This window comes from Vidua chalybeata, chromosome 6 (assembly GCF_026979565.1).
Source record: "Vidua chalybeata isolate OUT-0048 chromosome 6, bVidCha1 merged haplotype, whole genome shotgun sequence".
NCBI classification, from domain to species: domain Eukaryota; kingdom Metazoa; phylum Chordata; class Aves; order Passeriformes; family Viduidae; genus Vidua; species Vidua chalybeata.
In genome coordinates this window covers 27,203,954-27,348,132 of record NC_071535.1, presented here as the reverse complement: position 1 = coordinate 27,348,132, position 144,179 = coordinate 27,203,954, and the positions used below count along the sequence as shown (strand labels likewise).

Genomic DNA, 144,179 nt, shown 5'->3' with positions numbered 1-144,179 from the left:
ATTACTAGAAGTAAAGCAACTAGTTCTCTACAGAGTAATACAAAATTCAGTATGCTAAAACTGACATTTTTGTAGCCCAATAAACATCTGAATGACAAAACTGTTCAAAATATAAATTTCATAATTTGCACCCAACTCATTATACCAAAATTCTTTCATACAGAAGTTTTCCCTGAACAGTGTATTGATTACAACATATCCAAAAAGCTGGACTTTGGAGATGTCTCATTCCACAAAAATCCATGCATACATGCAAATCCATTCACATAATATTTTTTATTACTATTAATAAAAATTAATAAGGAAGCATATGCTCCAGGGATTTTTAACAAACCTGGTTTTTATGGATGGTTGTGGGTGTCTTATATTTTGCATGCTAAAAATACATGAAGAAACAAAAAAAACCTTCATGTTTTTACAGTCAGATGTAATTTAGGGACTCTTCCATCACAGACAACCAAAGACTGACAAAGTTCTTAGTGGACTTGTAGGGGTTTGTATGCAAAGTTTCCAAAGATGTGTTAAATTAATTAAATAACACATTTATAAAGTATGTAAATACTACTGCTGCTACACCATACAGCTGCTGGAGGCACATAAAGTTTAATACTTCCTAATATCACCCAAAGAATCTATGGTGTCATCAAGAATTGAATGAAGGTCTCCTGAACCTCTGTTCACAACAATCCGGTTTGCTTTCATCCAATAATCCCTGACTGCCAGAGGCTATTGCAGGGTGGCCTAAATTAAAGGAACCCTGAGGTAGTGTTAATTTGTGCCATAAGGTCAAAATAGTCTCTATTAACCCAAGGGCTTTGTTAGCACAATAGTGGCATAATTATTCTTGCTATTTTTTTCTTGTTGCTCAGCTGAGCACAGCCTAGATAGTTCTTAAGACTGCATATTGAGGTGGTCAAGTTTATTTGCCATTAAAAAGACTTGAAAAACAATTTATACTATCAAAGGTCAGACTAAGGCTACTAATTAATTGTTTATACTTTGGGGTGTGTGGCAAAAATACTATAAAAATAGCTTGTTTCTAGACTATTATTGAATATCTACATTTTTAACAGAAATAACTTAAAAGAAAGTACATTAAACCATTAACTATTCTTCATTATTTTCTTTAATTTTTTCTCAAGAATAGAACTTCCAGGATGTTGATAGGAACATGAGTGCTCATAAACAGCACATAATGAGGTGCATAAGCATAGTTTATTCAAATAGCTGTTCAAAAATTAAACAAAGGATTATAAAGAGGCTTTTGAAGCATTTGACCAGCTTCTCCTTGACATACTTCAATAATACACATTTGGATGCATTTCTGCATTTATAACATCAGGTTATGTATATATATGTCCATTTTCTCATTAAACTATGAAGTGGATTTGTCCCATCTGCCATGCTATTGTCTTTATTCATTAGCAAAGATAAATTTAAACACAGTGATTACCTCAAAAATGCTATAAGTGTACAGTTCAGTTGCAATGCTGTCTTCATCGTTTAGGGGCAAATCTTGAGTGTCAGCTCTGACTTTGGCATTTGTACTACTTAAAAGACACTGCTGCATGGTTGAGAAGGAAAGCTAGGATCTGGCAGGAAAAAACACTATCTGCTATTCACAAAGAGAAAACACACATCTTTCCTAATGTTTCAGGGCGATAAGTTTAAAATATGGCTCTAAAACCATTGTTGTGTTTTGCAAATCTAATGTACTAAAGCTACAAAATTATTATCTTGTATGGATCAACTACATACTTGCATGCTGGCTATCTCAATTTCAAAAATGACTCCTAAGTTTACATCCTGCTTTCATCTAAAGCCTGTTGGGAAATTGTCAGTTTATGGAGATTTTTGCTTTGTGTGTTGGGACTTGCTTTTCCTGAAATCAGAAAATCCATGGATTTAAATTTTCCCTGCTGCTTCTTAGAGCCACTCATACAAACGACCATTTCTCTTTCTTCACCATATTTCCGTTTCTGTGGATTTTAAATTTTTTTTTTTAATGTATTTTCTAGTTGCAATTGTATGCTTCAATTTGGCAATTTAATTTGTATGTTTGTTCTTGGTGGGAATTTGTTTTGCTAGCTAGGAAGATGATAGGATGGACAATATTCAATTATTTTAACTGCATCTCCATTTTAGGATTTGCATGAAACTTTTTTCTAGAACTGACGCTTACATCAGGACAGAACATGCAGGACAAGTACTCATCTCAGGCCACAGTGGAGTAAACAGCTGTTCACTTAATGATTGCTGGTGGAACGGAATCTGGTACAGAGACCTCAAAATTGGGGCCACCAGTCCTAATAAAACAAGGAATGTGTTGGTTTTTAGTTGGGTTACATTTGAAGTTTAGCTATACAAGCCATACATCCTTTGTCACTGGAGAAAGAACTCAAACTGCAACCATAGTCAACAGATTTCTACTGACCAGCAACTTCAGGGAATGCCCTTTCAGCATAAAGCCAAATATCAAAATACTGGTTAAATGTGGCCTTTACTGCCTAAGGTCTGCATTTCTTTGTAACAAGAATTTGTTAATACTGTTCTTATATAAGCAGAAGACAGAGGATGGCTCTAGATCTTTTAAGTGATCATTCCCCCATTTCTTGATCTGTCCATCTATTGCTAGCACCACATCTTCATATTTTGCCACATAGACGTTCTTTCTCCCTAAATGCATCAGCAGGGAGAGATGAGAGACTTATTAAATTTTTATGTCCCCATCGGGGCCTGCTTCAGAGGGATTGTTAGAATTTGTAAGGACAGAATAAAAACCTTTTTTCATGAAAGACTAATATCTGAATAAGTAAGATAGGAGGGATATCAAAACATACCTGAAAATATAGATAGGGCATTATTCTCAGATCCCATTGAATCCCTCAAGTGTAGTCTAGCCAAGTCTTGTTTTGCTACTCCAGTCTTCTTGGCTTTGTGTGCTGTGCTAAAATTAGCTGCATCCTTGAAAGGCTTATTAAATGTCATTGGATATATTCAAGCATTTACATGTTTTCATGTTTTGCCTTGTTTTGAGCAGTGTAACTTAATCAGCAGTCATGTAGCAACATCCAAGACAAATATGATAATAGCTTTGTGTTCTATTTTTCATTAATTTAGGTGGAGCTCACACTGCCGTCCATTGCACTTGTATTCATTTTTGGTTTTTTATAAACAAATCAGAAATACATTTTTATTAGCAATGAAATATGTAACAATATCAATATGCTTTCATCAAATTCCATATGATTATGATAAACATTGATATTATATTCAATTTAGAGTCTCTCTTATTTGTGTCATATTGCATTTTTCAGGACTTGGAAGGCTAAACCCATGATCTAGGTTAAACAGAAGCAAGTTAGGATTATAGCCAAAAATGTGATGAACCAGGAAATACATTACTGAGTGTTGTGAGAATATCTCCTTTAATACCTTGAAAAATTAATCAAACATGCTAATTTCATTTTCAGAAATAAGTTGCGAAGTTTGTATACCAGCCAGAATTTTAGTGTTGAGGCCCTAACATTTTTCTGAGAAAACTCATAATTTGCTGTTCAGAAATCCAGTTCCTTCTTCCACAGTCTCCGTCCAGGCTTTTTCGGTTGAAAGGTATTTCAGCCCTTGTAATTACCAAGAAAGAAATATTATGCAGCTTTTCCATACACATCCATAGCTCATTAATAGAATCATAGCATACCAGGTTGGAAGGAACATCGAGGATCATCTGGTCCAACCTTGCTTGACAAAACTGCAGTGTAGATAAGATTGCCCAACATCTTGCCCAGGCAAATTTTAAAACTGGGAATCTATCACTTCCCTGGAGAGATTATTCCAAAGACTAAATTTTTTCACAGTGAAAATTTTACTTGTGTCAAATTGAAGTCTCCCTAGGACTAACTTGCCTTGACTTTTCCATATGATTCCTTGTAAAAAAAGGAGTCTCTGTCTTCTTTTTAGCCACCTCTTAAATACTGAAATATGGTGATAAAATCTTCCCTGTGCCTCTTCTCAAGGCTGAACAACCCCACTTCTTTCAGGCTTTTCCTCATATGACAGGCTCCCCATCTTTGTGGTCCTTCTCCTGACCATCTCCAGCTGGTCCACACCTCTTTTGTATAGCAGGGACCAAAACTGAACACAGTATTCCAAATGTGACCTGAAAATCACTGAGCAGAGGGGAATAACTACTTCTTTACCTCTGGTGATGGTGTCCTTGTTGATTCCACCCAGCATCCTGTTGGCTTTCTTTTACACAGCAGCTCACTGTTCACTCACATTGAATTTATTGTCCACCAGAACACTGACCACTTTTCACTGAACTGCTTCCCTGACCAGTAGATCCCAGCCTGTGCTGCACTTCTGGATTATGTTTACCCAGCTGCAAGAAGTTACATTTGTCCTTGTTGAACTTCATAAAATTCTTCTTAGTTTTCTCAAAATCTATTCATTTTTATCAGTCTCTTTTGCAGACAAATAAGGCTGAATTATAAAAACTTGTTTTGAATTTACTGACTTGAATGTGTGGCATGTTTTATTTACAGCTGCAGTTTGCTAAATATTTTTCAGGGTCACTGCACTTTTTTATTGTCTGCTCCAATTTCTACTGTATAGGTATTTATTCTTGGTAGGTAGGTATTTCTCAAGAGCAGAAAACTGTATTCTGTTTTTGTAATCTTTGTACCTTACAGTACTTTATTTCTTTAAGGATCAAAGCTTTACAATTGACAGAAAATGCTTATATTTACTTATCACAAACTGTCATAATATAAGAGAAAATTAAGCAGAAGGACAAATATTAATTTAAGCAGCTGGTATCTTGCATTTTAGCAGAAAGAAGTGAAATTTTCTTTGCTGTTTTGAAACAATCTTATCATTTTTCAATATTATCTTATGTTCAGGCATAGTTATGAGAAACTCTTCTGTACAGTTAAATACTTCCATTAAAATACAGTTAAGTAGTTCATGTGCTGTAAAATACTGTGATTATGCAAATAAACATGGATGAAATAGAAGTTTGGCAAATGTTAGTGCATACAAGATCTGTAAGTTGCAGGTGTAAATAAAACATTACAGCAGCAGTAATAAGTGCAATTCCATGAGCAGAAATGATAGAGCTGGAATAGAAACTGAATAGAATTAGAATGTTATTATTTTTCCTATTGTGTTTCTTATAGTTTTCTATACCATAACTGAAGAAGAAAACCAGAACCACCACTTTACTTCTGTACAGAACACAAGCAGAAAGAGGGCTGACATTCAGCCACTAGAGTGGAAAGTACAGACAAGTGAGAGACAGCAGAAAGACTGCTTAGAATAACAACTCAAATCAAAGTTAGATTTGTGAAAATTTCAGATTCAGAGTTTCAACACAGCTGATCTCTATCCTTGCAGCAGGTCTGAAATACAGGATCACGTATTTGGAACCCAGATAAATTTTAATTATGTATGGATATGAATCATCCACATATTTTTACCAGGGGGTAACCAGTTATGTAATACTGAGTTTTCAGAAAAACATGGGATATTCACTTTGGATGGTGATCTTAGAACCTCACAATGGAGCAATAGCTGAGATACAGTCTTTCTTTTCAACCTGTGATAATTCATAAATGCCTGATAAGGATAGGGTTAACTTGTCCTCCATGAGTTGAACAGATAATAGCAGCTGCCTGCCCTCAATGTAAGGACTGCCAGGGAGGCCAGCAGTGCAAGAAAGAAATTCAGCTTGGCTCAGATGGCAAGTTACTTGCTCTGAAAGGATTTTAACAGGAGTGATCTCTAAGAAGCCTTTCATACTGGCATACAATCAGACTTGGTTCTAAGAGAAAGACTAAGAGAAATCTTAACTGCTATTTCCTAACCTTAAGAGCTACTTCTGCTGTTTTCCATTTGTTTCTTGATACATATGTTTCTTGATACATGTAATCCCTTTTCACCTGAAACCCCTAAAAATAATCTTTTGAAAAGAGCATGTCTACAGACATGTCTATAGACAAGTTCTTGTGTTCTTGCGTGAGCTCAGTGTGCACTACGGACATGAAAAGAAACAGATCAATTGGAAAATATATAAAATTGATGTTCCTTAATAAGAGCACTGTGTTAAATCACTGAGTGATGAAACAGTTTTGAAGAAGAATTTATTACCCACTTTTTAAAGTATGAAGCCACATTAATACTTGCAATAATAATTATGTTCTCTGCTTCATGTATATAGATTAAACAGTCTTTTTTGTCTTAAAAATATGAACTGAACCGTGGCTGTTATGCTCAGGAAAATATATGTTTTGTTTTCCTTTTCAGGATGACAAGTAACCAGCCTCACACATCTAAAATAAAATAATATTGTGTACATCTCTTGTTCAACCTGATTACTTTGATAACACACACCTTTCCTGTTGAAACTTTCTGCATACTTTATTGGTGACAAAAGAAGATACCTTTCACTACACTCAAAAGATTTTTAGTATTAGCACTTGACTATTGTTAAGAATTCCTTTTTTTTTAACAGTTTCTTTTAATGCTCTGTATTTATACATCAGTAAAACTTAAAATGTAAATTTCTTTTTTCTGTGTTTTCAATCAAAATTCAACATGTAAGATTCATTTCATAGACTCTAATGTTTAAGACTGTAGGCATTATATTGAGGTGAGTACAGTTTCTTCTGCATATTAGCTGTTTTTTAGGATTTACAAAGTTCACAGACTTTAAGCTGCAGGATGAATTCTGCCCTTGGAGGAGTGTGTTGAATTCTCCTTGAATTCAATGTGAGTCCTATGTGAATGACTCAGGGCAGGAAATGGCCTTTAAAAGGGACTGATTTGCCTTTTAACAATTCATTCACAACAAACAGAGGCTTTAATCAGTCTCCTGACTAATTTGCTGTTCAAGCAACATAGCCAACCTCTGACATTAAGTTTGGAGAGATGATTAATCTTCAATATAAACTGGAAGGGGAAATGAGCTCTTCCGTGTATCATGTCCTCTGCTAGAGACATTCCTCTTGCAGGGATTCAGGTGATGAGGCTCTGCCCCATATTCAGCAGCATGATGGAAACAGTCTGGGCTGGCAAGGACATAAACACACACTGACTGATGCATAAATGCCTTGTGATTCTTTTCACCATCTTGTCTTTTGCAGGGATGTTGGAAATGGGGACAAATAGACAATGACTTCCCCACCCCAAAATTTCCAATATATAAATATATTTATAAATATAAATATATATAATATTCAATTTATGGAAATTGTTTTTGGAGTAAGATGAGTATACTGAATGGGTTAACCAGAAAAAAAAGAACTGCCTTGTAATACCTGCCATCTATGATTATTATAATCTTGGAGACAAATATAATTACAGTGTGTGATGTCTGTTTATGTCTGTGAAAGCTTTGATTGTGTTCTCTTGTCTGCATTACACTGCAAAACAGCATAAACATTTATATTTTATAGTAACTCTAATCCAGTGCTAATGCCCTGAGCTATGGGTGTCACTTCAAATTGCCAAGATTTGTGTGATACTTATATCTGCCTTTTTCAGGTGAATTTGATCCTAGTACACTTAGTGTTATACTGATTTGTAGAATCTAGAGAATATTAATAGGCTGCAGAGAGGAGTGAAATTACTTATATAGGAGCACGTATAATAAAATCATAATTACTCCAGAGTTTCAGCATCTCATACAGAAATTAAGAGACTGGCTGTAGTAACTTTGTAATGATTGAAATATTAATATAGGACCTCTGGAATTTTAGAGACTGTAGATTTTACAAAATAGGCTACAAATTCATCATAACATTTTACTAATGTGCACACTGCATTTAAAATAAGAGCTCTATACCTCTACTCTTAAAAAAAAATCTGAACACTAAAGAAATAGGTGGGTACTACACATGGTGTTTTGTTTGTTTTTTTTTTTAATTTATGTACACTTTAGGAGGGAAATAGGACCAACAAAAGTGAACACAGGATTTGTATGCAGCTAATGCCGTGTCTCAGCTTGAAATGAAGCTGAACCTTTGGTCTAGGGATAGCCAGTTTGATAGTGTTGTGGTTTAACCCTCCCGGGAACCAAGCCCCAGGCAGCCGCTCACTCACTCCCCCACCAGTGGTATTGCGGAGCAAATTGGAAGGGTAAAACCTAGAAAACTCATAGGTTGAGTTAAAGACCAATTAACAGGGGAAGCAAAAGCTGCACACACAAAAAGCAGAAGCAGAACAAGGAATTAATTCCCCAGTTCCCATGGGCAGACAGGTGTTCGGCCATCTCTGGGAGAACAGGGCCCCATCACATGTGACTTGGGAAATGGTGACTTGGGAAAACAAACATTGTCACTCCAAACATCCCCCCCCTTCCTGCTTCTTCCCCTCACCTTATATACTGAGCATGATGTCACATGGTCTGGAATATCCATTTGATCAGTTGGGATCACCTGTCCCTGCTGTAACTCCTCCCAACCTTCCAGGCACCCCAACTTCATCTCCAGCCTGGCAGTACAAAAAGCAGAAAAGTGGCTCTGTGTAAGCCCTGCATGGCAATAACAAATACACCTCTATATTATCTTGACAGTGTTCAGCACAATTCCAAAATATTGCCATCATGAAGAAAATTAACTCTATGTCATCCAAAACCAGCACAGCATCTAGACATTCATAGAGAGATAACAGAGACTTTCAAATATATTCTCATGCTATGTGATGCACATGTACAGACCACATAAAGTGTTGCATCCTATTTGATAGGTATGTGAGGTCACTAAGGGAAGTAACGACACAGTGTGAATGCTCACTTCAATGGGGCAACGAGCCGCTCTCTGAACGGTGCCCAAATCTGCAAGATCTGTGGTTTCCCACTTCCTGGCTGCAATCAGGGAATGAGAAAGGATGAACTGGAGGAAGGTGCCAGAGCCCCTTCATGGGTTTTGGCTGCTTGGACTCAGGGCCAGCACTGACAGCAGCGCAGCTGTGCAGCCTGGATTCAGAGAGCTGTTTGAGGAGGAGCTGTGGGAAGCCTTAGCAGAGGCCATTCCCTTGTACTCAGGACCTGCATTTAATCTGGGCGATTGCCCTTGTCGCCTTTCCGGGGTGCTCTGCGTCCATGCAGGGGCCCAGCCACGTAGCTCATTGATCTGAACCTGACCCACTGGCCAGCCCTGCCTGCCTTGACCTTACACCTGCCTTGACCTTACACCTGCCTTAGTGTTTCTGTACTTGCCTGCTGTCCAGCTCAGCTGACAGTCCCCAGGCCTGCTCTGCCTTCTTTGTTCAGGTACTGCAGGACTTGTCTGTCAGGCCATTACCCTGCTGCCCTTGGCCTGGCACACCACATCTGAGAACAGCATCCTGCTGCTGCTCCTTCTCTCTCAGAGCCCAAAATGAGTTTGACTGCTGCTGGAATAAGGAAACCATCTGAAGAGGATAACCTTGTTTAGGCTTAGTGTTCAACTTCTGTGAAACACAGGGTTTCCTTGGTGATACACATTTCTTTGGTGTCATTAGTGCCATTAAAATTTTGTAAGCCCATAAATGGAGATGTTGGTAAGTAGTGCTTTTAATGAGACTCAGGTAAAACTCCAGTTACTTTGACATCCTACTTTTCTCATATGTTTTTACTCTAATTTAAATATATTTATTTGAAATTAAATATATAAGATCAAACCTCTGAGTGTGAATAATACAACATTTCTAGACAGGGTAGTAGCAGTGAAGGTGCATTCTTTATATCTCATCATACATGTACATCAGAGCAAGTAACATTGACATTGCATGAACAGTGTCATGATTCTTTCTATAGAAGCTTAGCTTAGAGTCACAAAACTGCAGTAAAGCAAAATGAACATCCTCATTCATACTGTTTATATCCCAGCTTGCTCTATGTATGTAGAAATAAGCTGAGACTTTTAAATTAAAGCAAGCTTTGGCACAAACCTCAAGCACGCTCTATTAAGTGTATGATGTTTTTGTTTCTCATCATTTAGAAACAAATATCTAAGAATGTTTTAATACAGGGGAATTGCCTACATGAAAGTAAGACTCCCATTTTGCCAAAAATGGTGCTTAATTTATCTCTGCAGGCCTTCTTTTTTTTGCAATTTGTGAATTTCCTTTTTACCTAAAATTAAACTGCATTTTCATGAATAGCCTTTCTATTTTTTATACCTATCATAATAAAAAGCCAAAACCAAAACTCAAATACAGATACTACAGCTAGTGTCATGAACTACAATTTTAAAAGTTGCAATCTAATTTTCAGATCCTGCAATTTTCTAAGAAATACAGTAAATAGTTTTCATGCTCATACAGCTCTGTGTCATTTGTGGACTTTGTAAATCAGTTGTATTCATCAGTTAGATGAATACAAACACTCTAAATGTGATACTGGAACATGAAAGACACATTGAGATTTGTGTCATACTGAAAAAGCCCAGTTTGCATTTTCCATTCAGCTTAGTTAGACAGTAAATGAATTTAAATTGGAAAAATCTTTTTGAAAGTAAGGCGTACCAAATCCAAGCATCTAGATTTTTCTGATGCAGTTTTTCAAAATGTTGTTTCTAACTGAAACCAGGAATAACAAACATATGCAGTATAAATAAAATAAGTATACATGCATCTATTAATGAATCAAATACTTTGAAAAAAATTTCATTTAACACTTGAAGACTGCAAAAAGGAAGTTGGATCTTATCTAAGGAGAAGAAAGTTCTTTTCTTGGTTTCTAAAGCCCCAAAATATGTTCAAGAACACAGTAAGAGTACAGAACTCTGGTGTGCTGTTTCAAAATAGGGCAAGCTCTGCACTTTCTAGATGGCAGCAGCAGATTGTTTATGCATGCTTGTTCTGCATGCACCTGAATTCCTTTGTGGTTAGCAGGCTGGTGTTGGAACGTAGCATAAATAATTATAACAAAAGGTACCCAAATGATCAAGATACCTTTCAACCAAGATCATCAAGACTGTCCTCTCTGGCTCTGTGCATGTACATATGTGCCTATATGAGAGATCCAGAGGATCACAGCTGTTTGTTTTTTTAATATTGGTTGTACAAAACATGGAAACACATTCTAGTATGTGGGTTCTCTATCTATATTGCTTGTTAAAAAGTTTTATTGCAACTTTTCTGCCAAGCCCAAGTAGGTCCATCTTTCTCAAGATCTACTTAGTAATGACTCTTAATGTATGCTCCATTTGAACACTTAACAACAATATTTCCTTTTTTAATGAAATGCAATATTGTGGACCTTTGACCATGAAAGTACACACAAGATGTTACTTGACTGCAAAGATGTATAGCAACATAGTTATGCCTTTTTCCACATCTGGAATTTTTAATTTTTTTCTGCAATTACTTCATGATACTTACACAAAAATACATATTGGTTTTAAAGTTGCAACCACGAGTGATTTATTATTAAATCATACAAAAGCTCACCTTTCTGCAGATCTTAAAAGGAAGCTGCTTCAGTCTGAGTGTCTAAGGTGAATAATTTTTTCATTAAAAGAAAAGTAGGGTGATTTTCCTTTGTTACTATGTAAAAATCACTAGCATAAAAAAGAACAAATGAGGATAGATCAATAAGCAGTATCAAAAATAAAACTTCATTCATAATAAAGAAAAAAGCCCACATTTAAAGTAAATGTCTGTCTTGGTAATGTGAAGCTGACCTAGCATTTTTTATTCCTGAGTCATACACAAAAATGCTGCTGTGCAGTGGACTGTTAAGATCATGAAAGTCTAACCATTTTGCAGATATATGGAATCCCTGTAGGATTTTCTTTCTAAATATAAACTATATGCTGTACTCACAGGCAGAGTCTTAAAACAAAATTAATGCTCTGACATCAGCATCGCCAAGAAAGCACTGATACTCTGTTGTTGCTAGGCAAGTCTCTAATTTCAAAAATTGAATGAAATCTCAGACTGTATAAAACACTTTGAAAAAGACCCACAAAGGTATTGGAAATTAATAAATAGTTTTTAAGGTTACTTTTAATCACTTTAATTACTCTCACTATAACAGTGACTGAATGCAGAGAGTGCATAAAGGAAAAGCCATTTGTTTGCAGATGGCCTGGAATGTAAAGGTGATCCTGTAACTGGCTACAGGTTTAGCTTTTCCATCATCACCCTCACACAAGAAGGTCTTCAGTGTCTGTCAAAGCAATAGCCATTTTACTGACAGTTCCCTGTATCTTCAGTCTGCTGTAACTCTGCAGAAACAATTGTGAAGAAAAAAATCATTCTCTGAATTGTGAGCCAACTGTAGAGAACAGGTTTGATAGGATGCTTCTTCCTTTCCATCGTTGGTTTGCATTTCTCACCTGGTTTTGTGCCCCTGTGCTCCTCTGGTCAACTAGAAAGGGACCTTTGAGTGGGTGGTGGCTTTTGTGGCAGGCCTGGAACAAACATCCCCGAACAGCCATCATTTCTCTGTGCTCATTTGAGTATGCAGAGCAGCATAACAGAATACATTCTACAAGTAGGCTATGTTAGAAAGAATTCAGCAAAGTATCCTCAGAGCACATCATACTCAGAGCAGCACAGACAAGAAGTTGCTGGACCTTCAGGATGGGTTTGAGTAGTAATGAACCCCGTAGCAGATATAAGGACAATTCCCCTCACATCTTGAAATACTTGGGATTAGGACATCATCAATTGCAGTAAGTTCCTAAAACTGTTACCTATTATCACAAATAGAAGCAGAAGTGTCTTCTAATTGCCTGAGGATTTATAGGTAACCTCTTAGTGCATAAGGAAGAAGGAGAGAACAGTCCCAGGGAATTTGCTTGTGAAGTGGAAGTCTTGTTGCATCCTGTCTGTTTCTGATCTCTCTGCCTTCGTAAACAAGAAATCAAGAAATTTGTTGAATTTTCCTTCTTGGAAATTTTTTTCCTGTTTAGATACTCCTTTTTCTGTGTTCATTGTAACACAGAAATAAATACTAATATTTTGTTATTGAAAGTGGAAATGTGCTACAAAACAGTATTTCTCTTCGGGTGTTTCATGTTGGGCCTCCCCCATTCTCAACCATTTCATAATCACCATGCTTTAAAGGAGAAAAATGTAATTTATTGTCATCAGAAACAACATTCTTAATATGGCACCATGAATGACTGCTGTTGCCATTCAGTTGTCTCTCATATGCTGAGAATTAGTTTCAACAAAAACATCCTTTATTCCCAAGAACATACACGTAGATCAAAGTATTAGCAAGGCTACCATAGCTGATCTCAACTATAACATTCTGTGTGCCTAAAACTATTATATTTTATTTATGTAAACACCCTCTTAAAACTTATGGATGAGTGTTAACCAGTTATTATGGTGTTTCACAAGATCTTTTTGCAAAGAAATCTCTCTCTGCTGCTAGATAAGGCAAGATTTTTAATATATATTATACCTCAGCTATACTGGTGGTTTCCAAAGGAGCAGTTACCCCAAATATCACTGACAAATCACAGTCTTGGGGTAAATTGCATGGTACAACCAGAAGATTTGTAATTCATCACATTCTTTTTTATGTTTACTAACTTTGTTGTTGATCCACGAGTAGGATATCCTTCAAAGAATGAAATCTATTTTTACAGCTGTTTTAAAATTGGTTGGATTGCAGGCACACCTACTGAAATCAATCAACTAATTGAAGAAACGGAATGAGATTTTTATTATAGGGTTTCAGATAATATCAAGTCCCTTGTGAAAAGTATGTAATTTCTTCTCTTTGTTCTGCTTTTGGAAAACTATAACTGTGAATTGGTGTTTTTTTCCGACTGTATAGGTCATAGGAATTACAAAGATTTCAAAAGCAAAGTCACTGAATAATCCCTGACAGAGTGACTTACAAAGGTATTTAGTCTGCTATATATTATCATTATCAGTGTTCTTTCACAGACATAGGAAGATGTCCTTTAGCTATCTGCTCAAAGCAATTCAAATATTTCAGTTTTGATGATTATCTAACCATAGAACTTTTTAGCAAACCTTTTTGAATGAATGACACTACACAATACATCACACAATCATTAAGGACAGAAACCATTTTTGTTAAAGTCATAATCAAAGCTGGTTCCTTACATCCAGGATCGAAATTCTGCTGCCTTTCTAACTAAATTCCTTTGGGTCGGTCAGTTCTAGAAGAGCAACCGACTCAAGGGATTTCAGCATTCATATCTTCATGAGCTAAAGGTGCAAAAAAATATCAGTGCTATAGAGAAAAGCAGCTGACTACAGCTGGAGAGGTGGAAGAACTTGGCATTTTCGGTCAGAAACCTTGAGGTCTATTTGGTTATCTATGGACTATTAAGGCATTGAAGTTGATTTCAATGTAGATTTTCATATACTCTTTTTTTTTTGTCTGAGAAACCTTTCTAGTATCAAGAGATATGCATGAATTTAACTGTATTTTTTGAGCAAAGTAATGCTCATTAATCTGAAATAGTTGCATCAATTTACATTCTGTAACTTCTGTTACAGAAAAAAAATACGTTGCTTAAATATATCCATATTTAAAATATGTAAATTTTTTTTGTATGCAAATATAATAAGAGAGTTCATTTATATTGCCCTCACAGGGCTTTCAGCACTATACACCACAGACTCACGATCTTTTCCAATTTTCCAAAAGCCCATGAGAAAGTCGACTATGCAGTTGAAGACTGCTAAAGCCTAGGTAGGCGGCAGAGATTGTCATTCATCCAATTTACGCAGACAGGAAGAGCAACAAAATCTCGCAGACTTTTTAGAGTTCTGCAGGCTTTCTGGCATCCAGGATGCATGTTCTCAGGCTCCATTGTTCTAATGTCCTATTTCCCGATATTTTTTACCTCTACTATGTTCTCCCTCTCTCCAAAGTTAACGCCATTTAATAAATGAACCTTACTGGAGACCTGGTTATATTCCTTTTCATCAAGAATGTTGGAAGGTCCTTGATGTGTGCCTAAGTTCATGTGGGACTAATCTTGTCCACAGTGGGTGTCACTTTTTAAACATCAAGGATACAGGCCAGATTCAACTGAATTATCACAGACTAGTAAATCTGTATGAATGGCTGAACTGTTATTGCTGTCTCTGAGAATGTTCCTAGTCTGCAGAAAATTAAGGAAAATATGGCACCGCTAAAACTGAAGTAAGAAAATTACTAATTTATTACCATATCAAGATTTACCTACTTACCTGCAAAAGAGCACAGTTTCTAAGGTATCCCCTCTGGAAAAAAAAAAAAAAACATTGAAAAGATCATGGGTATTTGACTTAATAATCACTCTTCGTATGTTTTGGTCAATGTTTTTGTTTTCTGAATTCTTTCATAAAGATAATTTGTAAACTAATCTATACATTTGTAAAATATTGAAAATTCCCTGTGAGTAAGAAAATATGGGTATTGAAAGGAATTTAAGCAAAGTCTTTTTTATTAATAGCATACTCAGTTACCATAGCTCAGCTGGCACACGTTTAGTTCCACTGTGGTCTTTTTATTTTTAGTCCAAGGCTTTAGTTTCTTAAGCCAGACCTTGCAGCACTGAATGAAACAATTCAATAAAACCAATTTGGACACAATACTCAGAACTGGTACTTACTGCAATATCCAGTGTTGGTGACAGGCTGCCTGGAGTCCTGCCAATGCTGATTTAGCAGTATATGCCAGCTCAGTGAGTCAGAAACAGTTTTTACATGTGCCAGCTCAATTGTGCAAGGTTGCTCAGAAATCCCTTTCAATATCCAGGCAGAATAATTGCTGTATTTCCAATCTACTTTCCTTAGGAGAAAGGAACAAAGGAAAACAGAAGCATCAATAGAATGGCTTTTACTATCAATTTTGTAGCCTGCTGTAGAAGGTCATAGTTTTGAAAATATTTCACTCTAAGTGAATATTTAGGTCATGTGAAAGTGGGTGCAGCTTTCTGTCATTCAAGTATGCAAGAGAGAAAAACAGTAATTGGATAACTGCTTTGAAACAGTAAGAATAAAAGTTTAAAAAGTCACTTGCCGTAAAAAAAAAGTTTAGCAAAGACTGAGGAATGTACACGTGTATTTTGATGTACATTTAGTCCACATATCATAACTGAGAACAAAAAATAAAGATAGAGCACAGGTATGATCTTTTTAAATGTGTTTTTTAATTAAATTATTTGGCAACTGTATAGCTGTAGGAACATTATTTTCCCCTCAGTATAGAATGAGTTTGTAGAAAAATTCTGTTGCAGACCAATTTCTTTAGAGTTCCTCTGTTCAGCTCACTATGAAATATCAAAAGGACCACTTTTAAGACTCATGTCAAAATACCTGTTTATCATTTGCTTGGGATAGTGTCATTGCTGACAAGTTGCAAAAAAGGCAAATGGTAATTTAGGAAACTAGAACCCAGCTGGAACAGGTTTGTCTTGTTTGATTTAAAAATAGTAATAAAACTGGATAAGAGGATAAAATTTACATTGTAATAGTCACTGAAGCCAATAACCATCACTTACTGAGTACCTATCACAAGACTGGTTCAGTCTAAAACAAGGAAAACTTGCCATCTACTCAAGTTTCCTTATAATGAAATTAATGTCTCAGTAAGAGAAACATTGTCTGAACACACAAACCCGTGTTTCCTATCCCAAAATCAAGTTAAAATAGCTGGACTAGGAGATTTGCAAAAAAAAAAAAAAATCCTCCACTCCTAGGCTTGAAAACAACAGTCAGCATGCTTAGTAACACTGTTTTTCCCCAAGGGGTGAAGAACCTCTTTGTACCTGTTTTTCTCACATGACAAGTTAATAAGAGTCAGATAACTTCCTGCTATTTTTAACCTCTGAAAAATACCTGTCAGCGTTTTTGTACCAGTCTCTCTTTCTTTTCTGCTTCCACCACTGGCTCTAAAAAAACTGGCTGACTTCCCATCGGAATTCCTTCTTGATGAGTTTTATATGCCAGTTTCCTTTTATTTCAAAATATCAGGCAGGCTAAGGCCTAGTTTATGCCATTCTAATCACTTGAAACACTGAAATGTTGCAACAATGGTTGCCTTTCATTTTCTTCTAGACATTATGTACCTTTTACCCTTCTTCAAAAGGAAATACTCAAGAATTCTTAACAATTGATGATGAGGTGCTTACAATAACCACTTAGATCATAACATAAAAACAGCATAAAAAAAATTTTGAATACTGATCCCAGAGGTGGATTGGATGGGGTTAACTGTTGCATCCCGGAGTTTGGGTTTAGATTAGTGTTTTTAATTTATGTTAAAATAAGTCAAGTTCTGTAATCCCGCGTTTCCCCCGTGTTGTTCCCCCCCGCGGTTTCTGCCCCCACGCTGCCCGCTGCCGGACCTTACCCCTGTGCCGCTCCTGTAACCACCCCCCATCCGGCCCTGGGAAACCCCGTGCCGGCCACCCCAAGCCACACGATCCCGCTCTGGCTGAGGCTCGGTGCCCGCCCCTGCGGGGTTCTCTGGTTGGTCGCTGTTGCTGGCGTCACCGCCACGGCAGCTGCCCCTATTGGCCGGCAGGCCGTGGATCCTCTCGCCTCGTCCCTCCATAAAATCCTATCCCGCCGGCACCCAGGCGCCATTTTCTCCCATGCGAGTGCCGGGAGCAGTCGCGTCTTTCCATCGAACCACGCCATGTGTGACCAATAAACCGTTCCTGCCAAGCACGGAGTAAATGGACAAATTCCTTCCTCTTTGCCGGGTCCCTAGCGCACGGTAACAGAGACTGGCCAGCCCACGCACCCAAGACACGGAGCCGTGTCTGGGAACCCGCAGCAGCAAACCCCGGCAGCACGTGGAAGCTACGCCACAGCCGGGCTCCCAAGAGCCGCGTGCAGACGGGGAGAGCGAAAACCCACACCGCAGTTAACCCATGATTGGATGGGGTTTTGGTTGCTTCAGCTTCTCCTTTCTAACACCTGCATTGAGAGACACATTCAAAAAATTTAAGTTCAAAAAAGTGTTAAAAACAATAAAATCAAATATCTTCAGGCAGAAAAAAAAAATGGATATAAAAGCTGAATTTGCAAGTGTCCATATGATCTCTTGCCTACAGCTTTTGTTGTTCACAAACCTCATTTCCAAAATGCAAAATTTAGCTCATGATAGAAATTAAATTTTTCTCAGAGAAACTTTGCCATCTGAGGAATGTAGTGGGAGCCACTGCAAAGTATTGCATTATATAAAGATATTACAAGTGTCATAGTTACACACTATGCCAGATTTGTGCTCTGGAGGTCTGTACAGATCACCTACTGAGCTGTTCAAATACATAACAGGGACACAGAGTACCATGCCCTCTTTTCAGGATGGAAATCAGGTTCTTCTTACTTTGAAATAACAGAGATAAACAACTTAGACTTCATTTCTGAATTATAAATATCTTCACCCAGGGATATATGATGTTCAAATGCTATAGGAATCAGTAAACTTCAGTTTAATCATGCATAATATCAAATCCCAATATTAAAATAACTTGTATGGTCATTTTTATTAATCAGAATTTTTCTTTTTTTTTTTTTTGATGCTGAACAAAGTCTTGTTACTAATGAAATATCACAAAACCTTTATGCAAGTTGCTGAGAAAAGTGAGTATGTTGGTCAAATGACTTCTGTTATAAAATATCTAACTTTCTGCAATAGCAGCTTTGAAATGACTGGCATAATAGGGAAGATTTGACCACAGGTGGCATCTGCAGTACTGGGCACAGTGTGTTAATTATGTTGCCTGTATAGGTGGCAGGTTTTTATGACATTTGTAAGAAAATAATAAATGTGAAAGGATGGAATTTTGATAATGATGGATCACTGAATTCCCAGGAAAGTGTATAGGTGGTATTCTCAAGAATTCCCAAAATAAGCATGTGACAATCATATGAACATTCCCATGCTTTAATCTCTTCCTGCAGTAAAACGAGTGAAGAGTGGAATAAGTCCAGGAAATTAACTTGGAGGTTATAAAACCATTATCCACTAAATTAAATTTTATTCTAAGAACTATAATGTGTAAGGCTAGGTGGCCATCGACCTGTAGAGAGAACAGATATACATAGTATAAGTGAGTTAGTGTGCAATGATTGGACTGTGAGAGACAATCTTGTCCAGACCTTCTTTTCTCCCTATTCATCTTAAACTGCTTCTAGTTTAACTGTTTCTGCATTGGTGCTTTTTGTTCTTTTGAGGAAAGTAACCTGGCTTACATTGGAAATCAGTCAGAGAAGAGGGAAGCTTTTCACCAATTATTATTAAAGGCGCTGGTTGAGAAGAATTAGTTGTAAGTTAACTGTGATGGGATAAGTAAAATCAGGTTCCAGAATGTGGTTGGGAACAAGCCTAATACACTTTGTTAGTAAAGCCTTTGCTGTTTCCTCTCCATAGGATACCTGTTTGGAAGAGAAAAAATTTGTATTACACTTCAAAGAAAACAGCACTGAGTTTGTATAAGTGAGACAATTTATTGTAGTGGCCCTTTGGGGCAACTCTCAGTGTATATTTTTGGATATATAAATTCAGGCATACCTTTTTTCCTCCTGTTTTTCCTTATCATTGTGCACTCTAATTACACTCTAATATCCAATAACCTCTAGAAAGACAAAAGCTGCTAGGAAAAAAAAAGTGTCAATTGTCTTATGTAGAATTTTCAGGGCTTAGATATAGAACTGCTCTTCAAAAATGTTTACGCCAGTCCTGATTCTGCCTCTGATTTGCTATAAAATATTAAACTCAATGTTCTTCCCATATTATCCAGTATCAGTTTCTGTCCTTCCTAACAAGGCTCTTTTGAGATGTTGGAGCATGTTCTCTGCCATTTTCTCTACTACTCAGAAATCAAGATCCTGTTTCTACTGATTACACTCATATAATATATTCCCACTGACCAGAAGGAGATGAGATCTGCTTGATAGTTTTTGCAGTCACCAAAAGACCATGAAGCTTTCAGTTGCATGTAGCTTGGCTTGCCAATTTGGGTAATAGCAATATTCTCACTCAGTACAGAAAGCCATAAAGCCTAATCTTTTCAGATTGCTCAGATATTATGAGATGGGTCACCCCTGTTGCTGATTAGAGTCAGGTGAAATAATTTGAATAAGTCAAAGTAATTATATCTGGAAGTTCTTGGCTGTAAAAATCCAGATTGAATGTATGAATGGAAAGATTGTACCTTTGGTTTTTGACACTGGCAAACGAGCACTATTTTATCCTTAGTGAAATTTATTTACGCTGGATAGACTTACCTACATATAAGGAAGCAATAAAGTAATAGTCCTGACAAATGCAAAATTCAAGGCTTGATTTTACAGTTTAAATTTAAAGTTATTGAAATATATAATTTTGAAGGAATTATTAGAATGTAAAGAATAAACACTGAATACAAGGATTCTTCAAATAGGACAATGTCTTTATTATTTAAATGAAGAACATATAGGATTACATCATAATCAAGACTTTATATGTTCAACTGAAATGTGTGAACCAACATGGGAAGAAATGTATATATTTCTGCATTAAACTGATGGAAACTTTCAATTTTACCCTCTATGATTTTTTGTTTTACAAATACATATCTGTCAAGCTCATGATTACTAAATGCAGTTCTGTCACATTTAAAAAATGTATCTGTGACAAAGATGAGATGACTGTGAACAAGGCCAGTGACACAGAGCTGCAGCAGGACAGAATAAAGCAGAAGGTTTGATAATGAGAGATTACACTTTCCAGCTATTCTTGAGGACCAGAGGGAGGGAATTATTTGTCTTATGCTGGCAGCAATTTCCCTAAACCATGTGAGATGGCATACCTCAAGCTGTTGCAAATGTAGGCAGAACAACCACAGGCCATGGCTCTTAGTTGGATCTAGGTTCCCCAGGGTATAAAATATATTGAAAAGGCTCCTAAATAGGGGCTGAACACTTAATTTGACTGTTTGAATGGAAGTACCTGTATTTTTCAATCACTAACCCTTGTTCACAGCTCCCTTGAAGCTTAATAATCAATTCTGATTATTTTTTTTAAATTAGATTAGCTGCTCATGGTTACAGTTTTACAACTGTAACATATCATATGTGTTAAGCAGAACTTATGTACTTCTTTAGGTTCTGTAAAGCTGCAATGGACTAAGGCTATTAAGCTCCTGCTGTGTTTGAGTTTCTTAGAGGTTAGTTTTAATAAAATGTTTGTTTCTTCAGATGTGGGGCCACATTAATCCCCAGTCCTTGAAACCTTAAAAGTTAAGTCAAGGTTTCTGAAAGAATATTTGAAAATAGAAATATATTAGTATTTATTTAGAGATATTTTATTAGCCTATGATTCATCAGTTTTCTGTAAGGAAATTATGGTTTATTGCAATGGTTAAAGATTGTGTTGTACATTAACAATTTCTGAATTGTTAATACTTATAGCTTTTTGTCCTTTATAATGTCACTGCAAGAAAAAAATCATTTGAAGTTTTCAGTTTTAGTGAACAAGAAACACCTTTATCAAAATACAAAAACCATCTATTCTTATGCAAATTCATGTCAGACATCTAAAAGATCCCTTTTGTCATTCCTCCACAGGAATTGATTGATTCATACTACTAGTTTAAAATATACATACTAATCAGAGCACTATGATTTTTTTTTTAATATCAGATAGTGTAAACTTTATTATAAAATACTTCACTACTACATACATTTTATTGCAATTCAAACCCAGTCAAGTGTTCTGTAAGGATATTGTGCCTTAGACTGACGTAAGGCTTTATGCTAAAAATGTACTGACTTTATCCACCTCATTCTTTGAAGGTAGATAAGAATGTAAATGTGTGTATGTGTGTCTGTTTGTGTGTGTATCACGCAGAACATTCATAAATTGTCATAAAGATTAGTCACCTAATTAGTTGCTACTGTGTATTATCTTTTAAAAGATTCAGATAGAAGATAGATTGGCAAATGTTCAGACCATCTTTATGTTATTAAATCTAATTGTAAACATAAACACATTTAATTATCATGCAAGCATGAACAATTATGCCATTACTTTGTAAACATACATGAAAGGTTATTCATCACTGTCATACATTACAAAATATTAGTAATATCATGAAAGACAACCATACCAAATTTCTTCCCAGTCTTTGGTTTACTCATAATTTGAGAAAGCCACAATAATGGAGTTAGTAACATGGAAGTTTGTATTTTTCTAATGGAGAATATATATCTGTTCTATCTGAAACATTGAGATTTATCTGTATTTTCTTAATTCCTTATTGAAATTACTTATACAAGTTCATACATCCTTGACAATATTTAGTCACATACTTGCCACCACAGTAAAGAGAAGCAAACATCCACTTCCCTTCTGAAGAGGCCTTAAAAAACCTGAATTATACATGTTTCAAGGTATTGGTGAGAAAAGAATATAGGATCATAGAAGCCATAATGTGCATTTTAGTTTGTGTGAAAGCAGATAAGCAGTAGGCTAAGAAAAAAGTAACAGTTTTATATTATCATTTTTACACATGCTCCTACACATTAAAGACACTAATTTTAGATATTATCCAGACCTAAGGTTGTCTAACACTTTACCATTTTAGTATCCAAATTTGACTTGCATTTAAATTTTCTAAAATTTCAGACTCTAGACTGAAAGTCTCATGTCAGGTGTTGGCTGCTGAATATTTTTCAAATATTTCCTCATACTATAAAAGCCTTTCATAAGGAGTTCTCAGCTTAAATCTGCTTTGAATCAAAACCTTGGGTTTGTCCAGCCAAATACAGCCAAGTTTTGAACTTTTAGCTGGTACAGTTCATCTCGTAGTAAGGAATCATACTAAATCTTAGTAAGAAGCTTTTAGAATTGAGCAACATAATTTCCTGAACAATAAGCATGCTTAACTCAATAGTGCATGACACTGTGTACTAGACATGCTTCAACTCTACCCAGCAGCCATGATCCCCATATTTAAATAGTCCAGAAGTGGTTTAGGCATGTCAGCTCCAAACTGCATCCATTCTAATATGTAAGTTCTAAAACACTTAGCCTGTGCTAAGACCACAGGCTCATTAGCTCTAGGGCTTCAATCTGCCAACATAACTATACTATTTCCAGCTTAATTTATCCAGAATTTTTCTGCTGTGAGAAAAATAACCTGTGAAGTATGCTGGGACTATGTCGTCACATCAGTTTAAAAACAATAGCCTATTACTTACCAGCTATTTTTCCAGATAGGCTACTAAAGTTCTGCACTGTTGATTACATGCAAGTTGTAACATGGTTTCTTTACAGCTACTATTTATTTTCTGGGGAAAAAAAAACTCAGAAATTATATGTATTGCAGTGCAAGAATATTAATTTTATACATTCAGAACTTAGGAAACCCAAGAATTAAGGTTGATTCAGCAATGTTAATTCAGGCCTTACATGTATGTTTTAGGTGGTAGGTCCTTATTTATTTGTTCTTGGAAGATGTTCACATTTTGCCCAATTGAATAGACTACACTCTGTTCTGGAAACATATCAAGGATAAACCACAATAGAGAATAAAGATCGAAAGAAAACTTCCATCATCATGTAAGAAAACTTACATCCATCATGTAACTAGGAAAGTCTGTAGGACCACAGTGTGTCTGGAAATGGGAGGTGAAGGATAATGGATTTGAATTGTGACAGTGAGAACCGAATCTACCACAAAGTTCTAATGTGATGGTAATTGAGACACTTAAATTAAAATTTTCATATGGCTGCTAATGGTTGCTAAAAATGGCCACATTTTCTAGGTACCTATTTGAGTCATCCTTGGCAGATCCATGCAAGTGCCAAGTGATCGCAGCTGTGACTGAAATGAATTGGATCTATGCAGGTTTTTTAAAATGCTCTGAAAATTTGGGCCCAAATGCATTCAATTAGCAAAATATTAGTGAAAATTTGATCATTTTAACCTCTTTCAACTCTTTAATTTCTTGCAAGAGTCCTCATTTCTGACAGAATTATTTTACAAGTTTTAATCATCTTATGATTTTAAAACAAATGTTTCTTGTTTTGATGTAGCTTACATAGGCAGACTTGAATGTTTAGACTCAAAAGACCTATAACCCACCAAATATCTGTGCCTAGTGTCAAATTCAGAAATTACATCAATGCTTGCAATACTGTTTTCACTTGCAGTAAGCCAATTGAGCGTCTGAATGAATTTAGCACTGTAATGTTAGAATGACTGTAAACCCTAGCTGGTTAAATGAAGTTTCAGATGAGCATAGAGATGCTATTTGTATTGCATTATCCAGGAAGTTCACTTTCTTGCTTGTTTTCACTGTTCCTACACCCACTGGAAATGTGGAGTGTCTTCACCATTTTCAGAAACTTACAGACAGCATCATGCAAGGACATATGTTGAAGACTGAGATAATCAAGCATACATCAAAGATTTCCATTTCTGACCTCTGGGCTGCTTCCAAGCTAGCTATCATCTGAGATGTGTTTTTATTTTTTTAATTAATTAAATTAACTGACAGTTTATTTCCTGGTGGTAACAAGATCATATTTATAAACAGGATATATTCTGTATATCCTACTTTGCAGCAACAGAGTTTTAGCAGAAAAATTTGGCTGTTTCTAGAAAATGAAAGAAATAAGCCTGGGAGGATCACCAAATCACAGAATGGTTAAGGCTGACAGGTCATTACCCCCATGCCTTACACAGGCAGGGTAAGCTAAGCAGGTTGCTCAGGACCACATCCAGCCAGGTGTTAAGATTATTCCACAGATGAAGACTCCACAACCTTACCATATTAACATATTTGTATTCAAGTTGGCTTATATTTGCTTTCACACCCCCCCCCGCCTTCTTAAATGGCTTAAAATCCTCCCTACTAAATGGTTATACCATTAAAATGTATTAGGGATGAATACACCTCAGTTTTCATCAACCTCTAACCTACTTCTAGGACAACTACTTTATTAAAACAAATGCAAATTAAACACAGTACCTTCCAAGTCTGAAAACCAGAAGCAGATTGAAACCTTATAGAATTAAAGACACAATGATTTTGACTGAATTTGACTGAATTCCTTATTTGTAGATTCCTGTTCACTGTACAGATTTAAATGGTATAGTCTGCATTTTCTACCCAGGTGACAGGGCTGTAAAGGTGCAATGCATGCTTAAATTTAATGGATTTTCTCTCCACTGAGTCTCAAAGCATTAAAGTTTTCCTGTTGCAAAGTTTCCATGTTTCACATGGTTGTTCTGCCATAGTAGAAGAGCTGGTGTTTGTGGTCTGATAAACAATGTTTTGAGTAGTTTTGTTGAATAACATCTGTTCTTCCTGAAAATTGAACTTTGAGTACTTACAATTATGACAATTTATAAATTGATAGTAGAATTCTTACTGTGATAGGTTGACAACTACTTTCTTTTCTAAATCTAACATATTTTCCAAGTTATTATTGGGTAACTGTTAATCATTCCTCTGCCATCATTGCTCTAGGTAGCTTTTCTGAATTGTTTTGTGACTGCTTACTATCTTTTACTTACAACATATTGGAATATGGTAATAAAGTGTATGTTCTTCTTCTTGTAAAACTGTTAACTATTGGTTCTGATTAAATATTGTGAAAGATATTGTAGTAATTCAGCAGACTATTCTCTTGGGGGGAATGAAGAGGTAGAAAAGTCTGTTTGTAGCTAACAAAAGCAATCTTTCTGCATGCAAAATTCATCATTGCCTTTAAAACTATATCCTCAGACTCCTGAGTCAGTAAGTGGTAGTGAGGAATGGGACATGCACGTGTGAGGCTCAGGGCTATGGTGAGGTTTGGGCTTTATTATAAAGGAAAGTGAGTTTTCAACCAAACAAAAAACTTTGGCCTTGAAAGATAATATAGAAAAGGAAAGAGAAAAGAGTAATACCCTAAGCCTCAAAGTGTCAGATGGAAGTTTCAGTGTTCAAGTGTAAAATGATCAAACAGAAGGAAGGGAAATCATAACATGAATGGGATAACATTTCTGAACACAGAGCTTAAGTTCTCTTGGAGACCTTAATCATGTGCAAAAATGGTTCAATTATGTTGTCAAAACTCAGAGTAGAAAAAAATGTAAAATAAATCACACGCAAAATTGATGGTGTGCATGTTGACGTAAGAGGACAAGGCTTGAGCTAGATGTGAATGAATGAATTTGAGAGTGAAGACAGGGAAGAGGTGACACAGTGATAAAAATTTATCCAACCTGTCCTTACTACAAGATGTCCCAGTTTTCTATTCTAGCACTGAAAGTAAGATGAAGAGTGCCCCTTTTTTTTCTTTTACTTGGTTTTTTTTTCTGAATTTCTGGCCAACTTCCCTTTTCCCTGTGCCAGAATGTTTCCCTGAGAACCCCTGAACACAACACCCCAGTTTTTCACTTTAAAAATATGATCAGTCTGCAAGAAGATAGAATCTGCAGATTGCTACTGACTTACCAGTTAGTTTGGCATCATTTTCCACATGACCTATCTTGGGAGATGCTTTAACTCAATATTCTGAGTGACGCTTCCAAATGGAAACCTCAATGTTTAATGGTTGATTTTGCAGCACCAGACAATCTTATAATTGTGATCTGAGTAACATCTTGGTCTGATGCTTTTCATGTTTTCTATCTTTGCTTCCAGCTACACCAGTGTAAATATACTTGTATTGTTGACTGTCTCCGTCTACTGATGCACAATTTATTCTGAATACTATAACATGAAGGAAAAGAGAGGTACAAAGTACACACCAAGTTTCTAGAATGTGGTTAGTCTTTTGGTAATCATCCACCTTCATTAGCTAAATGAATACTTATTACATCTATCTGACAGATAACTACTGATTTTCAGGGAAAAAATATTCCAAATATCTGTCATCACAGCTAGAAATCTAGAATCTCACCAAAAGTCTCTGGATGTAAATGTAGGTTTGGTGTTTTAAGCATAGAGGCAGATGGTGAGAAAGGGAAATAAAACCATTGATCTTTGACAGAAAATATAAAATAGATTCTGATTTCCTAATCCCTAGTCACCTAGGAATTACTTGGAAATTCCTTTTGAGCATTGAGCGTAAGTCTAGTGGGAAGGAAAAAAACACAATCTACATTCTCTTGAATTCTCAAATCTTTGCCATCCTACCAAGATGATGGTGTTTCTCACTATTTGGGCAACAGAGGAAAAGGAAAAGAAGTTTCCTTATCTGTGTCAGACAGTATACTCCACTACCATTTGAAATGCAGTTTTCCCCCATAGTGAGTAAGCCATAGTATTTCGCTTTCTCAAACAGCCTCTGGATGGAAGTGCAATGTGTTCTAATACAGTTTGCTTTCATATGTGCAATTTGTTTGTGACTCATGAATCCCCATCAATATGCCTTCTGTAGAAGATGTTATAAATGCCATCAGTCCTTTATTTGTATTTGAATCACATGCATAAGGCACTGAGATTTCATAAGATATCAAGCAGATTTTGAGAGGACAGCAGTTTTCATCTTCAGAACAAAAAAAAAAAAAAAATCAAGTATGTGCAAGATTTTAGTGAAAAGTCAATATGAAAGAGCAACAGAAATTCCTGACAAAGCCTCCTCCCTTTGAATCCCTCCCACTGCTTCTCCGTTGTCATCCTTCTTAAGTATCACCTCTCCTTTCCATCAGGACTGGCACTCAAGAATAACAGATGGCAGCCTCAAGATTGTAGCACCCTTTAATGTCTGCCCTTTACTGTCTGGCAAAAGTGTTGACATTTCTGCCTTGAATGAGAACTGAAAACATGTAAAAATATATTCAACATGAACAGTCAGTGTCTAAGAGGTTGTTTACACACTGCTAATGGGCTTTGACTTTAATAGAATGATCCTTAGGTCTGCAGAACCCACAGTCAGGTGTGAACTGTATATTTTCTTCTGTTATTCCCTTACATTAGAGAAATAACCAGTCTTGCTGCCCATGGACTCAAGAGCTGTCCCTACTATTTCCATCAGCAATTATGCATGCACTGTTGTGGGTTTTCTTGCAAGCATCAACCAACCTAAAATCTCCTAGAACTGCCCCAGGAAGGTCTGCCTCCTCCTCCGGTAAGAGTTGCTAAATTGGTAGGAAGAGATGAAATAAGAAGCTCAGATGCTATTAAACATTGGAGTCTTAAGAAGTTACTGAATTTTGATATTCACCATCACAGGTTTTTATCTTTAGTAGTGATGTTCAGAAGGTAAAATGTCTCTTCATTGCTGAAAGCAAAGTTTATTTATTTGTTTGCTGAACTGAATACAGAAGTAATGGAGTAAATTGTTCATTTCTAAGAGTAAGCTTCAGGAAAATCTCTGCAATTCTCTTTTTCTGAAGTACTCAAAATAGGTACCCAAATCCATAAGGCCAGTATTTTCAGTAAAACATGAAATAGTCTCAACGTACAGTGGAGCAGAGTTATGCCAGAGTATTGGACACTGGCTGAATGCACCCCTGGCACTTTTGAAGAAAGCACCACAACTCTTGCAACACATTTATAGCACTGATTTGTTTCTGGTGGACATTAAAAACCCCCTGTTTCCTCCTAATCATAAACTATCAGATAGCTCTTTCTACAATGTTATTGAGACAGCATTTCATGCTTTATATATTTTCAGAGTTTTGGGGTTTGTTCTTATTTGTCTTTTAGTTGTTATGAAGCAGAAAATTCCCAGATGTTATGAAGCAGAAAATTCCCATTAATAAAATATATGATTCTTTAATCTTCAAATACGTGGAACAATTCAAGTCAAACAGGTGACAAAATACAGTATAATTTACCAACAAATCCCTCAGATTAATGCATACTCCTTAAAGATTTAGCACAGAAGGACTACATATGTCTGAGAAATGAGTACTGCTTTCTGCTTGCAAACCCTGTATTTTGACAGGCCATATTGTCTTGAGATAGAACATCAGAAAAAGAATGAATAATTTAATCAGAAATAAATGAGACAAATTGGATAACGGACAGTACATGGATTTCCTTCTTGAAAGCTGAAGTCTACTCATGCTTCACATGACTGGATAACCATTCCACACTAAACAGTGAGCTGATCAGAAGCAGGTTTCTTCCTGCTAGTTTTTTAACCAAATAAATAAAACATTCAGGTTGCTGACAGTTGCAGGAAGATGTTAAGGATGCACATAGCTTTTAACGCCCTTAACAAAAGTCCGTAACGTGATTTTAAAATTAAAACTATTACCCAGGTGATTTGAAAAAAAAATTAAGAGGATTTTTTTATTCAAAAAACAATGGAAAGGATAGGTTTCACTTCTATAAAAGTATTACAAAATTTACTTTTTGTATGCAAGCTTTTGTCTGAAATAATATTCCATACTATTTTCTTATCTGGAAAAATTGAACACCTCTTCATTAGATAGCTCCCTTCTCTTCCTCAGCAACATGAAACGCTGTGGCAGAGAATTAATTTTAGATGGAATGAGCAGCATGAGAAAATCTGTCATTTCAGAAAAAATACATATATTAAGAATTAAATGTGAATGGTCTCTTTTGATCAAAAGAGTTGAAATAAGCATGTGGGGCACAAATGTCGCATGTTGAGGCATGCTGTTCCCGAATTTCCTCACTGTTCTTCCATATTTCAAATGCTGTTTTATTTCATCTTCACATTAGAACATGCTGAGTGATAGGGTTAGAGAGACCTAGTGGTTCTAAATTTGCACGTCTAAGTCCTGGTTATTGGTATTTTGCTGACATCTAGTGGTGACAAACCTGTTAGCTAGATTTCTGTCCTGTGCTGATGTAGCAGGATCGTTGCTTTATGAGGAAAGCTTCTAACTGAGGGTTTAAAGCTGGCATTTCATAAGCTGAAAAAGAAAATGCTGAGCAACCATTCCCTTCTTTCACTGCCTAATCATAGGAAATTGTGAACTTCTGGTACTTTCAAATACAAAGGATTTTTTCTTATTCTTGTAGATTATTCTAGAATTTCAAAGTCAGGTTCCATTAATATTGTCAAAAGCCATAGCAAAATAGAAAACTAGAACCGGGGTTAGATGATGCCATAGTGAAACCTTGATAGCTGGCCTGTTCTTTAGTCTCTACCCACTGCCAACAAGTTAAAAATATTGTGTGCAAATTGGAACTGTTTTCCTGCAATAAAGAAATATCTGGTGCTGACAGAGTCGCATGGTGGCTTGGGCTGTGTCTAAATCAAAGAGAACAAGTCTCAGCTCCCCTAGTTGTGAATACCAAACCAGTTACGTATATTAGATGGCTGCCTTTGTTGGAATTCATATCCATATCTGCAAAATCGCTCTCAGGCCCAATGTATGCAATAAAATTAAAAAAAGGAATCAAGCTGTGAGAGTTCTCTTTTCTCTCCCTCAGAGAATTAGTGTTGAATAGAGATACTTTGGTTGAACAGCACTATTTTCTACAACACAAATGTTTTATTTTTAATAAATATTTATGAGGAGTTGGCAGGGGAGAAAGAGGTTATATTTTGATGATTAGAAAAAACAGTGATTCAATAAATGACATTAAGCTACTGGCTTTTCTGCTTTTGTTTCAAAACTATGAATATGTAGTGAGAGAGCGTGTGAGAGCGTGTGTGTGTGTGTGTGTGTGTGTGTGTGTGTGTGTGTGTGAGGGTTTGAAAGAGAGTGTGTGAGACAGGTGGCAGCAGGGTTGCTATAGCAATTACTTGTCACTAATGATAGGAGGGTAATTACTGCAGCAAATTCCCACATAGCTATTCAGCACACAAGTTAGACTATTTCCCATCCTAAAATATTCTTTCTGTATGTGCACGATTACCTTTTTCACCAGATGGCTAGCAGCTACATTTCTAAAATTTACAGCAGTGTATAACCAGAAGTTCATTAATTATGGTCTGAATGGAATCAGAATTCAGCCACCACCATCAATCTTGAAAGATGCAGTGTCTTTTGGAGTATACTTTTTCTCTACATGCAATGCAAAATTTTATTTTCCAGAACGCTTTTTGTAAGTTCAATGTCAGAAACATATTGAGGTCACCTTCAATGCTGCATTCAAGAAATCAAGATTAGTATGTGATTGAGGCTGACTCATCATTTAATTGCACAAGATGTAAATCAGGTTTTTCTGCAGTGAACTAATAAAATTAAACTATTAATAACTGTACAAACAACTACAAATCAGGCCATGTTTGAAGGAAAATAGACTCAGGCATTGAGAGAGTCATTGAGAGAGTTTCTTTGTTCCTTCATTAGTATATTTTTCATTTCCTCTCTTTCCATTATTTCTAGGTTAACAGTGGCTTAGCATCACCTGAAAATCAGAATACTATTTACATTTCATCTTTAGGCTGTTTCATTCTGCAGTGTTTGAAACTCTTCTAAATGAATAAAACAGAAGCAACTTATTTCCTAATGTATAAGTGAAAATTTTTATTTTGTGTAATCAGCACCAATAAAATGGTCTTAAAGGTGTCTATCTAATTTACACAAAAACATGATGTTACCTCAGCTACAGTATGCCTTAATGATTCTCTTTGTGATTCTCTTTATCCTTTTATTGCTTTTGAAATGAAAGCATGGATTACGGACATTACCTCTTAATTAACTGATGGCAAATATGTAGAATCACAAGCTACTTTAGAGGGTTCATTTTTTGCCCCCAGCTGGCTGGACTATGATGATTTGAGAGAATTCATAATTTTTTCTCTCTTTCCAAGAAGAAGCAATGAATTGCAGAACGAGAAGTTGGAAAAACAGCACTTGGGCTTCCTAGGTGGATGAGATTGTCCACTGTGCCATAATTAAAAACTGCTTGATGCTCTCCTAAAGTGTATTTCTTTCTGATTCACTTGTTATGAAAAAACTGTGCATCTCTGGTTATTCCTACTAAAAACAGTGCAAATCTGCTTACCTGGGCTTTGCTCATTTTCCATCCTTCAGAGAAAATATTGATATTTTGTATCTCCAACAGTTCATTTTATTAACATAAAAAGGATGCTTTCATTTGGTGTACTAATATGGCTAGAAGAAACCCTTATATATAAAATGCAACTGTTTTCAGATAGTATTTAGTACTACTAAGCTATTTCAATTTCTAGATAAAAAGTGAATATGCAGAAAGTTAAAATCTACTTGTCAGCTGGTGACCCTGTACAGCAAGTAAAATAATACTTGCTGTTACAACATGAATAATTGTATAAATAGGTATTGTTTAAGTAAGGACTATCACAACTTTGTTTCTTTTGCTTATGCCACAGATGAAAGTTGATTTATAATCCACTTCAGATGTGTAAATCAGTAAATCTTATGAATCATTTTATCTTCAAAGACAACATTTGAATTCCAAGAATTTAATGAAAAGCCCGTCCCATTTTTTCTTACTAAAAATATATAGCTTGGTGCCAATTAAAATTCAGTGCACAGTGTATCCAGTAACCCTGATAATCAGTAAAAACATGTCAGAGAGCAAAATGGTTTCTCCAACTGAATGGAAATTTCAATGAGCAGTTAAACTACAATAGGAAAAAAATCATTACTGGAACGCCTGGCAGTTGAAATCTGATTAAAGAAATAACAACATTAAACTATATAAAATCTTGGCAAAATGTAAGCAAGGACAATGACACATATTTCAGCTTGTACCAATACTTATTTTGGCTCAGAACAATAACAGAAAATATTGATCAGACTGCTACATGTTAGATCAGTGTACAAGAATGACAATTTCTTCCCCAAAACCCCACACTGTTTTTATTGTTTCAGCTCTTTGACTCTTGCTGACTTGAGTTCAAGTCCCAAATGGACTTCAGATCAGCAGGTAGCTGATTTCAGAATACAGAGAGAGAAAAAAATGGGTAAAGGTCGTGAAGTACTCCACAAGCTCCAGCTTGCAAACCTCACAAAGATTGCAGCCCATCCAGCTCACAAGCTCTCACCTAATACGACAGCCTGTAAGTTGTGAAGAAATGTGTTTAAGTATAAATAGTCTCTACTGGCTTCAGAAGTAAAGCTGTTCCCTTAGTTTAGTCAAGTACTGCTTGCTGGGGAAGCTGAGAGGCCAATGTCCTAGGCTCACCAGTGATTTCTCCCTGTAAAATGGAAGTTAGCAATAATTGTGTGTATAATATTGTCTATTAGGTGGTGCATAAGGGCTTGCATTGTATGCACATACTGTAATTGTATAGAAAACATTACAGAGTGAGCCTGCTTTTAGCTTGATGCCTCATACAGTGGTAATTAAGGAGAACAGTCTTTTGATTTGCTACTATTTGCAGTTCTGCAGGAAAACTAGGTTTAGGCTATCTTGTGCTGTGCATTGTTGCCATGTTTAATCTTCTGATTCTCTAGGAACGATTACATGCGACACCTACGGGGAATTTAATTCCTCTGCTCCTGCCTCTATGGCAATTGTAATTATGGTGCAGTACTATTTGGGAGAAGGGGGGAAAGAGAGAAAAAAAAATATTGTGTTTTTCAGAATATAGCACTGAATAATACCAAGGTTAGATTTATACAACAATATCGTTCCCAGAATTAGCTTCCAGAATTAACCCTGTGTTTCTTTTCATGAGAGGCCAGACAAAATAAAAGCAATTGGTTATTGCAAATATTCTCATGTAAAGATTTCCATTCAAGCCTATCAAATGCGTGTATCCTCCCAACATATGTGGGAGTTATCACAGCTTCTTTTTTTCCCCCTCCTTCTCCAGCTGAGGAAACTAAGGCACAGAAATGTTCTGCCTGATTTGTCTTTATGAAAAATCCAAAGGAGAGCAAATTAGTATGTGAGAAATTTTGAATTTCTAGCATTTCCAAGCTCCTTTTTCTTTTAGTGGATGCAGCTTTGAAGGAAACATAATGGGCAAAACACATGGCTTTTTAAGCTATAAGACCTTAAAAAAGTCTGTGAAATGAAACATAATAAATGAAAAAATGTTGCTGTGCACTTTTCTGCGGATAAATCCTGTTGAGCAGGATTGAAGATGTCACTGTCTGAATCACACTCTATGATCCCAACCAAAGGAAGTCGTAGACAGGGTTATGCTATTGCGTTCTGAAGGAAATTTTAAAGAGAATCCAAAAAGCAATAGTGTATTAGAACTTCTTTTGTTACTTATAAAAAAAGAGAAAAAATTATCTCTGCTTCATTTGCAATAAGGCCTTTTGATTTCTTTTATCATTGTGATGATTTTCAGAACTCATCTTGATGGCAATTCAGTTAGAAATTAAACTGTCATCAAGAAGTCCTCCAGTGTCTTCACAAGTTAACACTCTTGGAAGAGTGGTGTACAGATTAAATCAGGACAAATGCTCCACAGAATAGAGCCCATTCTGGCTGAAGAACTCATTTAATAATAATGCAGAGACTTATTTGTCTTAAATAAACACTAATCATGCAGAAGTGAAATGAACTCACAATTCTCCTGTTCACCTTCAGCACCTGCAATAGTCCCCCTTACCTGAAACACAACATGGCCAAACCTGATCTATAGATAGCAAAAAGCTAACCCATGCCTTTGGTATAATTATACTGTACAAGAAATATAGGTTTAAGATAACTACTAGGTTTTTCTCTTTGCAGTCTATCCAACGTAAGTTTAGTCATGCCAGAGAAGGTATAATGCTATAATTGCCTCTATAAATTTTGGTAGACAATGTGCCGCAGAAGTGAAAGTGCACAGTACATACCCTTGCAGATCTGCTGCTGTGATTAACCTGAGAAATTTTCATGAAAAAGGAAGTAACTAAAAAAAATGTGTTTTCTTCAGATAATTATCAACTTCTTTTGATACTGACATCAACAGAACTGACAAGATCTCTTTGAACATCAAGATTACCTTTCTGTGCATTCCTTCTTACTACAAGAAAAAATACCTACATTGACATTTTAAGCTTTTCCCAATTTTCCTCTTAAGAAAGCAAATGAGTTGATGAAAGACCTTATTCTAGGCCAAAGGGAATAAATCTCATACAAGAGCCAGTCTAATTTTTTCCACACAATTCTTTTTTTTTCTCTCAGTTATGAAAACAGCTAGCCTTTTCACTGAATAGTAGTTCCATGTGTGAACTATCCATATCCATTCCCCCCACCATGTATGATGTTGTAAAAGACTTCTGGACTGGTACAAGACAGGTCAAGTTTTCCACTCAGAAAACAATCTGTGTGTTCACAGCCAATGTGATGATCTCCTTGAGAAGTCAGCACATGGAAACTGTCATTTGAAGACCTGCATTTTGCCACCATCTGGCCAAACAACACTGAATAAGTCACTTGCAGTCTTTGTTCTTTGAATTTCTTATTTATGAAGCTATTATCAGCCAATATTTGCACAATTTTTTGTGCTTCTGCTGTACCTATAAAGTAATTTTTGTCTTTACCATGCCTTAAAACAATTTTTGGCCTTGTTTTCTCCAAATTTAAATATCTAACCCTCAGTCTAGCCTGAACTGCATCCCTTGTTTTGTAATATGAACAGTGCAGGCATAGTGAAAAAGAGAAGAGACTCCAAACAGTGAATCTGAATGCACTTTTAAACATACTTTCCCATTGCAGATATTTACAAATGAAACCCTGTGATGCAGCATTTAATTCCCACGAGAAGTGTAATTCTCATTATATCTTCTGTCTGTATACAAGCTTCTGCTGTGTTACTTGTATTGCCATTTTCGGCTGGGACTCAGAAGAGAGAAAGGATAGGAACTCAGACAGAATTACTAAGCTGAAACACAAAGATAATGAACCCTAATGCAACAGGACAGCAAATTAAAAGACTGGGAAGTTGTTAGCCCATGCAAAAATAGGAAGAAAAAGAGCTTTATTCCATACTTTTGAAGCATTCTTCAAAGCTCAGAGAGCCTACTAAACGAAGCAGTCCAGCTAATCTGCCTAGAGCTCCTCAGTTTGGCTCTCTTTACAAAAGAAATCCAAGCAGACATTTTTAAGAGCAATTATTTTTTTATGAAAAGGAAATAACTAAGACCTAGAAAGGCACATTAGGGGCTAGAAGACACACCAATCAGGAAATGGTTTAAGATGCCCATTCAGCTCAATTTGTTTTAAAGTATTTCAAACCCCTTGAATACAGCAAATTCTACAAATAACCAAGTGGCTGGGAGACATAGTGCATACTGCCAAACAGATTTAAATGCAAAACCAAGACTCTGGTTTCCCAAAGCTGTGGAGAGTGATTATAAAATTGTCTAGTCTTAAGGCAAAATTTGTCTCTGTGTCTTGGTTTGTTTCTCTGTATTTCCCAACCAGACCCCTAATGCTCCCCTTCTGTAGAATATATCCACAAAAGAACAAACTTATATAGAAAATTGGTAATTCCAAAAATGGCATGAATTTGGCAAAAATGTGCCTTGGTTCACAACATTATCAGACAGAAGTATTCAAGCATCATAAAACACCTTCTGTTCTTTGCTTTGGGATCAAAATTCAAAATACTTAAAATTAGGCATTTAATAACACATTTTAAAATTTTATTTGGTTTTCATTTTGAAAACCTTGTGAAAATCTATATAATACATTAATTTTATTTTAAAAACACAAAGTCTATGAATTTGTCTTTTTATTTTAAAAAATTCTCAGATTCCCTCTCTATCCAAATAATTTTAGCACATAAAATATACAGAAATACACCATGTATTAAAAGACTGTGAAAAAAGCTGGAAGATCACAGTATTGGATCCATTGGCTGCACGTCAATTTTATTGTTCCAGAAGTTTATGGGTATTGTCACGTGAAAGGGTACAAACCTATTGTAATACTGACTTTTCAAGTAACTGGCATTCTGAAAATATTCTGACACTTACCTGGGATTGGGTGAATTTTCTTTTTATTCTGGAAAAAAATAAGTTCTCTAAATCTCTTAGTCTGGATAGGAACTTAAGAAGTAAAAGAAATGAAGGCAATGTTTCCAGATTTTTGTAGGGGGGAAAAAAAGCACTTTCCCTCAGGAAATCAGATACTCCGCTATGTCTGCAGGTTATGGAAAGCTACAACATAATCTTTCTGCAGAATGAGAGTCCTTTGCAAGGCTTGCAAGACAGAATAATACAGAATATTTCTAACAAGAGTACTGATTGCAAAAGCACATTTTCTTTCCTCATACCCACATTTCTGGTTTTAAAGGCCTACACAATAATGGTGAAGTATATGAAGCTTAAAACCCAGTAAAAGCTGCACAAGGAATCTCTGATGTCTGATCAAAGGCAAGCTATTTGCGAAATTTCATGAGCAACCGCAACTATCTGAAAGGTAAACTAAAACCATCTATTGAGAGATGACGTGAAATAATTTCTTTTAACTAAAAAATACTAAATGGGACTTAAAGCAGAATATGAATATAGTTAAATGGAAATATCAAGTTTGTTTCTAAGACCAGGAAACAATTCCAGAGATTTTCAGCAATGAAGCACTGAGTGACATACAATAGAAGCAGTCAGCTTCCACATTTCAGCACAAGTTGCATCACATAATGCAAGAAACAGCAGAAATGTATTAATAAGCATGTAACTACAAGAAAAAGCTATTGTGATGACTGCAGTTATGCAGAAAAAGATTCTTTATTTGATTTCATAATAATGTGCAAAAGTTATTTTTCAGATCACGTATTTGTGATATTGTAAGCAAATTAACATCAAAGACGGGTCAGGAAATATGATGATCTAGTGGAAAAAAGTATGAATTGTGCCTCTTTTATATGTCAGTGCATGTTGCAAATTCACAATGGCACTTTTCTAGAATACCGTCCATCCTCCTGATTGTGAGGCAAAAGTCTCCGAATGCAAAACCCAAAGTAGGTTCTCATTATCTGTAGAAAAAGGTGTGAAAGAAAAACACCTTTACTAGCTTAATGACATCCAAAATTAGGATATGTGGAATATCTATAACACTTAAAACCTTGTGAAACACCTGTATTACATGTAAGATTTCATAACCATTCAGACTAAGTAAAAGCTGACCATGGCTGAATTCTCAGTCATGTGACTGGTATATCAGTGTTTACCACAATAAAGTCAACCATTCAAGAAGTGTTATGAGGTAAGAACTCCCAGTAAGTGAACACTCATCTTTATACAGAATAGCTGCAACCAAAGATAAGGGAATAAGCTTTCCACCCCAACAGGTAGAACACAATTACCAGACATGGGTGTGAAAACAGAACTACAGCAAGAATGATAATTACACATAGAAGAAAAGTGGTGACTTTAACCTTTGAAAGTAACAGTAGTGAAGTGATTAATTCCACGGTCATGATAGCTATTCTTGCAGAACACTATGGTCACACTCATTCCTGAGGATCAGTCCAGCAACAAGCACCAAAGCTAAAGAAAGCTAAAGCTAATAATGTTTACAGTTATGTCAGGAGAGTCAAAATACTACAGCCTATGTTCCTTCACTGACAAATTGTTACCTAATCACTAATGGCAAGAGTCATGGCATACACAGCAAAGAAATGCTATGATAGAAGCCTAGATGAATAAATTGTTTGGATTCAGTATTTATATCCTATGAGCAAATGTACAATGGAACATAGAATCACTTCGGCTACAAATTTGCCTGTCTCCTGGATAGATATTGAAGTGATTTTATTGGGTATTTGTTGCTATTTTTATTTGGCATTATGTTTAGGTTTCATGACCCAAACAGTTCAGTTTTGAGACCTTGCAATAAATGGCAAGCAGAATGAAGCCTCAACTTAAATGTTGAATTAGTTTTATTTAAACATCAAAAGAATTTCCTGGAATATACTTTCATTTGAGCCGGGTTTTATATACATTAGCCATTATCATTTCCTATCCTTCAAATAATGTTTCAAGAAAAATGTTTATAAAACCTCATTTTGTTCTGTTAACCCTGCAAACTAAATATGTTTCATTTATTTTTAAATTAAGTGAAAATTAGCCAGGTGTGATAGATAAGTTTTCTATACACAGGTCTAAATATTGACAAAAGGAGACGTGTCACTGGAAAAATCATCAGTCTAGCAATTATCACGTTAGCATGTTAAGTGGAAAAAGATGTGAAACATCCAAATGTGTCAATACAGATTATTTCATTTCCACCAGCTATCAGCTATACTGTGAACATCAGTGCCTTACTGTCTATTCAGCAACAAGTCAGTTTTTGCAAGCACGTATCTTAATGTGACATGAAGAATTGTCATATCTGTGGCAAAATTATGCACATCCCCTTGAGAAATGGTCTGCCAAGCAAATATTAGACATTTCTAGAAGGACAGACAGTACAGGGATAGAGCCAGAGGCCATGAACTGGAACAACCAGTCAGCAAGACCTGTCTTTCTCTCAGATATGGCAATGATTTTCAGGCCCAAATGTGAGTGGACAGGGAACAGAGGAGAAGGAGCTGGTGACAACCTTTTCTACTGCTGCTGTCCATCAAAAAATGTTTCAAGAAGTTAAATTAAGGGGCATTGATTAATGAGCAGCAGATAAAGCAAGGAAGATAGAATAATGATCCTTGTAGCTGAACAGAGTGCATTTAAAACACATATTTTTCTTTACAATGTAAATAATTACTTTCAAGAGCCCTGAGTAGACTAGTGCCTAAACCAGTGTTTAAGTTTTAAATCTTTATCTTGTCTATAATAGCACTGATAATTTCATAGCAGGTTATGACTGCCACAGCTCACAGAATTCATTATTTTGGAGGGAGGACTTAGAGACTCAACCCAGTGAGAAATAACAGCATGAAAAAAGGACTCTTGAGATGAATAACACTTTCTTGCAAGGGTCCTGCAATGTTGCAGGATGTTGGATCTTGAAAAAAAAAAAACCTCTCTCAATTTTTCAGTGGTCTTGGAGAGGTCCCAGCTGACTGGAAGCTGGCAAAAGTTACCCCAGTTTTCAAGAAGGGCAAGGAGGAGCCCAAAAACTAGCAGGTCTGTCAGTCTCAGTTCAGTGCCTGGTAAAGTTATGGAAAAAATATCCTGTAGCCATTGAAAACACCTGAAAGACAAAACAGTCACTGATCACAGCTTCATGAGAAGTTCCTGTCCATCAAACCTGATTTCCTTTTATGACAAGGTAACCCACCCAGTTGATCAGGGGAAGCCAGTTGAAGTAATCCTTTCGGATTTCAGTAGAGCTTTCAATACTGTCTCTCACAAGATCCTTCTGGACAAAATGTCCAGCTCACAGCTGGATAAACACATCATGGGACAGGTGAGCAACTGGCTCACAGGTCAGGCACAAAGGGTGACAGTGAATGGGATGACATCAGACTGGTGACCTGTCACTAGTGGGGTTCTACGGGGCTCCATCCTCAGCCCTGTGCTCTTCAACAGCTTCGTAAGTGACGTGGATGCAGGACAGGAAGGGATACAGAGCAAGTTTGATACTAATACAAAACTGGGAGGAGCTGTTGACTCCCTTAAAGGCAGGGAGGCCCTGCATAGGGCCACCATTCTGCTAAGGTAAGCAGAATGGGCAGTGCTTCAAGCACAGTCTGGGGACATCTATAGAGAGCACCACCAATTTCAGTGACATTGGGCCAGACCATTACTGAATTACGCCAAGCCACAAGTTGAATTTTTATGGGTAGTTTTGTAAAGAACAGTACACCAGTATTATTTACTGGCTGAGTTATGTCCCACCTTTGCAAACTCTCAAGGAGACCATCTAGAATGCATGTGGGCAAGATAGAATTTGTGATGTAGTTTAATCACAGAAATCCAGTTACTGAAGTGCTGATCTTGCTTATAACAGCATTCATTGTACCATGGTCTAATAGACCTTTTTAGGTGAAGAACAACAGTATCTTAATCTCATTTGTACTGCTTTTTCCTTAGAAGCATCCTTATTCGGTATTTTAAGCCTCTTTTGCATTGAGACACTTCTTTTGCATTAGAAGTGCATTATGCAGGCTGCTGGTGTGATAGTCCACATTAGTGTATTTATATTAGTATTTATATTTACATTACATTAATGTAAATAACTGTATGTACTGTAAACTACAGTACATTAGTATTTATATTTAAAACTATTTTCCCAAGGACATAAATCTGTATTTGTTAAGTCTTAATAAGCACTATCATTTTATGAAAATCTACTACCTTCCATCTATTTCCTTCAAAAATTTACTAATCTTTGACTTTTAAGCAAGAATTCTCAAATACATAAAACACTGACAGATTACTGTCATACAAATACCATAATTTTTATGTAAAATGCCTCAATGAACAAATATGTTTTCCCTAATTTTAATTACAGTTCATATGGTATTAAATTTAAGATATTGAAATCATCCCATTCTTCTCTTTTTCAATGTCCTCAGGAGTCCATGACTTGAAATCTCCTTTGGTATTGATTTCAAGATAAAATTTCAGTAGCCAACAAGAAAGATATTTTAGTATTTCCTTTTTATCTTTTTTATTCTCCCTTGGTGTTCAGCATTTGGCCCCAAGTTGTGGAGATTTTAGGCAATAGCTTCCCCATGCTTAAATTTTAAACATAGTTGCCATAGCAACTGCCAGACACAGCATATGGTGTGTCTGTTACCTCTAAGATAACAGAGCAAGTTCTAAAGAATTTTCTTTACAATATGTTATGAACCTTTGTACTTTTTACAATTTTTCAGAGTGCAGTATAAGGTACTGTTGTTCCCTGACATTCTCTTCAAGTTGAATGCTCATTTTGTAATTCTCTCTTTCATATTAGGGAAATATTTCCCTCTCTTACTTGTAGTTTTATTCACCCAATATTCAGCAAAACAAAAAAGAATAAGGTGGAGAAAAGGAGACATTTTTAAAGTTTTATCTCAAGATTCTACTTAGTTTTGATACGGTGTTCCTTTTCCTTCACAGTGACAATCCAAAAGAAAAAATACAGAAAAGGCAGAAGTCTTGTTTAAAATTCTCTACTATATAGGTGCTAGGCATGCAGACATTTTGCAGAACTCTATACAGTCTTCAACCCTTTGATTCCCATATCTGTCCAGCTTCTCATCTCTAATGAAGAATTAATATATGTGCAAAGTGGCCTCAAACAAGAGGAACTCAGAAACACACATGTCACCTCTTGTTTGGAATGTAGTACATGTCCCTTGTGTAGAAAAGACTTATGTCCAGACCCCTTTCCAAGATGGCTTTTCCCTGCTGTGTGTAGCTCCTGAAGAGAAAACCCTCTAGAACAGCTTTGTGGATGGAATGACTACCTACCTTCCTCCACACACCGAGAAGATGCCTCTGTCCAGCAGAGCTCGCTGAAGTTCAGTTCAGTTTCAATGCTTGCCTTGCTTTGCAGAATTACATGAAGATTTGAGAAATAAGGGTAATAGGCCTTTATTCCTCCTTCTGCACCTCTGTGGTTGTATAGGCTGAGACGGGATTAAAAGAATAGTTACTAGGATACATAATAATGTTCTGCTCTATAATTTTCTGTCCCCTGAGTCCTTCATTCTGACAACTCTCTGCAATTCAGGCACCTTCTGCAAAAATCTTCTAAAAAATTAAAAAATAAAACTGCACCAAAACAGGATGTGAGAGTGCACATTTAATTCTTCCCCTGAGGAGAAGCTAAGAAAGGGAATGAACTATTCATTATACACTTAGCTTAATGCACAACTACAAGATGGTGACACTACTCTGACGAAGACACAAGATAGTGTAAGAATAGAGTAAAATATTTTAAAGGGAACTTTGCAAGCTTGTGAGGTTTTTTTCCCGTTTATTTACTCTTCATTTACCATGGTTACTTCTCAAGGAACAGGTAGTCATTCAGTAACTGGAACTGCATGTTGTTACCTTCAAGAAACACTTGGTCAAATGTCTTGCAAAGAAATAGTTTTATTTATTTACAAGTTGCATGTTTCATTACAGCAATTATTAGTGTAGATGTATTTTTTTAAATCCTCTTTTGCCGCCTGGTCAAGGGGAGAAAGAGACTAAAGAGCATAGCAGCAGGTACTATTTCTGGACATCAGCTTTCAGCATAGCTTTCAGCAAAGGCTGAATGATTCCACTGTGGGAAAAAAAAAAAAAAAAAAGAAGACATTTTTTCTGCTAAAAAGAGTGGCAGCATTTTTTTTTTCCTAGTAATAGCAGTTGAAATTAACTAATAACCATAGTTACAGGAAAAGCAATGGTAGGAACTTCAGGTTTTAGCTGCTAAATTGCATGTAACAGAGAAGGAAGGTCACGTGTGTTTCACCTCATCTTGGTCATGCATTATCAATTTATTATTCTGGAGCATTTAGGAAAAGAAAATTACTCCTGGTGACCTGACTTAATCAGGTCACAAGGATGGTGAGAAAATAATATAAATATGTTTAATTAATTTTTAATATAGTATTTATTATATATAATGTAGAGAACATTACATGAAAATGCTATAATGTAGGAAGACACAGTTGTCACCCCCATGCCCCACTTTTTTTATTTGTGCTGTAGACAGTATCAGAGTGCATAGGTAGAATATTGGTTAAGTCACTTCAATACCCATGAATGCCATGCTTCTCTTGAATTTCAGTTTCATAGGTTCTTATGGCTTACTTTTCCTTGCCAGCTCATGAATGGCATTATTTGTTGCATAGGACATACCCTTGATCTTTAGGGTATTCAGATCTCCACATGTTCCTAAGGGAACAGTTAATGTCTCATTCACTTCCTTCTTCTGAAACCACTTCCTTCCACTTAATTCTGAATTTTTCTAGTTCTGCTCTTAGCAACCAGCCATCTCCACAGGCACTGGTGGTGTGTACCAGCCAACCACCAGGCCACACTACGAAGAATAACCGAAGGGGAGATCTTAATGATCTTCTTGCTGTCTTTGACTGCTTACTAGGAGGAAGAACAGAGCCAAACTCCTTCTATGGGGCACAATTACAGCATTGATAGCATGAATTGCAACTTGGGAAATTTCAGCTAGATCGTAGGAAAAATGCTTTCATCACAGTCAAACAGTGGAGCAGGTTTCACAGAGAAGTTGTGGCATTGCCACCACTCAAAGTTCAATCAGGCGAGATACTGGGTAACCTGGTTAAGTTGATCCTGCTTTGAGTGGAGCCAGATGACCTCAAAAATTCTCTTCCAACCTAAAATATGTAGTGATTCTGTGATTCTATTCAGTTCAGGAAAGCTCAGCAGGCAGTGTTTACAACTGAAAAAAATTCCCTAATTGAAAATCTGAGTATGCCTGACAGTTATAAGTGAAAGGGTGTGATTTATCCAAAGTAGTTTGTGCCACAGAGGGAGAGGTTAGTATTTTTCACTTTTGGATGGCTTTTTTCCTTATTACCATAGAGTATGTTGAATTTAGTAAAGTTATTCCCAGTGCAAACACAAATAGCAGAGAATCAACTCCTAAACACGAACGCACCAAAAATAAAATATCTGAAAAGTTTCCTTTCAGCATGGTTTATTCTATTTCAGGAAACATGGAACCCAATAAGATACATGCAAAGCCCCTCTGTAATTAACTCTAAGTGAAGTATATCGCTACAGTGTATTAGTAACTCTATATAAACATATTTTCCTCCTGAATGGTTATAAACAGGCACACCATAACCTCGTTTTTAGCTTTCTTCCACATTATAAATTCATTTTTCTCTTTGAAAAATGTCACTTTCGTTCCAGCAGGTTAGTCCCAGGAGGTCTGGTAACTACAATTACTCCATTTAAATATTCCACGGATCTGTCAAGACTCAAAAGAATTCTGTAGTGTCAGTTTAAATATAAATATATATAATTCTAGTTAATAATCATCACTTCAAGTCTGTTATGAAAACTGTATTACTCATTCGGAGTGTGTGTGATGTTGTGTATGTATGCAGCATTTGTTGCAGCATTTTCATTAATTTAATTGGTAAAAAACAACCATACTAATGGCAACACATCAATGACCTCATGCAGAAAACAACATGCCTTTTAACAAGGTTAACTGGTCTATAAGTGTTTTTTACTAATTATTTAAGGAAAAAGCACCAGAAATTTAGTAGCTTTTCATATAGATTATATGCTATTGTAAAGGCAAATACCAGCAAAACATATTTGATGCTTTTCATTTCTATAACATTTCCATCTGAAGAAAATACTTTCATTTACCAGTAACCAGCACCTTTTTTTCCTTTGTGGGGTAGAGAGGTTTGGAGAAGTTGACAATTTTCTGCTACCTTATAAATAGCCTGAAACACTACACATTTAAAAGACAACCTCCTTAATTGTTTCAAAACAAAAACTGCTATGTTGATCAAAAATAGAAAACAGTATATTTTCTTTAAGTCTATGTGTTCATTGGATCTTTATTTAGTTACCCTGCTAGAATAGCCCTTGAGTACAGGTAGAAATGTAGCTCTTTTTACAACAAAAGTTTCAGTGTAGCAGAATGAATATGCCCTGATGCTCAGCAAACTAATACCAATAAATAGCATTTTGAAGCTTTTAATCACCATGACAACCCACCTCAGATTCTTCAATAAAATGCCACAAACATACTGATTTATGCACACCTACCATGTGTTCATAAATATCACCAGTGTTGTGCATCTTAAAAACATATAATGCCATTGATGTCTTTCTCTTGGAAAACTCATCAATCAGCACTCCAGCTAAAACTTTATTTGTATCCTTCTATTTATATTAAGTGTTGAGTAAACAGTTCAGTTAAATAAAAAGACAAAGAGATACAGTCAAAATATGTCTCAAACATATAAGGACATTCCTCAAGTTTGAAAATCATTGGAAAAAATACTTGATATATAAATAAAGTGGAGGAATTACTTCAAATATTTACAAAACAGAATTAGAATTCACACAATAGAACTCTTCAAAGTACTCTTTCTGTCTCAGAAAGGAAATAGTTGACTTAAATATTATAAGCAGCGTATTTACTAAGCTGTGTGAGTAAGGATCTAATTATTGATATGAGTCACATTCTGATGTAAATGCTGCTTATGCTAATGTTGAAAAAATCACGACAAATGTTCAAAAGAACTGTCCCAAGACCAAAATTCAATTCAAGCCATTCTGGGAAATGGGACATTACAGACATCTACCTGTGTAAAGGAAACAAATACTGACTGCCACTTACCCAGCACTCACAAAATTCACCACTTCCAGTCCATTATCTTCCACATTTTCAGGATTGGTGTCCTGGCCCAGCTGTGCTGCCACAGCTGTAACATACCTGCTGGGGCAGCTCAGTATTGTCACAAACCAATGAACAATGCATGCTCAGGACTGCAGGCAGGTCTGCCACACTTGTCTATGCATGGCCTGAGTGGCTCACCATACAGCTGCCACCACACCTCCCACAGCCTCTGTCCCCTGCCCCAGCCCTCTGGAACCTCTGCTCCAGAACATTTTGCCAGCATTCCCACGTCACCTGTTTTAACAATCTCTTTTATCTATAGCCTACCCAACCACACAGACTTTATTAGTCATGGTTAATTGAATGTATTTCAAGTATGATTTGTATCTGTGAAGCCATTTTGCAAGGTAATAGCTGACAAACTGGGCAGATTTCTTTTTCCTCACATCTCTCAGGGGGTGTCAAAGGGTAGCCTACCACCAGTATCAAAATCAGTATCAATTTTGGGAAGAACACTTTTCTACACACACACACACACACACACACACACACACACAAAAAAAAAAAAAAAAAAAAAAAAAGAAAAAGAATAAACAAGAAAATAAAAAGTCAGACATCAGCCTTCTTTGTGGCATCCCAGGCCATCCCTCACTTGGTCATGAGTCTGCTTACTACAAGACCTCTTATCCCAATTTGTATGATCAGCAGATGAGATGAAGCACCTGTGAATCTCCATGCCAGTCTGGAAGCACAGCTGATAAACTCAGCTGAGATATCTCTGAAATACCAACAGGTATTTTTTGGGATAGACATGAATAAAAATTCTTAGCATTCTCCTCTTCTCTGACCCTTTCTACCATTCCTCCACTGAACTCTACTACAGAAAATACCATACATCCATTTATAGAGGAACAAGGGCCACTTGAGCATACCTGCATTTGCACGGTATTTCACAGAACCTGAAGGGCTTAGGATGGGCTCAGGGCATGTTGAAGACCTACAGCATACATGTGAATGGCTTGGTCCCTAGAAGAGTCTCAGAGAGCATCATGGATGCAGGCTGGTTGATTCTGGTGTTTTGCTAAAAGACACGTAGCAGAATTGTGCTTCAGAAAATGTGAGGGAGCAGGGCAGAAGGGGCTCTTTGCAGTCTTGGTATAACCCATGCTGCACTGTCTATTCTGCAGACATCCTCCAGCAGTAATCTGTCAGATATGTTAACTCTGCCCTATTCACTTAAGATTAGCTGTGAACTCTGTAATAAAAGTGCTAGTTTTAATATTAGCACAAAATTAGCACAATATTAGCTTTTGCTCTACATGTCCGTCCAAAAATAAAAGCTTCCTGCAACCAAGTACATCCTATAATGCATCAACACTAACAACACTGTCTGCCCCAAAAACCTCTAGTTTTTCCACCCCTCTTCCTATGACTCTATCATAGTGAAGACATATTGTGCACTCTAAGATGGCATTGCATTATACTATAAAATAAAGGTAACTTTCTTAAGTTTCATGGATAAATGCCAAATTATGTTTATTTTCAAATTTCAGTACATGAAGTCTGCAGTCATTTCACTGCAAGCCAACAAAATGAATCTGTCAAGATGTATTCCTCAAAAATTTGTTGCTCTGTTCTGTAACTTCTTCATATAATACTTTCCCTGCTCAAGAAACTGCAAAATGAGAAAGAAACTCATCTGCCTTTTAATTAGTCATTTATACTCAGTCTAAACCTGTCAAATGGACAGAATGTCTGAAAAGCCAAAATTTAATATTTTCCCTAAAGAAGATTTTCAATATTTTCTCATACTAAAAAGTTCCAGGGTGATGGGGTTATAGATAAGAGTTTACAAGACGAAATGAAACATTACTACGAAAAGATATCTTGAAATTCTTTGTCTTCTAGCCTTTGCTTACTTATGGCCAGTTGCATCACTTCAAAGCTTTCACTATCCTCCCTCCATTAAAATTACAATACTAGATACCAAAAGGCCATGTATAATATATATAATCACCTTTTGTGTATGTTGAATGCCACATGCAGTATCAAATACTAATACTGAGATGTACTATCTCTCTAGATTGAAAATCTAAATTTCCTATGTAAGGGTTTCCCTGAAAATGCTTTATTTCATAAACCAATGCCAATGACGCCAAAAGGGCTCAACTACATTTAGGTACTCATTATTCAAACACAAACAAAGGTAAGAGTTATCTTTTACCTGTAGACAGCCCAAGGTTGGAGAACTAGAGCCATCACTAGAGCATGAATCTTTGTAGAAAATAAACCCATAGAGATTAACTTTATTGTTTTCTCACTATTTCTTTAAGGCACTGTTAAAATAAAATTTAAAAGCCTAATTTTAAATTTTATTTTAAATTAAAAATTAAAAAGTGAGCTGGATTTCTCATGGTGCCTGAATATAGCTGAGAGTAGACTGAGAAAGTCACAAGTTCAGAGACACTAACTCTTATCAATCATAGTTATTTTTTACTTTATAGCAACTACACTGGTAACAACTTCATTTTAGATAAAAAACTTTCACTGCTCCCTGTGTTTCTAAAGGAAATCTAATATAGGGATCACAGGTTTTATATGGATTCAGCAGAGCTTTTGAGCTGTCAAGACTCAATCCAGGCTGTTAGAAGATTTAGCGAGGCAACTCATAGAAAAAATAAGCACCTTCCTCCTACTGAATGAGTTTAAGTTTTAAACCAATACTTCACTTTTTAAAAAAAATGTTTTATCTGTTCATTTTATAACTACTGCATCACACAGCTGATTCTCAAGTCCAAAATACCACTTGTCTAGAATCCTAATGACATTTACAGGGCCTACAATTAAATAAACAAAAGATACTTTACCATCTCTCAGTGTCTTGTCCCTGTAAAAATTACATACTGCACTTCTACAGAAATGTATCTTTTCTTCTGTATAGTTTATTAGCTACAGAGAAGAAGTTTTAGGTATCTTTTTATGTCTTGTAGCGCTAGTCTCTAAACTATATGCAAGTACTTTCAATGAAAAGAGAAAAAACTATAGTGGGAATAGCTTTATTGTCATATTTTTACTAGTGGGTGTGAGAAGTGATTTAACTTACAGGTACTGATTATTTAATTGTATTGATATAGAGCATAGAGCCTACCACGACTAGTGAATCATTCATACTGACAAGAGGAGGTGTAAAAACTCTTACTGCTTCTATTCTGCCATTCTGCCACATCCTGCCACCTTTACAAAAGAAAAAGCTTTCTTCACAAGTGGGGGTTAGTAAGCCATTAAAGTTCTTGATAACAGCTATGAATGCGTAAAACAAACACGTCAAAACCATGCAGTATACTTCTGTAATTGATTGGATAATGATTATTCCAAGAGATGACTATATCATCAAATGCACAATATAGCTGACTATGAGCCTACACATGGTTTAAAAATAATCTTTGTAAACTTTACAAAATTAAGCTTATATAGTATATTCAATTTAATTTGTTAGTATGTGACCTTAATTCAATGCAGTCTTATAAACCCATTTGCTTGTTTAGATGTGAAAAGATACCACAAACTATTAAAGTCTTTGCTACACTGTATGAAAGAAATTGTACTTTATACTTTTAAGCCTATAGCCCTGTGGCTGCTGTTGATTAAGAGAGCATTAATTTAATCTGCAAAATAATTGTGTTTTCGACAATACTTAACCAAAAAAAAGTCTGAGCCAGCAGTGCCCTGTCAGCCAGGACGGCCAACCCTGTCCTGGGTGCATCAGGCACAGCATCATCAGCTGCCAAAGGAGGGAATTGTCCCGCTCTGCTCTGAGCTGAGGCAGCCTCACCTTGAGTGCTGGGGACAGGTCTGGGTGCTGCAAAATAAGAAGGATGCAAAGCTGTTAGAAATTGTCCAAAGGAGGGCAACAGAAGTGGTGAAGGGCCTGGAGGGAAAGCGGTATGAGGAGTAGCTGAGGTCACTTGGTCTGTTCAGCCTGGAGAAAAGAGACTGAGAGACTTCAATGCAGTTACAACTTCCTCTGAGGGCAAGAGGAGAGGCAGGCACTGATCTCTTCTCTGTGGTGACAGTGACAGGACATGAGGGAATGGCCTGAAGCTGTGTCAGAAGAGGTTTAGGTTGGACACTGGGGAAAGATTCTTCACCCAGAAGGAGGCTGGGCACTGGAAGAGGCTCCCCAGGGAAGTAAGTGGTCATAGCACCAGTCTGACAGAGCTCCAGAAGAGTTTCAACAGTGCTCCCATGGTGTTGGGGCTGTCCTGTGCAGGGCCAGGAGTTGGACTCAATGATCCCTGTAGGTCCATTTCCACTGAGGATATTCTACAATTCTATGAAAAAAAAAATAGCAGAATTTGGATCAATTCTCAGTCCTCCTTTCAGCAACATGAATAGAAAAAGCTACCTATATGACTTGAATATGACTGTCTGTGTCAGATTCTAGAAATATAACAAAGCACATGTTTGAAATAAAAAAAGTCTGGTTTTCTTCCTCATCACTTCAATGTTTTTCATAATTCAAGATGCTGAAAAGCAAGCAAGTAAGGGATTCAGATAAATCTCTTAATTTCTTTTCACTTTATGATGAGGATAATTTTTTTTAAAATATGTAAACTATTTGCTTTCTTTAAAACTTAAAATTTTGATTTTTTTTTTTTTTTACAGCAAGGAATAGATTTTAAAATCATACTTTTCTCATTGTTTTTCCTATAGTATTTAAATAACACATACCTTTCTGTTTGTGTGGGGTTTTCACTATGTATTATACATATCCAAATTTTTTATCTTCTATTTTTGGTATCATTAATTTTTTCTTTATTAGATAATATTATTAATTTTATTTATTAATTAAAATTCTTGGAACTTGCGTAAAAGTAATACACTGAAGGCATTAACTAATTTGCCTAGTAACAGAAATATTATTTTTAATGTGAATTTTTTATTCATATTACTTTTTTCCTTGCTATTATCAGAGGAAACAAAATAAGGTAAGAGCTGTATTAGATAAGATTCAGTGCTGGTAAAAGCGTTCTGAACTCGTGACCATATGCACTAGGAGCTGAAAGAGTTTCTATAAAGTACTGTTGTGTATTTGTTTTCCAAGAAATTGTTTCTTCAACAAATTACTAAAAATCTGCCTGTTACTAGTAGTCAAATATTGATGGGAAATATTACCTCCTTTTTTCATTTTGTACAAAGTACAACCACAATGAGTCTGACTGCAGGACACAAATGTCAGAAAATAAAGTTGAGAATGGTTGTGTATCCTGCACAATTTCAGAGATAACACATTAGTAATGTCCCATTGGAAGAAAGCTGGAACATCTGGACAACACTTTAGTGAAAACAAGTTTTATTTTATAGAATAAAAGTGAATGACATTTTTGACTGGCTAGCTTTCTTCAGATAAGGAAGCTAGACTGTACTAAGTAATGCAACATGAAAAAATAATCCTGGTCTAAGGTGAAATTTGCTGGTCCAAACAGAATAATCTTTGTGCTTGTAAATTTAGCACAGCTTACTCTTAACAATTGGCATTTCATGATTGTTGATGACACCCCAGCTGCTTTTCAGAACAATGTATAACAGTGTTTTTATTTAAACATGAACTCAAAATTATGTCTGGCAATTCACCCTACTTATCAATTTCTAATTAATAAAAAGGATGAAATCACTAGAATTGAACTTACCCTGTGAAATGACAGGATTGAGCAGAATCATAAGAACAACTTAGAGACATGAATGGGGAAAGTGTGCACTAATACAGGAAGTTGTAAGACTGATAAAGAATTCTATTAAGATATTGTTATTCAGCATCAAATTGCAAAAAAATCTATTTACATGAAATGAAAAATCATAGAATTGTAAAGTTCAAAGAACAGATAATGCAATTATAACAGGATACAGGTGAGCTACTTAAATTATCATATTCCACTTAACTCAGTGATCATAATAATTTTGCAACTCTATTATCTTGAGCTATGAAGAATAATTTAGAAAATCATTGACTCCATCTAGTGGCAACTTTCTGTAATTTTTCACTTGCAACAGCTTCAGTAGAAAAATCAAATCGAAACCTTTATTTTAATTTGTTACAAGTCAAGAAACAACAACAGAAAAAAACAATCAAGAAAATCAGCCCACATCTCTTGCAAGAACCGTGCTCAAAATATTCTGCAAAGAAAGTCACATCATTTCTCATACACTGTAGTTTAGGAAGCTGAGATGGAGGGAAATTAGACAATTTTGGCCAGTGGCAGAACATGGACAAGAGCCTCAGTTTCCCCAGCCACAAGGCTGTCCCTTAGAGAACCAGGATGACAGAGGCAATTTTCCTCCTTGGATATCTTTGCCTCAGATTACCAGTAGACTACTGGTGGCTGGTACTCTGAATGAAATAAAAAGGAATTAAATGAAATTGTATTTTTCCTTTTCATATCTTAGAGGAGGGAGGCATATCACTGCAGCCACCACCTTAGCCATTACAAGTAACCACATTTGCACGCTGCTGAGACAATATAAAGAATCAGACCTCAGAACAATGCTCTGCTTACTCAGCCCCCCACAATATACAATTTAATCAAAGTGGCAGCATGGCGTGAAGAAATTTACACTGCAACTCCCTGATGATCTACCTTATCCCAGAAAATAAAATAAAGCCAACACGCACACACACACACACACACACACATGCGCACAAAACAAACAAACAGAACCATACAACAGATCAAGACATCAGGGCAATAACTGCAATTTTTAAAAAACATTTTTCAAACTGTAATTTTTCAAAAATTTTTCAAAAGCATTTCACCCACATGAAGTAATTTTGGATAATCTTGTTTATATAGCTACTAAAATGTAAGTCTGATAGAGAAGTCTGAGATGTGGAAAGCTACATGTTTATTCAGGGTCATTGAAAGAAAAATTAAGTCCATAGTGATCAGAATCTAAGGAACTATAGAGAAAAGTGATTTTCACATTGTGAAGTGCTGGGGCTTTGGGGGAATATGGACATCAAAAAAGTTAATTTTTATTCCTGTTTTTACAACAATACTTGTAAATTGAAGCAATAGAGTGGACCTCAGAAAGGAGACACCATATTCATCTCCAGAGTTTCCATGACAGGGCAAAAAAATGTCAATGTTCTAGTCTATGCAAAGTCAAATACATAATGCTCTTCCCAATTAATAACTTGGAAAGCTATCAATAAATTTTGAACTGGTCCACAGCTGTGAGGAAAATATCAACTACTGATAGGAATAAACATCATTCCGTAAGCAGGATGATTGGAGTTCAGCTCTAGCCTGAGCTGATTAACACTACCTTGCCAGTCACAGTCTGCAGAGCCAAAAGAGCTATGACACAGAGCAAGGGATTAACACTATAGTGAAATGGGCTTTCAGAGCTAAAATTTGAATGTTGAAACCATTCACTGGTGAAATTATCCAAAGATTATTTTGAGGAAGTAAACTTGGCAAACACAGCACTCTCCCAAAAGCAGTATAAATAGTACATGTCAATAAAGAAGCTTACTTTCCCTCTGCTGGTTTTAGTCAACCACAGTTGATTCACAGAATTTCTACAGCTAAACCCCATCCCACTCAAACTCATCTTCTCTTTGACAAGAGTACTAGTGAAAAATCACTGGATTGAAGAAATTCTTAACTACTAACACTTGCTCTCCCAAGCCATTATGTTCAGTGCTCAGTACACTGCTTCCAGGACAAAGTAGAAGTATTCCTATGGATGAACGGAGCATCTTTAAATAATTCCCTAGACAGCTGAGTGTGACTCCATATCTAGTCACTTTAAAAATGCTGGAATTTCATGGAATAGTTATCTCTCACATATGATTACCAAAACAAAAAATTAGAGGAAAAGTCTTCTTCTCAAATTTTCAAGAAATGGAGATACAGAGTGACTTCAGGTCTTAATAAGAGCTAATTGCAGCCCAAGAGATCTGTCAGTTAGAATACATTACATCCTCTACAGCACCTGATTAATATTTTGGTATCCATAAATAAGATGTGGATCAACAAAATAAATGCAGCACTTTAAACAAATACATTAACTGTATTTTTCATTGTAAGTGATACAGCAGAATTGTAAGTAACATAATTAACGTATTAAAAATACCAGTCACAGGTACTGGCATTTTTCTATTTCCCTTTTAAATTATAGCATAGAGATGATCCCCAGTGCACAGTTCTGATACTGTGGTCTTGTAGCTGCATATTAGAACCTTCTTCTCCTAGTACAATAATACCTTAGAGAAAAGAAAATGTCTGAGCAGACTTTTTAGTAGGAATAATTTTCCATGCCTCTAGTTTTAAAACAATCCATTTTACAATAAAATTATTTATTTGTAACTGTTTGTACTTTTTAAAAGAATAAAGGCTGTTTTCCCTTGATAGTCATTCAATAAAATAATGTATTCCAGGAATTAAGTAATCACCTGCTATTTTTAATCTTTTGTCTAGCCAATTTTCAGATCCTGAGCAATTTGCAGAATGTGAGAAGTCTGGATAATCATGGATTGTGGTAGTGAATTTCAGCTCTAAATTTCTGCAATGAGGTAACACTTATGAGACAACATCTCAATCTAAATTATTTCTGTTCTCCAAAACAGGTCTTCCTCAAGAGGAAGAATTCTTAGAGGAAAGTAAAATAAACACAGAACGCTTATGTAAGTGCACCACAGCCTAAGTCAAGTGCAGAATATATCATCATCATTAAAACCATCAAGATTTCAGGTTGTCTAGCCATTTCAGAGCTGAGAATTTAACCTCATCTCAGCCCTTGAAAAGAAGTAGAGAAGGTTTATGATCAAATTTCCTTTCTTTGTAAATACAAAAGTAATCATTGGTAACAAATACAAAAATCATGACTCAGACTCATTTGTCACCAGCAAATGATCCTTCCTTGGCTGTTTTTACTTAATCTGGTATTTTCCTTACATCTGTCCATGAATTTCATAAGAGCAGTGCATAGGTCTTTCCCCCCCAGAACCCTTAATTGCAGCATGAAAAGGTAGGTATTGTGACCTCCCTGATACCTTCCTTCTTTTTACTTGTGGGTTGCCCCTGGCCACATGCCAAGTACCCACTACTCCTCTTTGCAACAGCACAGGGGAAGGAAAAAAATTATAATAAAAGGTTCATGAGTTGAAATAAGGATAGGGCAATATCACTCACCAAACACCATCACAGGCAAAACAGAGTTGACCTGGGGATATTAATTGAATTTATTATAAATCAGAGCAGAGAAGGATAATGAGAATAAAACAAATCTTAAAAACATTTCCCCCCCTGCCCTCCCTCCTTGCTCAGGGTTCTTCTGTCTCCTCCCCTTCTCATACTCCCTGCCATGGCCCAGGGAGACAGGGAATAGGGGTTTCAGTCAATTCCTGCCACTGCTCAGGGAGAGGAGTCCTTCCCCTGCTCCAGCATGGGCTTCCTCCCAGGGGAGACAGTTCTCCACAAACTTCTCCAGTATGAGTTCTTCCCACAGCAGTTCTTCACGAACTGCTTCAAAGTGGGGTTCCTCCCACGGGGTGCACTCCTTCAAGAACAGTCTGCAGCATGGATTCCCCATAGGGTCACAAGTCCTAACAGGAAAGCTGTTCCAGCGTGGCTCCTCGTGATGCTGACATCTCAAGAGTCACAAGAAAAGTTAACAATCTGCCCAGAGAGTTACAGGGAATGAGAAGGGGTTATGAAATAGGGTCCTGCCTTATTCTTGCAAAAGGTGGAATAGGTAAAAATTTTCTTAAGAAAGGATGTTCTTTGATGTTTGATCTTTGCATACTTTCAAGCCTAATCAACAACAAAGATTTAATCTGTGAAACAGATAGCAGCCAACAAGCAAGCTCTAAGTGATGTCCAGGTATTAGAAAGGCAAATTACTTATTTGCATTGTTAAGGTTTAGGGCTTGAGGTTAAACAAAACCTGGGAAGAAGGGTAAACCACAAAGAATGCATAATTTATGGGCCACAAGGACACTTGGCAGAACATCCAAGATAAGGAAGAAACAATAAAACCAACTCAGCACCTGTGCTGAATCAGCTTCAACTGAGTAAAACAATTCCGGCAGGGGGAAATCTGCAGCCACCAACTCACAAACCACTGGGAAATCCACTGACTCAAGAGAAAGACTGAGTATGCGGAATAATTAGCATGGGAAGGCAAGAGAATCATTAACCAATAGAAGATAGAAAATTAATAGGAGAACCATGTAATTTATAGCCAATAACCATTAATGCCTTTGTTTGGTAAAATATATAAACAGTAAAAAGTTTTGATAGTTGATGTGCTTGATTTGTGGAAACCTCCACCTTGCACCCAGCACAGAATAAACAATGTCTGCTTTCTAATCTAGACTGGGCCTGTGTTTGGAGAGCTCCTAAAACCGGCAACACTCCTTCTACAGGTCTGCAGGTCCCTGCCAGCCTGCTGAAGTGCAGGTTTCCTAAGGATTCACTGTCTTCTCTTGGGCATCCATCTGCTCCAGTGTGGGTCTCTTCCATGGGCTGAAGGAGGATCTCTGCATTCCTGTGGTCCTCCACGGACTGCAGGAGCACAGCCTGACTCACTGTAGTTTTCACAATGGGCTGCAGAGGAATCTCAGCTCTGGCAGCTGGAGCACCTCCTGTCACACCTTTTCCACTGTCCTCAGTGTCTGCTGAGTTGTTCCTCTCACATTTTCTTGTCACAGAAGCCACCCCTGTAGCCACCCCCAGCCCCCAAAACCTGGCCTCAACCCCATACATACTGAAGTGAAATACATCAGCAGAGCAATCATTGAGGCCATCACCATCTTTCTTCTGCATTTGTTGGACTCCAGGACTAAGCTTTTGTGGTGAAATTCCTATATTAGCATATAAATATTTTTAAAAGAGATTAATTGTTACAAATCAACAAAGTTGCAAACAGACACTCTGGATCTTGGAGCTGGGATCTTCATTCATATGTAATTCAAAGGTATTTGTGCTGCACAGGACAATTACACCCTCAGGGTACACCAGTGGTTTCACGTGGAGTGGACTTGTATTTCTGTCTTGTCTGGGTCTGATGAAACCAAAATGTTTGCAGGGTGCACTGAAGAAGGCAAAATTTGCATTTTGATTGTCACAGTTAAACACAAATGTCTTAAAAAAACATGTATTTTAAAAAATCCAGCAACTCATTTGTGTAAGGGCAGATTCCTTTTCAGATTTGTCCTTGTACCTGTAAAAAATTGCAAATGATATTCAGGGCATCATTATGAACGGAAAAGAAAATGTGATTGACTGGATATTAGGTGAAAGGAATTTAGAGTCACCTCTGAATGATGGTCAGCCCTCAATAACAATTCAGGGGTATGTTTCCAAATGCTTCCATGCTTTCCAAAATCTAGGTCTCTTTCTGACATTTTCACTGAAGAGAAGCATAAGCCCCAGACTATTAAGCAAGAAAAACTAGTATTAGTCACCTCTTAAGTAAGGCTGTCCATAAGATTTTGGCAGAAATAATGTGCTGAGAGCAGACAGAAACCTTCCAATTAAAAAAAAAATATCATCTAACATGCACTTTTGAATTATTTCAAGGTTTGAATTTTGTTTGATTTCTGTGTCCACTGATTGCTCCTTCATCTGAGTTTTCTTGGAGTGCTTAAGGTAAACTGTTTTGCTCCATTCTTGTTTAATTATTACTGGACAAATTAGCTGGCTACCGTCTATCCAACTGAAAAACTTGGGTTCAGCAGATTTCACCTAAGTTTGCTCACTTCTGCTTATTTATAAAACCTATAAGATTTCCACAATAAATTAAATAGAAAATACCAGCCCTTAAAGGAACAACCCCTGTCCACCTTTAAAATAAATATTTATATAAATGCTCAAAGAAAATGTTTTCTATTCTGCTTTACCTTTATAAGTAAGATTCTTGCCTGAGGTGGATTAGGAATTTCATAGGCAAGGCTACTTATCTCACAAATTATGTTAAATATTTGTATGCTCAAACAAACATCTCAAGAAACATTAACCTATTTTAAAGGTTTAAGAAACACTGGAAGGCATCAACATTCAGAGAACTAAGTGGCAGTAAAATTTCAAAACATTTTCCCAACTAACTATTTTCCCTAAAGCTACTTACTGTGGAAAAACAGATACAATTTTCTTTTGGAATATTTTATAAGTCTCTGAATCAAAAGTATTTCATCAGCATCACCAAAAATCTATTCTACAAAATGCTTTCTGCAAGGCAAGTTTTAGCTGATATTTAAATACAGCTTTCAAACATAAAACACAACATGAATTATTGAAGTAAAACAGCACATTCACATCTATAGTCTAGAGTCTGATCATTTGGATTGGGGGAAATGCAAGTTTTTCTGACACAGGATGAAACAGGAAAAACTTCTTACATTTTTTTAACTGAACTTTAAAATCCCAACAAACTATCATGTAAAAAAACAGATTTATATAAACTATAGCTGGTCATCACATGTAGAAAGATAATTTAAAATTGCTTTGTAAGACCATGATTTAAAAAAATATATATAAATTTTTAGGTAATCTGGACATCTTTCTTTCAAAAACAATTAAAGAATAAGGACTTTACTAGTTATTATGCTAATTTTATTATTATATAACCATGTAAATCAAGTATAACATGCTGACATCATGTGTATGTCCTAAAAACTCTATAAGCTATGACATGACTACTAAGCATCTCCATATGTGGTTTGGAGTTTTAGACAGTTTACCATACTTCAGATGTTTAGAGGATGCACTGCTTCTCAGAGTTTTACATAAATATAGAAAAATGTTTGAGGCTGTCTCATTAAATTAAAAAAAAAAAAGAAAAACAAACTAAAAAGTTCATAAAACCCAGCAGAATTCTCAGGTACATTCAAATGTAATATTAATTAATTAATTAATTATTAATTAATACTTCTTTTCAAGGTCTTTCTCCCTTATGGGTAGAACTACGTGATTTCTGACTGAGAATAATGACAATAATAACAATAATAACTATAATAATAAGAATAATTTTCATAACTCTAACAGAATTTAACAGCTGAACCAAAATTAAATATTCTGTATTTGGAATCATACATACAGCATACATAACTGTATACAGCAAATATATTCTGTAGTATATACCAGAAATAGTGTTATATATTACAGAAGATGGAGGTAGTATAATAACATCCTTTATTCGGTACACTGTTACTTGAGACAGATATATCCAGAATGTGGCAGACTGGGATCAGACAACAAAAGACAACATTAATGTTAAATACGGGACCACACTCCCGCACTAAAAGTGATTTCAGCTTTTATTATAATAAAAAGGAAGGCCTAAAGCAAGGGGGGCTCGCGGGCCGAGCAGGAGCGCTCCCGTCGAGGATGCTGCAGCGCCGGCGCTGGGTCTTCCTGAGCAGCGACGTCCCCGATGTTCCAGGTGGAGTGGCACGCATTCACTGGGTCAGATGCCCTTTTTATCCTGTTTTTTTTTCCCTTTGGATTGGTTTCTGTTTAGATCCTTTCATCTGCATGAAGGTTTAAGGCGCTTGATTGGCCCATTACAATTCTGTCCGGGCTGGCTCGTTTTTCTGGGGGGTGGTGCAATTTCTTAGGTGGAATATGGTACGTTGAGCACCGTATTTCTCATAACTACCCTTTTAACCCCTTTACAATATAATAACCAAACTAACAGTACATGCTTAACAATTATCAATTATTTTACAACCGTTTCTAACCTATTTTTAACAATAAGGCTTATCATTTCCATTGGCAGTGTGACAATTCCTGAGATATATATTAGAATAGTCAGCAAGCCAGACAGGGTACAGACAAGAACAATACTCAAACTTGTTGAAAATGTGCATTTGAATCCATGAAGGAGAATGGAAGCTGTTCTGAATAGCAGGTAGGTCATTGGTTATTGGATAAAATGAGACACCCACCATACTGTGGTACATTTAGAAAAATCAACAAAATAAGTTAATTTTTTTTTATTATTTTTAAGGAAGAAAATAATTACCTATAATTGTCTTTCTCTACCTTTCACCCTGTTTCATATCCATAGACATCCTTCTTTTCTTTTCAGAAGTGCAGACTGAAAGGACTAACAGCTGTGTTAACAGTGCAAGACTTGCCCAACACACAGAAGTAGGTAAGCCCCAGATACACAGACTCAGGAGGTAACCGAGACTGCGGCAAAGAACAGGCCTCTGATAGGCCATTCAAGGAAAAATTCCTTCCCATGGAGATTAAGCTGGAACTTCCTAACTGAGGAGGGGGGAAGATGATCACACATTTGTCGGGAAAGAACAAAGTCATTGTGGGGTATTTTAGGGTGCAAAAGGCGTTATGGGATATTGAGGGGAACGGGTGTGACAAGCACAAGAAAATAGAGAGGCAGTGGGACAATGGGGCCAGCTGTGTGAAAATAAGCTGCAGGTCACCACACCTGCCTAACCAATTCCAGATTCCAGATAAGCTCTCTGTTCCGTCTCTGTGTGCAGCCAGAGAACTTCCAGCGAGGGCAAGTGATCTGGGATCTAGCTTGGGGATCTGCAGACGCCGGGCTCAACAGCCAAGTTACCTGGGGAATAAAGGTGTGGAGCGGGTATTGGAGAGACCAGCCTGGGGAGGGCGGGGATGAGCGGAGAGCCGCTCTCGGTGGCGCGCAGGGGGTGGGTGTTGAGCTGACACCCGCTCAGCATTCCCAGCGCATGGACCTCGGGACTGCAGCATTCCAGCTCTGCTGGACAGGGAAGCACTCGCCAAATCCCAAAGGCGCGGGAAAGAGCTCCCTTGTGACACGGTGCACTACCAGTGCCATTCGAATGGAAAAACATCAGCACAAACATCAAATACAGAACTTCATTGAGAAACTCCATTTCATTGCAGCTATGGGGAAAAAAGGGTCAGCACGAACTGACACGGTGACAGTTTAGGCCCCTTGAGAGTAAGCTGCAGAAGACTGAAATTAAAAAAAAAAAAAAAAAAGTGGATTTCTTACAAAAAACACAACTTATTATTTCCTCAGGTAAATCCTCCGCAGCAGGCTCGCGGAGCTGCTGCCCGCTGTTCCGGGCCGCGGGGCCGGTGGGCGGCGCAGGCCGCGCTTCCGGCAGGGGGCGGATGTTGGGGTTTGAATCGGCCGTCGGTTGGCGTGCGGCACGGCCTGGCTCGGCTCGGCCCGGTCCGGTCCGAGCGGTGAGTGCCGCCCTCGGGGCTCCGGGGCGATTCTGGGGCTGCGTCAGCTGCCGGGGCTGGGAGGCGGGAGCCCCTTCCTTCGCCGTGCGGCAGCCTCCCGGCCCATGCTTTGGGGAGCCGCCGCTGCTTGGCTCCCGCCGCTCCGGGAGTAACTAATCAAACATGCTCCCTCTTGCCTCCGCGCTAGCGGGAGACGGGCTAGTCCCGGGGAGACGCGGAGTGCGGCACGGGAGGGGAGCGGGCGGGCGTCGCGCACAGGACCTGCCGTGGCCCTTGTGCCGGGCGGGGGTGGCGGCTGAGCCCTGCCAGGCGCGGGGGGAGCGCGGCCGCCTGAACCCCCATCCTCGGCTCCTCGGGACGTGCCGGGAGCGCTGCCGCGCCCGCCCGGGGCTGGATGCCGAGGGACGGGACTTTCTCGGGACGTGGCTCCGGGGAGTGACCGCGGGGTGACCTGGAGGTCCCACTGTGTGGAACTTCAGGGTGCACAGGTAACTTCGGGAGCCTTCCTTTGTTCCTGTGCTGAGGAAAAGGTGTGCCTGATACCGTGCCTTGGGGCTGGCTTTGTTTTTTCTTTTCAATCTCTAGTTAAAATACTCTTGAAACGCTTTAAGTTATGGAGCAATAAAAAAAAAAAAAAAAAGTAGCAAAATCTAAACACCCTCTCTAAGAACTTTTCTAGCCTGTTAGGCAAAGTAGATACATTTAATTACACCGGTTTTCTAGACACTGGGCGATAATGCGGTCGTTCCTGCCTTGCAAACAGACAGATGCGGAATTGAATTGCTTTGTTCCTCTGAGAAGTCCCAGAGCACTTATGCAGGAGCCCTCAATGGTTGATCTGCCTATCTTTTAACTTGCAAATTCGAACTTTGGGCTCACTTGCGTGAAAGAATTTGAGAAAAGTAGAGGGAATTGAGGATGGTGTAACGTTTTTTTTTTCTTTCTATTTTGCTGGAGCCAAGGAAAGGTGGGAAGGTAATTTTCTTGTTTCCAGCCACATACGTTATTTGTCCACCTGTAGGGCTTTTTAAAAAAAAAACAAAAAAAAAAAAAAAAAAAAAAAAAAAAAACCTTGTGTGGCCTGTGTAGGCAGTTTTTTGTTGTATTACCACAGGAGCATGAGAACGGTGAAACTGGCAGTGACCATCCTGGGGAAATCCTGAAGAAAGGAAATGTGTGTGAGCTCTGGGTCATTTGCTCCCTCTGTACCTGATTAAGTATAGTTATTCCTCTTTACTTAGAAAAAGGGAAGTGTGTTTCTGGGAAATAAGAAGTCACTTATTTAATCTGACTATCAGTGTGGTGTGTCTTTCGGAAGGTTTTCATCTAATTTAGTGGTGGTGCTTTTGGGTTTGTTTTCCTTGTAGACCGTTTTGTGGCCAAGGTCCTTTGTGCAACTACTCCGGTTCTCAGTGGCGTAGGGCACTTGCCTTGTGCCTGAGACTTCTGCCTCCCTCTCTTTTTCTTTCTCAATATGCCTCCTTCCCCCAATGTCCAGTAAAATTGCTACAGTGCCTTATTTGCAATAGTTTAAATTAGCCTAAAGTTTGCTCCTGAAGCTGATATCCGGTAGTCATCAAAACTGTAAATACTGGACCACAGATAGTTGGCAGGCTGTCAGGCTTCTGGTTTGAACCTTGGATTTGTTACTGGCTGCTTCCCTGTTCGCTTCAGCCTGCAGGAGGGAGTTGTCTGCCCACCTGAGTTCCAGCCTGGAGATGCAGGCCATCACTCGTGATTCCTGGCTTGCAGAACTTAGGTAATGCTTTCTTCAGCTTCCTAAGGGAAGGCAAGTCAAAGATCTACAGATGTGTTCCTAGAAGGGTTCTGAGAAAGAATAATCATTTTGGTGCTGTGGTGAAGAAACTATCCTGCTTTCTGAACCCCCGTCTCTCACAGTAACAGTTGAATTATTATATTCTTTAATCATAATCCCACTTTTAGTTTATGGAGTTTATGGCGCTTTTTTTTTTGCAGTTTTAAATAAACATAAAAGAGGTGTATCATGTTCATTAATGCGCTGGATGTATTTAATTAATACTTTGTTTCCTTTGCATGACAGACAGCCAGAACAACTCAGGATGAGTAAAATGAATAATTTTGATGTTCAAAGCACAAAAAGTAAGTTTTCATCAAATAATTTCAGAAATACTTAATCTGTATATATAATGCTAGTCATAACTTTTTTTTATTTGTGCTCAAAGAGCAGGTGAGTTTCCAATAATCAAATGACTGTGTCCAATTTGAGGCTCTTCAGTACAAGAAAGAAAAGGAGTTCCTGAGAGTGTTCATCAGAGCCCATAGAGATGATTTGGGGTCTGGAGCATCTCTCTCTTGAGGAGAGACTTTGGGAACTGGATCTGTTTAGTCTGGAGAAGAAAAGACTGAGAGGGAATCTCATTAACACATATAAATATCTCAGGGGTGGGTGCCAAGAGGGTGCCAGACTCTTCAGTGGTGCCCAGTGACAGGATAAGGGGCAATGGACATGAACTAAAACACAAGAGCTTCACCCTCAACATGAGGAAGAGCTTCTTTACTTTGAGGGTGGCAGAGCACTGGAACAGGCTGTCCAGAGAGGTTGTGGACTCAGCTTCTTTGGAGACATTCAAAACCCACTTGCACAAGGTCCTGTGTCACCTGCTGTAGGGTGGCACTGCCTTGCAGGGGGTTAGACCAGATGCTCTCCAGAGGTTACTTCCAACCCTAACCATTCTGTGAAATTGTGTTGGAGCCACCACTTGTCTCAGGAAATGCAAAAGAAATAACTTAAAACTTCTTTGTTTGCTGTAATTGGACTATTTTAAAATAGTGTTTTCTGCAGATGTTTAAAGAAAGTAACCTTGTGAATTTAGCAGCCAAATCAGAATTGAGATGTACCATTCAGCACTTTGGTAGGCTGAAACAGTAACCCTATTGTTACTACTGTGACTGTTCTAAATCTTAGAGTATTGTAAATGTATTTTATACATCTACTGGGAATTAAAGGGAAGCTATGAAAAGTCCATGGATCTATGATAGTGGGCTAGAAACTTTGGTAAGTGGGAAATCCTCAAGGTTTTAGTTAAATGTAGTGTTGTCTCAAATTGGTAAATGTTTTTAAAAGCTGTGATAGCAACTAGATGACATTTCACATGCACCTGGACATTGTTGGCTATTTGATAATTTTCTTTGGGTGTTTGGGGAAGAATATTTCAATTGGAAGCACAGTCTCTTTGTGAATTTAGCTTGGCTGATAGACCACTCCTGAATCAGCAGGCTGGTAAAGTATTTTCTTTCTAGTAACTAGAGAAGGAACAAATAGTACATTCTTCTGTATCTATTATTAAATTCAACATTAAGGAAAGGGATATCTCTACTGACCTTTATCCAGTAATCTACTTGAAGATGCATTAAAAGAGGTGATTAAAAGAGGTGAAAGCTACTGCTCTGTAGCTGATCAATAGTAATTCCAGTACACTCACTGTGATTATAAACATTATTCTGTATTTTAGTCTGTGTTCTCTGTGGGCGGACAGATGAATGCCCTGAAAAGTATGGAGAAAAAAGGACCTATGTGGAATACAATCTCACTGTTCATTATTACTGTTTGGTAAGTGTATGGTATTGATCTTGGAGTTTTCTGTTTTAACTGAAAAAAGGTGCAACAAGCATTTAATACTAATAACCTGTCCTGTTGTTGTAACAATTTTGTTGTTGTAAAGCTTGAAATGGGAGCTTTAACTCATAGCCTTGAAAGCTTGTACTTACCAGGTGCAGCAGATGAAATGAGTAAATCCCAACAAGCCTTTATTCAAAGCTAAATTCTGTTCATGGTCCATTTAAAGGAATTCATTAATTCTCCTAACCTATATTCATTGCAAATAGCAATGAAGGTACATGTTAAGACAAAAGGAACAGTTTGCACTTACATATTGCCTCCTATAAGAAAAGTGTAGTTTCAAAATTTGAAATGTGAAAATTCCACCCAGTGTGGAAAGTACAGAAAAGGCGTTTTTTCATTTCTCAGTATTTCTTGCTAGCTGTGAGCAATTCTCTGACATTACACAGAACACTGTAAAACTTAAGTCCTAATTTTCAGTTAAGTTATATGTACCATTTTGATCATATTAGTATTGTTTTACTAATTAGTAGAAATGTATAATATAAACAAAGCTATGGCTATAACCTGTACCTTTTGTTACCACCCTTGACATTTTCCAAAATTCGTGTTCTTAAAAGTGTACTTAAACTTCCTCTCAAACTCTACATTTTTGCAGGTCTTTAGAATAAAATTACTACTTTACAAAAAAAAAGTATTTTGTTTGTTAATAAATACAATTTGAATTGTTGTCCCCAGATTTAAAATGGGTGTTGAGTATCAGAAGTAATGTAGGGGGTATGTTTTCTCAACAAGTTCTTTAAAAAGTGTTGATTGTAGATTGTTTAATAGTTTGGATACTGAATCTTTTAAAAAATAAGGAGATTTTCTGAAGTTACATAAAGATAGAAAAATTTGTTTTAAAATACATTTTAAGCAGCTGTAAGGAAATAGAGGCATTATACCATGTTAGTGGTGATTTTGTCTTCTATATAAGGCCATATCAAATGATAAGAAAAAATCCTATCCTGATGAACAAGTAGGAAAAGGCATGCATGCAATACTGAACTTTAAGACTCAGGTATTTTAACTGCAAGGAAGCTCATTGCAGTATCTTTTACATTTTTTTTGTCTCTACTTCTATTAAAAATTAGCAAAGCCCTGTGATTTTACTTTAATGTGGTGTAATATAAGAAAAGAGTTCTACAAAGAGGCAATTAGTGACAGTTTAATTATTCTTTGCCAAATGTCTCACAGTTGGAAAAATATATTTAATTGGTTTGGGTATGTAATCTTATATTTATTTGAGTAAAATATTGATCAAACTAGTTTAAATGGTACCATATTGAAATTATAAAATGAGACTGTAAAGAATAGAAATGGCATCAAGTTGTGAAACTCTTCAGTTATTTGAAGATTGTAATGTAGCTGCCTAACTTTAAATTATCATCAGGCTCTTCTGATTTGCCTAGTTCCTTGATTCTGTGTTTATTTAAATCTCCTCTAAAGCGAATTACTTTTCCTCTTAGGTGACACTTCAGTACAGTTACTTCCTACTGTGCTTCATTATCTTCACAGCACAATTGTCATTCATATTAACTAAGCTAATTTAATTTTACTTCCTCTGAAGATTTATATGCTAAAAGTAATTGTTTGACAATTACCTGAATAGTCTGTATTCTTCAAAAAGGAAGGCAAAATACACTATCTTGGCCCTACAGAATTATACAATACTCTGATGTTATGAAGTACTTATTTTCATTTTCCTTGTTATTGTCGTGTCAGACAAAAATGTGTTTTATATCAGATTTTTAATCATTAAAATGTTTCCATGTGAGCTTTTTTCGACTAAACTTCTCTCTTATTTGACAAGCACAGTGTATGTAATTTTTAATCTTTTGGTTAGGTGGATGTTTTAAAGTACTTAATTTGTTTTTGTAGTTGATGTCAAGTGGCATTTGGCAGAGGGGTGGAGAAGATGAAGGTGTAGATGGATTTTTAATCACAGATATTAGAAAAGAAGTACAAAGAGCTGCAAAACTGGTAAGAATTATGTCTTTGTTTTTTACAAGGGGAAAAAGGTAACTTTTAAGTGCTCTTAGTACCTGCATTTTACATTTAAGTAACGAGTATATTGGATTTGTGGAAGCCACAAGGAAAAAAAATCCCTGTAGAAATTGTAGTGATCCACCCTTAAGGAGAAGGAAGCACCTAAGATTTTGCTCATTGGGCAGAAGGAGTGAAAAAGTCAGAGGGTCCACTAAAGGTCAGAAAGTTTTATTAGTCATTTTCACACTAGGCCTGGGCTTTGTGGGCGGTACCTTTCTGGGGATAGGTTTCTCCACCCCAAAGGTAGATTTCTTGCCTTCTATGTAAATTAGTTATCATGAACAGTCTGTGTTTTCAGGCCTTTCTGGAAATGGGTTGGAGGGCTTTGGGGATCTAAATCCTACCCTGTAGTTCATGCTCACTTCCAGTACACGTTCCTGTGCTTGCACTGTGCTGTGCTGTGGGTCATTCTCACAGCCAAGTGAATCTCTGCCGGGCCCTCTGCTCCAGTCAAATCCTGTTCTTTCTCACAGTGTGTCCATACCAATAGTCCTTGGTTATCACCAACAGTTCTTCTGTGTTACTGCCAGCAGTCCCTGGCTGGCTCCATAGCCAAGTGGTTATCAGTGTTTGAGGCATGCGCATTTAGCCCCTTGTCTTCTAGGAGTCGAGCTCCAAGGGTCTCACTTTGGACCACTGTTTATAGGGTCACAAGAGAGTGGGCTTTAGTGACAGTAATTCTCCATCCTGGCAGCAATTTGAGTTGGTAACTTTCTCTGAAGTTTCAATAACAAAAATACTATACCACTTGGGTTGTTATTCAGGCAAGAAAATGAAGTTTGTTACAAAACAGCAGCTCATTAGATACGTGTTAGTTCCTGGCAACAGTGTTTCTGGTGAGCCTCAAGAGAGGCTTACTCCAGTGCAGTTGGTTCAGGCTGAGGCCTAGTGAATATTTGAGATCACAGTGCGGCCTGGATGCTCCATTACAATTCACCCCACAACTGAATTCAGCTTCCCTGGGCCTCTAGAGTTTGCAACTATTGTTATTCATTGGGTAAGTTGCAGATAAAAGTGAATTAAACTTTCATAATACCTCATGACATTGTGCTGAGCTTGAAGCTAAGAGTAAATAATTTATAGATGCCTATATATAAGTATATATATGTGTATGCCTATTATAGCTGTATAAACTATAGGTACTGGTAAAATAACTTATGTATGTTATCTTACATGTGTCAAGACAATATGCATGTAAACCAATATATAAAGTCTGGGAAATAACTGCATATGTTTACTCTTTGTAACAGAGCTAAACCACATTAGTCTGGTCACAGTTTTAATCTATTAGCTACTATCCTTTCTTACACTTTTTGTAACTTTTCTATTGGTTTAATTCCTGTAATTTAACTTGTATTTAAAATGTTAATATTCTGTTTCCAAAACAAATTATTTCTAGAAATGTAATATCTGTAAGAAAAAGGGTGCTTCAATTGGATGTGTAACTCCTAAATGCAAACGAAGTTACCATTTTCCTTGTGGGTTACAAAGGGAATGCATTTTCCAGTTTATGGAAGACTTCAGGTAAGTTTTGGGGCTTTGTTGTCTTACCATTTTTAATTTATTATATTTATACAGGAGGTGACTTGGGTTTCTTTCATGGCTTGTTATTGGATAGGCTGATAGTTGCAAATGACATCAGATTATCTAGGAAACAAATAGCTGATTTGTGGAAGACATGAAAGTCAAATAGATTTTGTACCTAATATCCTCCTTGTTGTGAGCTGAGTTTGTAGGGTGGATGGATTGAAGTCTGGCAGGCACTTAATACAAAACAACCTGAATTGCTTCAAGTATGTGTAAAGATAAGGCATTTACAGAAAGGTTTGTTCTAGAGCTGCATTTCCTGGATGTCGTGGTATGGAATATCCCTTAGGTCAGTAGGGATTCGCCATCCCAGCTGTCTCACTTCCCAGTTCCTTGTGTGTCCCTAGCCTGCTCAGTGGTGGGGAGGGGTGAGAAACAGAAAAGGTCTGGACTCTGTTCAAGATCTGCTCGGCAATAGCTAAAACATCACTGTGTTATCAACACTGATTTCCTCACAAATCCAAATCACCATACAAGCTACTATTAAGAAATTTAACTCTAGCCTAGCCAAAACCAGTATGTCTGCATTTTTAACTTGTTGCATAGCACTTACTCATGAAAAATGGATTAATGAATTAATTTTGCAGTCTTCAAATTTTATGAAAAAGGTTCTTAAAGTGTTATTTTGTTAACGGAACCATAAATTATTCATTTTAGATCTTACTGTTGGGAACATAGACCAGTCCAAGAGTTTATGGATAAAGAACCTAGAGGAGCTTCACAGTGCACAATATGCCTGGATTTGGTTGAGCATCTTCCGGTGTACACTGTATTGAAAAGTCCTTGCTGTAAAAATGCTTGGTTTCATCGAGAATGCTTGCAGGTGATACAGGTTCACCCTTTCGTTCTTTCTGCATCCATGGAGATCACATTTCTGTTTTAAAATAATGGAACAATTGCTTACTGTTAAGTGTAGGTAGTAGGTATGAAGTATACTAGGTCTGAAGAACAGTGCTAAAATTACATTATGGACACAAAAGGATTTTGAGATTTTAATGCTATTAATTTTTCTCCCCCTGTGGCCCCTCCATGTTTCTGCACATATGATATATACTTCATCTCTTTGCTACTTTTAGGAACTGAAGTTCAACAAATTTCTTGCAAGTCATTATGTGCAGAATCTGAGTGCTAAAAATGTAATTTATCCATCATCAGTTCTCTTTGGCTAAATCCAGGACTAGAAAAAAATTACCTTTTTTGTAAACTTACGCTGGATCTGGAGAAGTTGACTGAAAAGGATGGTGCTTTAATTTATGAGCCTAATTCTAGCATATGAGCTCTTTCCTTTAACGGAAGAGAAAGTCCTTGCCATTTGCTTTAATGTCAAGTCACATCATGATTGATACCATCTTAAAACACTCATGTCAGGACAGCATCCATGAATGTAATGTGTCTGAATATTAAGACATAATTTATTGTCATCTCAAGGATGGTAGTAATTAAATAATTGGTCGTGTTTCTGTGTTGTGTTTCTTTTTTTCTTGGCACAGTATCAAGCTTTGAGTGCTGGGATATTTTTCTTTAGGTGCACAGTATGTAATAACAAGGACAAATTTCAAAAAGAAATGCTGAGAATGGGCATATACATTCCAGAAAGGTAAGTAATTTTGTTAATGATTGCCCTTGTATGAAAACTTCGATGAAAACTCTGTTATAAACATTTATTTTATTCCTAAGAACTTCAGCTATTAATATGTGAAACACTGGTTCTACCTTCAGTTGTAGAATTGTTCGATTTGGTGAGGAATAGCCTATTTCTTTTTAGATATGCATAAAACTTTGCAAAGGTGAAATTAGTTATATCAAACACGAAACAGAAAGCTCTGAAAAGTCATTTTTAATGCCATGATTCAACTTAAATTCTAAACCTAATTAGAAGATAAAAGTACTTCTTAAATACAATAATTTTTCCTCAATGTAGAGATTGCTAAGAAGTGTATTTTCTAAGTCCAAGTTTAATTATCTGAATTTCTGTCAAGACTGAATTGTAATTGGCTGATTACTCAGCCATACAGCTCCTATCTTCTGCCAAGGGATTGCAAAGGTTATGTTAGTATAATAACTGCTTCCAAAATTCCAAGATGTTTTTCCTGTCACCTTATGAGGCTCAAAATACGACAGAAAGAGATCAGAATTATGTTTCTTTGATAGAAGAATTATTCTTTAATAACTATTAATAACTCTCCAGAAATCACCATCAATTCCCTCTTGAGACAAAAGCTTAAGATTCTGGAGAGGAGGAAGAGTCAAAATAATTTGTGAACTTCACCGTACTGGCCTGGAACATTGAGCTGCCATTCATGAAGCCAGTTTCAGTGGTAACTTGAGTAGGCTGCCTAAACATCCTTGTTTTCTGTGAGGGAAAAAAGGGATGGAGACAGAGCAAACGTGCTCTGTCACTGAAGTCATATGAAAAATAATAAATACTTGAAATCAAAGCAACATTATGCAAGAAAAAGTCTGTGTATGTGTTTTTATAGTATTATTTTAGTTACTAGGTTTTTCTTCCCCCTTCCACCTCTCAGTTACCTAAATCCCCCATCTGTTACCTAGAACAAGACATGATTGAAATATATTCATATGTTTATTGCATATATCTTTTTTAAAATACAGAGTAACCTATTGAAACAATCAGAAATAGAGTTCCGATATCCAGTCTTCTGCCTTGTTTACAGGGATGCGTCTTGGGAACTTGAAGAAAATGCATATCAAGACTTACTGCATTGTTATCAACACTGTGATGTTAAAAGATGTCTTTGCAAGAAAGGAAGAGACTATAATGAACCTGAGAGGTATGATAGAATAGGTGTTTTGACATGCTTTTCATTGTTATTTATAGTTTTCATTTAAGTAAATATTTGGATATTTTTCGGCATCACGTTTTAATGTCAAACCAACACACTGTCTAGATAGTGTTTGTTTTACTCAATATAATCATATTTCAATACTAAATTTCTCTAACTTGATTGGCTTATGAAAGCAATGAAAACCAAATTTAAGGAATTATCAGTTACCTTGTCCTCATTTTATGCAGGCTGAAGTAGAATTTGTGCATCAACACAGCACGTACCTAAATTAATGTTGTGTATGTATCATTCAGAGTTTAATTCAGCAATTTATTAGGTGTTAAAATAGTTATAGCCTTTACAAGAAGTTATTGTTGAAGTACTAGACTTAGGTCAGTAGTTCGAATGTTTCCCTAGAGAGCTCTCCTTTAAAAGAACTAGTATTTGGAAAAACTGACTGCTGGATACCCATAAAACACAGAGGAGTTTGCTGACTAGCAGGATGAGAAGAAAATAGTGCCTGCAATCTGTTGACTTCAGGACAGGGGAGTACTAATAGTCTCATTCAATGCAAGGTGCTGGAACATGAGTAGCTTTTTTTTCTTGTTGCAGCCAGTTACGAGTACGTCTTGTGTGAAGAAAGCCTCCTTGATTAGAATCAGTTCCACCAGACTGATAAAATGATGCTTTGTTGGTTTAGTGTCAGGATTGCATTTACTATAGATTAGTCTTTATTTTAACTAGCCTCATTCTTCTGTCTACTTCTAAATACCTAAGTTCTTCATTTTAGTAAATGGGAAATTAAGCGTTGCCAGTACTGCGGTTCTCGTGGGACTCATTTGGCCTGTTCATCTATGAAGTCATGGGAGCAAAACTGGGAGTGCATGGAATGCAGAAGTATCTTTGCAAAATCAGGTGAAGTTATGGATGTGACAGTGATTTCCTAAATCATAACTTCAGGTTATGTAAGCATACTTTACAACTAGCAAATTCATTAAATTAATATAATGTAATCATACAGGGAAGTATAGCAAACAGAAAAAGCGTGCTTTGGCTACTTCTGAAAAGACAAATGGAACAACTTGTTTGCTGGAAGAGCCACCTCCAAAGTCCCCTCGGCAGTCATCTGGATCTCCACGCCATTTTCTACTCCAGTGTGTAATTTTCTGTTTTCTCACAGAAATTGATCATTGCCATAAGATAATACTTAAACATGAGGAAATGATGGCTTATTTCATAGGAGAAACTTATGTAAAATTGCAAATCGAACAAAATTGGAATATAGTGATTGAAGTTTTCTGAGTAAACCATGAGCTCTGGAAATTTGCAATAGTTATTTGGATTTGGTGGCATGTAAACCACTTTTTAGTTTGGTAAAGATAGATCCTTGTTAAAGGAATTTTTAACAATTTAGTGGTAACTTAAGAATATACAAATGGCAAAGCTTTAAGTTTGCTTATTGGTATTTTTTCCATTTTAATAGTGTTCTAGAAGTCTGACTTAAAGATAGATGTTCGTAATAATGTTTTCCTCTGCTGTAATAAAACATTTCCAAGTTTGTAGAAACTAATATTTTTAGTTTTTACTTACTGTGTCAGTCAGGACTTTCATCTGATGTATGAGATGCAACTAAAAACACATCCTAAGAGCGTAATGTAATAAAATACAGAATCATTATTTTCAAAATTGTAGTTCAGACACTGGTGGGCTTCATGGAAATGAAGATACAAATGAGATTCAGTACTGATTTAGGGGAAAACTACTGCTACCTTGAAATAGGAAGTGTTCATGCATTCTTCAGTTGTATCTTCTTAAAATACTGTTTTGGCTTATAGATCACCAAAGTTAATGTGCCAGAACTTGTCACCTTGCTCACACCTAGAACAGCCAGCATCCAACAGAGTGACAATGTCCCTGTCTCCAGTGATGTCAAAGAGGAGCTGGTCCCTGAGGTACAGGTATTTCTTTTATTTTTCTTATTTTGAAGAGTAATCTAGCATATGACTTTTTACTGTATTTCCTACAGACCATGCAAGGGGGAGGGTCGCTTTGTGTATTTGTATGAAAATTTTGATAGGCTATGTATATACAGTATCCATGTGTATTTGTGTGTATATGCAGTATCCATATATATTTCTCTTTCTGAATGTATACAGTATGCATATATATTTGTGTGTGTATATATGTATATAGACACTGCAAAAATGAGTATACACTTCAAACCAGAAGTCATAGCTAGAGAAAGGCTTCTGCTGTTTAGAAAATGCTAGAGGGGTGTGAGGGGAAAAGAATGAAATCTACTAAGAGTTTTTAGGTTAGGTAGTATGGGAATCAAACCCCAGAAATGCATATTTGTCCTTACTGATGCATGGCTCAACATTCTTTAGAAAATAGGGAATAAAAATAATCCTAATTGCTTTCTTCTAATTAGACAGGTCCTAAATTTTTAATGTTTTGTATTTGTACCACATGAATAGTTAATGACTGTACTAAAGTCAGTGCTAAAACAACATGTTTGAATATAGAATGTTTGGTTTGAGGATCTAATATTCATTATCTTCTTGTGAGTAGTTAATTTATGGATTCTACCTTATGTGCTAAAAATTCTGATGAGGGAATATGGTATTTCTAGTAAATATGGTATTTGAGACAGTTTTGGTTGGAAGCTAGTAACGAAAATATCTTGTTTTTTTAAAGGAGAATTTTCTTCCTACTCAAATATACTTTTTTTATTATAGTGACAACGATTGTTCTAATGTGGTTGCAAAACATCTGTAACACAAAATGATAAACTTCAGTTCCTCACTTGTTTCATGTTGTTTACATGTCAACTCGTGTGATAATTGTTTGGCACTGTGTTGGAGTCACTGAATTAAGAAAATCACTATTTGATTTATGCCAGGGTAATTATTTCTACCTCCTTTTTTCAGTTCTTAGAGGTATTTTAAAACTTGCCACTATAGTGTTAAATTTTTTAAATATATACTAAATATTTTACTGATATAATTTAGGCAATACCTGAATGTGCCACAGTGTTTAAAGAAATGTTCTTCTTAATAGACTATTTAAATGTTTACTGTTGTTAATTATGAATCATAGATTTCATCTGAAAATACATGCAATTTTCTTGCAGGCATTTAAGACAGCAAAGAAAGGAAGCTGGTAATATACTGAAGGAGTTAAAGGTACAAATTAAAACAAAAGCAACAAGACTTAACATCAATGCAGAAAATATTTGGAGTAGTGCTTTAAAAGGATTTAGACAGCGCATCTTCAGTCCTACAAACACTATTGAAGTAAATTTCTCAAACTGCAAAAATAGATCGAAGACAAATACTTCTGCTGCATCAAAACACCATTTCTTCCAATTATTAATGCTTCACCTTCAGAATTCATCATTGTTTGAGGGCTCTTCTGGAAAGAACTTGTCCCTTGATTTTCAAGGTAATTGGTTGTTTTGTTCAAAAACAAATTGAGAAGTATATAACTTAAAATATTTTTTAATCTTCAGCCAGTATGAGTGTCAGTTCACAAGTATAGTCCTGAAGGATAAAAATAGGGGATTGATTTTTTTTATTTTTTCAATTCCAAAGAGGGATGGTGTGTGGATTTGTAATTTTAAAAATTTGGGTTAGTTGGAAAAGTTGATGACAACCATGGAAAAACAGCATATGACTAGAATTTTGAGAACTTCTTAATTAGTGTATTTGTTTTCTTTAAGTGAATTTCTTTCTTCCTGACTTACTTTCTCTGCTAATTATTTTCCTTTCCTCAAATTTCTAGAGCATTATTTCTCATAGTGTGCTTCCAAAAGACCCCAAGTTAGCTTCTTTGAGTCCTTATGCTTTAGAATTAAATACGCATTGGGTGTAAAGTGGAAGTTACATCTCCCAAACCTTGATAGTGGCTGAAGAGTTGGTGTAAAAGAATGTGGTACTCCTATGTAAAAATATGGTCTTATATTTTGAACTGTCAGCAGATAGCAAAAGTCATTAAGAAAAAACAGCACTATGACATTTTATGTTAAAAAATAAGGATCAGAAATAATTTCTATGCATCTAAATAAGCATATTTTTTTATTTGCAGCTGTAAAAGAAAACCTTTATTTTGAAGCTGGTAAAATGATTGCCGTTTCTCTGGTTCATGGTGGTCCACCTCCTGGTTTCTTTTCCAAAACACTGTTCAATTGTCTTGTCTATGGTCCAGAGAATGTGAAGCCAGCTTTGGAAGATGTTGCTGATGCTGATGTAGCACAAACAATAAAAATGGTAATATGCAATAAGTTTGATTTTATTTCTTGTTCAAAACTATATTTCGAGATAAAAAGGGACTTACTAAATATAAATTTTGTTGAAATCAAAAGGTTTATTTTTCACATATATGTATACACACATGTAGTAAACAAGTGCCTAACTTATCTTTCATGCAGATAAAATATGCAAATAATCTGTCCAGCCTACAGTCTACACTACAGGACTGCTGTGAATTCCTCACTGCTGCTGGATGTTTAAGACCTGTAACAGCTTTGTGTGATAAGAACATGCTGGTGAATGACATACTGATCTATTATGTAATCAAGAGAATTACTTTACCCTTAGAAAGGTTTGTTTTGCTTGAGTTTTCAAACTTCTTGGTTCTTTTCCTCACTGCAGCTCTAAATAATATGTTGCTAAAACTAGCTTTTAGGTATTCTTACTAATTCTCCATTTAAACCACTAAAGTGTACTGTAATTTTCAGTTGATTAAGTAGTTAAACCGAAAAACTTATTTCTCTACATATCTGCTCTGACTTCTCCTTGGCCACATTACATTCCCTTTTCAACCTTATGAAGAAGGCAGATTCACAGTTTTTAAACCTACAGCATCACGAAGACCTTTGCACTGTAAAATTTCTCTAGCATATGTTCAATTCCAATTCAGAATTGCTCGAATTTAGAATCTTTATGTTTTAGAAATGTTTAACATATGTTTAGAATTCAAATGAATTTTCTAGAGTTCTAATTAGGGAGTTTGTGTGTGCTATTAGGAGTGAAATACTGTCAGAAGTGTAAGTTGGCCTGCTTAGAACATAAGCATTGCGTTGATGTTTCTGTGAGGTAGTGATGACCTCATTAGCTGGAAAAGTAGTGGCTCTTGACTGTTCTTTGATTGGTCTCTGGCCTTACTTCCAATTTGCATTCTTCATCTGCTCGGTAAGAATTTATTGGATGCTAATTTTTCCAACAAGCATAACCTGATTTAAACGTCACATATAGTACTACCTTTGACAATTTGATTAACTCTGTCTCAAAGAGCTATGAAAACTGATTCTTAATGTGAGGAATTTTTAAATGAAGGTCAGAAGAATTTAGTCCTGCAGTGCAAGACCCTCTTGCATGTTTTAACAATCTATATCCTATTTTAAAATGAGTTAAAAAGTAAAACATAATAATTAGTGTATTTTAACAAATGCACTAATTTAAACACTTAAACATTAAGTTAACTTAAAAACTTAAGCATTTAAACGCCATGAGGTAGTGGAGTTTTGTGCATTTGGGAGATGGGCTTAAGATGGGCATAAGTGAGTAGAACAAGAAATTACTTGTCACTATAAAGGACTGAGTAACTAGAAAGTTGGTTATTTTAGCTGTTAAATGTTCTATGCCACTGGGCACCACTGAAAAGAGCCTGTCTCTGATCTCCTTGCACATTCTCTTCAGATATTCTACATGTTGAGATTCCACCTGAACCTTCTTTTCTCTAGGCTGAAGAGTTCCAGCTCTCTCAGCCTCTCCTCAAAGGGTTATACTGTAGTCCCTTAATCATCCTAGTCACCCTTTGCCAGAACCTGGCACTGGACACAGCACTTAAATTGTGGCCTTACTGCTGCTAAGCAGAGGAAAAAGATCACCTCCCTTGAGCTGCTGGCAACACAGTTCCTAGTACAGCCCAGGATGGTGCTGTCTGCATTTGTCACAGGCAGAAATAGCAGCATATAAGCACATGCAAACTTGCAAAAGCCAAGCAAAGGCTGTCTTTTAAGAGAACTCATTTTGTCTATGGACAAGGAATTTAAGCTGTTTTCCAAAGAGCTATTTGTAAGAAAGAGAATTGCTATGTTTTCTTACTAAAGTTAAAAGTATACCTTGTACGTACAGTCAAGTACCAGGAAATAAGGTTAATTCCCACATATCACTGGTATTTCTTTCATCTCCCCAAAAACCTCTACAGAAACATTTAGATGGTTAAAATGAGAGTTAAATGCATTTCCCAAGATAAAATAGGAGTACTATGTAACCTTCTTGACAAGATTTAGAGACTGGTGTTGGGGAAGATTTTTTTATATACCATCTTGCAGCTTTATAAAATGCAGAGTTCTGATGCATGCTCACTCTTTTTTTTATCCCCCTCTTCTAGTTTTCAGCAGGGTTTGAAAACACTTGGTGTTCTAGAGAAAATGCAAATGCACCCGCATGTGTTCTCTAGCCTATTGTGCCACAAACCCGAAAGACTTTCAGCGGAAACTGTTTACGATCTCTTTACAATCCATTCCTCATCAGATGTAAATAAACTTGAAGGTGCTGATTTTTGGATGGACTATTTGCAAGATGTGGAAAGTAAGTTTTGTTTGGGTTTTTTTTTTAATAAAAAAATCCTCCCCTTCCCTGTCCAGGTTATTCAGTTGCTAGTATACATACAGAATTTGATTTTTAGATTTCAGTGATGTAAATAAATCAAAGTTTTTGTAGTCACTATCAGTGCCTAATTGTTCTTTCTTCCCCCTTTTTCTTACTAATTAGAATTTCTGAAACTGTTGCCCAAATCTTTAGAGTGGTAAACATCTGAAAGATTGGCTCTAAGATTCCTGTGAATTAAAAGATAAAAATCCAACACACAACCTCACTGATAGAGAAAAATCCTTTATTAGACAGATTGCCTGAAGTCTTAGACCACTGTTTTCTGTCTTTTCCTTGCAGACAAGATTTTTGTATTCACTTAAGATTTTTTAGAACTAACTGAAGTGGGTTTTTCTTGCTAAACTTTTTTCTTAGGTAGCCATATAACTGCATATTTATTCAGCATATTGATTTGATTTCATATGGGGTTTTCTTTCCTCTTAGCACTTAACATGCAGGGTAATGGTTTATGTGTAATAGACAATCAGTGATAAAACTTAATCTTTTTTCTTTTAGGTGGTGACTCTGTAGTGACATTGGAGGATATTCTGCTTTTTGTAACAGGCTCCTGTTATATACCATGCATTGGTTTTGATCCTGAACCTACTATTAAATTTTTGCATATAAGGTATCCCATTGGAAACAAACTTCTTAATTGCTTAGAACTTCCTATAACAAAGACATATCAGCAGTTCAAAAATAAAATGGAGCTCACCATCAGAAACACACTAAGGGTTGAAAGGGAGTAAGTATTTTTGCTATTAAACTGAACATTGGAAATTTGAGTTTTCTGCAGGGACATCTGCTTTCAGTTCGCTACTGTATTTTTGGACAATATGCTTTTAGTATTTTCTAACCTTTCCTCCAAAATTATGCTAAAAGTTGTAATGTTATGAGATGGAAAACAATTTTCAAATTAAAAAAAAAAACTTTATTTCCTGAATAATTTTCCTTTTGAAGTTGACTTTGAGTCCTACATCTCTTGCAGAAGTAGTTTAAATGTCAGCTTTTGCTGTAGACAGGTATGAAATGTTACCACACTCTGTATCAGGTAAGTATGTGGATTGTATCAAATACTTAGGTAACTTATTTATCAAAAACAAACCAAGTACATTTTGAAGATAATTGCTGAAGAGCATTGTCTTGCATAAAACTGTGATGCAGTTTTTCAGTTCTATGTATATTTTTTCAGTAATTGTTTTGTATTCATTCATTTACATTCTCATGGTTCATAAAAACCTAGGAAAATTAAAATACTTGTAGTTTTATGGTCATTGTGGCTAGTGCATTGAAGGTCTGGAGAAAACAGGTAAAATAATACAGCGTAAGAACAAAATTCAGTTGAACTTGTGTCTCTGGTTTTAAACAAAATCTTTTGACATTTGCACATTTCTGCATTCTACTGTCATACATTAATTTTTAATTACTCATAGAGCCAAAATAGTAAAAACCAGAAGGAAATCTTGAACATGAAACAATAACTGGTCTTTCAAAGTGAAATATAGAAGTTAGACTTAATGTTGTTGAGTATGAAAGAATAAAAGTTTGTTGCTCATTAAAACATGTAAACTTGTCTTCCATTAAAGTATTTTCATTCGACCATGCACTAAAACTCTTTGTTAAACTTAAGGCAGTCTACCATCAAGCTTGTCTGGGCCTGACACTTTTCTAGCTTTGATTCTAAATTCTTCCAGTTCAGTCGTAGGCACATTCTGAGCACTTTATAAAATATATTTTAGTGCTGCAGTAATTTGTGCAAATGCCTGGGCCATTAAGCTGTAAAATATAAGTAGTGAAATTCCTATACAGCAACACTTTAATGTTACTAATGCTAAAATTATGACATTAAAAGGACATTTAAATACATTCTTTTTAAATATATGCTGCTCTCTGTTTTGAAATTGTACTATTTCCTTCTGTTAGTTTTGACCGCCTGTGCTATATGTCCTTAACATAAGCTGTGCTATAGATGTAATATAGATACATATGTATCTGTATGTGTCTATATGTATGCACATTCTTCCAAGTACTGGAAAGTAATCAGACACTTTTTTATTAATATAGCTTGGTTTGAATTGAAAATATAAGCCGGATTGCTTTACATTTGAATTCCTTGGCAAGGAAGTACATCCACAGTAATTATAAATTGATAGGTACTTCTGAAAAAATAATAGAAAGTCTAAGGAAATCATTGCAAGTCTTAGATCAGACATTTCTCAGTACTAATGCCTAAAACAGTCTAATCTCATAAGCCTTGTCATTATAAATTTAAGAATTTTAGAAATTAAGACATGATTATCAGTGGTTTTTGCTTGTTGGCCAAATACATATTAAAGTCTCCTTTAAAATAAACATATCATCTCTTGGAGAATGTAATTTGACTTGTTTATATACTAAGTATTTTCTCAGTGTCTTCCGTTCTCAAATAATATCCTGTGTTTCTGATCTTTGCATAATTTTTGACTCTCATTCTGCCAATAAATTCTTTGTATTCTTAGCCTTCACTATGGTCTGTTAACCATTATAGAAAGAGTGGTTTAGCACAAATTTGTTTACATAATAAGGTTTCATATTGTATGTTTGTATTTTTCAAATATAATGAGTTTCCTGCAGATATAATGTTATACTTTAAAAATTAGTGCAGTATTTGTTTTTCTTGCCTAGCTAATGATAAATGTGTTCTGTAATGTTATTCTTCCATTTGAGAACTACAGATTTTGCAAAAGTAGCAAGCAGAGTGTGAGTAATTTTCAAGGATGAGGACTTTTGGTACCTGCAGTGGCAAGAGAAATTGTTCAGAACCTGGAATTAAATAAACAGCATTTTAAAACCTTCAATGGAGAAAGAAATAATAAAACAATGTGAACATAAGGCTTCAAAACATACCTGAGATTACAAAAATTGAGTTCACATCTTTTATTGCTGAATACTTTTGAACTCAGCAGTTGAAAGGCTTTTATATAAAGGCAGACCTAACCTATATGCCAGGTGTAAAAAAAGTCAACTTTAAAACTATCTACTATACAGTGCTATATCCAAACACTGAATTCGTAAAATCACTAAAAACATAGCATGTAATATTGCTTGAAAGGGTTTTTCTTGCAGAGATTTTGTTCCCATTGTGTAATACTGACATGTACCTGTTCAAGACAAGTTGTCTTTTCCTTTTCTGTTGATTTGATCAGCTCTATTTAGACAGTCCAATATAATACTTCATTTATTCAAGTTGTATTCCTGAATGCTGCTATGGAAAGGCATTTCCTCATTTTCAGCATTTATTTATATAGATCAGTCACAAATTTATTTGAACTGTTCATTAGAATTACATTGAATAAGCTAACTTCCAAACACAGAATTGCCTGCCTTGTCTTGACATTGTAAGAACAATTTATATAGCTATAAAAACCCTAGGTTTTTTATTGTTGTAGCAGATCACTGAAGTGCAATATTATGGGGTAGTTTTCATTTTACATAAACACAGTCTGAGGCACACCTGAAATTAGGCTGTTTACTTTCAGTATTTCTGTAACACAGGGAGAATGATTGTGTATGCATCAGTTGTGTATTAAATATATTCTTATAGAAGTTGCATCTTTTATAACATTTGTCAGCACCATGAAAGAGCTATTGCAGTCCTTTGTGTGTTTGGCCAAAGAACTTCTCCCCACAGTTTCTGCATCAAACCCTTAGTTTCCATCTGGAATTAGCACATCAAATAAGCTATTTGTAGACTGATAATTTTCTACTAAACGGTAATACATTCATATTAGTGGGCTTAGTATGGTCTCCTTAACAATGTAGATATAATTAAAAAAAAACAGCATCAAGTATTTTAGCTCTATGTTTGAAAAACCAAGGAATAAGAAATTTGTGACTTGTTTTTTTGCCCATTCAGAGGATGCTTACCATAAAAAGCTATTTGCTTTTTTAACTGAATGAAGAGTGAAATATAGTCCAAAGGAGAAAAAATTTGTTCATACTAAAAGTCTAAATCATTGTGTGCTACACCTTTGATTATTTTCATTAAGATGTTATGTCCTGGAATTTGAAAACATGAGAATTTTGAGAGTATTAGTTATTAATTCACACTCACATTCTGCATATGCATTTTGAAAATAGTATCAAAAAATCTAATTTAAATAGAAAGAATTGCAACATAGAAGTCTACAAAATATGCCTTTCAAGTATATTTTGAATCTGTTTTATATGGTAAAAGATGTTTAAAGCTCAAACTTTACTGTTTCTTACCTGAGGGAATGTCTAATAGGAAAAAAGAAAAATTAAAATATGATTTTGAAGCGCCAAATCATATATATACAGAAAATAATTTTCAAAATATTAATGTTTGTAAAAAAAACTACCCTCTGATTTTTGTTTTACATAAGCAATGTTATTTTTAAAGTTATGGTATTTAGAATGTTATGCAGTACAATGTAATTTTGTAAATTCTTTTAGCTCTAACTTGAACTCTGCAGGATCAGTGCCTAAACTGTTGCATCTTCAAGCAATGTTTGATAAGAATTAATGTTGAAATAATCAGTAATTGTTGGAAATATCGTGTATATGTCCAAAGTGCAATAAAAGATTAAATATGTAGCTTCCGTGTTTTTATGTTGTTGATTTATGGATTTTAGCTCTAGAAGTGTTATCGCTATTTTCTGTAGTTTCATTTGTGTACCTGTGGATTTACATAAAGGTGTATACGGCATGTTTCTACGTTGTATCCAAAGCTGATCCGGACAAGGCGGCTCGTTCCCCTTGGCATTGCTCTTTCCCCGTGGCATTTTAAGGGTATAAAAGCAAGGGACCTGTGGCTAAGAGAAGCAAACTTGTAACTATATTCCATTGCGGTAACTGACTACAAGTACATTACTTTATTTGTAGCTAGATCCTTGGTTTTGAAACATCAGTCCTTCTATTTAGTCATGAGGTGGTCATTATCAAAGCTGTTTCAGTTATTTCTTCTTGAAACTTCAGTCCGAAAGCATAACCTACCACCTACTCAATAGAAAAGCGGTGCAAAAGGCCGTCCCCCGCCCTGTGCTCAGCCGGGGCACAGCACGGGCCTGTGTTTTCAATCGTCAGCGGCCGTTCCTGGCTCGCCGCGGCCGCGGAGCCGGGCCCGCCCCCGGCCCGGGGCTCGCCACGTGTCGCGGCGGCTGCGCAGGCGGCGGCGGGGCGGGGCGGCGCGGCCGGGCCGGTGGCGCGGGAAGATGGCGGCCGGGATCCGGGAGAAGCAGACAGGTGAGCGCCCGCCCGCGGTCCCGCCGCGCGGGCGGCACCGGCCCCTCCCGGCGCTCGGGCGGGGGAGCGGGACTGGCCTCACGCCGCCGCCGCTGCGCCTGCCTCTGTCCCCGCGGGGCGGGCTGCGGGCGCCGCCGCGCCTCCGCCGGGAATTCGCGCCCTCTCACCCGGCTTGGGTCTCCCGGCAACGGGGTGGCGGCCCCTCTACCGCCTTCTCCTCGCCTCTGCGGCGGGACTCCGGAGCCTCGGGCCGCAGTTCTCGCAGAGGGTCCCCGGCCCCGCTTGGGCCCCAGGCCCCGGGGACGTGGCCGTAGGTGCCGCCGAGGTGTGGAAGGCGACCCCGGGGCGGGACTTGGCCGGGCCCGGGCCGTGAGCGGTGCCTTCTGCCGCGGCCGTGGGAGCGCTCCCTCCGTTTCGGTTTCTTTCTGCTCGTGGGAAGGATCGTCGGGAAATAGCGTTTAATGGTGCAAAAATAAAGCTGCTGTTATCATATTCATGTCAAGACAATACAGGGGCATCCAAGCGTGTACTGACCCTCCATAAATTAGGAATACGTTAATAACAACAATTGTGCATGAGGATTTGTGTGAGTAAAGGGTTTGTTAGTTTAGTCCCTTCTTAGACATTGCTGAGAGTCCTTAACTGATTCTTCTCTGCCTTGATGCTGCTTCGTAAAGCCTTGGACATACTCCTAAAGCACAGGGAATGTCATCTCCGTAGTCTTCTACTTCCCTTGCTTGCCAAACTTGTAATCAGTAGTTAAGCTGTAATCATGACACTTTCTCCTTGACAGCTGCAGTATCTTTGGTGTTATAGAGGATTCTGGATGCGTTTAGTTGGCATGAAATGTTTCAAACCATCTGCCTAAAATATCAGTTACAGTTTCTATGGACCTTAAGTATTTTACTAGTATGCTAAATTTTTTGGTACCAGTCTACTTTTTTGTAATCTCATTCCTCTGCCTTCTACCATTGATAGTGCTATTTGATGTTCTTCTGAAGTCCTTTGCTTATCTTCTCTTTGCTATCTTTCTAATAAAGCCTATTTTATTTGAGCTCGTATTCTGTACAGCTTTATTCTTTTGTATTCTGTTTCACGGTGTTCATAGAGTGGTTTGGGTTGAAAGGGACCTTAGAGATCATCTCGTTCTAACTCCCTGCCTGCTATGGGCAGGAGCACCTTTCACTAAATCAGGTTGCTTAAAGCCCTATCCAGCCTGGCCTTGAACACTTCCAGGTATGGGGTATCCACAGCCTCTCTGTACAACCAGTTCCAGAGCCTCACAACCCTCATAGGGAGAATTTTTACTTTATATCTCATCTAAACCTACTGTCTCCATTTAAGGCCATTCCCCCTTGTCCTATCACTACATGCTCTTGTGAAAAGTCCCTCTCCAGGATTCTTGTAACTCCATTTAGGTAGTGGAAGCCACTATAAGATCTCTCTGGAGCCTTCTCTTCTCCAGGCTGAACAAACCCAACTCTCTCAGCCTTTCCTCATAGGAGAGGTACTCCATTCCTCTGATCATCCAGAGGAGGCTGTTCCTCCTCTGGACTTAATCCAACAGGTTCAAGTTCTTCTTTTGTTGGGCCCAGATGTGGGCGTAGTACTCCAGGTGAGATCTCACCAGAGGGAAACAGAGGGGGCCTTCTCTCATCCTGCTGGCCACACTGCTTTGGATGCAGCCCAGAATACAGTGGCTTTCTGGGCTGCAAGTGCAGGTGCATTGCCAGGTCATGTCAAGCTTCCCATGCACCAACCCCACAAGTCCTCCTCATGGTTCCTCTAAATCCATTCTCTGTCCAGCCTCTTATTTGTGCTTGGGAGTGCCCCGACCTAGCTGCAGGAGCTTGCACCTGGCCTTGCTGAACTTCCTGACGTTTACACAGGCCCACCTCTCGAGCCTGTCAAGGTGCCTCTGGATGGCCTCCCTTCTCTCCAGCTTATTGAGGAGGAATTTCTTCATGGAAAGAGTTAAACATTGGAATGAACTGCAACTGCCCATGGAGGTGGTAAAGTCACCATCCCTGGAGATGTTCAGCTGGACATGGCACTTGGTGCTATGGTCTGGTTGACAGAGTGGTGATCAGTCAAAGGTCTTTTCCAGCCTGAATGATTCTGTGATTTGGTGACGTACACAGCTTGATGTCATTTGCAAACTTGCTGCAGGTGCACTCAGTCCCACTGTCCATGTCACCAATTGTTACTTGATTATTTCGGTCAGCCTTTACAACTGAATCCATGTTGTCTTCTGTTAAAGAGGTCTTTTCCAAGGAGCTAGATTCAACAACTAAAATGTAATCAGAAAAAGGTTTCTTATCATTTAGTTATGGTCTTACCATGTATGTGCACCATCTGTTGTGACCTTTATCCTGGTTCATAACCAGGATTGGTTTCATAACAAAAGCATATCATTGTGCAAGCACAGTAAAAACCTGATCCTTGCCCCAGAGAACATTCAGCACTAATATAAATGAAATTACAATATGAATACAAAAAAGGAACTCGGACACTTGCTGAATGTTGACATGATTGTCACAGCACGCTACTAGTCTGATTACTCTTTCTTAGCAGAGAGCTTATGCCAAATTTCACTTTAGATGATAAATTCTGCAATGCAGCTGCTTCAGCTCTGGTAGTACCAAAGCACATAACCATACAGCTTTATATAAAATTGCTCATATGGCTGAAGATGTCACCAGCAGCGAGGGGCCAAAGAATCCAGGAGTAGCCTGTAATTAATTTTCAGAACTGCTTCATGGTGTTTAAAAAAGAAAAGGAAAAACTATTAATCAAGTCATAGGAAGGCTGGAGTCCATCAAGACTCAGCACTCAGTGCTAGCTTGGATTTTCCCACATTTGTGTTTCACTTCTAGTAATGTCGTTTGAAAAGGCAGTACACAGGAGGAAGCAGGGCATCAGAAACTCTGCCTGGCCATGGATAGATGATATTAGGAAAGCCAGAGTTCCACTGAGGTTGAGCTGTGCAACATGTATCTCGAGAAAGGATAAGTGCTTCTGCTGCAACATTAGTGTTAGCAAAAATGTAAATGATAAAAAAGGTTGGACCTTTGCTAAATGGAGCTGGTCATTTAATGGTGACACAGATAGACTGAGACACAGATAGGGCTGAGGTAACCAGTGCTGCCTTTCCCTCAGTCTTCACCTACAAATGCTTCCAGGCCTTAGTGTCACTTTGGAGTCAATCATTGAATGAATCCTATTGGAAAATACTTCTCATCACATGAAGGAAAATGCATGCATGAATTTATGTATGGTAAATCATGCCTGACCGACCTAATTGCCTTCAGTGATAAAATGACTGGGTTTGTAGGCAACAGGACAGTATTTAATTTACCTTGACTTCAGCAAAGCTTTTGACACCGTGGTGTTATATCCAAGTTAGGATGTCATGGACTAGATGCATGAACAACGAGCTACATTAAAAAAACTGGTTGGATGGTCAGACTCAAAGGGTTTGTGATTAATCACACATAATTACTTAGAGGCTTGTAACAACTAGAGCCCTGCATGAGTGTATTCTGTGACCTCTCCTGTTTAAAATGTCTATCAGTCACCTGGAGGGCGTTGTCAGAGTGTACTCTGATTAAGTGTGCAGGTGACAGCAAACTAGGGGAATCTCTTCTACTTGAGGGCAGAGCTAGCATTTGGAGGCATCTAGATGGACAAGAGGAATGGGCCAGCAGAAATCTTATTAAATGTAACGATGACAAATTCCTGCCCTTGTAAAGGAAGAACCCCTTGTGCATACAGGCAACAGCGTGGGGGGTTGCCAGACTGGAGAGCAGCTCTGTCAAAAAGACCTGCAGGGAGTCCTCGTGGACCATCAGCTGGAGGGAGTCAGCAGGGACTACCAAAGTGGTCAGAGGCTCTGGTAAGGCTGTAGCATTAAGGCTTGTTCTGGCTGGAGTTTTCTCCAGGTGGCTTCAGGGTGGACGCTACAGCAGCTCCCAAATACCTATGGGCAGCAGTGAGAAGATGGAACCAGGCCCCTTTGTAGTGGTGTATGGCAGTAGGATGAGGCACAACGTGCATAAATTGCATAACATAAACAAGGTGTTCAAACTGGATGTAAGGAAAAGCTTTTTTCTCCACAAGGACAGTCAGTGCCACAGGTCGCACAGTGTGGTTGTGGCATCTCCATCCGTGGAGAACTGACTGGATAAAGGTCTGAGCAGCCTGGCCTAGCCTCAGAGCTGAGCCTCCTTAGGCAGGAGGTTGGACTGGAGGTCTTCCAAGGTCCTCTCCAGCCTGAGATGTTTTGTGATACTGTAGGTCCCAGGAACTGCACTATATTCATTCAGCCAGAGTCAGAAGTTAATTGTTTCTACTGCTCTCCATTTATGAGCTAAGTGGTATCCATCACTCTAATTTCTTCAAGTTTTTCCTCTGCAAAACTCTGTGATGATTTTGTTATGAGATTTAAGTGAACTGGCACTATAGCACGAATAGTCTTGTACTGCTAGTCAAAGATGGCAGAGCAGCATGTACTGTGTTGTTTAGTCAAGATAAATGAGGAATGATTCATTACATAATAGATTTATAAATTAGACGTAGGTAAAACAATCTGCTTTGGTTTGTATGTGGAATGGAAAGTTAAAGTTCATTCATCTTTCAGAGAGTTTTCTTGCTACAAACTAAGGGTATTTTTGTATTTCTTAAACCAGCAATTTCTTCATATGAGTTCTCAAAATCTTTCAAACTGTGTATTGATTTTAGTCAAGCATAAAGGTATTTTTTGTTTGGTGTGTACAGTGTTTTTCCTGTGGGGTAGGAAAAGCAGATCGGGAAATAAAGCAGACTAGTTCCCACTGGACAGAATGCACCTTCAGGAAGATACTGGAATTATTTTTAAGGCAAACCATGTTAGAATAGAGCCTGTATAGTTAAGGAGATTTAATGTTTTAGAACTTGCTTCTTTACCTTTTGCTGTGTCCTCTGGAGTCCATAAATTCTAGCAGATGTGAGCCACTTGTCAGTCAAAGCTGCATAAAAATAATGAAAATGTGACTTGTTGTATTTATATTTTGTGATGGTATTCCTTTCAAATGAAATGTATAATAAAATCCTGCTAAAGTCTTTAGTCACTGTTGTTGAAGTGTAAAGAGAGTAAAGCATTCTTTGGCTTTATTTTCCAGTGGCTTTAAAACGTATGCTGAACTTCAATGTTCCTCCAGTTAAAAACAGCACAGGAGAACCAGTATGGAAGGTAAGAACTTTTGGAACTGGAACATGAGAATTTTATGGTGTTCAGAAAAGTTCAGATTTTCAGGTTTTAACTAAACCAAGTTCATCTTTCTTGTGTTATTAACGTCTACAAAATATTTTTCCTGTATTGTAAATACACAGAACTGTGTATCAGAACTGCTGAAAAAATACCAGAGTCAGAAAGAAGCCCATTCAAATGGAAGAACTATTGATAGCATGAAGAATCTGAGCTCAGGCTAGCTTTATTACCTTTAAAATATAACTTGTAGGTCATGAGGAGCTTTTGCTACTACAAAGCATATATTCTGTCTCTTCATCTGTTGTCTTTTTTCACTAGTTCCTATTTTCTCTTCTGATTTCCCTTTTGTTTTCTCCAAAATGCAATCAGGAAAACTCTGCATATGCAATAACAAACTTCAAACAGTAAACTTTTGTTTGACAAGACACTTTTCAGGAGATGGAAATGATGGTTCTTTTTTCCCCTTTATCACTGAGTTTCCCCTTGTTTTTTCTTTTATATTTTATTTATTTGTAAGCATAAATGGAAGTCCATGACAAATTAATGGTTTATTATAAATTGGTAGATGTTTAGATGTTGAAGCACTTTTGAAGTTAGGGTAGTAGTTCCCTAAACCTCAATTCCTGTATCCACGGTATTCTACAGTATCCACTTTTTACAGCACTTTATAAGATGATGCATATCTGTTTCAGGTTCTCATTTATGACAGATTTGGCCAAGATATCATTTCACCTTTGCTGTCAGTGAAAGAGCTGAGGGATATGGGAATCACTTTGCATCTGTAAGTACTTTTAAAAAATTGGGAATTCTTTTCTAAAAAGAACATTATTTAATATTCCCCAAAATAATTAACAAATCAATGAAAAATCATTGAATAAATAACTGCTAGAATAAAAATTATACACTGACTTGTTCCTAAAATCAGATGCCATTACACAGAATCAGGGAGTGGAGAGATCATTCCAAACAAACACTGTTCACTAGGATTTCTTGCTCAAAACAGGAGGCCCTTGTTCAAAAATAAAAATTATCCAGTAGGTATTATTTTGGAGCTGGTCATTTAATGGTGACACAGATAGATTGAGCATTTGTCTCTACAAATCTTTTTACAATCATATATGTTAAAATTATATTGGCACAAACTTTCATAAGACTGTGTATGTTCTTTGCTTTATCTTTTTACACGTAGATTTTACTTGTCTGCTGTCAAACATCTGAAACCTTCAGGTATTATTTTAAGAGATTTCTCATGTCTTTTTCCCCAGATTACATTTACCTAGTCCATTGTCATTCCTTAGCTGTGGTAATAGTCATGAAGAAACTTTGAACATACGTGTATTTTTTTCCAAGTTTATTAACTTTTGCTAAGTGAAGGCTAGAAATGGAAACAGTTCAACCTTACACATCAGCAGAAACATGAGAAAAACATGTAAGCACCTTGTCTTCACGCAGGAAAGGCAAGTTTAATAGAATTAAATATAGTGGGTTTTACCACATCAACAGTTCACATATGAACTTTGTGGATGCAGTATTTTAGCTTCCTCTGAATGGATAATCTGTTTTTGAACATTTGTAAAGCCTTTTCTCAACTTTGAATAAACTTTAAACACATCTATTAATATATTCAGCAAAAAATACACAAATGTGATTTCTTTTCTTGCTAAAACTCTAGATAAATATAGAAGGAAATTGTAGGAAATTTCATTTGTCTGTACAAATAAATAATTTCTTTAACTTTCTTAATTTTATACATATCAGAGAAAAAACACATTGGAGATGTCTTTTTTCTTCCTGTCAGGCTTTTGCATTCAGATCGGGATGCTATTCCAGATGTTCCAGCTGTTTACTTTGTAATGCCAACAGAAGAAAATATTGACAGAATATGCCAGGTAACTTGCATCTGTAATATTTCAAAAGAGCTCACACAACAAGGTGTGTGAAGTAATCCTGCACTCACCAGAATATGACTGTAACTGCTAGCACGTATTTGTCAGAAAAATATTACCCAAAATATTATTATGCAAAACTTCAATTTCCCAGTAAGTAGAAGGGTAAACATGTCTTGTGTGTTTCAGACAGAGTTTGGGGAGTGAAAAGACAAGAGGCAGTGGGTACAAATATTCCATTTAACATTAGAAAAAGCTATTTTAATGAGGGTGGGTGAATACTGGAACAGATTGCCTGGAGAGTTTATGGAGTCTTCATCCTTGGAGAGGTTCAAAACCTGACTGGACACTATCCTAAGCAACCTGCACCATTTGATACTGCTTTGAGTGGAAAGACTGGATTAGGCTAACCTCAATTTTTCACATTTCTGGTAAGGAAATGGATGGAAGGTTGACATCTTTGCCAAAGTAAGGAGAAGAGCAAAAAGTATTTTTGGTCAGCAGTAAGGTGTGGAATAGTAAGTGTTGCCTTTCTGCTTAAATGGCATTTCCTGGTTTTTTTGCAGTTTTGGGGTAAATCGTTTATATCTGGATATGTAATCAAAACACCATGTGTAGAGCTGCATGAACAGACAGCTAAGCACTTCTGAAGGTTTAGTTTGATTGTGGGTAACTGTAACATTACATAGTAAAAGTACGATTTCTTCTTTTAATTAGTCAGGAATGTATTAGTACTTATTCAGGAAAATTTTCCTTTCTTTTAGGATCTTCGAAACCAGCTTTATGAGTCTTACTATTTAAACTTCATTTCTGCCATTTCAAGAAGTAAATTGGAAGATATTGCTAATGCTGCTATAGGTGCTAATGCAGTTACTCAAGTGGCTAAGGTAAGAAATTCCCCCAGTACCTAATATTAGCACCATTAAAGGTCTCACTGTATTCTTATTTTCAGGCATTCTGGGGGAAAAAACAGAACCTACAGTCATCCCAGTAATACAGCTTAGTACCATACTTCAGCTGTCAGAAGTCAAAGTGTTGCACTTTTGGGCTAAATGATAAGAGGAAAAATGCAGTGGTTTCAGAGGATTCCTGATCACATCAGCTGAATGAGTGCTTTCAGTGCATATATGTTTATGTATTATCTCCAAAATAAACAAAAAGAGCAGTAGGAGTGCAGTTCTTATTTGAAATAATATTTCATATGTACACACTTTTACTGAGTACTCTCCTGTGCCTTTATGATTTAAAGGCATGTGATAGGGATTTACTTTTATTTTTGTTGAATGGCTGTACCAAAACCTGTAAATTACTAAGTAATACACTTAAATACATTCACTTTTTCTCACTTCAGTTAGTACTACTGGCATGAGAGAAAGAACCCATTGTGAAATAAAATGAACACTACTAGTATTGTTTAAGCCTTAGGTCCTCAGCAGCAGGAAATGAGTATAGCACTGTAAACTAGCTTTCTTAAATCTGTTTTTCAATTGTGATGTCTCATTAATAGTTTATGATATATAGGAGTTTAATTTTTTTCCTGAATGCCACAGGTGTGTTACAGAATAATTAGAATTCATGAGCTTAATGTCTTATTGACCTCTTTCCTCTCTCCAGCCTGAGAACTCAGTGCTGATTATGTTGTAGTCCTTCATATTCATAAATAGTGAACCTATAATATTGAAATGTCCTCCATGTGTGTTTTTTCAGTGATACTTGGCTGCTAAAACTTTGTGCACAGAAACAGTTCTGGCACTTTCCAGTGCTCAAATATTTGGGGTTAATCGCTCAACCCTTACAAAGGCTTTTTAATTCATAAAGTATATACTGCATTTTTTTAATAGATAATTTTGAAAAATATAGCAGTAAATCACATACATTTTTTTTTATGCTTCACTCTGGATTATTCTGACCATTATTCCTTACTTTCTAGGTGTTCGATCAATATCTTAATTTTATTACTTTAGAAGATGATATGTTTGTATTGTGTAACCAAAACAAAGAACTTGTTTCATACCGTGGTAAGTAGAATTTATATTAAAATTATACAGGAATGCCTGAAGTTGAAATTCACTTTTGAAGTTGTAGCTAATAACCAACAATTACTTCATTTTGCTTTGATCTGCTCAGAATTCAGGATTCAGGATAATCTGTTAGATATGTAAAATCATGAAAGAAGCAGTTCTTAGATATTAATTTCAGCATCTTTTATTACATGGTGAGTGTGATACTGAAAAGTAAATACATATTTTTAAATAACAAGTATGGTATAGATATTTATGGATAATAGCACATAACAAATAATGTTGGAAAAATTATATATTGTTTTCATATGTAGATAGTCACTGTGGGTGGGAAAGGGCATTCTAGACAATAAGCAATACTGATTGCTTCTGCAAGCATGTGAGCCAAGCATGTCAACTTCTTCATAAAGTTTCAGAGTTGCAAGTGAAGTCAGCCTCCTGGAGCTCTTTTTTTTTTCTTCAGACTTCTGTTCAATTTGGTTTGGAACCTAGCAGGAAAAGCAAGTGGCTGCCTTAGGTCAGTTCCCTTGGTGCTATGGCAGCTCAAGTCAGCATACATACTAGTTGTCATAATTGTTCACGTGATTTTCCTCCATTGTGCTGATTTTGTGTACAGCTCTGACCCATTCAGTGTGCTAAATGTACAGAGAACTACCATTCCTGCCCCATACTCTGGATGTTACAGGGTATGTTGTCTGGCTGCTTCTGCTGTACTTTTCCTCTTTTTTACATCAGAACCAGTAATTTCAGACCTGCAGGGTCTGAAATTTAATTGACTCATTCCTTAGAAAATACCAACTCACTTGTGTGATGTACAAATGCAATGAAAGGGAAGAAGCAAAAGTCAAGATAGTCCTATTTTTGCAGCAGCTCCTCATTGCTTTAGTGTAGCTACAAAGTCACACAGCTAATTCTTGGTGCATAGAATACTCCCTAGTGACCAGACAGAAATGAGAAGTCTCTGTATGTCTAATATTTAGCAGTGAATTTTTTCTCCTTTCTTGCAGAATATCTGATGTCAGTACCTTTCTTTAAAACTGGATCCATAATAACTGAGTTGTATGTCACACTGGGGATTGATTCTATTGGCAGAATGAAGGGATTTTTGTTTGAAAAGCAGATTTAATTTTTTTCACTAAAACCTGATGTTGAAGAGTTTTAATAGTAATTGTTTTGTGATGTGTTCCTGTGTATATAAAGATACTTAATTGACTGTCTTAAGATTCCTTATGCTAACAAGGAATTTGAACTAAAATAACTGAAAATGTTTTCCCCCCATCAGTTTCTATCTGGCTTGTTTTCCTGTCTTGGGCTGTGAAATTTGCAGCATGTTTAAACCAATGTAGAAGTGGGCTGTTTCCAAAAGCTCATGAACAGAAATCTGATCTCCCACAGAGAGTGATGAGTTTTCCATTAGAGCTTGGTAGCTGATCTGTCTCCTTGTGTGATTTCTAGATCTGACACAGACAGGCAGTAGGAGTGCAGAGGTGAGGAAGAAGTGGGCTTTTTTGCCTGTGGAGAGCAGGAGACTGCCAGTTTCATAGTCTACAAAAGTCAGTGTAAATCTGAGGGTACTTAAAGATGGCTGCTATTCTTGAAGCAGCATTGCTGCGTGTGACCACAAATATATCTGAATGGGTGAACTAAGAACAAATATCACAAAACAGGTTACTTTTCAGTTTCCTGATTCCTTGGCTGTATGACTGCTTTTACAGAGAGGTATTGTCAGGACAAATAAGCAATATAAAATCCTTCAATTGTGTGAAAGACTTTCCTAGACAAAGGACACAATACATTCTCTCTGTTTAGTAATGGACAAGAAGTGATGAGTTTAAATGCAGAAGAAAGTTTCTGATCAGATATTAGGAGCACTTTCTAACTTTAAAAATAGTGAAATATTAGATTACCTGTAAATATTATGGTATTTTTATGACTGGGAAGCTCTTTGAATTGGTTTAGATACAGAAATTACATGGGTTTAACTCATCTTTGAAAAGGAGGACCAACTAGTTAATCCCTCAGGCTCCCTCTGATTCTACTTTTCTAAGACAATGTATAAGAAAGAGTAATTGAGTCATATTGGTATAAAGTTGATAATTGAGACATCCTGTTTCATGTTATTTGAGTGCTTCTTTACCATTCCTTACAATTTGGTTGAATTTTGTAGTACAACAGGAAAATGTAAGAGACCTATGCTTACTCTTCTGTAATAGATGCATTTCCCATAAGCTTGTTAGAGTGGAGAGAGAAACTTATGGAAAACATGGTAAAATATTTTACCAAAAGATTCTTAATGAAGTTTCTCAAAGGTTGATCTAAGGAGCAGGAATATTAAGTATCTGTGTTGGTTGCTATGGTACAAGAAAAGGAATGTGCTCATAAAATGTGCATGGTAGACAAAATTAGAAGGCATTGACAGTGTGCAGATTACTGGAACGTCAGAAATGAGTACTTTAAACATATTAACAGGATGGGAAATAAATTTTAAAATCAGAAAAGGCAAGAGAGTAAAAATGAGGTTATTTCTCCCCTGTAAACTGGGAGACCGTGAGTTGGAAATAACTACAGAATGATAGCCCCGTGAATTTCTTCAAAGCTTTATCATTATAGAAAAATACAGATATTGGGAATGGTCTGCCTTTCTTGGTGCTGATATTTCAGAAGCCTGAAACTTCTGTTGCTGCTGTCAGCCTAGTCAAAACTTCAGCTTACTAAGTGTAGTTGCTGAAATATAATCCATGTCTCTAAAAGTTCTTACAGGGAAAAGCTGGGGGGAAGAAGCATCTTTAAAGTTCGAGAATGGTTATAGCTGCCCATGCATAAGTTTAGGATGGAAGGCTTATTAATGTTTAGAGCTTTGAAATTCATTTTTGAGGAAAGAGGATAAGACAGGTAATTATGTAAGAAATTTTTAAAGGTAAAGTAAAACAAGGATAGGATTTATGGCATGAATCCTGAGATAGTGCTTGACTTGAGATCTGTGATAAGATTTAGTTTGATATTTCCTGTTGGCTATTATATTCTTGTCAAGGTTAGTTACTTAAGAGAAATGTTGCTGCATGTCTTCTGTTCTGACGTAAATGTGGGAAGGAAATCTCTCTTATCTGTCAAGTAAAATGTTTCATAACTTGGGAATTACCCCTAATTTAGAGACTGATGGTAAATTCATGAGAAAAAAAAGGAATCGCCATACAAGAGGTGGGATTTAGAAATTTTAAATATAGATAACTGCATACTATAATTAATTATTTTATACAGGTAGTTCTTGGGGATTTTCTTCCTGAAAAATGTTAGCCAAGTGGATGGCCATTTCTCTTGTATAACATGTTTCTTAGCAGGTTTTTGTTTATGCAATACTAACAATCCAAAAGATACCTGTGCAGTGAGAGAGATTTGGAAATTACTGTATAGTGTTTGACCTTATACAGTAAGTAGTAATTAAGTTCTGCCAGTTTTTTTTCTCAGGAAAAAAAAGGGGGTGGAAACTAACAGGTGTGCTGAGAGGAGCATTTCAGGATGTAATCTCTTCTGTAAGAGAAGCTGTTGACTACTAACAGCCATCAGATAAGAAGAGGATTGTTCTCTTACTATTAAAATGGCATAAACTTATTTAACCCAATTCTTTTTTCCACACTGTTTTAGCCATTAACCGACCAGATATAACAGACACAGAAATGGAAACTATAATGGACACTATTGTTGATAGTCTCTTCTGTTTTTTTGTTACACTTGGTAAGTTTCCAAATTCTAGCATTTTCCATATTCAGTGAGATAACTAGAAGTCTAGTGATTTCATATAGAAAATTAAAAGCAGAATTAGATCTGTTACTGAAATCTCAGTAATTCACAGGGTGGGATAATGATCTTGCTCAAATTATTGCTTTATATCACTGCAAAGTACAATAAAGGTTGGCCTTCATGGGAGCTGAGTCTTAGTCTTCAGTACCAATGGGAGGAGAATACTGAAATACAAAGGTTTGGATTCACTGTTTTAAAAAAATCCTAGTTTGCAATGAAGATAATAGTACTTTGAGTTTGGATTTGTTATTCTCAAAAAAAAAAATCAACTCCTAAACACCACAGAATTAGAAGAAAAAAGCTCCTCACACAAACCCTGCAAAGATCTACCTGAAATAACTTCCTAAAGGAAGATACATTAAGTTTACTTATTTTATTGTGAGTTTCCTTGATGCTTAGCTGATACCTTTTTCATAGTGTTGACATTTAACTTAAGTTGTAACTAAAATTGTTCCATCTGAGATAGCTTTCCTACAAGAGGAGCTGGGGATTGCCATGGGGGAGTCTGTTCAAGAGAGATTTCATTGGACCTATTCAGTTCTTTCAGGTGTTAGTGTGATACAAATTAATGTCTTTTCCTCAATCACTTAAAATCTTTGGGTTTGGAATTTTCATGTTTGTATAGATAAGTGAGAAACAGTAACTAAATATTTTGAACCTTAAAGCCAATGGAAAACATGCTGTTGAAAATAGCATTACCATAGATACATAGTCCTGGATATAGCAGTGAATTTTAACATATATATTGTGGTGGTATAATACTTATTATTGTGTTCAAGGGACTTCTAACCTTTGGAAAATAACTTCTAATGCATCTGTACGAGATAGCTTTCCCCTCCAACAGTGGATGAGCTTTCTTTCTAGTATATACTTTATTTCTCATAACTTGTTGTATGGGGTATTCACTTCTGTAAAACTTTATTTAATATTTCTATATAGTATTTTTTGTTTCATAGATAAAAACTGCAAGAGAAAAGTTTAATGTAAGTTTGTATTTAATCTCAGAATGTTAGTTAAAGTTGTTTATAAAAAGTAATAAAGAATAATAAAGAATCTGAAAATGAAAATGCATATAGAAGTCAACGTATCTTTTATTAGGGGCTATACCTATAATCAGATGCTCAAGAGGAACTGCAGCTGAAATGGTGGCAGTGGTAAGAACTGTTTTTCTAAACACCTATCTTGGTTTACAACTTTCCAAACATCAGTTTTATTTTCTCAGTACTAGACAGAGATCTAATGTCATTGTATCCTTTTCCTTATGAAGGAAATAAAACTGGCAAAGAGATACATCCACTTTCCTTTCAGATTTCAGTTCCACAGAACCTCAGTAGAAACTGTAATGTTAGGAAATCAGATAATGAGAAACTTAAATATAAATAATTATTCCTAATCTAGATTTTATTAAGATTTTCTAAGAGGCATTACAATTAAGTTGCATCTACCCAGTTTAAAAAGTGACTGTTGGGCCTGTGTTCCTCTGGGTGTATCAGTAAGAATTTCTTTTTTATCTTACTGGGAAACCCTGCAAGTAAAAGACTTTTTTAGTATAGCAAATTAAACTGACATGGATCATCAAATAGGGATGAAATGACCAAACTAAATCACATTTAACAATCTCTACAGAACTCTCCTCATTAGGAGTCACTGTGGTTCATTTCTTCCATCTTCTTCACATTTTCTTGGTCAGTGAAATGGTAATACTGATTAAGCCTAAGCATGCAGTGTGCATCCACTCATATTGAGGATAATCTCACTTTTATGAAACAATTGTGTGGCAGTGTCTGCCAGCCCAATTTGCTGCTTCTACTGTGGTTCCCTCTTGATGCTTCCTACTGGTATTTTCTACTTGCGTGTTGAGGGAATGGGTGCTAATTGTCTGGGAGGAGATTAGTACACATAAAGGAAACCTCTTCAGTGTAGTCATGGACATAGATATAAATGCTGGAGGGACAAAATAGATCTAAGATTTCTTTATTTCCCACGTGCACCGAACTTAGTCTTCCTGCATTTAAGACATTTATAAGCTAAAAAAACAGCACAATAAATCTTTTCATGTTCATTGTGTAAAGAGGTTAGGAAATCATTGGTTTGTTAAAAGTGGTTTTGTTTTTCCCATCCTCAGAAACTGGATAAGAAGCTCAGAGAGAATCTAAGAGATGCCAGAAACAGTCTTTTTACAGGTGACACACTTGGAGCTGGACAGTTCAGGTATTGTGTTAGTAATTTTATTTTTCGTATTTCAGTTGTCTGGGTAGGTTATCAGTGTACTAAAAACTGTATTTACAAGAATTTGGTTCAAATTCTATATTAAAAGAATTTACATATTTTCAAGGGAGTTTTCCAACCCCACAGCATAACCCATTTAAAAACTTTCCTAACTATTAAGTGTATGGTCCTAGGACAGTAAGTCAGAAATTATGTTATGAACCAGTTAATCTTGTTCAGCCTCTAAACCCAGCAAGAGCCGAATTTCTGCAAATATTCTGCTTACAGGGCTCTGAAATGCAGTTGGATGTCTGAACATAGCTCTGAGCAACTCTTAGTCCTTTAAAAGAAAGAAGGACCCATTTTTTTGCTTGTGAAAGCTATTACCAGTTTAGTTATATCAAAAGCAAATGTTTCCCAGCTGATCCCTGTCTTGATCAGAGGATACTGCTTGAGGACTACCACCTGGACAATTAAGGTCTGTTAAGTCATGGCCATTTGAATCTTTTGTCGATGCTTGTGAGCATCTGATAATGTGTTCTCAGTAGCATCCCTGTATACTGTTGCCCCCAGATAGCTGAATACTCCACCGGCTGCCATAGGAAGGTGTGTTATGAGAGCTTATACTGTACATAAAAAGGAGGAGCTGTATTGGCAAGACCATAGCTGAAGCAAACTTATAATCTGCTAACTAGGTATAAAACAGTCATCATACTTCTATCTCAAATTAAGATCAGAGCTTGGAGCTTGGATAAAAGGCACAAAAACATCAGCTGACAAAAGGAGTGAGCATGAAAGGAGAAAGAATAGTTGTGAAATAGCAGTTTCTTCATTTTCATGGGAACTGAATTGTAAGCACTGCTTTTCCTTCTGGGGCATGGTTTGTTTTCATGGTAGTGTAGCATCATTGCCTTCAAAATTAAAATGCAAGGTAAAGGAAACATATGAAACTTTAACCAGTTGAATGGCTTCAGATCTTTAGTTTAGTTTTTCGAAATCAGGTGACATGAATAAGGCTCTTGAGATTTTATATTTAAGTGAATATACTTACTGCAAGGAAATCCAGAGCATGGAATTTAAATGCTTTTTCTCTGTTCAAATGCACTTCAACTGCATTTTTGTAGGAACAGTGTGCTTTAGAAAAATGGTTGTTATAATGTTCTCTCAGCTCACAGTCTTCCTATCTTCACTATAAATTTTTCATGTAGCCATAGCCCAAGACCTTTAGGCATGACTGCATTTTTTTACCACAAAATTGGGTACTGATGGAATTACCACAGTAATTCCAGAGTATCTCAGAAGTTCATAATCTATTTTTGTATGGACATGATATAAAAGCAAAGAGAAAAATGAAATCAGAAACCCTTGGAAGTGCGATTTTACATTTGAGGATTGTAGTGGGGATTAAGGTCAAATACTACCCTCTGAAACAGTTTTTTGGAACTCAAATGTGTATCCACACAAAGATGTATTAGTTAATACCTAAAAAGTTAGTTGCTCTTCAGTGTTTCGACTTCTGCTTAATGTTTACATATTGGTAATTTCACTTAGTATGTAATAATCTTTTTGTCATTACTAGGATTTGATTCATGGAATTTATCATAGTGATCAGCCCCAGTTATTTTCAGGAAGGCTGGATGAGCTCAGCAATAGGCAGTTTTTCTTTTATCTTGAAATTGATATATAAGTTATCACTCAGGATGTTAATGGGGTGCTTTAACCATGTTTAAAGAAGTACTAACATAGTGTCATCTTTTCAGCTTCCAAAGGCCCTTATTAGTCCTTGTTGACAGAAACATAGATTTAGCAACTCCTCTACATCATACTTGGACATACCAAGCTTTAGTGCATGATGTTCTGGTAAGGATAAATCTGATTTTGTTACCAAAACTATTTTTTTCACTCAGTTTGTTGTTAAAACTTATTATCAGGTTTTCTCTTAATCCAAAATCTGTTTTGTCTGTTTTATTTGGAAGTTGTTTTAATAAAGAACAACTTGGAAGATTTTCTCTAGAAGGTTTATTTAGCAATAATTTCTAAAATGTTTTAAAATTTGAAATCTTGGTATCATCAGAAGATCACTAATTCAGCAATCCTGGCTTTTTTTTTCAGTAGCTTATGATCTGTATGTTATGTAATATCCAGAATCCATTAAGTGCAATTCATTTTTGAAAAAGAAATGCTTTTTATGTGTTTTTAAACCAGTTTTGGTTTTAGTTTGAACTTCTAAAAATACTTTTTCCCATTTTTCTCCACAAGGTGGTGTAGGTGTTCAATGCAGAGTGGTACACAGTCCCACTGTAAGGAATCGAAACCAGACTTTTTTTTTTATTCAGATAACCTTAAGCTGCCTTTATTACCTCAAGTTTATTTTATAAAACCAATAGTAGAAAGGTACTTGAATGACAGCTCATTCTGTTTACCTCAGATTTGTGCATTTTGTGTATAAGTGTGGAGTGAATAATTAAAAAAAAAAAAAAAAAGAGTAAGAGTAATAGTCATCTGGAGGTTTTTTTAATGTGCTGAGAGTTATTTGTGGAAATAATTTCAATATCTAGCTTTGAGAAGTATTTTGGATTTATTTCTTGAGACTGTTAGAGGCATACATGAAATATGCACATGCACGTATGTGTTGATATACAAAGTTGATGGTGAACTGCATAGCCATCCATGGTGTCCAGAAACTTGCGTTGCTACAATGAAAATATTTCAGCACTAATATAATGTTTTAGGGCACTTGTAAATTTTATTTTATGCAATTAATTCATTATCACAAGTCCTCTCATCTTAAACTTAAGAGTGCTTTCTGCAAATAACAATTTTTGGCCTAGTTTCTTTAGGAAAGGAGTACCTGAAAAAAACAGTTTACACTGAGTCTTCTCCAGTAAGTGTTGAACTGGCTAGAGACTTGCAGGTAGAAGTAGTGAATTTCTACAGGTTTCTTTTTAAAGTAGTGTTGGGTGGCCTCAAGCATGAGTTGAGATAGGATTTCAGTTCATCAAGACACAGAGTGATCAAAGATGTACTGGAAGCTGAGGACAACTAGTGCTACAAATCTGGTGGGGTATTGGAATAACACTGGCAGACTTACTCAAAGATATTGGATCTCTACTGCATCAGGCTTCTGTAGTTTCTCTGGACCAACCTGTTAAATGTTGCATCTTAAAAGTGCACAGATTAGGAATTTTTTTAGTGAAATTGAAACCAAGTGGTCTGTGGTTCCACAACAGGGGCAAACGTTTAATTTCAAAACTAATCAAGTTATTCACCTTAAAGGCAAGCTTGCCAAACTTCGCATACGGAGCGTAATATTTCATGAAATAACTGCAGTAGTCTTTTAAGAGACCATAAATTGTAACCATGAAATTGTTACCAAGATGTTGATTATGTTAACTATACTTTCAAACAAACTGGGTTTTGTTTAAGGTCTCAGTTACAATAGTCCAGGAATGCTGTGCAGTGTTGAACTACCCAGGCACAAAGTTGAGTGCTGCATCTATTGAGATTATAACCATGCTGTTTCTACACATAAACACGCTTACATGAGGAGATTTCTATTTATGAATAAAAAGCCTTTCATCAGTGGATACAGAAAAATAGGAGGCATGGCTAGAAAGCCTTATGGGACAAAATGGTGAGTTGAAAGGAAGAGCACTAATCAAGAAGAATTATTTTAGGAAAACTTGTAAATGCCAAAACTAACTTGAAAACACAGGTCACTGGTGAGTTAAAACGATCCAAAACATAGATCTCCATTAAAAATTACAGCTATATATGCAGTCAGATTAATTTGTCGGATTAATTTTTTTTCTATTCAAGTTTTTATCAAATACATGTACTTGAAATATACTCTTTTTTTTGCTGAAACATTAAACACCTCTTGTAAGATGAGGTTTGTGCTCATCAACTGCATGTGTTTCCTTTGAGTAGCTACTTGGTTATATTTCTATTCTGGCACGGATCAGTTGTAGTATTTAAGTCCCTGCCAAGGGATAACTAGAAACATTTTAAAACTTTATTTGACAGTTTCACTCACAGTGATCCATTTCTGCATACTTTAATGAATATAATAAAGTGATGTTTTATTTCTGGGAAAAATAACTATTCTAAAAGGTTCACAACAGTTTCTGTGTAGTTGAAGATTTCACTCTATCATTATTTGTCAAGCAAAGAGCACCTTTGAAGTTTAAAATGTCCTTGAAAAGAGCTAGGACAAAGTCAGCAAGTGGAATACTTGTTAATACTCTTTGTTGAAAACCAGAGAGAATAGGTCAACTGTAGTAAATACAGGGCAGTGAGGGAAAGAACTAGAAGACCCACAGGGAGCAGTGTGGTGATGTGAGCATAATTGTGTCCTCTAGCAAAGCAATGTACTTTCAATGTTCATGCATCTGTGGAAGACGAAAAACTATATGGAAAAATAGCAGTTTTGTTGCAAAGTTCTGCTTTATCATGAATTCACTGTTTTACTAGTGCTCAAAAAAATTAAGGAAAGAGCTGTGAAGGTGTGGCTAAATAGTTCTCATAGTGAATAATCCAGTTGCTGGTGTCATCAGCTTCGTGGCAGCTTTGATACATATGTTGTGGTTATGTAAGCCAACACACTTAGAAACACTTTTTTTCTGCAACATAGATACTTTTCTACTTCAAAGTTTTTGGGGAGTTGCTAGAGCACAGTCCTTGCTAAATAGCTCGTTTTCTATGCAGAAAACAGTGTTCAAAGTTCAGCGTCAGAAGAGTGCTTGCATATGAGATAATCAGATGTCTTTGCATAACATTCATTGACTTGTTTAGTATTGAACTGATTACAGTTCAGTAACTGTGAGTAATTTTGGAGTCCTTATATTGCTGTTATTATCTAGTTAACTAGTAAACTGTTTCCTGCCTTCTTATGAAGTTCAAATAAATAGCTGTGTTAATATTTTTTTAGGAAATATTCTAGAAATTATTTTGTTGAGTGTAAAAGACTGAATAAACAATTAAACGGTCAAATATTTACATAAGATTCTTCTTTATTTTAGGATTTCCATTTGAATAGAGTTAACTTGGAAGAATCAGCAGGAACAGAAAGTACTCCAGCAGGTGCTAGACCTAAGAAAAAAAATAAGAAGTCCTACGATTTAACTACATCTGATAAATTCTGGCAAAAGCATAAGGGCAGGTAAGCCGTAAAGGTATGCAGTTTATATTCATTTAGTCAGTATAAATTCTAAGTATTCTTCATGTATGGTAGTTCTGTTTTAAGCTTATTTGAAAATATTTTCTAGCTTGGGGGCCATTTTTTTTACGGTGTATTGGGTGTTGCTGAGATTTCCCCTCAGCAGTCCTCACAGTGCTGTGCTTTGCATTGGTAGCTAGAAAGGTGTCAATAGCACACCAGTGTTTTGGCTACTGCTGAGCAGTAGTCCCACAGCATCAGTGCTGTCTCCCCAGCATTCCCCCTCACCAGCAGGCTAAGGGTGGGCAAGATCTTGGGAGGGGGCATAGGCAGGACAGCTCACCCAAACTGACCAAAGAGGTACTCCATACCTTTCCATACCGTACCATTCCATTCCACTGTTCAGCAATAAAAGCTAAGAGAAGGGAGAAGTGCGCAGCATTCAGTGGGATTTTTTTAAAATGTTTTTCTTCTGGAGCAACTGCTCTGCCTATTGAAGCCCTGCTTTCTGGGAAATGGCCAGACATCATCTGTTGGTGGGAAGTAGAGAATAAAACCTGTCATTTTCCTTTGCTTTCACACATAAGCTTTCCTTTTTTCAACTGCCTGTATCTTGACCCATGACTTTGGAGGTTTTTCTACCTTGCTTCCTCCCCGCCCAGTCTTGCTGAGCAGAGGAGTGATAAAGTCACTTGGTGAGCACCTGGCATGCAACCAGGGTCAAACCACTACATAAGGAATGATCATTGCCAGTATTCATTGTCCATGATAATTGTCTGTTAGGTCTTTGTTACAGAGCTCAAAATTGTTCTTACCAAAATTACATAAAATTATTGAAAGTAGTGGCTATATCTTAGGAAGTTTAAGTAAACCTACAATAAGAAAGTTAAAGTAAACCTACATTATGTCAAGATGTCATTATTTTCAGTGATTTGATTATTCTGCATGATTAGTGTATTGTTATTTCCAAAAAGGTTTTTATTCTCTGGTTCTATTATTTCAATTTGTTGATTTAACTGAGCTTAATGCAGACTATTGCATTAGTCCTTTTCCAGAGGTGGCTGAATCTGTTCAGCAAGAACTGGAATCTTACAGAGCCCAAGAAGATGAAGTCAAAAGACTTAAAAGTATCATGGTAAGTTTTATCACATGTGTGTGTTTCATGTAAAGCATAATAGGGCTTGTAGAGATGCCTAGCCCACCCTGTCATCCCACAGACAAAAATTTTCATTGTATGCTGAATTTTAGGCATGATACAATCTTAAAAGTAGGACTAGAAGTACCATATTTCATGAGAAGTTTCAATTTCTTGTTCATTTGTGTTGCAATTATATGACTTCCATAGTAACTGAAAAACACAATCCAGACATGAATACCATTATGAGAAAATAGATTCTAAATGTACTGACTTTATCTGCGTGCGTGATATTTGTATTTATTATGACTATTTTTATTCCTCTTTTCAAACCCTTCCTCAAAACCCAGGGCATTGAAGGGGAGGATGAAGGAGCAATAAGTATGCTTTCAGATAATACAGCTAAGCTAACTTCAGCTGTCAGGTAAGTAGTCAATAATGCATTGTTGTTATTTAATTAATCTGTGAACCATTTCTATTTTTTTTCTGTTATTGTGCTTTTAGTATTCTTTGAAATAAATATCTTTAAATGGAGGCTGTTCAGATTTATAATATAGTCTAATTGCTTTATAATTCTGATAAAGTTAAATGCAGTGTCCTAAACCATTGCTTGCATATGTAACTTCTACAGTGTGTTTGACTTTGGAGTCTTTCCTCAGCAAAGACAAGTAATCTAAGTACATCACAGATTTGCTTGCACGTTTCCACCAAAATCCCCAACCTCTGCATTCTTTCATTAAAAAAAAGTAGTGAAATCCCCTTCTTCAGGTATGGTTATGAAAATCATTGCATCTATACATTGTCTTTTTTAGTTCCAACCTATTCTGTAATTTTAGATTTTAATAGCTTTTAAAAGTCTTTTCCAACCCAGACTGTTCCATAATTCTGTAAGTTTTTTTTGTACCTACTGTATACAGTGCACAATTCAACTAACAGTGCAAATCAGCAGGTTAGTTTGTATTTAATCTCTTCAGCTCTCTTCCAGAACTTCTGGAAAAGAAGAGGCTCATTGATCTTCATACAAATGTTGCAACAGCCGTTTTGGAGCACATAAAGGTACAATTGCTCTCTAACTTGAGTTTTCTGTCAGTAATACTTCTTTAACTTAAGGAATATATTTAAGGCATTGAAGATATGAAAATGAGCCTTCTCAGTGTGCTACTTTTTCAGAATTCACTGTGTAGCATTACTTAGTGTTGAAGGGCGAGAAAGAATGAATTTTGAATGCCTCTGCATGGAAAGCAAAGAACACCAGTTCTTTTCTTATCAGAATTTACTAGTATAGTCTCATTTTTTAATGGCAGCCACAACTGTTATTGTGGGTTGAAGTCTTTCAAAAATAAGTTTATGATGGAAGTGTTTTGTTTATTTTAGAGATGCATCATGGCAATTCATTACTTCAGTCTAAGCCATCTTCTGTTCTGTATGTGTTTGTCAGAAGGGCACCATTGACTGCTCACCAACAAAACTCATACCCAGAGATGTGGCAATAATGATGCAAGTTACTGAAGTGGTCTTTCCAGCAGGGTCTGTGTTAGATGTTTTCACAGCATGAAAACAGAAATTGTAGATGAGGCTTTCAGAAACACTGAAATTCTTTTCAGTTTTGGAAGGTATTTCAAAAACCAAGTCTCACTGAAAATCAGTAATTAGAGAGTTTTACCGTGTTTTGAAGCTAGCTTTAACATTTGTAAAGAATGTAGCATCTGTCCTCAGTTATTATTGCGACTGAATTTTTTTTAAGTACTCCATATGAACAAAGGATTAATTCTGCAATTACATGAATAAATTCATTTTACATATTTATAAAGTTGGAGAAGAAGTAATAAGTGTCTGTGCTTAGCTCATTACTGTAGGGGCTAGGTATATGGGCTTTTACACTATTAGGTATGTCAAGTTTCATATCTGACAATTTAAAAGCAGTACTTTAACACCACTGAAAAAAAATTGAAGTCAACAATATTAATATTTTGATGCCCTGAGTGTAAATTCACTTTTCCAGGAGAGATGCTAGCATGATAATGGCAGACCTAGACCAGTAGTATTCTATATATGATTTGTTGGTTGGAAAACAAATTTCAGAGCAAGATGTAGAATGGCAGTAACATCAGTTTGGCTTTCCAGTATCCTGTTGGCAATGAGCTGGAGTCAGATGCATTAAATGATAGCAACACACTTGATTACCTGGAGGTGGAAGGAATTGCCTTATCTGGGCACTGAGCCAGCCCTTGGCTTGCTGCTCTGATAGGGAGCCTGCTATTAGGAAGTGCCCTAGGAGTGGCGGTCCATTCCTCTATGATTCTTATTTCTGGTACTGCAGAGTGCTCAGGCTCTTTACCTTCTTATTGTATAAATGTCAAAGAAAATTGTGAGACAAATGGCCATGCAGTTTCCTCAATATATTGATATGTACATCTCCATCATCTTTTGATTTAGAAAGCATCAGTTCATCTCCAGATATTTAGGAAACTTTTAAACTAATGCAGGCCAACATGTTTTTTCTATTGAAATTTGCCTATGGTAAAGCCTTTTAACTGAATCAATGTAAAGTTTATTCCAACTGCTTTCTCCTGACCATTTTCTCCTCTCTTTTCACCCTCCAGTGTTAGAAAATGTATCTTTCAATCTTGAGCTGTGGAATTTTAATATTCAGGATGTTTTGCTACCTAATGGATTCCTCAAAAATACTCTCAGAAAGGGCAGTGTCTCATCCAGTACTTTTAAAAGAAATTCTGATGAGACATTGACTCTGTGGTTAATAGCTTTTATACACAGTTAAATAATGAAACCAGATTAGGATAAGGCTGAATGTTTTTTGCAAGTAAGTGCTGAGGTCATGAGTAGCTAGTGAGGCACCATGCTCTTCTTCAGGTTACTATATTGTCACTTCTAAAATAATCAGGAAGTGCATTCATACTTTAAAATAGACTATTTGCATTATCCAGTATGGGGTTTTACTGTATTAATTATTTGAACATTTTCTTTACTACATATGCAAAGAATGCAACAAGACCTGCTTTAGATATACTAAGTGAATTTAGTTTTTCTTGTGGTCATATTTTAATGTTCAGTTTACAGCTGCTTTCCACATTCTCTTGGATCATTTTCTAATTCACAGCAAGAGGAAACCAGAAATTAATCACATACTTACGTCTCCTGGCAGTTTTTTGGCTTAAGTTTTTAGTGAAATAACGGAAAGTATGCATCACTTTTTCAAGAAGCAAACCATCAAGTATTTATTGTCAGTGCTTAGAACAAATGCATCCTTGTTTTGCATTTATTGGTTTTTCCTCTGCTGAAACTGATGACGGAAGGACTGGACCCAACAGACAACAGATTTAGAGCTAGGGTTGCCAATCTAGCTGCTTTAAAGTTTCAAGTAATGCTTATCTTTGCATGTCATTCTAATATGAATAGAATTACTGATGTATGTTAGATCATGAATATAAAAAGATGCTCACATGCAATTTTCTAAAATGATGGTTGGGGGTAGATTAGATAACCTCTTGCTAGAATTCTACAGATGTGAATTTAAGTGGCAGATTTTTGTATGTATTGTTGTCTTCTTAAATTACTCATGTTTGCTTGGTTAAGGGTTTTTTTAATTCCTACATGGTTTTATTATGTATCTCTACTTCTGCTTGATCTCAAGGTCTGGTACTTTGAATGATCTCTTAATTGGCATCCACTTAATAGGGAGTGACAATAGCCTTTCAAGTTTTCAAATTCATATTTTTAAAGGAATTCCACTATTTTAAGTATTCTGTTTTAAATAAGGTTACATTTTGGTCTTACACCATGTGAAATAGTATGTGTTTGTGAAATACATATGTCATAGTGGGCCAGGCTGTTTTTCGGTAGTTCAGAACTGATAATTCAGTAACCTAGTAACAACAGCTTTTTCTGAGTTCAGTTACAGTGACCTTCCTACCATTATTCTGTGCAGTTCAGTGAAAAGGAGTTGGCTGTGTCTGCCCCTCCCAGCCTTCTGCCAGAGTTTCTCTTCCTCTGATAGCAGCACACTATAATTACCTGACCAGCCTCCCTCATTCTGGAGGCAGTTATTTCTGGTTGTTCTCTGTCAGCATCTTTGAAAAAGACCTCAGACATTTTCTTAGAAAATGTCTTCTCTCTTCTGCATATTCTCTCTCTCTCTAAAATTAAGAACTTTTGTAGCATAAAGAGGATAGAAGAGCTTCCAGCACGTCTTTACAAAAATTACCCTCTAAGAGATTTTAATGGGTCCTGCTTCCACTTACTTGCTTTAAAAAGAAGGAATTTTGTGTTTTGGAGTACTGTGCTCAAGTAGACTTTCCCAATGCACTTCAGTAATTTTCCCTAAAATAAGTTTTGGCTTATGAACAGCCTATTTCTAAAGATGATAAGTTGAAAGCTTTCACAAATATATATATTTTTTTTAAAAAGCAAGCTGAAGTGTTGCACTTTAACTGCAATATAGAATCCTGTTCCTGAAAGGGCAGCCAGAAAGGTCTCTTGAATGAGATTGGTATGGAACAAGATGTCATAGTCAAGAAAGTCAAGAGCAGGAGGCAGAAAAGGAATAACTGTAAATGTAAATGCATCTTTATTTTATTATTTTTATTATTACTGATTTTCTTCACATTCCTTGCCAGTTTGGCACCCATAAGAACATATTCTTTGCTGTGTTTTTTATTGAATCTACAGGATTGTTTAGCTCCTATTCCCCAGCTTTTCCTCTGTCTGTGAGTTTGTCATTGAGTGAGCAAAATTGCACTTATTTAAATTAAATGGGACATCTGCCTCTTAAGGACCTGTTAGACAAGTTGGCTCTTCGAGAAGTAACTGTCTCATTGATGTGGCATATCTGGGATATCTGTCAAAAGGTAACTAGTAGTGTTTAAGGCTACTTAGTAACCCATATGAAATTTGATTAGGTGTCCACCTAATTCCTAACAAACCAATATAAGAAAAATATTGCCATAATTAGATCTTTGCTAGTAACTTTTGTTAGTTATCTAGTGAAGAAGCAGCTGAGTAGACTTACCGTATTGATCCATCTCTTTAGTTTGTCACATCAGACAGAGTCTCAAATGTTTTACATTGCTGCTTACCTCTGATGTCCCTATTGTGGATAGAAAAGAAATAGACAGCAGATAGGAAAAAACAATGTAGACCTGAAGTTTTGGGATTTTCAGTTTGGGGTTTTTTCCCCCCAAAGAGTGCTGAGTTCACACTTCAAAAGTAATTGTGCCAAATTTTTGAAGAGAGTGAGTGTAGGTGTATCATTAATGTTTCAGTTTAGGCTCAAAGTATAGCATATACATGCAACCAGTGCGTTTTCTTTGCTGCTGGTAATCTGTTTTGTTCAGCAGCCATAGTCAAACAGTCATAAAGTTGCACATGGCTGAGAAGAATTTTACCTTGTGTGTGCTCCAAGTAAGTTAACAATTGTCAATCTGTTCTTAAAATTGAAAGTAATTGATGTTTGAATTATGAAATTTTATTTAGAAGTTGATCTGTAAACAAATACAGAGAGTCAGTGAATCTTTTTATGTTGTACATTTTTACATGCCATCTGAATAAATTTCTCGTAAACAGATCACCAGCTAAGATAATACAGGCTTTGCCAAATTCAACAGTAATATCTTTAACTTTATAAGATCAAGTTTCCACATTTCAAGACAATCCCCTTTTTATTGGATGCCTTTTGTCAGGGAAAAATATTTTAAACTTAAAAATATTGAATTTAGCCTCACATAACAAGATACTAATGTAGATAAAACACAAAAAGCAAGTGAATGTAATGGAAATACTTTAAAAATTTTACTAGTTTCTTCACAATTGCTTTATGTCTATAGGGAGAATTAAGGAAACTGTAACACATAAAATCTCCAAGGTGCTGTAGAATTGAGGTCTCACATGGTTTACCAGATACCAAATTGCATCTGATGTAAGGTCTTGGAAAAAGGCTGGTAGCTTGGTTCTATTCAGACTTCATACCACTCTTTTAACATAAGCTCAAGGTAAATATAGCTTGAAAGAAGCTCTAGTCCTTTTTCTCCCTCTCATTTCATGCAACTTCCATGTAGTCATAGTCACTAAATCAACAGAAGACATTCTTCTGCCCTTAAAAGTAGCAGGGGGTCATGTCTGAGTGCTCTTCATGGTAATTTACTTTATAAGCTGTAATTGCAAGCATCCACAAAAGCTTTAAATTAAGTTGTTGCTTTGCAAGTAACTGCTCTTGTCAAGGAGTTCAGTAAGTGATGACTGAGAAATGGATGCATTGTATAGCTACCTGCATCATAAGCTAAGCACAGTATGCTTTCAATATAAAAATATTCTTGTAATTCCTATCTTTTTTACTTTGTTTTCTCTTCTCTAGCTCTTTTTTTGAGGAACTTACAGTACTCAGAAGGTGAAATATCCTGATAGCCTTATGCTAGAGAAGTACCTTTTTTTTGAGATGTGGTAAAATAACTTTTTAAATTTTTTTTTTGTGTGTTCTCAGGAATAATTTTAGTAGAATTCAGAAAAATGTGAGAAACTGACTTTAAAAGTTTTTATGTACTGTCATTACAACAACTAGCACTGAATAAAAGATGCCACAGCAGTTTTAAATGCTTTGGCGTTATCAGGCAAAATTTCTCAAATCATTTAACCCAAGAAAAGCAAGGTGACTCTTGCTCACTCTGGCAATATCATTTCAGTCTCACAGCAGCAATGATGTGGAGCTAACACACTTCCAAAGCAGCAAGATGGAGATATACTCTGCCAGTCTTCTGTTTGAGCCAATCCATAGCTGAATGTGTTCAAACATCAGGATTTAGTTAGTTACCAGATACTAAGGTTTTGTAAGCTGAGTAGCTGTAACATTGGTTGTGATGCTCCATTTTAATGCTCAAACACACATAATGATCTGCATTGTAATGGGACATTTTAAAATAAGTTCTGGAGTGCATTTTTCTATTTTTAGCTTGTAAGATCATGATCAATAAGTGCAAAGCTTGTCTGTTTGTGCATATGTGCTGCAATGCAGTCATTACTTGCATGGCCATGTGATGTCTTCCATGAAGCTTTTGCCTTAATAATTTTGTATCGTCCCTGTGCCATCCTCCCTAAAAAGGATTTTCACAATATCTAGATGTCTTATTGTATAATGAGAGACTTTTTTTCCAGTGTTAACAAGATAATCTAATTATAAACTTCTCCATCTTTGGAGTGAGTGAATTATGGCAAGCCTTTGATCTGAGGTAGTATTTCAGTACCAGCCCAAGTTGGCAGTTGCCAACATTTCTTCAGGATGATGCCTTAATGTATAAGGGAATTTCCCATATTAATCTGCATTGAATAATTGTCTTGTGGTCTGAGAGCCTGGAGATTCAGAATAAATTTGATATAATATTCACTTGACCATTATTTTTTCCTTTTACAACATAGCAATGTATATGATGGCATGTAGTTTTCAGCTGTGGCAAAGCCATAGTTGAAAAGAAAGCTTCTCTTCCAGATCAGTATTCACAGCAGACACCCCTTGCTTAACTTGCTTTTTCACTTCTAGTATGATAATTAAATACACATCAACTTTCTGAGAGTTAATAAAAGCATATTATATTGCAAGCATTAGTTGCTTTTACTGATAATTTATTTTAAAATAAAATTTTTAAATATGTATTTATAACTTAAACTACATACCTCTTAAAAGAGAAAATAAATACTCTTTCACAACTTTAAGATGTTAACCCTAACACTTACTCTTAAACAGAGTCGAAAGCTGGATGTGTATTTTGAATATGAGGAAAAAATAATGAGTAAATCCACTCTGGATAAATCTCTTCTGGACATGATTTCTGACCCAGATGGTGAGTACTTTAAATCTGAACTTGGTATAAAATTTGTTAAGCTATACCTGCTTGGATTTCAGGATGCAAGATTTGTAAAAAAACCAGCTTTTGATTGATCTTCAGTAGCAGTCTAGAGAGTTTTTAATGCGTCAGTTGAGTAATATCCAAAATATTAACTCTTCTACAGCTCTACTAAAATCCTATCCTAATCCCTTATTTTTGAATGTCAATATATTTTATTTTTTGTGCTTTTCCAGTATTTAGTAGTGTAGCATAGCATTCTGTGGTCTGAACAATGCTAATTCTTTAAAATCCTACTGCATGTTTTATAACATATACATACCTCACGAACACAAAACTTCATAGATTTTAATTAGATCAAGGGACTGTAATGTAGGTAGCTCATGCTTGTGTGAGGAAAGAGATGAATGGGAATGAGATGAATGGGACAAGTGGAGAGAAGGGGCACAAGATTTAAATTGGCCAGTTCACTGGGACTCACCTGAAGCTTTGCATGTGTTGATTCAGCTGTGGCATGTCTGTTTTCATCATGTAAGAGCACGAGCAATGCATCCCAGCTTTTGTGTCAGATATGGGTCATACATATCAGAGCATTGCACACCAGGGGTGTTCGGGTTCTCTATTAGCAGGAGTCACGGGGGTCTTTCTCAGAAAAGCTGACACAAATGACTTCTCAGCTTTTTGTACTATTCCAGCATCAATTCTCCTTTCAATCTGTCACATCCTGATGTGTGTCATAACCCTCTGATGGATTTCAGTATGATTTGTTACCAGTTGGCTGGAAGAAAACAACATGCAGTACAAAATTGTAAAACTTAAATTATGATCTCTGACTTGTCTGCATACTGGCAATTATGTCGGCAAACCTCAAGCATTTAGAGACCCAGGGTTCCTGCTCTTTTTCCAGTGTGCTCTTTAAGAAAACGTTTTGTTACTGCAGGATTATGTCTGTAGTCTTACAGCTACATACTGAGCTTAATGCCTGCTTGGAGTTTGTATAATGATTCATATTTATAGAAAGAGTATATATACATCCTGCTGACATTCTACAAAAATCTTTTAATAGTGTCCATGCTTTGTAATCAAGAGGCAGTAGGAGAAACAGTGCACAGTTGGTAGAAATCTGAGCTAAAGTTTTAAAGATCTCATAATGGGTCAAGTCTAGAAACTAATAAACTTTCAGAAAATCTAATGTCAGGCATCAATCTGTAATTCAGTACATAGATTCACTTTTTATTTGAAGCTAATAAGAATGTGTATAATCTGTACTTCTATTATGCATCAATACAAACCAGTCCTTTCCATGTTCAGAATTAATATTTCATGTACTGTTTTGATTTCAGTTTTTATATTTGCATAAACTTATATATGAAGACAAATTTTTGTGCTTGCTTGTATGTCCTACTGGATCAATTACTTTTTACCTGAATCCACATTTTCTATGCCTTTTTAGAGTTCAATGTAGAGCAAATGGTTTTCCAAGCCTGATGTATCTTACCAACATTCATAGTAACAAGGTTCCTGGGTTTTACACAAGAGAAAGATTCGATTCACAAGCTAGAGTTTTTCCTCATAAGCTAAGTATTCAGGTTTTCACAGTATTATGTTAGCATTTTATAGGCATTGCCTGGGTTTAAGTTTATGTAAGAAGAAGATTTCAGTTAAATCACAGTGATTATTTCCAGGTATGCTGTCTTGTTAAACTGTCCAGCCTCATATTGTGTGATTCACTGAGAAATACCATCAGAAAACATTTTTAAGGAATAAAACATCAAGTCTTCCTGTGCTTCTGGTGGATTATTTATTAGCATTATGTGTGGGGATATTTGTCTTGTGGACAATGGGATCTGCAGAGCTCTATATGAAGGCACTTAGATATGACCACTTAACAGCTTCAGGCTTCAGCCTCCCATTTGTTACTGTGTTCTTATCTACCACTCAGGTCTAACAGCTGCCCCCCAGTTTAGTGGGTATTAGCATACCCTGAAGTAGTGATAAAATGGGAGCTAGGGGCTGCCTGCTGGTTTTTCAGCTGAATATAAAAAAATTGGTCCATTCTAGGTTTGCCAAGTTAGGTTTTCTTCAGAATGTTGAGCAGTTTGCCTCTCTGTGCTGTCACAGATCATAGTCTAGAAATACGTAGTGAATATTTGACAGGCAATTGACCTGAGTCTTAGTGCTGTTAATCACAGCTTTTTTGTCCAAGTGAAATCCAGGTGGATCTGTACCTTGAAAGCTGGCATTTGGTTTAGATAATACAAAGTTTCTTCAGTTCTTGATCTCCTGACTTACTGTTATTTGGTAAAGGTTAGTAAAACCTACTTTGCAGAGAAGATTGTACCAAGTCATAAATGCTCATTATGACAACACTTACTCTTAACTTCTGCCAGACTAAATACATGCTCATTTATAAATAAAAGTTGCAGATTAAATCAGATGGTCTCCTGCTGACATAATCCACATTCCATAGTAGGGGAAAACAACCCAAAACAAACAATACAGAAAAAGAAAAACAGAGAAAAAAGTCATTTTCTTACCCGCAAGTACAAGAAAGTGCAGTCTTATAAAATATGGTACTAAAAGTATCAGGCTTTTATAATGAATTTTAATTTGAAATGTTTGTTTTGAGAAGTTCTTCTTCTGAAAAATTCATTTGAAACTATTGTCTTTATTAACAGTGATTCTGTTCTAGAAAAATAAAAAAGATGGTGTTCAAAACCTGATGTAGTAGTTTATAGTCTAAGTAGTGGCTACATCAACCTCTTGATCTGGAGAGATGAATTTTGATTACATATGAATAATGCTTCCCAAGAATGGGAAGTGTTTTTCTCCAACAAAAGAGGATTTAGGAGATGAAATCCTTTCTGAAGGCAAGTTGGAAGTTCAGGGATTTTTTTCCTGACCAGAGGTTCATATAAGTGCTTTTGCAGTCCTCAAGTATTTCAGTACAGTGAGCCATAGAGCTGTGTAAGCAAGTTGTAGAATTAAAAAATAATATGCTGTGGCTTTTCCTTCTATGATTTTTCTTTAATCTGCTTTTTCATGGACCTACTTCCAGATAACATTTGCAATCTCCACATTAAACAAGTCATAATTTCTCTACATAATTTATTTAGTAGGTTATATGAAGAATAATATTTACTACAGACAGAAGGGGGAAGTGTAAAACTTGCAGAAAGAATGAGCACATCTAACCCAACTCTTCATAAAATTGCTGTATGTCTTTCTTCCATTTTACACATTGAAGAAGGCCATGGTTATCGATAACGTTTATTGTCATAACTAAAGATCTGCATGAACATATGTATGGCTGCTGAAGAGCAGTTAATGTAGCAGCATAGTTACAATTGTAGTTTTTAATTCTTTTTTTTTTCCTTTCTTTCTTACTGCAGCAGGAACTCCTGAAGACAAAATGCGATTATTTCTCATCTATTACATAAGCTCAGCTCAGGCACCTTCAGAGGTACTTATGTTCTTTACAGCTTTCAACACCAGATTCTACCACAAAGGATTTTCATTTCAGCACTAAGCAGATATTTCTGTTTCTTTGCAAAGGGAAGTATGAAATGCCCAGAAAATTCTAAAACTTTAAATAAATTTTGTCTTACTGCCAGGAAATCTGCTCAGAAAACTTTAGCCACCATTTCAAAGCATATGAATGACTAGTAAGAAGGAATATTATATTGTGACATATTTAGATCAGAGTTACTGCAAGACACATCTTAGCATGCTTTCTATTATTCTGCACCACTGCTCAAAGAAGTAGGTAAAGCAAAACAAAAATACTACTCATTTCACTCCATTTTCATATATTCGAGAATGATTGAGTCAGTTGACCAGCAGGTGAATGAAGAAAAAATGCAACTGCCAATATTTGAATAATTCAGGAAGCAATTTCTTCATATTTCTTTGGAACTCAGGATGATTCATTTCAAGGAAAACTCTTACAATGTAGAGCATTATCTGATGGAAAAAAATATTTGGTGAGGCAAATAGAAAATATTTGTATTCATGTATATTAGCTCCTCTTTGTTTATTATTTACTGTTTTGGCATTTTACAGAAACTGGCATTCTATTGGTGCTAGTATAAAGACTGTTCTATAACTGAAAATGCACAGGATTTAATTCCACAAACACTGTTCAGCTTAATGGGATCTGCTCATGGCAAATTTAATTTCAAATTGCATTTCCGTACTTGGTTGGAAATGGGCTTAAGATCCATAATTACTTTTTAACTTGGGTCAGTACTATAACTTTGCACTGCTTATTTAATATTTAGATAAGGATATCTTGTCTTTGTACATGGGGTTAAGAGTAGCTTCAACCTTTTATAATTTTCCACTGTATGATTTCAGATTGACTTGGAGCAGTATAAAAAAGCATTGATGGATGCAGGTTGTAATCTCGCTCCTTTGAGCTACATAAAACAATGGAAGTAAGTAAATTCTTTTTTCTCCTATATGAGGATAACTGGTTAATAAAGAAACCAGCATTGTATTCAGGAATTATGTGTTACTTCTCTTAAATTATCTTTAAATATTCATTTGGTATAAGTTTTTATTGTCATTGTTGTGGTAACACATGCAAATCTTATTTTAAAACTAAGCTCCAGTAGTGCCAGAACACTATAGAACATGACATGTAGTAGTACCCTTAATGATACAGGACAGAAACAAGTTACTGAATTAATTGAAAAGTTGCGCTGGTTCAGATTCCAGTTATTTTAGCTCATACCAAGGAGTCATGTTGGATATCAGTTATTGCAGTTTTACATGGTATTTGAATGAAATCTTTGTCTTTTAAGTATAAAATCTAATTCCTATTGCATTTGTAGGCAAGAGGGATGCATATAATAAATAGTTACTTCTGAAAGAGTTCGAAATGCAGAAGTTTTTTTCACTTTCACATGACTAGAGTGGAACATCCTACAGCAGTATGTGCCTGAGATAAATATTTGATTTCTATCCCTGCTTTCACAGAGCTTTTACTAAGATGGCTTCAGCTCCAGCCAGCTATGGAAACGCTACGCCTAAACCTTTGGGGTATGCTTTTGATTAATTTTTTGTAAGCCTTTGGGTTCTTTTATCTTATTTTAGTAGTGCTGAAAGTGTGGTTAGTGTTATACAGGGCCCAGAACAAAGCATCTCCCTATTTGTAAAATTTTTAAGTTACAGACAATTACAAGCACTCCTCTCCCCTTGACAGTGCATAGTGCACACAGAGAGGAAAATAAAAGAATCTGTGACTAAATTCACAGACTGTCTCAATACAGTGCTCTCTGCACCTGCACGTTAAATGCACTCTCACAGGAGAGGAATTCAGCAGCAGGAACTGAATCTGTGTCAGCTATCACTTTGAGCTTTAAGTTGTCAGTGGCAGAAGATAAAAACAGCCCTATATATTCAAAATCATTTCTCTCCTGGGTTTGGAGACAGTCAGGAGTGCAAGAACACACTGGAATGTCCTGGACTGGGTGTCTGACTGCTTGTTGAAAGGTGTAGTTATTTATTTCAAGACACGAAAAAAAAAATTACTGTGCTAAGGTTACATATATCCTATACAGGATATAGGACTATGGTCTTTCCATTCTTCAGAGGATTTCAGTTTCATTACCAACTTTACTTTCAGGAATGCCCTGTCACTGTCATAAGGAATCTGTGGCACAGTACGGTTAGAGAGAATTCAGGTGCTGTTTCACTTGGGAAAATTGCTCTTTGGGTTGTTGGAGACGCTCAGCATCTCTGTTAACCCTGCTCATTAGGATACCCACTTGAAAGGAGCACTCGCATCCTTACATTACTGAAGTTGTAAAATAAACTGTTCAGTGAATTAAAGACTAGAATCCAAGGCTCCCAGTGATAGGTGAGGATCTATCTGGTAGACTACAAGTGTATTCCCATACACTTGATTGCCATGTGATATGAAGAATGTATTTTATGACAAACTGAATTACTTGGTACGTAGGTCCTATTGACTTTATTGGGAATTCGATGCCAGTAAAAAGCTTAAGAATACAATTTAAAAACAAAAAATATCTTACACATCACCTTTATTGTGTTTTTTCAGTCTGTTTTCACGTGTTATGAATACGGGATCACAGTTTGTAATGGAAGGAGTGAAGAACTTGGTACTGAAGCAACAAGTAAGTTTAAAAAACAATTTAAAAGTCTATCATGAGTACTGTGAACATTTGGAAGAAGAAATTTCGGTGCCTTTGTCATATTAATAAAATACATTCTATATATGTGAATATATATACAGTGAAAAAAGTAAACATAAATCTCTGCTTATGGATGGATCTATCACTTTGTAACTTCCAGATATCAAATAAGTAACAAATAATTCACATTTTCTTTGAAGACCTCTTTGTAGCAATTAAGACTGATTTCAGCATTATAAAAAGAACAGCTGTGGAATACTCAAAGTAGACTAGGCATTGAAACAACAAACAATAAAACAAAAAATATAACTGTCTATATCTTGACTTAGAACTACATGCATTAAGTTAATCTATTTCAGAGTGATTAAAAGGCTGAAAGTGTTAGTTCTCTGTTTACTTACAATTCAAACATTTCTTTTTTCTCATGTGAGTGTAATGTACAGCAACCATAATCTTTTAATGTGCATGAAAATACAAATATATTTATGACATGACCACCTTCAAATATTCACTTAACTTTATAAAATATTTTTGAGTATAACTTGCATGTAAATGTACACCCCTCCCAAAGAAAACAAACGACAACAACAAAAATGAAACTGGTTGTATAACTTGTAGCTGGAATGTTGAATTGTGGTTCCCAGGAACCTGCTTTTCTACAGAGGATACATTATTTTCCCAATATGCACTTTCATCAGACAGCAATAAATAGATATTTATTTAGAGTTTAAATCTTAATTCTGTAGTATTTTCACATCAAGATTTCTGAAAAAAAAGATCATTCATCATATTATAATTTAGTTGAAGAGTCAGAATTTAAATTAGAAATACAACATATCAGAACTAAATAAAATGAAATCTTAACTAAAGGTTTATCTTTTTGACCTATCTAATCTTTTGATTGTCATTGTTTGTTTGTTCAGCCTATTATACACATAATTTATACATTGAAGGTATCAGCTATCAGAGAAAAGTTTGAAATTGGGGTCTCAGGCTTATAGGGTAGTTAATGAAGTTAATTCTGCAGGAATTTCACTATGACTAGAATGATAAACTGCATTGCAAAGTTACAATTCATTGGTGTATCATGAAATATGATTGAGGAAAATTTAAATATGCAGCTTGCCTGTGTGTTATATTTTACAGAGAACTCTTCAGATAAACTGTTACTTTTAATAATAAAAAATAATTATAGTCTCCTAGAGACTTCCTCCTCTTCTTGTATTAAACATTTTGTCATTTCTTTAAATGTGTGGCTTTAAAGAGTTAATATTATTCTGTACAAAATGGCTTATGTTGTTTTGTGCTCTAAGTGAGCAAAAAGCCAATTTGCCAGTGTTTTCAGAATGTGCCTTTTCTGGCTTTTGATTTATTTTCCAGATATTTTAGGGTAGCCAGATGAGAAGCCTTTCTTCCTCTTATTTGTAAGCCTAATGTAGGTCTGTGGTATTTCTGTTAGAGATAACTTTTTATTTTTCCTTCAGTAATTCAGGGATTCACATCAGTTTTCCAGTGTAATATGTAGATCATCCTTTGGAATGTCCTCTTTTGATACATTCTGTCAACAAGACTCATTTCCAATCCTGTTGCTATGTAAACTCACCCTCAGTTTATAACTGAGGTAGTCTAACTCCTTAATATTCAGACCTTTTGTCCCAGCTGACATTTCCTGTGTTAAATAAGGAACAGTAATCTTGAATTTCACCTCAGTTTATTCCTTTGCAAGTCATCCAAACATTTGTTAGCAGGGTTGCTTTTTCTACTTATTTCTTTGACAATGTTAGTTCTTTTTTAGAATCACACAATTATCACCATCAGCTTTAAAATTCTTTCCTTAACTGCAACATATTTTTAATAAGAATTAATATTGTATAACATCTGTTTATGTTGGTAATACCTAAATACAGCTCTGTTCCTCTCTTCACACTTTTTTGCACTTTATTTCTTATCTTTATCCTTTAGCTATATGCACCTCAGATGTTTGCATTTTTTTACAGAAAAGTAATTTTGATGATAATAAATAAGCTTAACCTTTACAAAGCATAAGAGGAAAACTGTTTAAAATAGTATTTCAGATGCTCTGTAAACTCTTCCATAAGTAATAATGTGCCTGGGAGTTGTTCTTAGTAAGCTTTTCAGCGTTCCATCAATTTCAAATTATGTTTTACAGAATCTGCCAGTCACACGTATTTTGGACAACCTTATGGAGATGAAGTCAAACCCTGTGAGTAGAATTGTCTTCATATAGAGAGAGGTGGAGCAAATGAAATCTTAAGGCTGTGATATGTAATATGCTGTGGCTATGTTTTTTCATGAATGAAAAAATACAATCATGCTGTATTTCAAGAATAACACCATTTTCATAACTATTTAATAATACCTCTTTCATTAAAATAGTCTAAACAATGACAATTTATTGTCTCTCATTGGAGCTAATATTTTTTAGGTTTTTCCTATTCTGAGCTTCTATTATACTTGCGTTATACTAAGCTTCTGTTACTCTTAAATTTCTACATTAAGCTGTAGACTGAAAATTTTCTTTGCATCAAAGTGTTTGGGGTTTTTTAAAGAGCACAATTTCAGAAGTGAAATATTTTAGAGTTGTATTAGGGAAGATTACATTTCCCACATCTTTAAACTTTGCTATGTAGAGGAAAATAGTTTACTACTGATTCAGTCATTCTGTTTGCAAGCAGAGGTGTTTTTTTTGGTCAGAAAATTCCTCTTCTTGCCTTCTTTCTGTGAAAATTTACTCAAATATTTTAAATTGATATATTACAAATTTTTGAATTGCTTATGTGTTAGCTACACAGTCAAGGCATTTGCTAGAACTTACAACTAAAAATAGGCCTGGTTAGTAGATTCAAAACATTCTTCTTTGTCCACTTTTATCAGATATTAACTGTATGTACAGAGAGAAAAATAATGGTAAAATATGAAAATTATCAATATGCAAGTAATCCTTTTTTTTCTTAAACTGTACTTCATAGATTATATATGTCATGATTCTTAGCAGATAATTTGCTTTCTCTTAACAGACAAAGGAATTGACACTGTTTCCAGTGTTAGTGGATTGTTGTTCCTGTTCAAAAGACTTAGAAAAGATATACGGGGCTAACTTTATTTAGTCAACCAGCAGAGGTCACCCAGAACACTTACCATAGAAAGCTGAAATTAAAACTATAGATAACTTACAAGAAGGTGAAAAATTAAACTAATTGTTTTAAAATAAACAGTAGCTTCCTCAGACTACAGAGTTGATTGAGAAAAGTTTACAAGTCATATGAGGGTTTTTTTTCTGAGTTGATTTTTTTCACATTTTACTTAGTAGAAAACAGCTACCAGCACTTTAATAATTTGGAGAAAACATTGATCTTCTCACTTTAAAAAATCAGCAATTGGGTCAATCTGTCAGTCAGCAGCTCCGTGTCCCACTGCTATGGCAGAGACCGATACTCATGGCACAAAACAGGGAGTCCCACTTTTCAAGTCATAGGAGACCAGGCAATCCCTAAAGACTGTTTCTCCTAACCTGCAGGAAAACTGACAGCAAGCCTGGGAGTAAGTTTCAGCTAAAGGAAGCAAGCCAGAGAGTCATTGTGGAATGTGTTTAGACTTGATGTACTATCAACAGAAGTGAAATTGTATCTGGAAAAGGTCAATGTGTGGAAATACACCATTGTGGCTTCTGTTCATCTTCTGATATGTGGGATCCTTTTCTATTTCCCAGAATAGAAAACTACTGCACTGCAGGCAAAACACAAAGGGAGAGGAAAAAAGTTCAAGATTTTATTTTTTTACAGAAAAAAGTTGCCTTTATAGTTCAAGAAATCTTATTAACCACAGTAATTGGTGTATGAAATGTACATACAGATAAAAGGTGTAATGCAAAATTAGAGCAGATTATTGAGAAGTCAAGCAATTATTACAATGAATGTAATTAATTTATTTTCTAGATATTAACTACAACAATAAAGGAAATATATGAAATGTACATACAAGTTGTACCATAAGCATTCACATATATTATTGTCAGTTGAAATCTTAAACTTATTTAGAATGATATCCTGTGCAAAACTCTGTGGAGTTGTCTGTACACCACTTTGTGTGTTGCTTGTGTCTGTTGTTTCTTTTGTCTCCCTGGCAAGGACAAGTAAGTCCATGCCACCCATGCTTTGCAAGTTTTTCAGAAGCAGGAACAGCTAGAACAGATCTTATGGGCCATAATGCTATCTTGTAACTTTTAAAATGTTTCTAGATTGTTTAACTATAGTTACACCTTTTCTTGAAAAACATACTCAGAAACATTCCTGGATGACCTTAAAAGTAATCAGTTACTTGTGGGTATTTTAAATAATAATATTTATTGTTAAAAAGCACGATTTTAGGCAATTTCTTTTAAGGTCATATTTTAATAAAGGAATAGTCTGTTCATAAAACTAAAACAGTTGCTTTGTCTTGGTGTCATTTGATTTACTATACAGTTATGGAGATTCTTCTAAGGATCTTCTAGAAAATGGTTTGATTACTAAGTGAGGAAAATCTTTGAAAAGTGAACCTTTACAAAGTGATTTAGCCTCTCTCAATACAGTGTATTTGTACATTTGTATTGACTTAAGAAGTAGATAGATTATTTGTGATATATATTCATGAAACTGTATTTTGGTTAATACAGTACCAGAGGATATGGTACTTTTCAGACTTACTTAGGATATACCTTTTGTGCATTACGAAGAAAACTTCTAATCCAAATTAGTCCTGTTAGATTCTGCAGAAAAACAAATACAGACTGAAAGTCAATGATATTTCCATGGGTCTTTTTCCATTTTAATTTGAAATATTGAAAACTAAGTTTATACATTCAGAAGTATTTATTTTCTTATGGAATTGCTTAGGGAAGTCACAAATTCAGTTGTGTGTAAGGAAAGTGCTATACACTTGTTTTTATTGGCAGACTTGCTATTTGTTAAAGAAAATAAAATCTACTAGGCTTTATTTTCCCTGCACCCTCAGCACTGATTTCAGCAGGAATAGTATATTTAAACAGCAACAATGGAAAATCCCTAGGTTATCAAACTTCTATTGCTTTACCACTTTCTGTGTTTCTACTTATACAAGCCCACAGTGAAAAAAACACAGCAGTAATACATTCAGGAGTAAATGTTTGTAATATGTTTATTAACTATGATTTTTAGTTCTGTCATTAATCTGTAATTCACTCTAATAAGCAGAGAAAGTTAATATCTTTATCCCAGGTAAAGGTTTCTCCAATACCTCTCAGTTTTAGTCTGTCAGTATCTCTCCATTCCCAGCTCTCTCTTTACCCCAGAGTCACTATACCACCTTTAGGTATGAAGCTGCAAAATCATGAATGTTGGCAGACTCTGGAGGTTGAAATTCCCAGTGGAGCATACAAAAAGTATTTTACAGAGATTCAGTGGGAAATTAGATCTAAATTTTGGCTTTTTAAAAGCCAAACTGCAGGGTTGGCTTTTATATATTATATAAATTACATAAAAGTTTGTAAAATCAAATAGATTTATTTTGTGTGTGTGTAACCACCACATGTATATTAAATACATTTTAATATTACAGGTAGTTATGCTATGTGAGCTGTAGTAAATTCCCCAGATAATTTGTCTACTACTCAAGAAGTATTGTTTCTACTCTACAGAATCATCAGAATTCAAAGGTTTTTGCATGTAAGCACACAGATAAAATCAACTGTAGTTCTGCATGCAGTTTATCGACAAACTAAACTTCACAGTACCTGGGTGAAAATGTAGTATAGAAACAGGAGAAAGCCAAGAAGTTGTCAGAAGGCGTTACTAAGAAGTTTTGTTTTTCATCCATAATAATTGGCAAAAATCCTGCTTGTTGCCAATAAAAATATTGGAAGTGCCTCAGTGTTCTGTGTGAAGAAATTTTTTTCTGCAGTTTAGAGAGTCAAACTCTTCAAATTTTTGTGGAAATCATTTCTTCTTCAGGAGCTTAATTTTGGTTTAATAGTAGTCATAAATCATGACATGAGAAGGATAAGTTACATAACAGTGGCAGATTTTGATCTGTCTTGTCCTTAGCACTCACTGCTGCCGAAGTGTTTTGTTTTATAATGTTAAATCAATAGCAGATCTCTGTAACCTGGAAAATTTTCATGTTTGTTACTAACCATCAGTGTTCCTCTAAAGCTGGTAACAATTTTTCTTTCTGCATGCTGTCTTTCTGTTGGGATTTATTATGCAACCAGTGTATTTTTTGGAAAGTGTGTGATAGTCAATTTTAGGTGAACCAGAAATAAAAAGCTCAATAGTACCCTTCATAGCTTCTCACTGTTGTTTATTCTGTACTGGTTCAGTTATATACAAACTTTTTAAATACTAGTGGACACCACAATTATTGTTGAATGATGTGATGGGAAATGATACTGGTTTGACCAATGTTTAATGTAATATATACAAGCAAAAATTCATTAGCCAAAATTCCAATCTTTTGAGATAAAAACATATTTTTTAATAGGAGACAGATGACTACCGGTATTTTGACCCCAAGATGCTGCGAGGCAGTGACAGGTGAGTTTTGCTTCTTTCCTTTTACTCTGTGAAAAGACTAACTTAAGAAATCTATTTTATTTTACTTGCTGACTACAGCTAATTATTTTAATCATTAATTCTAAGTCAAGACAGTTGGTGTTGAAGGAATTCACATCTGGGAACTTGGATCAATCAGATAAATTTTTATAACACTGAAAAAAAATCTAAAAAACAAGTGCTAACCTGTACATTAGTTTAGTCACAGGAATGTGCATTAATATTTAGCAATAAAAAAATGTTAGAGTTCTTCATAGTCATGCTACTTGTTTTCTTAGACATTTTGTGAGTTTTCACTCTTAAGTTGAATAGTCATTGGATAGTGCACCAAAATTTTTGTCACTTTTTAAACAGTTACAATTTTGATTTGAATATAACCCTTCTTTAGTAATTTGTTAATAAATTTAAAAAATTAAAATTTGACTGCATTTACTTTTGTTTAGGTAGGTGCACATTTTATGTTCATGTGCATATGAAGGGAGGCTTGAATATAGTTTATTTTGCCAGTAAAAGAGAGGAAGAGGAATTACATCAGAAGTTTATAGATTTTGATTTTTGCTTTGTACCTTTAACTAATAATTGTCACCTAATCTAATATCCTAGCAACAGAGAAGATACTTGATTTTGATATTCCTTCTAAAAAGGACTCTCATCAAACCTGTGGGAAAACAATCATCTCATTTGTTTGCACGACTTTATTACAGAATCAGTGTGGATAAAATAGACCCAGGCTTGGTTTTAGTTATTTGCATGAAAATTCTGTCTCTTCTTTGTTCTTGAAACATGAATAGTAAGAGGACATATATTTCAGATGATATGTATGTTTTATTCAAAATTATTACAGATTATATAATTTCAAAGATAAGCAAATTTTAAAATTATCAAAGAGAAAAGTACTAGTATTTTATGTTTCATTCTGATTTTAACTGTCACTTATTTGTGATGCTTTTATAGCATTTTTGGTGGATTTTGTGCAAAAGTACAAAGATTTATTTTACTCAAGCCAAAGGGTTTTTTCAATTTTTTGCCCTCTCTGTATAGTTCTTACATTGCTTTAAACAATGTAGAAATACTCATTTACAGCAGTTCATAAATGTGGCTTTCTGTGTAGCTATAATAGTCATCATAGGGATTAGTTTTTAATTTCTGGTTTGGGATTTGTATGTAAACTCAAGTTTACATCATAAATCATATTTGGGCATGATAGCAAAACTCATATAGTGGTTTGTCTAATTCACCTTTCAAATATTTTTGCAGATAATAAAAACATGTTAGTTGTCTTTACAAAATAGTGATATAAAATAATATAATTGATTGATTTAATTAAAAAGTGACTGATTTTATTTTCTAATCTACTTCCATTTTAAGAAATACTGGCATTTCCACTTACTGTGTTTTAAATAGAGTAGTAACTGCATTGCTGTAATTCAGTCTTAGCAAAACAGTATCTTTCTATCCTGTGTAAAGCCTACCTCAAGTATAAACAGGCTTTGTCCTCTGAGAGGATGACACAAAATGTGTGTGGATTTGTCGTATCATATTCAAAAAATGAGAGAAGTGGGGTAATGGTTCTGCTTACAGGAAGTGTGTACTATTCCTGACAGTGTTCCAAAGCAACACATTAGAGATAGCCATTCCATTTTAAAACTTATTTTTCTGATACACTGGAATCTTTGTTGAGTCAGTTGTTTTTTGTCACTCAGAGAAAACATCTTGAAACAGGGGAAAAGATCATTTGAAGGGGAAAATGAAGTGGTTTTAAGCTATGTTAGAACATAAGATGTATTTGACTACCTGGGGCTGCAGGCCAGTACAGGGCAGGAGAGCAGTGGTAGTGTGTGAGCAAAGGGCAGGAGAGCAGACAGACCCTTCACAGCTTTTTCTTCATTTTCCCCTTCCCCTGAAGGTGCAAGGTGATGCAGGAAAAGAGGTTGGTTTCTCCCCCTCTACCTGCTACCTGCCTGTGTATTCAAATGGAGGAGTCTGTACCACCCAAACTTGTAATTTCCCTCTTCCTCCCTTAATCATTCTGATCCTACATACCTGCTGCCTGTAGCAGTTTTTGAGATTTGGAAGCATCAGTAAGTGTGTATGCAGGCACTGCAAACTGACTGGCTTACCTAGCTAAGATTCCAGGGGGTGGGATTTCTAAGCACCCTAAGTTGTGCTAACGCTGATCACATTTTTTACTCATTGTATTTGCTCCTAGGTAATAGCACTATAGTTGGAGCTTTTAAACTATGGAAGAATTGTTGTCATAAAGCTTATTATTCAAACAGCAACATTAGAAATTATGAAGTAAAATTCCTATTTACTCATGTATTCAGTCCTATAGAATGAATGAATTTTCCATAACAAATGGAAAGGCAGTTATTGTTCTATATTATATTTTTGTCTAATATTATATAGTAGTCCATAAATATGATGGGTACATGATGCTCATTTTGCATATTTCTATCAATGTGTAATGAAATCTTGTATTTTTTATAGCTCAGTTCCAAGAAATAAAAATCCATTCCAGGAGGTAAGTCACGTAGAAATTATTTTTCAATGTTCATGTGTTAAAAATAAATAAATCCTGAAGTACAGTCATTTTTGATGATCATGATGAAGAGAATGAGAGGTCTTATTTGCTAAAAAGCACTTAGACTAATTATATCTAGTATTAATGATAATTAGCTGTTATTCTGAAGCTTTTCACCTTCAAAGGACTATGTAAGTATTAACTAATACTGGAGAAAAAAATGTAGAAATTTTTCCTGAAGGTAATTACAGGGATTTACTAATATCATAATTGAGTGAGCAATTTAAATCCCCCATTTTTAGACCAGATTTTCAGAATGCTCTCTAGATTTAATCCTTTGTCCAGCCTTAAACAACAGCATTGAGGTAAATTACTATATTAAGGAGTCTCTGCAGGTAAAGGGAAAAAAAGCAAAGTAATGGATGTTATCATTTCATACAAATGCCTGTAACTTTCAGTATTTTTCTATGTAAATATTTACAAATACACAAAGTCTTATCTGATTACTACAAAGTTTCATAAGCAAAATATTTGCTTGGCAATACATGAATGTTCCAGATTTCTCATTAAATGTCCTAATTATCCTCAGGAACAAAGAAATACCACGTGGTATCCTAGATATATATATATATATATGGCTACAAATGGTCACACCAAAAATGTCAGTAATAAGATAAAGTCCATATAAAATTCATATAATATGGTCAAACAATTTTGGGTAATGAATGTTAACAACAATAATATAACTATTAAGTCTGCTTTTTCTAGTCATGAATTCTCCTTTAAACACAGCCCATAAAATACTGATGGCTTTTACCTATAATATTATAAATTATTACCGGTAGTAGGTGGGAAGACAAAAAAATGATGAAAAAGTGTATTTCTTTATGATAGAAATATTTTATTTATGGCACAAATAAACATCCATGGAGATATTTTAACTCCTCCTGAGGTCACTGGAGACATCTCTGGACACGAAAAGGAATGTGTTGAAATTGTATATGTATCGAGTATATCTTAATAGAAGAGAGTGACGCTTCAAAAGCTCTCAGCTTGCTATTCTGCATCCTACCAAAACTTCAGATAGCTTCTTCCAGATAGGAAGCAGTGGTTCTGTATCCAGTTCTTATACGACTGCAGTGTGATTGTGATGATTTTTATTGTAGGTTTAATTATCTGGTATATCACTACTGAAATTTTAAGAACTTGAATGCTTACTCTAATAATACGTCTGTTGCCTTTTAGGCCATAGTGTTTGTAGTTGGAGGAGGCAACTATATTGAATATCAAAATCTTATTGACTACGTAAAGGTATGTGTACTTATGTTGGTTGTAGTCCTTAACTTACTGAAAGAAACCAGATAGAGCATGTTTTCTGTAATATTTAGTATTTAGAAGACAAAGTCTATGAAATTAGCCTTAACATCCTGATTCTATACAGAGTCTGGGAAAAAAGGAATGTAAGAAATCAGTAGAAATTATGGTTATTCATTCAGACCAACAAAGACTTACTGTTTCTGGTACTTTGCTCATGTTGCTCTTTGGAGTTGAGTAAATTGCATTCTCTTTTATTTTGTGTTCATGCACACCAACGTGGTTGAAAACTCTCGGCAGATGCAAACTGAATTAACCTGTTTTAGAGTCCTGTTACTAGTTTTCATATGCTAGTGTTAAATAAGCTGTAGCTTATCATAACTTTGAAAGTAAGGAACTGCTGAGAATTTTCTATTTTTCATAAATCTTGCGAAAGAGATACCCCAGTGCTTTTTTGTATGCAGCTTTGCAATATGGAGTCAGTTCAAACTCAGACCTGCAGATAACACCATTTTATTGTACAACAATCTTACTTGAGCATAAAGTATGTTGTTTCAGAAACCAACATAATGCAATTACTAATGCTATCTGTTAAAGCAAATATCAGATTGGTACCAACAGTTAAGCATTTATTACTTACACTCAGAAGTTTGCACTACTGCAATAATAGAAGCTCATTCTTGTTAAACTGCATCATTTAATTCTGTGTAGAAATCATACAAGGTGTCATATGCACAAATAAGAAAATACATAATCAACTATGTAATGCTGGTGTAACAGATTTCATTTCTCTGGTTCCAACTGGCCAGACTAGCAGAACACATGTATACCAAAAATCAGTGGATGGAGAAAAATAACTAAATCATTACAGCTCCTGGGAGGCAGGAGTGGTATTCAAGCACTTTCCAGGAATTTTGAAAAAATGCTGAAGTAACCTTAGTAAGATTCTGAAGAAGGTAATAAATTCTTTAACAGCAGTAGCACACCATTCTTTCCTCCTGATCTTAACCTTGTTCATGGTGCAGTTGTCCTGCCCTCTGGCAGACTGGATTGAGGCTTTTCATACATAAGAGTAGATATGGAGCATTAGTCATTGAAAAACAGTTTTCTACAAAGCACAGGAGAGTTTGATGTCCAGGTAAATTTTGAAGAAGGCAAAGTCAGAATGTGTGTGCTGAGTTTCTCCCTCTGACAGGCAGCCATTTTGAAACAGAGCTGGTCTGGATAGAGGAAAGGATAGGAAGAGGAATGTAAATTAAAGAAATTATTTAGATTTAACTTAGCATCATCACTGTCCTCGGTAATGAATTCAGTGAGGCATCTGCCTGTGGCAGAGTGTATTGGCAAATGTTTAGCTTGCTCCTTAGTCTACCCAAAGCCTCTTTAGCTACTATATTGGTCCAAAAGATGCCCAAGAGGATGACTATTTGTTACTTCCTATTAAAAAAAAATCTTCTGAATCCCCTAGCGGTTAGTTCACTTCCCAGATTGTAACTGCATGCTGACAGAGCTGAGGTTTGCTGTGTATGTGTGTATACAAGGCACTGGTGTGATGACAAATTAAACACTCAGCACTTCGTACAAAGTGTCAGGAAGCTGAAGTTCCAGAGGAATAAGAGGGCAAACAGGAGGTCATTTGTCAAACAGAAGGAACTGAAAACTATGGAAATGGTAATGTTAGATCTTATGGAGAGTCAGAAGTTGAGCACACTCCTTCTGGAACCTGTGAACAGAGTTTTTTCATCACAGTTGTCACAGCTGAAGTGTGCTGTATGTTTCTCCACTCAGACTGTGTACTTGAGCAGTGGGAGATGACCTCCCAAGGGGGAAGACTTCCTCACCTTTATTCCACTTAGCCCTTTGCTCTTGAAAAAACAAGGAAGGTTAATGAAAACCTTTATTCTCCCTCCCACCACCTGGAAAACTGTGTGCCTCTCCCAGGTGACACTTACAGTCTTACCCAGCAAAATTTGCTTTTCCATGTGGTAGACTTCCAGCATCTATTGTTTCCACAGATGTAGCTTATTAGTTATTCTCAAATTCAATCATTTTTCCTCCAGAATAAAAAAGAGAAAAATCAACAACTCTGTTCTTGCAAGCAGATACCACAGAGATTTTATTCACAGCTTTATTTTTCTAAGCACTATCCGTTTTGCCAGTTTGCTCCTGAAAGCACAGAGAAAGTATTTTAAAACTTTCTAAAACAGGAAGCAATGTTCATTCAGCTTTGACATTCTGGGATTTTTTTGTAGAAGAATTAAGAGAAACCTCCAAATCTAATTATTTGTAGTTCTGTCCTAGAATGGACTATCTCACAATGTCAAAAAGCAAATATTTATACTGTCATTTAGGTATATTGTGCCTTAAAATAAATGTATTGTCCAAGTTCAATTCAACATGCTGAAAATGTGGCATGAAAATTGCAAGCCATAGGGAGCCTCCAAGAGGAGGTTAGCATAGTAGATCCTGTAATTTCCCTTTGCCGATGCTTTAAAAAGTACTGGTGTTAATCCTCTACTACTCTGTTAATCAACTTATTTCTTATGGACTTTTCTTTTTTAGGGTAAACAAGGCAAACATGTCCTATATGGCTGCAGTGAACTTTTTAATGCTACACAGTTTATAAAACAGGTAGATAACTTTGATAACCTCTATATTTATTACTTCTTTTTCTGTAAGTTGATTTATTTAACTACATCTCTATGGACTTTTACTGAAAAAAAATTCAAATTAATCTGTGAAAGATTAATGCATGTTACCTGTTTTTATTTTTTGAAGTGGGGTTTTGAAGTCATTATTTTTAATTAGCTGTTGAAGGCCTGTTATCAATGTGAGTTCACACAAGTAATGCAAGTAAACAAGTTCATAATAATTGTCTTTACATTAATCCTACTGAAAAAAATTAAGTCAGTTCTTGGAACTTTCACAAATAGCATCTCTTTCCAGGATTTTCTTGCAACTTTTTCAAGTTCAAGATGTTTAAACCTTTGTCCTGGTTTATAAATATTTACAGATATATAGATATAAATGTACTGGCCTCGTGGGATCTTGATGTTCATGCCTATGCTAAACTCTACCTTTTAGTGCTGTTAAAAACATCATTACTTCTCTATGCCTCATTCCAATACAAATACAAAAAAAAAATTATTCATGGTGGTCAGCAAATAGCAGCCCTTCAGTAGCTGTCACCACCCATGGTTTTATGTCTTACTAAGATGAGAGTAAGTTGTTATTCAAAACTACATTTTAAAGAACTAAATTAATTCTTGTTGCACTTCAAGGACACAAATGGTACTTGCTGGCTTTTAACTCCTCATTCAGCTTAATTAAAAATTTTTTGTCTTGACTGTGTACACTGTACCTTTACTTCATGAGATACATTTATGAAAATTTGAAGCTCAGACCTTCTCCTCTGAGGTTATGAATTAAATATTCTATCACCAGAAGATGTTCGGTTCTCAGAGACAATCAAAGCATATAAGACAGAAATATTTGATGTATGAACTGATATTGGTTTGACTGAAAGAATAAGAGTAGCAGTCTAATGACTTTTTTCTCTTCACGTTTAGCTGTCCCAACTTGGCCAGAAATAAGACTGAAACACCATTACCTGGATGGAAACGTGACAACAGCCAATTGTTACAACATTCAGCTATCTTCATATCTTTAATTTTGTCATTATATTAAAACTTAAGCCCATGTCATTAATATGATAACTTTTTAAAAAAATCTGCAATTAATACGGTGTATATCAGCATTTCAGAAATAAAATTTAAAACCTACTGTGTTTTTGGTGGAGGTCAGTTTCACTATTATTGCATTTTTATTGCAGTACTAGATATGGTATATGACAGAACTGGCTGAAAACTATGGCATTTTCAAGTTCTTATATGTAAGTTTCTGATACAGTAAGCAGGACAATAGCTGTAAGAAAAGGTCAAGTCTGTCTTTAGGAGTTATGTTCTTCTTAAAAGCCAGAATATCTTTATTTAACAAAATTCAAAAGAGCAGAACTGCCTTTCAGGACCACAGACAAAGAGCCTTAGTGTAAGAGAACTACTTCTAGCTCTTACCCTTTTATTTTACCAAAGTCATTTGATTTGTGCAGTCTTGGCATTATGGTTGAAAGATGTACTGGAAGATACCTTCAGTACAAGTTTCTGGTACAGTAATTTAGCTTTTCTTTTAAGGTTAAGAGAAAATTGCTTGCCAGCACAGTCAGTTTCAAACAGTAAAACTGAAATCTTTAATAATTTTCTTCTGCACTTTTTATTGTAACTTCTTTGACTGTTATGTTTGGGAAAAACATAAGTTATACTCACAAAACAACTCTTAACTTGTATATGCACATATTTAAAATACAGTTTTTAACAATTCCATTAGGTAGGGGCAGTTTAGTAGTTTAAAGACTCCAGTAATGATAATTCTGGAGAATGCATACAGGAACTCAGAGAACATAACAAATTCTTTTTTATAGATGGAGGTCTCTGTCTTTAGAAACCTCTCTGGAAACAGCTACTGGTGAAGCAATAATATGACTTCAAAACAAGGCCTAACGCACTCAAAAAGTGAAAACATTTCTTGTTTTACAGTTTATTAGCAAACTGTGCGAATTACTGGCTTACTGTAAATTTTTCAGTAGTGCTTTTTGCACTGTTTTTCAATGTTGAATGTTAGTTTTGCACTAAACACAATGCCCTTTCCCCAACTAGATTGTTTTTCAGAACATCTGTACAAGAAATGCAGTTGATCTATTCCTTAACAGTATCACAAGAATAATATGCGTAATCTAGACCATGTTATCAAAAGTAATAATGTTATTAAATTATCTAAGTGTTGTAATCTACTCCACAATACTGCTATAAATTTCTTATTTTGCCAAGTCAATAAATACATTTACTATGGTGTTCATTGTAGTTGTTGCATGTGAACACTGTCTCAGATTTCAATAAGCAAGGACTCACTGTCAAATGCAGTTTGTTATATACATATAGATGCTATATTTGTTAGCGAAAACAAGGCCAAAGTGTGTCAGGAAAAGAAAATTACATTTCGAGTGTTTATCACTTCTTGTGGGAGTTCGTTCCAGGCGCTTGTAATAACCCCTCCTCAACTGTGCTTCCTGTGCAAAGAGTTCTAACCTTGCGGCTGACAACCAGCTTATGAAAAATCTGCCACTTGGTTTTTGTCCAGATCTTGGCACTGCTCACTTGAATGAGAAGCACTCCTAAATCGCAGCTTAGAGAATTTGCTTTTGCAGTAAACTGTGTAAAGATGGAAGAATTTACTTTGATGGCTATATTCAAAAATCTGGTTTCTGTCTTTAGTGCCTCTGGAGACAGTTTCCTTCGTGCCCAGCTTTATAATTGGATCTTCAGGTCTGCTGTGTGAGCACGCCCTGGTCAGTTTGGGGTCCAGATTTAAAAAAAAAACAAACCATTTTTGTACTCCAAGCATTCTTCTCCTTCACCTCCAAAATAGTTTTCTGGTTTAGTTGTAGTAGTAGTCCTGAAGCTCTCTGTTACCTTTAAGTTGTGCATGTACTGTTCTGTCCCTGTAACAGTGTGCATACCTCATGCTTCTTCCTTGCTAACAAAACCTGAATTATGGCATGCAAGTTTTTGTTACATGGCACTTTTTCCCAAGTACCTCTGGATTTAGGAATGTGGAAGGTTGTACAAGAAATCTCTGGTTAATCTAGAGGCAAACAATGATAAAAATAAGCTCTCTCTTTGGTAAGCTGCTCCAATTTATAGCTGTCACAGTGCCTCAAAGGTCCTTCAAAGGCCTGTGCTTAAAGGAGAGGTTATGCCTGGTCCAGTGAGTCTTTTAAGTAAAATTGCAGCATTCATGTTGCTAATAAATATTTTAGGTGCTGCATGGAAGACCAGAGAGGTTTGGAACTTTTCTAGCCCCTTCTCTGTTGATAAAGCTCTGACAGGGCCAGCTGGTGAGACAGCATCAACAGCAGTGCCAGCTTCTGGCACAGCAGCTCCAGCTTCCACATCTCAGGACAGGCAATTCTTCATTGGTATCTACTTTCCCATTTAGGTAAGTAAAGACAGCACGAGTGTCAAGTGCTGTACCTGTTCTCAGGAAGAAAATGAGCAAATTAGCAGTCTGGTCCTCAGCTGTGGAAAATTCACAGTCGATCTTTCAGGAGCTATGGACAAATCTTATAAACAGTTGCACATACTTCAGAATACATGCACATTTTGAAATTATAGCCCTTTGCTTGCTTTCCTGTTTTAATTTGAAGGTTTTAGAATATTTAGGTGGATATTTTGTGACTCAATATTGAATTCAGTGAAAATTCTGTTTTTTCAGAATAGACACTCTAAAAAAGTAACAATAAAAAAATTAAATCAGAATAAAGGAAAGAAGCTTCTGGAGACCAGCACGTCATTTAAATGGCCTTATTTGTATGATACTCTCTGATGCAAATCAAATAGAAATCTTTCTTAGGCTAGAAGTAAATTTTGCTATTGTTTGATGGTGTTCCCATCAATCTGAATGGAACGTAAATAGCAGTTTTTTTCCCAAAATCCATAGATTCTACAGAGAATGGGAGCACTGCTATCAGTCACAGTTACAGAGCCAACCCAGCTGGGCATGCACAGCTTCAGGACTAGAGCTGAACAAAGGGCAGCATTTCTCTTTCCACTTAAATGATATACTTCAAAATGGAATTGCTTAATGGTTAGTTCAGTGTGTTGGCTAGAGCAATCCTATGAGGTTTAGGAGGTAAAAGGTTTATAAGAGGGTACATGGGAACTTAATTCAAAATTACCACAACTTCATTCTTGAGATCTGAAATAAAAAGTGTTGGACTGGAACAAAATCGTATCCCTTATTTGCTGACAGTGGAGACACCCACTCCCTCTCTTTGTTTGGATCATTCATTAGTTGTAACTTGTTGCTGACAGATGGCTCTGGCTCAGAGAAAGCCAAGCCTGGCCAGTGTTCTAGTGGTACAGAAAAGTTAGCCACTGTGTCAGTGAATTCTGTGTAGCTTCAGAAATCAGAGAAGATGTTAATATTTCTTACTATGAATCAGTAGATTAATTGACCCACTTCTGTTTTATTTGGAAGTGGCTTAGTAAGCCTATTCTGTGCAGCAGTTGAAGTTGTTTTCAGCAACATTCAGATATATTCTGCTCCTTAATATGGTCATATGTCATGCAACACATACCATCCTTCAACAGCATACAAAAACATGCATATTGAATCCACCAATGCATCATTTTTTTTCTACAATTATAAACCATTAATAGTTCAATTGCCACTGGATTTTTAAAATCTAATTATAAACTTTGTATCTTTACCTGCTAGTGTCTTTCCCCTTATGTAAACAAAGCAGGACTATATTTCATATTCCTAAAATGTTATGTTACTCCAGCTCCTCATAATTGCATAGGTTGACTTGCATGATTTGGTAATGGAAGAGTGATCTTTATCCTGTGAAAACAGACTCATATGCCCAAAAGCCTCAGAACTACCCGTTCCAGGTCCTATTTCAGTCTCCCCATCTCATGTGTGCATTCCTATTTCTGGCAATACAAAAGGGCTAAATCAAAGGCATACTGCTTTTACAGAAAATTGATTTTAGCACCTCAGCCTAGACAGGTAATACAACTCATTTACTGCTCTGAAGTCTTACTTGTATTTATGCACGTAGCATGAAAATCAATGGATGAAAATTAATGGATGAAAATTAAGTCCCAGAAGGGGTATGTAGCTTTCCTAACAGTAATTGGTATGGATTTCTTTCAGTAATTTCTGATAGGAATACAGTTGTCCATAGTGTTTCCTACAGCTAAAACCATTCCCCCACCTTTTTCTCTTTCCCCTTTCCCAAAATAAATTTTCTCTCTACATACAGACTTTCCAAGGCTTTCAAATTATACTGAAGATACAGTTTTAACAAATAGTAGGATTGTTCCTATTTCATTTTGCAGAGTAAAATTACGCAGGTCAGGTCAAATAATTTTTTGTGTGATAGACTTAATTGAATTATTTAATTTACTCCCTGAAGTGACCTTGGACCATTTGTACATTCAGCTAAATGGCAAAGCTTCCTGGACTCTTCCTGCATCTCTAAACCAGGGGAAGAATTGCAATACGTTGTCTAAGTTGCCAAATTACAATGGGAACTGAATAAACTTCAGATTCAATGTAATAAACTGAAAGGTTTGTTACCTTCAATCTGATATCTCTAAAGACTTTTTAAACCATAAATCAACACATATATATTTTATCTGATTCAAGTGCAAATATCTATTTTTGTACACTTTTTCTGTACCACAATATGCATCATATGAAATAGATTGAATAAGGTCAACATTTTCTTCCATCTACAAATCCCTTGGGATCAGTATCTTCCTACTTGGTTTGTTCATTCTTTTGTGCAGCGTGTTCTCTGTGTCCATAACAAAGACTCTCAGATCAGGTCACAAAACCGAAAAAAAAAGAGGGAGAGATGATGGATTATGACACAAAATGTTTCACAGGCAAGCACACTTTTTTTGTGTAGAACTTGTGTAATAGCAAAGCTAATTGTATTGCCAGTTTTGCTAGCATTGAAATAAACTCTCTCATATGTCAAAGTGAAAAAAAGCTGGTGCCACTTTTTCTTTAGATTCCCTCACCAGTATGTTCCAGTCATCTCGGAGGATGTCTTTTGCTTCATTTTCCTGGGATTGTTGACAGCTAAACTGCTGAGCTCCAGCTGGAATGTAAACTTGCCCTGGAACATGAGTCCATTCCCATAGATAACTAATCAGCTATGGGCCCCATTCAGATATTGTTTGAATTGGTAAATCACAAGGAAAGATACTTACTCCTAAATGTCATAGTCTGTCCAGCTGCAGTACTGAGGATATTTTTTGCTATTTTTTGTCTTCCCAAGGAGAAAAGCTTTGGCTAGCCAGCCTTCCCTCACTGGGATCATGCTTTGATGAGCTCTTTGAAAGCAAACAATGTGAAGATAAACATTATAACACTACAACTATATAAATCTACCTTTTGTAGGTTTTATGCTTCTGTCAGGCTGGAAATCACCTCCATCATACAAGAGATAAGTGATAGTTTGAAGGAACAGGAAGGAAAAACACGTTATTTGTATACCCACAAAATTTTATAGGGTAGAACTGGAGTTGTGACACCAAACAATGTGCAAGATTTCAGAGGCACTTGAATTGCATTTTCTTTGAGCTTATATCTAGACAACAAATGCTCCTTGAACAGGAAGGAAAAACATGTTATTGTGTGGGACTGGTCTGAAATTCTTACGGGGCAATAGTACAACTCTTCACTGACCACATCACCAGCTTTCTGATGTTTCTGCAGATCACACTTCTGTCTGTCAACAGATGCACAGGACAAGGAACAGTGCTGTTGTTACCAGCCCAGGGCTCTCAGGGAGGAGAATGGTGCCCTAGTCTCTCCTCACCGGAAAAGTTGAATTTGTAACTGCTCAGGACCCAACCTGATATGAAAACAGGTGAACCTAAAAGAGGTCACTCTTCTACAGAACCAGTTTAAGGGGTTTTTTAACGATAATACCTCTCACTTATTAGTTGGAATTAATTTTCTGTTTTTTTCTTATCTCTCCCTCTCAGTTCACTGCATTATCAATGATCAAAAGAACATTTGATATATGTCAGATTGGATCTGCTGTCAGATTGGATCCTGCTTTGTCAAACAGTCTGTGAAAACTTCATGAAATCTGATGTTTTGTAATCATGGCAGTCAAATCATGAGCAGTGATGCTTCCCAGATTGCTTTTCCTCCTTTAGGTGTCATTAGTAATTTGTTCTGCTATTGTCCTGGCCTGGCCTCCCTGTGTGCAGTCTGTGTGTCTGGTCAGGATCTGGGCTTCAAGTGCCAAGCTCACCTGTATCCCTGCCAGGCTCCAGTGTCCCAGCAGAGACAAGGATTTAGCCTCAAAATACTTGTAGTGATACCTCAGAGGAAACAACTAGTTCCCTTCCCAAACCCACAGAAATATTTGTACAGCTAAAGTTCCTGAAGCAAAAACACATCACATTTAGAAGAATCCTTTGGCACAACATGACCTTGCTTTCTGTTACCTATTTCTAATAAACACACATTTTGGGAACAAAAACAGTGCTGAGAAAATAAGTGCAACTCTGGCTACAGAAAGGATGAGATCTGGACTGCATTCTTTGGAAATTTTCACAGTAAGATATTAAGGACAAATGTCTCTATAATTTAGTTAATATGCCACATTTTGAAGCTGTTCATATATATGTGTATATTTTTTTTCTTTTTCTACAATGGCAATAGAAAATCTAAGGGACCTTTAAGGGTATTCACTTAAAGGCAATTTTCATTGTCCAGTGTGATAAGGATTGGTAACTGAAGCAGTTTCAGCCTGTCATATAGAAGGAAAACAGAGAATGAGGCTATTCCCAAGGCATCAAGGTGTAGATATCATGCAGGCAGCAGTGTGTGAAGGGGGAGGGATTGTAAAAAGACTCCAGCACAAGTCCAAGGGGGAGATTCTTCCCTAAAATGAAAGTAAAGGAGAGAGTAATCCTACCAGTCAGCAAACCAGACACTACACAGGCTCCCATGCCCTTCCCACAACAGCCATGAGCAGGGGACCACAAAGTACCAGTGGGCTCCATCCCAGGATGGTCCCAGGATAGAGACCTGCTCTCTCCCTTCCTTCTCTCTCCTTCACAGGAAGATGGCCAGGGGAAGAGCAAAGCACTAAGTCATGAACCTCAAGTGACCACGTATGGTTGGTAACATTGGTCACTAAACAGCCAGGAGGGAAACTCCAGCATCTAAAATGACACCCTGCTGAGCCAGGTATGAGACTGGGTCCATGCTGGCATTCTGCACTAGAAGAATCAGTTCCCAAGGAACTAGTGAATAAATTCACATATTTAGGCACAGTAGTGAATACCAGGAAAAGACAAATGCCGCCTGTTCAAGGAGCATTTGTTGTCTAGATATAAGCTCAAAGAAAATGCAATTCAAGTAACTAGAGGTGCCTCTGAAATCTTGCACATTGTTTGGTGTCACAACTCCAGTTCTACCCTATAAAATTTTGTGGGTATACAAAATAAAGGTGGAGACAAAAAACATGAGCTTGATCCTACAGTTGTTTTATTAGAAATACCAGATTGAAAAGGAAACAAAATCTCAGCCACGTCCACATATCAGACAAAAGCTGGACTTAAACTAAACTCATCTTTTGCTACAAATACCACTACAGCTATTGTGAAAGAAAGCACATGAAAACATCAGTTTGTGCCTTGCAATGCACACAATCAGGTTCACAAGTCTTTTGAAGACACTGGTTCTCCTACAAGGACATACAACCCTGTGAGGATCAAATTCTTGTAAAATAATGAAAGACCAATAGGCAAGGAATATTTAACTGCAGCATCTTATGCTGTTTTGTATATTCTTTTGTTCATCCCCAAATTTATCAAAACTCATAAGAAACATCAATACTTTATGTACTATAATGGCAGAACTGCAATATGTATTTCCACACACAAATTTCATTATTAAATACCAAACAAGGTTTTAAGAATCGCAACATTTTCCATATCACATTTATAATTAGATTAATGTGTTGCCTTCCTTATGCAGTGCTTTTATTTTATTACATGTTTGAAAGATCCCCACATCTAAATTTAGAAAGTCAGTAGTCAGTTGTTCTGAAACAGGAAGAATTGACATGATGATGTGAATTAAAATAAAATTAATACTCATCAAATTACATCAAGTTATTTTGCTTGCTATTTACTTGAAACCTGACTGGTAGGTCGGTATTATGGGCTAACTTTAAATGGAATGCAATTAACTTGAAATAGAATGTTTTATTATTATTTTAATAAAGGTGTTTTTCATAACTCAGTGTTCCTTTTTCCTTTCCCCACTGTGATCAAAATGTAACTCTCTGAAAGTTCATCTGGCAGCGGAAATATTGTTTCCAGTTTGCCTACAGATACAGTCATACTAGGGCTCATAGCAGATGCCTTTGTAGGCAGTCTTCAAACTTTGCCATTTCAGAGGCAAGCACTCTTGATCAAAGGATGAATAAAAAGAAAGGCCTCAGGAGATTCCTTCTCGGCCAACTACTTCCAAAGGGTCCTCTCATGTTATGAGCTCTCTGAATCCCAAAGCTACCTATAGTTTCTATTTTTATCTTCTAAATTTCTAGACCTGTAGACCTAAAAGAAACTGCCTATCTTCCTTGTAGATAAGCATACTTCATCTTGTTTCACACACTACCTTTGAGGAAAGAGGGAAGAGGACTCATGGATGGAAGCCAATGCTGTAGCATAAATACCCAGCTGATCTGGACATCTCCCCTTAGGACAGTGTTGTCCCATGGACCACAAAAGAGGTTATGTTTGTAGGAAGAATGAAAATTACTTGTTTTGAGAGCTGTGGATGCAGAACAGAACCCAAAGAGCAGCAAACGTTTCGCGTGATGGTGCAAAGAGCAAAGGGTAAATGCACCACAGCCACCCGTGTGAACACTGCCCTTTTTTAGGCAGTGAGGCAGCAGCATTGGGACAACAGGGGAGTGGGAGCAAAGGAGAGAGTCATATGAACGGTGGGAAAGAAACATCCAAGAGGAGTAAACAGCCACTCTTTGAGTTAGAACAGCTCTTAAATGGAAACTCTAAAAGCAAAGATGTAAAAGAAAGAACTGGCACGCACGCATACAGAATTATCCTTGTAGAAGGAAAGTTTTTCCTGCTTCAAGAGAAAAGGGCCCTATTTTACTGAAATGAAATACTGGCTACTTAATAGGACTTAACAAAAAAGAAAAAAGGATCTGAGAACAATGTATCTATTATAGCCTTGTTTTCCAGCAGATGTTTTGAGGTGACACAGAACAGTTTAGTGGCTGGGTGTTCTGTTTTAAAGACCATGCTGTGAGTCGTTCCGGAGCAGAGCTATTTTGGCTATACAGGGCTCTTAAATTACCATTTTGAAAGTGTACTTAAGCTAGTTAAGCTATGTGTAGCTAAAGACTTTTGTTTGAGGAATTGAGGCAGGAGGCCAAGAAAGGTACCTCCAAAAGGAAAAGGGGCTTTATCAAATCCAAGTGCACAAAAAATACTAATCTTATCTGGTTTTTGACACATCACTCTGCAGCCTTAGTAAAATAGCATATTTTACTTGAATTCAAAACTAACACTTCTAGCACGTAGAAAAAGAACTTTTGCCTTGCAAAAATATTTTTGCAACAATTAGGTGTCTGAATGCACTTCCCAAAGAATGAGCACATGAAGCGAATAATGATGCTATAAACTATGTCTGACCTTTAAACAGCTCTCATTTTGAAACAGGCCTTCACTGAAGCAATGGCACTATTCAAATTTTAAAAATTAAACAAGGTTCCTCAGCATGAACTTACCTTCCAGAAATACGAATAAATGAACTGCTGTCTAAGTAGAAAGAAATTCCCCCATCTCATTAGTTCCTCCTATATGATAGAGGCCTGGGAGTGATTGCAGGGCCGATCTGCAGGTACCTCCACAATGCTCAGTGGGCAGTTGGTATCCAAATCCTACCCAGAGCTTCTGCAGGTTTGTGGGCAAAAAAGCATTTTATTTGACTCTTTGGAGCACATCATAAACGTATTGCTGACAAGCCTCTGTTCTTGAGTAGCAACTTTGACATCAATTTGATTGAACAATTTTCAGAGCTGTTCTTGCCCACCACTGCCCGAAAAATCCTTGCCCAAAAATCTTGTTTTAATGCTGTTCCACCATCAATGCTTTTATAGAAAAATATTAAAATAACATAGCTTCAAATTCCTCTACAGCACCAGCAGCAGTAAAATATTCAAATACATATGCTATAATTTAAAATGAAGATATGTGTTTATGGAAAAAAAATTATTATGGCCAGCAGTGTTTACTGTTGTACTATTACTTCTGTCTACAGCAACCACTTGGGAAAGAGCACTTTCTTTTTGAGGTTAAACACACAAAGCTGTTTAATGTTCAAGCTGTGCCTTTATGAAAAGACACTATCCAGGAGCTGTAGAGCCATCTCTGAAGACACTCAGTTTATCCAAAGTCCTGAGTTAATGCCATGACCTTTTGAATGCATCATGTTTCTAGTAAGAAGTCCAAACATTTGAGAATAACCAGCTGAGCTACATCTATTTAAATTCCCAGTAATTGCAACCACAATGCAAATCACAGGAGAAAGATATTTTTCTATAGTTCCTGTCTGAGGGGTGAAGCAGTCCTGACACAAACAGGACGTTGTTCAGCTGCATGTGCCCATGCAGTGCCCATGCTCCTGAGGAAGCTCCACTTCCAGCAACCTCTTTGGTAAGCAGCAGCATGCACTGCAACAAGCTGACACACACAGAGCCACCATATTCTGCCATGAAGTCAGTTAGAAACTACACAAATGCTTAAATTATTGCACCTATTAAAATCTTTGATGGTCAGCTTGATTGTTGCCATCAATAACAAAGTAGTTACAGACACCACCACTACCAAATAAAACTCCAAACTATTGGTATCTATGCAAAGAGTTCACCAAGAAAATTTTAACAACCTTAAATGCTTTGCAATAACAAAGAGCACTTAAAACTGTTTTCAGCCAAGTCTGTTGCAGGTTTGTGTTCATTGTCCCCAGGTATCATATATTCTAAAGGCTTGTGAGTTGAAAGGCATTTGCAAGTTACTTTGATTTTACTAAAGCATGCACATGCTTTATTTAAAATCAGATTTTCAAAAGGGCTTATTATTCTCTTAATTCTGCTGCAAGTGAAGTCAGAAAAACACAGGAAACAACAACAGCCATATTATAGAGATCAGGCATCCATCCAGTCCTGCACCTCCAGCCAGGTCAGTACCAGCAGTCTCAGAGATAAAACACTTCTGCAGCCCAGAACTTGGTTCTAATGCAGGTTCACATCCACTGTTGACTGGTGCCAACAAATTAGTCCAAGCTACCTGTATTTCATAAGATATACTCAACAATCTTAGGGGTCTTTTCCAGCCTTAGTGATTCTATGCTTCATAGCCAAAAAGTCTTGTCATTATGATTACTCTGTTTGAACATTTGATCTTGCTGATATTTTGCAGAGAGGGCAGCTGTGTCCTAGCTTGCTTGATTTT

At 36.2% G+C, this 144,179-nt stretch overlaps 2 protein-coding genes across 5 annotated transcripts; both read left to right on the top strand.

Annotated features, from left to right (window-relative positions):
* Window positions 1–61,624: 61,624 nt before the first annotated feature.
* On the top strand, window positions 61,625–82,493 carry G2E3 (G2/M-phase specific E3 ubiquitin protein ligase). Of its 4 annotated transcripts, none has more exons than XM_053946042.1 (17): window positions 61,625–61,678; window positions 63,253–63,311; window positions 64,685–64,782; window positions 66,712–66,813; window positions 68,279–68,403; window positions 69,124–69,289; window positions 69,957–70,063; window positions 71,142–71,258; window positions 72,043–72,167; window positions 72,274–72,406; window positions 73,088–73,210; window positions 74,386–74,696; window positions 75,339–75,520; window positions 75,682–75,854; window positions 77,649–77,848; window positions 78,425–78,653; window positions 80,623–82,493. In XM_053946042.1, the coding sequence occupies exons 2-17, from the start codon at window positions 63,272–63,274 to the stop codon at window positions 80,666–80,668; spliced, it is 2,277 nt and encodes a 758-aa protein (XP_053802017.1). In that variant the 5' UTR covers window positions 61,625–61,678; window positions 63,253–63,271; the 3' UTR covers window positions 80,669–82,493. The 4 variants fall into 4 exon arrangements, with proteins under 4 accessions (XP_053802017.1, XP_053802016.1, XP_053802015.1 ...); XM_053946041.1 differs by lacking the exon at window positions 61,625–61,678 and adding an exon at window positions 62,842–62,949 and having other exon boundaries at window positions 73,088–73,204; XM_053946040.1 differs by lacking the exon at window positions 61,625–61,678 and adding an exon at window positions 62,842–62,949.
* A 605-nt stretch (window positions 82,494–83,098) lies between these two features.
* SCFD1 (sec1 family domain containing 1) lies at window positions 83,099–132,821 on the top strand. Its single transcript, XM_053945653.1, has 25 exons — window positions 83,099–83,152; window positions 88,312–88,382; window positions 89,093–89,181; window positions 90,199–90,289; window positions 91,051–91,173; window positions 92,217–92,304; window positions 95,950–96,039; window positions 97,204–97,259; window positions 98,231–98,316; window positions 100,074–100,173; window positions 103,335–103,474; window positions 104,516–104,606; window positions 104,957–105,030; window positions 105,581–105,662; window positions 112,354–112,450; window positions 115,846–115,916; window positions 116,810–116,889; window positions 117,434–117,496; window positions 118,521–118,596; window positions 120,785–120,838; window positions 125,131–125,183; window positions 127,692–127,725; window positions 128,971–129,036; window positions 131,602–131,670; window positions 132,609–132,821. The coding sequence occupies exons 1-25, from the start codon at window positions 83,122–83,124 to the stop codon at window positions 132,630–132,632; spliced, it is 1,899 nt and encodes a 632-aa protein (XP_053801628.1). The 5' UTR covers window positions 83,099–83,121; the 3' UTR covers window positions 132,633–132,821.
* Window positions 132,822–144,179: the final 11,358 nt, after the last annotated feature.

Excerpts from the sequence above, each read along its gene's own strand:
- G2E3 (XM_053946040.1), top strand. The coding sequence starts at position 62,909 with ATGCAGGCCATCACTCGTGATTCCTGGCTTGCAGAACTTAG. Across the intron at positions 73,211-74,385 it reads AGCTGGTCCCTGAGGTACAG|GCATTTAAGACAGCAAAGAA; the intron begins GTATTTCTTTTA and ends ATTTTCTTGCAG. Across the intron at positions 78,654-80,622 it reads ACACTAAGGGTTGAAAGGGA|ATTTTGCAAAAGTAGCAAGC; the intron begins GTAAGTATTTTT and ends TGAGAACTACAG.
- SCFD1 (XM_053945653.1), top strand. The coding sequence starts at position 83,122 with ATGGCGGCCGGGATCCGGGAGAAGCAGACAG. Across the intron at positions 105,663-112,353 it reads CCGTTTTGGAGCACATAAAG|AGTCGAAAGCTGGATGTGTA; the intron begins GTACAATTGCTC and ends ACTCTTAAACAG. Across the intron at positions 118,597-120,784 it reads ACTTGGTACTGAAGCAACAA|AATCTGCCAGTCACACGTAT; the intron begins GTAAGTTTAAAA and ends TATGTTTTACAG.